Source organism: Coregonus lavaretus (genome assembly GCF_964263955.1).
Source record: "Coregonus lavaretus genome assembly, chromosome: 1".
Taxonomy (NCBI): domain Eukaryota; kingdom Metazoa; phylum Chordata; class Actinopteri; order Salmoniformes; family Salmonidae; genus Coregonus; species Coregonus lavaretus.
The window spans coordinates 25,478,197-25,622,375 of record NC_139988.1 but is presented as its reverse complement, the minus strand read 5'-3'; the positions used below and the strand labels follow the sequence as shown (position 1 = coordinate 25,622,375).

The following is a 144,179-nucleotide window of genomic DNA, read 5'->3' as shown; positions in this document are numbered from 1 at the left end:
TGGTTTCAGATCAGGTTGAGTTATGTGCTGTAGGGTAAAGGTGAGTACATAGGTGGAAGTACATAAGTATGGCTCTTTGGCTGCACTGCATTAACAAGTATTAAAGGATAGGCATAAGAGCAGCACAATCTTCAGAACTTTCTTAGCAGTGCATTAGATAATTTAAAATTAACAAAAAATAGAAATATATTCGATCAACATGCAAAGATAATAAACTTCAGATCATTCACTTTTCATTCCATATTTTTTAAGGTTTGATCTATAACAAAGGCGGAGGTAGAAGTAATCCCCCCCCCCCCGTCCCCGTCCGTCCGTCCGTCCGTCCATGTACATATCAGAAATGAAACAAATTTGACAATTGTAAAGAAAATATCTGAATTTCAAAGTAGACTTGAAACAAACTTAACTTAACAATAAAATACCATTGGAACCGAGTGTAATAGTAACATTTGCGATTCTGAACTTTTTATACAATGACATTTGGTAGACATTTCGAACAGCACTGCATGTGGGTGCGTTTGGTAGCCAGGATTTATTTTTTGCCAAGTGATATACAAAAGCATGATACATTATCATGCTGTCATGTAATAACAGAATAAAATAGACTTGTGTATGAAAAAGACATGGACATCGGAAAAAAATAAACTCCTCTTAGCTTGATGAAACACCAAGAGGTACTTTATTTACAAAAAATATATAATTGAAACATTAATTTTGAAATTCCACAAGTTTCTCAAAATCAAGTGCTTTAAAACAAAAATATTCCAGCATATACTACTGCCCACCAAAAGCTCATGAACTGAAGACAGACCAATAAACTGTGGTGTGCAGAACAGTTCCAGTGCTGTCCAGTAGAGGGAGTCCCAGTGCAGTCATTACATGCAGTCCTCAGTGGAAGCCGAAGCCAAGGACTGACTAACTCCTGTAGAAGGCATAAATGTCTGGGTACAATTGACACAAGTGTCTACCAAACTTGTTTTATTATTTACAATCAGCTTGTCTTTTTTAAATCAAATTAACAGAATTAAACAAAACAAATTGAATGAAATAAAGTATTGTCGTTACACATTGTTATTAAAGGAAGGATAGGATACGTAAGCGAGGCATTGGCGTGGCAGGTGTTAAGACCCCTTTAATAAATAAGCTAAGAATAGCATCATGTAAAGTGACAGTGGAAAAAGTAATGTTTATATTATAAAAAATTATGGACATACAGTATTTGTTTTTGAATAGTGATCTATATTATACAGTTGACTTTGTATACAAAGAAATATTAATTCTATATAGAGATACTCTACAGCTGGCCTTCTCAATATATAGATATCCATACCCCTTGTGTAATCTGTAACATGGCATAAAGGCAGCGTACACAAAAATGCCTCTGAATAACAAGCTCTCCCAACAGAATTTGTTTTAGAAAGTCTAATGAAAATGTAGTACACTTGCAATCTTTAGGTCAACTACAGAAGACAATACAATATTGGTTCTTCAGGTACAGCAGACAGGACATTGACCTGATTACAGATGTTGCTCCACCTAAAATACTTATTCGATACCCCTGCACTTGTATCGAGTTTGGCAACAATCTGTGGATTTCTGCAATAACTCAAACAATCAAAACACATACAGCAGACACCTTGGAACCTGGCATTAAAAAAATAGAACATTAAACGTGTATGGCTTAAGTAACCATCACTAAAGACCGAAACCCTACATCACCCTCATGAACATATCAATCAATTGGATAAACACTAATCACTCTTTTGTAATGAGTACTTAGTAATGAGTACTGAATATTAAATCTGCTCTAATGCTGGGTTCACATGCTCCTCGGAATAGTAAACTCTAAACTATCTTACTGGGAAGCTCAGACTCAGAGTACGATACATGTTAACTCCCCACCCCTATTTCCTACTTGGAAGCTCAAAGAACGTATTTGGACGTCGTAAACTCAGTTCTGAACATTCTGGGAGATTTTGGGGAGTTTCTGTCCCGAGTTGTCAATAATTCCAAGAGCACATGAACGCAGCATAACATCTCAAACAGAGAGCTGAACTCTAACTCTAGTCAACTAATGGAAGATTACATCATGTTGAAAAGGGATGCTGGACACGCAAAAGTACATAATTGGCTACATTTATTATGTAATATGCCTAAAGGGTTTAGGGAAGTAATGTCTTCATACTTTATGGCTGAGATAAAGGGGGAAATTCAAGAAAGAAATATGCCTCCATTTCAACGTCCCCATTTATATTTTTCTCACCTTATCTGGCTGCAAGTTCTGACGCACACAACAATAGAGCAAGGAACAAGCAGCACAAGAAACAAAACCCAATCTCTCTTACAGCTGTTAGGCAATGAACCATACATTTGGACAGAATTGTAGAAGCCCATAAACCTTATGGTGCTTTGTTTGAATAAACATACTCCCCTGCTTGATGGGTGAGTGAAAGGCAAGGTTTTTCCATACCCATAGCAGATGTCATGATGACCACCACAAGCTTCCTATGGACTAACATTCACCCAGAGCCATCCCAACAGAGTCCCATACACCCAGGTTCGGACATAGAGTTTCCTGCCAGACTCCGTCAACAGCATTGGCAGTGTTAGCCCCCCCAAAAATAGTAGCGATGGCAACGTCTTCGTAATGCTCAGATGGGACCTTTGACCTTCTCCAGGGAATTTGCCTTTTTTGTCTGGATCCTCAGACTCATAGAAAGTAGTCAACATCCTGTGGAGAAAGAGAAGGTTAACTTTAGAGTTAACACATATCCCCAGTTTGTGTATAAAATTAGCCAATCATACCAATTTATAACTGTAATTGTCAGTTCTAGGTTTGCAAATGTTCCCCAAGTTCCGAAGTTTTCCAGAAATTCTGGTTGAAAGATTCACGGCATCAAGTGAGAATAGCAAGGAAATCCGGCATCCTCCAACCAGGATTTCCGGGAAACCTGGATATTTTGGGAAAGTTACCAGAATTTTGCAACCCTAGTCAGTGCACACTTTTCTTGTGCATTCAGGGCACTCATATGATGGAATGAGCAATCAAACCAGACCAGCTCTAGCATCCTTCAAACTAACATTGCAGTCCACCATTTGAGTAGTTGAAGTGCTGGCTGCATTTCAGATTAATTTTCCTAACATGAACTGAACCTTGGCCTACATGTAGAAATTGTGCATAGCAGGTTGGTCAGTGTCGTAATGTCAGACAGGGTTAGAGAAAGTGGGTATGAGGATACTCACTGGTCCTTGATCTCAAATCGCTTGTGCAGCCACCTGCGGAAAATCACTGACTCCGGAGGAATTTCCTTCATGTCCACACGTTCAAAGTGGATGTGAACTCTGGGACATTCCTTACACAGGAATTCTGTCAAATAGAGAAAACATGAATGAGAGACAAAACAACATGAGGAAGAGCATAGCAGCCAAAGGCCATGTAGTCAGCCATCAAATCAAAAGTGTGTTCAACAGGTTGTTAATGAGGCACCATGTAGGTTCAGAAGATTATGGATGTGTCCCTAAATTCTCAAAACTTCCATCCTCTACTCCAAATGGAGGAATTAAGTGACTACAACTCGCACTCAGGTGGTTTCTCCCATAATTTCCAAAACACTGTGTAATCTGAGCAGAATTTGAATGCCCAGCTTTAGAAACTATAGTCTCCTCAAAAGCCCTGCCTGCTGTGTTCTTCTTAGAGGCCCTCAGATATAGCACCTATTTGGCATTTTCATATGACTCATCCAATCAGCCAGATCCAAGAGGGCAAAGCAATCATTAAAATCATTATTGCACACTACTAGTGAGGGCAATTTGTACGGTTCTATGTTTTCATAAAGAAACAGCTGAATCGTATCACGAAAACCTCCTGAGATATAAGAAACCCCAAAGACCCCAAGTCACATCACTCAAGCCTCCCCAGAGGGAGTCCAATTAGGCCAGAAGAGTCAGCCTTTGCTGTGGCCCCACTCCTAGTCTCCTTCACCCTTTTCAGATTGCGAACATACCGGTCCCAAATCTTTCTCCATGTTTCTTTGATATCAGTGTTCAAATTTCATGATATCTACCTCCAGCTGTTGTCTTTTGCTTGCTTGTCCGAATTCAACTGCATCAAAGGGTTGTAAAGGTTATCATACTGTCTCAACAGCTCGCAGACACTCCTCCAAATTGGACAGACATAATTGCGCTTAGCAAATCTAAAAATATTGCGTTTTAAACCATTTCACCTGTGTTTTATATTGAAAGTCAATTTTACATTTTAGTCATTTAGCAGACGCTCTTATCCAGAGCGACTTACAATCTAGTGTCAAAAACGATGCATGGCCACCATATTTCTAATGTTTATCATAGAATGTAGCCAACTACAATTCCTAATGTTTTGTTTAAAGTTAATCTTGCATTTTACTGGAGAAAAGTAGGCTACATCGAAAAGTACAGGAGAAATGTAGCTACACATCAGTCTGCTGATAGAATGCCCATTCGTGAATGTCGAGCAGAAATTACAATAAAAAGCATTTTAGATCTGTGTTTACAAAACGCAGCAAGATAATTCTTATGCGTTCTCTTAATTTTTTCTGTTTCTCTGCCTGTCTGCTCCTCCCCCCTCTTTTCCGAGCAGAGCAGGCAGGCTCGTTGCCCTAGCGACTCCAGATTCCACAGTGTGTACACATGCTGCTCCAGAGCTAGTACAGTTCTTCCTTCAAACAAGCATGTGTCAAAACTTTGTTCATTTGCACAATGTCTCTTCTTCACATTCGCTTGTATATGTCAAAACAAAAAAAATGACATTCGGTAGCTCCTACCTATGCGTTTGGAAAGTATTCAGATCCCTTTACTTTTCCCAAATTTTGTTACATTTTAGAATAAGGCTGTAATGTATTTGTTTTTTTTCCTAATCAATCTACACACAACACTCCATAATGACAAAGCAAAAACAGGTTTTTATAAATTTTTGCAAATGTATTAAATTAACAACAGAAATAGGACATTTACATAAATATTCAGACCCTTTACTCAGAACTTTATTGAAGCACCTTTGGCAGCGATTAGTCTCAAATCTTCTTGGGTATGATGCTACAGTGAGGGAAAAAAGTATTTGATCCCCTGCTGATTTTGTACATTTGCCCACTGACAAAGACATGATTAGTCTATAATTTTAATGGTAGGTTTATTTGAACAGTGAGAGACGGAATAACAACAAATGTTATAAATTGATTTGCATTTTAAATGAGGGAAATCAGTATTTGACCCCCTCTCAATCAGAAAGATTTCTGGCTCCCAGGTGTCTTTTATACAGGTATTGAGCTGAGATTAGGAGCACACTCTTAAAGGGAGTGCTCCTAATCTCAGCTTGTTACCTGTATAAAAGATACCTGTCCACAGAAGCAATCAATCAGATTCCAAACTCTCCACCATGGCCAAGACGAAAGAGCTCTCCAAGGATGTCAGGGACAAGATTGTAGACCTACACAAGGCTGGAATGGGCTACAAGACCATCGCCAAGCAGCTTGGTGAGAAGGTGACAACAGTTGGTGCGATTATTTGCAAATGGAAGAAACACAAAATAACTGTCAATATCCCTCGGCCTGGGGCTCCATGCAAGATCTCACCTCGTGGAGTTGCAATGATCATGAGAACGGTGAGGAATCAGCCCAGAACTACACGGGAGGATCTTGTCAATGATCTCAAGGCAGCTGGGACCATAGTCACCAAGAAAACAATTGGTAACACACTACGCTATGAAGGACTGAAATCCTGCAGCGCCCACAAGGTCCCCCTGCTCAAGAAAGCACATATACAGGCCCGTCTGAAGTTTGCCAAAGAACATCTGAATGATTCAGAGGAGAACTGGGTGAAAGTGTTGTGGTCAGATGAGACCAAAATGGAGCTCTTTGCCATCAACTCAACTCGCCGTGTTTGGAGGAGGAGGAATGCTGCCTATGACCCCAAGAACACCATCCCCACCGTCAAACATGGAGGTGGAAACATTATGCTTTGGGGGTGTTTTTCTGCTAAGGGGACAGGACAACTTCACCGCATCAAAGGGACGATGGACGGGGCCATGTACCGTCAAATCTTGGGTGAGAACCTCCTTCCCTCAGCCAGGGCATTGAAAATGGGTAATGGATGGGTATTCCAGTATGACAATGACCCAAAACACACGGCCAAGGCAACAAAGGAGTGGCTCAAGAAGAAGCACATTAAGGTCCTGGAGTGGCCTAGCCTAGCCAATCTTCAGACCTTAATCCCATAGAAAATCTGTGGAGGGAGCTGAAGGTTCGAATTACCAAACGTCAGCCTTGAAACCTTAATGACTTGGAGAAGATCTGCAAAGAGGATGTGTGCAAACCTGGTGGCCAACTACAAGAAACGTCTGACCTCTGTGATTGCCAACAAGGGTTTTGCCACCAAGTACTATGTCATGTTTTGCAGAGGGGTCAAATACTTATTTCCCTCATTAAAATGCAAATCAATTTATACAATTTTGACATGCCTTTTTCTGGATTTTTTCGTTGTTATTCTGTCTCTCACTGTTCAAATAAACCTACCAATAAAATTATAGACTGATCATGTCTTTGTCAGTGGGCAAATGTACAAAATCAGCAGGGGATCAAATACTTTTTTCCCTCACTGTACAAGCTTGGCACACCTGTATTTGGGGAGTTTCTCCCATTCCTCTCTGCAGATCCTCTCAAGCTCGGTCAGGTTGGATGGGGAGTGTTGCTGCACAGCTATTTTCAGGTCTCTCCAGAGATGTTAGATCGGGTTCAAGTCCGGGCTCTGACTGGGCCAATTAAGGACATTGAGACTTGTCCCAAAGCCACTCCTGCGTTGTCTTGACCGTGTGCTTAGGATCGTTGTCCTGTTGGAAGGTGAACCTTCGCCCCCCAGTCGGAGGTCCTAAGCGCTCTGGAGCAGGTTTTCATCAAGGATCTCTGTACTTTGCGCCGTTCATCTTTGCCTCGATCCTGACTAGTTTCCCAGTCCCTGCCGCTGAAAAACATCCCCACAGCATGATGCTGCCACCACCATGCTTCACCGTAGGGATGGTGCCAGGTTTCCTCCAGGCGTGGCATTCAGGCCAAAGAGTTCAATCTTGGTTTCATCAGACCAGAGCATCTTGTTTCTCATAGTCAGAGTCTTTAGGTGCCTTTTGGAAAACTCCAAGCAGGCTGTCATGTGCTTTTTACTGAGGAGTGGCTTCAGTCTGGCCACTCTACGATAAAGGCCTGATTGGTAGAGTGCTGCAGAGATGGGAGAAACTTCCAGAAGGACAACCATCTCCACAGAGGAACTCTAGAGCTCTGTCAGAGTGACCATCGGGTTCTTGTTCACCTCCCTGACCAAGGCCCTTCTCCCCCGATTGCTCTGTTTGTCCGGGCGGCCAGCTCTAGGAAGAGTCTTGGTGGTTCCAAATATCTTCCATTTAAGATGGAGGCCACTGTGTTCTTGGGGACCTTCAATGCTGCTGAAATATTTTGGTACCCTTCCCCAGATCTGTGCCTCGACACAATCCTGTCTCGCTCTACAGACAATTCCTTCGACCTTATGGCTTGGTTTTTGCCCTGACATGCACTGTCAACTGTGGGAGCTTATATAGACAGGTGTGTGCCTTTTCTAAATCATGTTCAATCAATTGAATTTACCACAGGTGGACTCCAATGAAGTAGTAGAAACATCTCAAGGATGATCAATGGAAACAGGATGCACCTGAGCTAAATTGAGACTCATAGCAAAGTGTCTGAATACTTATGTAAATAAGGTATTTCTGTTTTCGCTTTGTCATTATGGGGTATTGTGTTTAGATTGCTGAGATTTTTTTGTATTTTTTAAATCCATTTTAGAATAAGGCTGTAACGTAACAAAGTGTGGAAAAAGGGGTCTGAATACTATCCGAAGGCACTGTATGTATAACTTTATGAGCTGGATTGCCTGTCTGGTCGTTAGCATATTTAGCTCGCAGCCTCCATGGAAATTCACTAAAACTTGTGCTAATTTTGTTAGCATTCTGGTAATATACCTTTTGGGTTTTTTTTCCATTTTTTTTGGCATCCACTTGTGTACTAAGCCAGTACTAACGTAAATCCCAGGATGAAAGAAGGACAGTATGAAGATAAACATCTGGATACTGCCCAACCCTAATCTGGGGCCGTGCATCTAAGCGTTACAAGAAGTAAAAAAATATATAATTTAAATCAAATCCCCATAACCACTGTAACAGTCATTCACTGGATATTACATTTTATGTCAGTTAATATCAACGCGGGTTGACTTGATACCAGAAAGAGCCTGAACACCAGCCAATTTAGCTATTTTGTGAATATTTCGTAATTTATTTTTACTTTATTTTCACAAAATGTATCTAGCTATTATTTCTTATAACCGACAAGAACTTTTGTACATCAGATCGGCAGTTATTTACCCCAATTCCGGATTCAACTTCGACTCATCTGTGAAATTCAGACCCAATTTTCAGGCTACCTAAGAGGAAACGCCGGCGTTAGAGGCAAGTCACTTGATAAAATGTAAAAATGACAATAAAATGGATGACCTCCGATCGCAGATTTGCTACCAACGGGAGGGGGGGAGGGGGGGGGGGGTTGCCTCTACATCAACACCAACTGGTGTGCTAAAGCCAGCGCGGTGGAAGTGACGACCAACTGTTCACCTGTCTTGGAATACCTGATGGTCAAATGCTGACCCTTCTACCTACCGAGGGAGTTTTCAGCTGTTATCGTGACTGTTGTATACATTCCACCTCAGGACAAGAAAACAACTTCCATCAACACGTCTCCAACGCCACTAGGGGCGATAAAGTCCTTGACCACTGTTATTCTACCCACAAGAAACCATACAAGGCCCTCCCTCGTCCGCCATTAGGCAAATCAAATCATGACTCTGTACTCCTGCTTCCTGTTTACATGCAGAAACTCAAACAGGAAGTAGCCGTGACTCGCTCCGTTGAGAAATGGTCACCAGAATCAGATTATGCTAGAGGACTGCTTTGCTACCATTGATTGGAATATGTTTCTAGACTCCGCCGATAACATTGATGAGCTAACCACCTCAGTCACCGGCTTCATTAGAAAATGCATCGGCAACGTTGTCCCCACGGTGAGGGTTCGCTGCTTCCCCATTCAAAAGCCCTGGATTACACACACACACACACACAGAGGTTGGCGCTAGACTAAAGGACAGGGCTACCGCACATCGTAGACAACAACCCTGTGGCTATGGCCGAGGACAGGAATAAGTACAAGAAGTCCCACTATGACCTCCGCAGAGTCATCAAACGAGCAAAAGGACAATATACACTACCGTTCAAACGTTTGGGGTTACTTAGAAATGTCCTTGTTTTCCATGAAAACATACATGAAATGAGTTTGAATAGGAAATATAGCAAAATGCATAGGAAATGTAGTCATTGACAAGGTTAGAAATAATGAGTTTTAATATAAATAATTGTGTCCTTCAAACGTATGCTTTTGACAAAGAATCCTCCATTTGCAGCAATTACAGCCTTGCAGACCTTTGGCATTCTAGTTGTCAATTTGTTGAGATAATCTGAAGAGATTTCACCCCATGCTTCCTGAAGCACCTCCCACAAGTTTGATTGGCATGATGGGCACTTCTTACAGACCACACGGTCAAGCTGCTCCCACAACAGCTCAATAGGGTTGAGATCCGGTGACTGTGCTGGCCACTCCATTATAGACAGAATACCAGCTGACCGCTTCTTCCCTAAATAGTTCTTGCATAGTTTGGAGCTGTGCTTTGGGTCATTGTCCTGTTGTAGGAGGAAATTGGCTCCAATCAAGCGCTGTCCACAGGGTATGGCATGGCATAATGGAGTGATAGCCTTCCTTCTTCAAGATCCCTTTTACCCTGTACAAATCTCCCACTTTACCACCACCAAAGCACCCCCCAGACCATCACATTGCCTCCACCATGCTTGACAGATGGCATCAAACACTCCTCCAGCATATTTTCATTTGGTCTGCGTCTCACAAATGTTCTTCTTTGCGATCCGAACACCTCAAACTCCGATTTGTCTGTCCATAACACTTTTTTCCAATCTTCCTCTGTCCTGTGTCTCTGTTCTTTTGCCCATCTTAATCTTTTATTTTTATTGGTCAGTCTGAGATATGGCTTTTTCTTTGCAACTCTGCCTAGAGTTGTCTCCGTGCTGCTGTGCTGTTTGTTGCTACTTGGCTACCTGCCAAACTATTCACGTTTTACTTTTAATAAACGTTTAATCAATCTCTGTGTTCAACAAATTTAACAAATTTACCAACTTTTTAGTTTTGTCCTCACTCATCTTTTTTCGTTAAACTTTTTCACCCCGGACGTTTATCCCGAGACAGAAGAGTCATTTTCCTGTGCGTTTTTGCTGCCAACTTAACTTTATTTTCCTTTTTTCCATCGCAACTTTTTTCCCTTATTCAACTTTTTCACTCCGGACGCTTTATCTGGACATGGTTCGTCAACATCTTCAACAGCCGAAGCTAAGTAGTAACATTAACATGATGTCTTCTAATTGCAGTCGCTGTACTCATAATATACAGGAGAACGATCGCCTTACGGCGAGAATAGCTGTGCTACAAGCCCAGCTTCAGACGCAATCGTTAGGCAAGGGTAATATCAGTGTAGGAAAGGAAGAAACAGCGTCTGTGCCACCAGTAAGTACAGATAGTAACGTTAGTATAAATCCCCCCGCACAGTCCCCGCAGCCGGACAACTTTCTCATGGCTTCTGGAGGGAAATACTGTTGGAATGCTCAACCGGTGTCGCTCATTCAGCCGACAGAAACTTTCAACCGGTTTTCCCCATTATGTAGCGAGTCGGAGTCTGAGTCTGAGTCTTCTCTTGTCTCTACTCCTCCCGTTACGGGGTCTGAGACGCCGAAGGCTCCCACCATTAGCTCTGACAAATTGAAAACCCTAGTCATTGGCGACTCCATTACCCGCAGTATTAGACTTAAAACGAATCACCCAGCGATCATACACTGTTTACCAGGGGGCAGGGCTACCGACGTTAAGGCTAATCTAAAGATGGTGCTGGCTAAAGCTAAAACTGGCAAGTGTAGAGAGTATAGAGATATTGTTATCCACGTCGGCACCAACGATGTTAGGATGAAACAGTCAGAGGTCACCAAGTGCAACATAGCTTCAGCGTGTAAATCAGCTAGAAAGATGTGTCGGCATCGAGTAATTGTCTCTGGCCCCCTCCCAGTTAGGGGAAGTGACGAGCTCTACAGCAGAGTCTCAGCACTCAATCGCTGGTTGAAAACTGTTTTCTGCCCCTCCCAAAAGATAGAATTTGTGGATAATTGGCCCTCTTTCTGGGACTCACCCACAAACAGGATCAAGCCTGACCTGCTGAGGAGTGACGGACTCCATCCTAGCTGGAGGGGTGCTCTCCTCTTATCTACCAACATAGATAGGGCTCTAACTCCTCTAGCCCCACAGTGAAATAGGGTGCAGGCCAGGCAGCAGGCTGTTAGCCAACCTGCCAGCTTAGTGGAGTCTGCCAATAGCACAGTCAGTGTAGTCAGCTCAGCCATACCCATTGAGACTGTGTCTGTGCCTCGACCTAGGTTGGGCAAAACTAAACATGGCGGTGTTCACCCTAGCAATCTTATTAGGATAAAGACCTCCTCCATTCCTGCCATTATTGAAAGAGATCGTGATACCTCACATCTCAAAATAGGGTTACTTAATGTTAGATCCCTCACTTCAAAGGCAGTCATAGTCAATGAACTAATCACTGATCATAATCTTGATGTGATTGGCCTGACTGAAACATGGCTTAAGCCTGATGAATTTGCTGTGTTAAATGAGGCCTCACCTCCTGGTTACACTAGTGACCATATTCCCTGTGCATCCCGCAAAGGCGGAGGTGTTGCTAACATTTACGATAGCAAATTTCAATTTACAAAAAAAAAAAATGGCGTTTTCATCTTTTGAGCTTCTAGTCATGAAATCTATGCAGCCTACTCAATCACTTTTTATAGCTACTGTTTACAGGCCTCCTGGGCCATATACAGCGTTCCTCTCTGAGTTTCCTGAATTCCTATCAGACCTTGTAGTCATAGCAGATCATATTCTAATTTTTGGTGATTTTAATATTCACATGGAGAACTCCACAGACCCACTCCAAAAGTCTTTCGGAGCCATCATCGACTCAGTGGGTTTTGTCCAACATGTCTCTGGACCTACTCACTGCCACAGTCATACTCTGGACCTCGTTTTGTCCCATGGAATAAATGTTGTAGATCTTAATGTTTTTCCACAAAATCCTGGACTATCGGACCACCATTTTATTACGTTTGCAATCGCAACAAATAATCTGCTCAGACCCCAACCAAGGAGCATCAAAAGTCGTGCTATAAATTCTCAGACAACACAAAAATTCCTTGATGCCCTTCCAGACTCCTTCTGCCTACCCAAGGACGTCAGAGGACAAAAATCAGTTAACCACTTAACTGAGGAACTCAATTTAACCTTGCGCAATACCCTAGATGCAGTTGCACCCCTAAAAACGAAAAACATTTGTCATAAGAAACTAGCTCCCTGGTATACAGAAAATACCCGAGCTTTGAAGCAAGCTTCCAGGAAATTGGAACGGAAATGGCGCCACACCAAACTGGAAGTCTTCCGATTAGCTTGGAAAGACAGTACCGTGCAGTACCGAAGAGCCCTCACTGCTGCTCGATCATCCTACTTTTCCAACTTAATCGAGGAAAATAAGAACAATCCAAAATTTCTTTTTGATACTGTTGCAAAGCTAACTAAAAAGCAGCATTCCCCAAGAGAGGATGGCTTTCACTTCAGCAGTAATAAATTCATGAACTTCTTTGAGGAAAAGATCATGACCATTAGAAAGCAAATTACGGACTCCTCTTTGAATCTGCGTATTCCTCCAGGGCTTAGCTGTCCTGGATCTGCACAGCTCTGCGAGGGCCTGGGATCGGGAGAGACACTTAAGTGTTTTAGTACTATATCTCTTGACACAATGATGAAAATAATCATGGCCTCTAAACCTTCAAGCTGCATACTGGATCCTATTCCTACTAAACTGCTGAAGGAGCTGCTTCCTGTGCTTGGCCCTCCTATGTTGAACATAATAAACAGCTCTCTATCCACCGGATGTGTACCAAACTCACTAAAAGTGGCAGTGATAAAGCCTCTCTTGAAAAAGCCAAACCTTGACCCGGAAAATATAAAAAACTATCGGCCTATATCGAATCTTCCATTCCTCTCAAAAATTTTAGAAAAAGCTGTTGCGCAGCAACTCACTGCCTTTCTGAAGACAAACAATGTATACGAAATGCTTCAGTCTGGTTTTAGACCCCATCATAGCACTGAGACTGCACTTGTGAAGGTGGTAAATGACCTTTTAATGGCATCAGACCGAGGCTCTGCATCTGTCCTCGTGCTACTAGACCTTAGTGCTGCCTTTGACACCATCGATCACCACATTCTTTTGGAGAGACTGGAAACCCAAATTGGTCTACACGGACAAGTTCTGGCCTGGTTTAGATCTTACCTGTCGGAAAGATATCAGTTTGTCTCTGTGAATGGTCTGTCCTCCGACAAATCAACTGTACATTTCGGTGTTCCTCAAGGTTCCGAAATTTGATCATATTACTCCAGTGCTAGCTTCCCTACACTGGCTTCCTGTTAAGGCAAGGGCTGATTTCAAGGTTTTACTGTTAACCTATAAAGCGTTACATGGGCTTGCTCCTACCTATCTTTCCGAGTTGGTCCTGCCGTACATACCAATACGTACGCTACGGTCACAAGACGCAGGCCTCCTAATTGTCCCTAGAATTTCTAAGCAAACAGCGGGAGGCAGGGCTTTCTCCTATAGATCTCCATTTTTATGGAACAGTCTGCCTACCCATGTGAGAGACGCAGACTCGGTCTCAACCTTTAAGTCTTTACTGAAGACTTATCTCTTCAGTAGGTCATATGATTGAGTGTAGTCTGGCCCAGGAGTGTGAAGGTGAACGGAAAGGCTCTGGAGCAACGAACAGCCCTTGCTGTCTCTGCCAGGCCGGTTCCCCTCTCTCCACTGGGGTTCTCTGCCTCTAACCCTGTTACAGGGGCTGAGTCACTGGCTTGCTGGTGCTCTTTCATGCCGTCCCTAGGAGGGGTGCGTCACTTGAGTGGGTTGAGTTACTGACGTGATCTTCCTGTCTGGGTTGGCGCCCCCCCTTGGTTTGTGCTGTGGTGGAGACCTCTGTGGGCTATACTCGGCCTTGTCTCAGGATTGTAAGTTGGTGGTTGAGGATATCCCTCTAGTGGTGCGGGGGCTGTGCTTTGGCAGAGTGGGTGGGGTTATATCCTTCCTGTTTGGCCCTGTCCGGGGGTTTCTTCGGATGGGGCCACAGTGTCTCCGGACCGCTCCTGTCTCAGCCTCCAGTATTTATGCTGCAGTAGTTTATGTGTCGGGGGGCTGGGGTTAGTTGGTTATACCTGGAGTACTTCTCCTGTCTTATCCAGTGTCCTGTGTGAATTTAAGTATGCTCTCTCTAATTCTCTCGTTCTCTCTTTCTCTCTGAGAACCTGAGCCCTAGGACCATACGTCAGGACTACCGGGCATGATGACACCTTGCTGTCCCCAGTCCGCCTGGCCTTGCTGCTATTCCAGTCAACTGTTCTGCCTGCGGTTACGAAACCCCTACCTGTCCCAGACCTGCTGTTTTCAACTCTTAATGATCGGCTATGAAAAGCCAACTGAGAGACCTGAGCCCTAGGACCATACGTCGGGACTACCGGCCGTGGTGACTCCTTGCTGTCCCCAGTCCGCCTGGCCTTGCTGCTATTCCAGTTTCAACTGTTCTGCCTGCGGTTATGGAACCCCTACCTGTCCCAGACCTGCTGTTTTCAACTCTTAATGATCGGCTATGAAAAGCCAACTGAGATTTATTCCTGATTATTATTTGACCATGCTTGTCACTTATGAACATTTTTGAACATCTTGGCATGGTTCTGTTATAATCTCCACCCGGCACAGCCAGAAGAGGACTGGCCACCCCTCATAGCCTGGTTCCTCTCTAGGTTTCTTCCTAGGTTTTGGCCTTTCTAGGGAGTTTTTCCTAGCCACCGTGCTTCTACACCTGCATTACTAGCTGTTTGGGGTTTTAGGCTGGGTTTCTGTACAGCACTTCGAGATATTAGCTGATGTAAGAAGGGCTATATAAAATAAAATTGATTGATTGATTGATAGAAGGTCAGCATCCCGGAGTCGCCTCTTCACTGTTGATGTTGAGACTGGTGTTTTGCGGGTACTATTTAATGAAGCTGCCAGTTGAGGACCTGTGAGGCGTCTGTTTCTCAAACTAGACACTAATGTATTTGTCCTCTTGCTCAGTTGTGCACCGGGGCCTCCCACTCTTTCTATTCTGGTTATAGCCAGTTTGCGCTGTTCTGTGAAGGGAGTAGTACACAGCGTTGTACGAGATCTTCAGTTTCTTGGCAATTTCCTCGCATGGAATAGCCTTCCTTTCTCAGAACAAGAATAGACTGACGAGTTTCAGAAGAAAGTTTTGTTTCTGGCCATTTTGATTCTGTAAATCGAACCCACAATTGCTGATGCTCCAGATACTCAACTAGTCTCAAGAAGGCCAGTTTTATTGCTTCTTTAAAATCAGCAAAACAGTTTTCAGCTGTGCTAACATAATTGCAAAAGGGTTTTCTAATGATCAATTAGCCTTTTAAAATGATCAACTTGGATTAGCAAACAATGTGCCATTGGAACACAGGACTGATGGTTGCTGATAATGGGCCTCTGTACGCCTATGTAGATATTCCATTAAAAATCAGCAGTTTCTAGCTACAATAGCCATTTACAACATTAACAATGTCTACACTGTATTTCTGATCAATTTGATGTTATTTTAATGGACAAAAACAAGGACATTTAAGTGACCCCAAACTTTTGAATGGTAGTGTAGGAATAAGGCTGATATCATATTACACAGGCTCCGACGCCCGCCACATGTGGCAGGGGCTACAGTCCATTACGGATTACAAAGGAAGACCCAACCGTGATCTGCCCAACGATGCCTCTGTACCAGACGAACTCAATGCATTTTATGCACGCTTTGACAACAACATAGTGCCGGGTGTGAAGGCCGTCACCGACCCAGAGGATTAGGTGATCTCGCTCTTCGAGGCCGACGTGAGAAAGGTCTTTAAATCATGTCAAGGCCTGACGTTGTTCCAGGGCGCGTTCTCAGAGCATGCACAGAACAGCTGGCAGGCATATTCACTGTAATTTTCAACCTCGCCTTGTCCCAGTCTGTAATCCCCACATTTTAAAATGACCACCATCATTCCTGTCCCCAAGAACTCTAAGACTTCATACCACATTGACTACCGCCCTGTAGCACTCATTTCTGTAATCATGAAGTGCTTTGAGAGGCTGGTTATGGCACCCATTAATTCCATCATCCCAGAACCACTCCAATTTGCAGACCGCCCCAACAGATCTATAGATGATGCAATCTCAATTGCTCTCCACACTGCCCTTACCCACCTAGATAAGAGGAATACCTATGTGAGAATGCTGTTCATTGACTACAGCTCAGCGTTCAACACCCTTGTGCCCTCCAAGCTCGTCACCAAGCTTAGGACTCTGGGTCTGAACACCTCCCTCTGCAACTGGATCCTGGACTTCCTGACGGGCCTACCCCAGGTGGTGAGGGAAGGCAACATCACCTCCGCCACGCTGACCCTCATGTGCTTAGTCCCCTCCTGTACACCCTGTTCACCCACAACTTCGTGGCCACGCACGACTCCAACACCATCATCAAGTTTGCTGACGACACGATGGTGGTAGGCCTGATCACCAGCAACGATGAGTCAGCCTACAGGGAGGAGGTCAGTGACCTGGCAGTGTTGTTCCAGAGCAACAACCTCTCCCTCAACGTCAGTAAGACCAAGGAGCTGATTGTGGACTACAGGAAACAGGAGGGCGAGCACAGCCCCATCCACATCACCTGTTCTGCCTGCGGCTATGCAACCCTGAACTGTTCACCGGACGTGTTACCTTGTCCCGGACCTGCTGTTTTCGTCTCTCTACCTCTCTCCACCTCTGAATGCTCGGCTATGAAAAGCCAACTGCCATTTACTCCTGAGGTGCTGACCTGTTGCACCTTCTATAAAAACACGGATTATAATTGGAATATATTTTTAATCATGTTTTGAGGCTATCATTTTTATATCATGGATGGTCAATCCTTGCATCCATAGCTCTGTCTATGAATTTGAGAGTGGTTACATTTCTCCAGCCCCATCCCTCAGCTTTTTACCGAAAGAGGAGCAGGGTGGACACTTATTGTTTATACTGCTGATTGCTGCTTTAAGAAGTTAAGTTGCAGATTAAATACACACCAAAATATGTTACAGATACTACATACATTTCACATCAGTTAGTGAATACACAGCATGCAGCACAGCAAACAATCAAATGTATTTTACAAATCCCTTTTTACATCAAAATAATAACCAGTGGTTATAGAGGGCGCAGCACTTCAACACCTCAGGAGAAAATGTCAGTTGGCTTTTCATAGCTGAGCATTCATAGGTTGAGACAGCAGGTCCGGGGGTGAGAGAGTTGAAACGGTTAAAAATAAATCTGTGGAAAAACAATTAGACTCCGATTGTCTCTATGGATGGGTGTATCTTTGAATTCGCTGTTGAATGGCCTGCTCCTTCTCCATTTTCGGGAACACCAGCCCGCTCCCCCAAAGTGACTGCCACTCTCTCTCTTTGGGCACTCAGGAGAGTCCGCTGGGATGGTCCTAGAGCCAGATATAAGTTACACAAATCATTTTAGGTAATTTCTCTCTCCATGTCTATATCTGACATAATATAGTAGACATACCATTGGCACTGCGGTCAACGATGCCGTGTAGAAGCTCAGACCGGAAACACCATGTCTTCGCCGCCTTGATGGATTTCACCACAAACGCCCTGGCAGCCATGGAGAACTGTTGCTTGAAACGGACCACTCCCTTTGTTGTAGCCTGCTGTCTGTCCACCGATAATTGTGGTCGAAGGCAGCCACTTGGAGTCTTGCGACCATCCCCTGCTGGCCAAACTTGTTCCTCTTGGGCACGTATTTAGTGTACAGGGCATGTACACTCTTGAGTTCACCTGTCTGAACACACTTCGTCACCTACAAAAGAAAATATCTAATTACTGTAACTAGAGATTAATAAGTAGACTACTACAATTATACTGTTACTGATTTTATTCAATCAATTGGTTGTAGTTATTCACATAGGAATGCAAGAAAAAAAGAATGTGGTTTTGAAAAATGTGCTTATTAATTTACTCAATGTTGCAGTATATGTTCAGAAATAGTTGATATGATTCTTTTTTTACCTTATCGAGATCCTTCAACAATCTCGGGTTGAGGACGATTTTCCTCACTGCCTCGAAAGCTGCCGACGATGTGTTCATTCAGGGTCGTGTTCCTTCTTTAGGTGCAGTTGAGTGTGTCGCCAGTGACCCACTGGTGTTCATTTGTATGTGGTGAACTAAGGTGATCCACTTTTCTTTTAGCACCTGGACACTCCCACCAGCAGTGGCGGCACAGTACCACAAGTGGTGCGTTAATGCCCTCACCCATGGCAGTACCTGAGACACAGGGAATAAATGAGACACCTGAGTCACTGACTTGAATCATCATATAGTTCTGATTTTACTATAAAATATGACAGTACCTCTGGCTTCCTGATTGCTACCAGCTGTTTCCGCACACCTTTGGCAATGTGCCACAGGTCATACTCATGCCAGATATGAGCATGTGAGTCCTTCAAGTGCACCCTCACACTTGGATGCCTGTCAGTGGCCAGGGTTTCAATGCTGCATCCATGGGCCCGTTAGTAATAATGATTGTATTATTATCCTAAAAAGGTACCTACGTCCTCTTCATGAATCCCACAAATACACACTTACAACCCTTAGGCTAGCTACAAAATATTGGTTAGACTATAGCTTACCTCAACGTGTTGCAGGCATCTTTCTAATTCCTCCGTCTCCAACCAGTAGCTGTTCTTCACTTCGGTCACATGCACAAGTCTCCTGGGCGAGGATCAGGTGGGAAGCAGAGTCCAGGATGGTGTAAGTGCCAAAGGAGGCACAATGGCCTGTAGAATCACACTGTGCGTCTCCAGATACGATCAGTGGACTGTCACCAATTGTAGCCAGAATGGCCTCCGTGTGCTGGGTCCACATGTGGCTAACCTCTGGCACAATGTAAAAGCGCTGTTGGTTTGCGAACTGTCGCAGCAACATGGACACCAGGCTGAGGTGACATATTTCCACAAATGTGGAGTGGGAGCTGCCAGTAAGGAAGACCACTGATGGCACCAACAGATTCCCTGCAAACAACTTTCCCACTCTGGTCTGGGACCCCCACTTCCTCCTGAGGCCCACAACACACTCGGTCTCCATGGTGATGGCAAAACTATTTATTTTCAGGGATTAACGATGACAACTGCTCGACATCCTGGCTCATGGCTGACAGTGAAAAACTCCCCTCAGCTTGCTATCAAAGACTATGTATTTTGGATCTTGCACAAACTCTTCGATAGTATCTCTTGGCTCGCACTGTGATGATTGTGATTCTGAGCTCTCAGGTTCATACAGCGAGTCCTGGTCTTCTCTCATCTCACTCTCACCTCTCCGTCAGCTCCATCTGTGGCTGATAGGGGAAGGACTCAGTTGTATACTGATGGTTGTGAGCGAAATCTAGCTGGGCCTTGAGCTCTTTAGTGATGGTCCTGGTGGACCTCTCCTCCACTGCAGCACAAGAACACTGGCACTCAGGGGTCAGTTTGGCATGCTGTACTAACTATTCTTTCCTGTTGGTAGAAATAAAATTAAGGCATCTATTAGGCTATAGTTATATTGAAGAATCACTGCATATACTGTATATTGTCCATTTTATATCCAAAATGGCCTCAGGGATGACAGATTGTCTTGAAATAAACAATAGCCTTAGAAATAACATGGATTTGCAAGTACCTCTGCCTCCTGCACAGTCTCCTCCAGGATGAAAACCTTTTCAGGGATGACGATGTCATCCTGAAATCAAACAAACGTTTTGTTAAGACAACTGAACCCAAATATATCAGCTGGCATTAACAAGCTACCTGTCTTGTATGCTATGTTAGCACACACACAGCAAAGCAAATACAGGGACATTTATTTTTCAGCAAACATTAGCCATGTCAACTTCAGTCTAACTAAATGAGGTGGCGCCAACAAAGCATTCCAAAAACAAATCCGTCAGCAAAAAATGTATTACTTGACTAGCTGAACTTGAAGCTAGCTAGCTACCTAATAACAGGGCTATACGGTGAAACTGTGTTGCAATTTTAGTTGCAGTGGAGTTGCTTGGGGGTGTTACACAAAACACTTCAGATGCAATTAGCTAGTTACCTCCAACTAGAGTTGCAACAAAGTTATCCAGTCTCTAACGCTAGCCTAGTTAACAACAGTCATGACTCATGATCGGTTAACGTTACCTCAGGCTCCATTGACTCACGTCGCCGCCTCTGTTCAGTCCGGCTTTGGCTTGACTCTGAAGTCAGCGATGTTGATCGGTCGGTAACACCTACACCATAACACTCGAAATTGAAAATGGAGGGGCAAGCAGAGGGCTTCAATGTAGGCCTATGAGTCCTTTTCATTCGGAAACTCCCATTTGCCGCATCGAAAGTGCCCTTCATCATGAAGTTTTACTTTGCAAAGTGCTGGCTGTAGATCCTGCGAGCTCGAGCTGGCACGTCCTTCCTCTTCAGGACATGGAGCTACTTCTTCAAAGGTTGTGGGTCCTTGGGCAGCCGATGGTAGCTTACCAGGGGATTTTTTTGGCGTTAATTCGTACAGCCTGGCGCTATACACTTCATGTTTGAATTACTACTTGTTGTTGCCATCTTAGTTGTCCGCACCTAACCTCTCTTCAACTCACTCCGCGCAAAAACTCAATACCAGAGACCAGGGGTTCTTAAACTTGTTCAGCCTGGGACCCAAATGACAAATTCTGTGTTTTCCTGGGACCCAAGCTTCTGAAAATATGCAACTATACGTAAATACTGGTACATTTCATTGCCCTTATGCCTAAAACAAATGCAATATACAGTGAGGAAAAAAAGTACTTGATCCCCTGCTGATTTTGTACATTTGCCCACTGACAAAGAAATGATCAGTCTATAATTTTAATGGTAGGTTTATTTGAACAGTGAGAGACAGAATAACAACAACAAAATCCAGAAAAACGCATGTCAAAAATGTTATACATTGATTTGCATTTTAAATGAGGGAAATAAGTATTTGACCCCCTCTCAATCAGAAAGATTTCTGGCTCCCAGGTGTCTTTTATACAGGTAACAAGCTGAGATTAGGAGCACACTCTTAAGGGGAGTGCTCCTAATCTCAGCTTGTTACCTGTATAAAAATACACCTGTCCACAGAAGCAATCAATCAGATTTATTTTTTTATTTTTTTATTTCACCTTTATTTAACCAGGTAAACCAGTTGAGAACAAGTTCTCATTTATAACTGCGACCTGGCCAAGATAAAGCATAGCAGTGCGATAAAAACAAACACAGAGTTACATATGGGGTAAAACAAAACAAAGTCAAAAATACAACAGAAATACATATAATATACAGTGTGCAAATTTAGCAAGTTATGGAGGTAGGCAATAAAATAGGCTATAGTGCAAAATAAGTACAATTAGTATTAACACTGGAATGATAGATGTGCAAGAGATGATGTGCAAATACAGATACTGGGGTACAAATGAGCAAAATAGATAACAATATAGGGATGAGGTAGTTGGGCGGGCTAATTTCAGATGGGCTGTGTACAGGTGCAGTGATCGGTAAGGTGCTCTGACAACTGATGCTTAAAGTTAGTGAGGGAGATAAGTGTCTCCAGCTTCAGAGATTTTTGCAATTTGTTCCAGTCATTGGCAGCAGAGAACTGGAAGGAATTGCGGCCAAAGGAGGTGTTGGCTTTGGGGATGACCAGTGAGATATACCCGCTGGAGCGCAGACTACGGGTGGGTGTTGCTATGGTGACCAATGAGCTAAGATAAGGCGGGGATTTGCCTAGCAGTGATTTATAGATGGCCTGGAGCCAGTGGGTTTGGCGACGAATATGTAGTGAGGACCAGCCAACAAGAGCGTACAGGTCACAGTGGTGGGTATTATATGGGGCTTTGGAGACAAAACGGATGGCACTGTGATAGACTACATCCAATTTGCTGAGTAGAGTGTTGGAGGCTATTTTGTAAATGACATCGCCAAAGTCAAGGATCGGTAGGATAGTCAGTTTTACGAGGGCATGTTTGGCAGCATGAGTGAAGGAGGCTTTGTTGCGAAATAGGAAACCGATTCTAGATTTAACTTTGGATTGGAGATTCTTAATGTGAGTCTGGAAGGAGAGTTTACAGTCTAACCAGACACCTAGGTATTTGTAGTTGTCCACATACTCTAGGTCAGACCCGTCGAGAGTAGTGATTCTAGTCGGGTGGGCGGGTGCAAGCAGCGTTCGGTTGAAGAGCATGCATTTAGTTTTACTAGTGTTTAAGAGCAGTTGGAGGCTACTGAAGGAGTGTTGTATGGAATTGAAGCTCGTTTGGAGGTTTGTTAACACAGTGTCCAATGAAGGGCCAGATGTATACAAAATGGTGTCGTCTGCGTAGAGGTGGATCTGAGAGTCACCAGCAGCAAGAGCGACGTCATTGATATACACAGAGAAAAGAGTCGGCCCAAGAATTGAACCCTGTGGCACCCCCATAGACTGCCAAACTCCAAACTCTCCACCATGGCCAAGACAAAAGAGCTCTCCAAGGATGTCAGGGACAAGATTGTAGACCTACACAAGGCTGGAATGGGCTACAAGACCATCGCCAAGCAGCTTGGTGAGAAGGTGACAACAGTTGGTGCGATTATTCGCAAATGGAAGAAACACAAAAGAACTGTCAATCTCCCTGGGCCTGGGGCTCCATGCAATATCTCACCTCGTGGAGTTGCAATGATCATGAAAACGGTGAGGAATCAGCCCAGAACTACACGGGAGGATCTTGTCAATGATCTCAAGGCAGCTGGGACCATAGTCATCAAGAAAACAATTGGTAACACACACGCCGTGTAGGACTGAAATCCTGCAGCACCCGCAAGGTCCCCCTGCTCAAGAAAGCACATATATATGCCCGTCTGAAGTTTGCCAATGAACATCTGAATGATTCAGAGGAGAACTGGATGAAAGTGTTGTGGTCAGATGAGACCAAAATGGAGCTCTTTGGCATCAACTTAACTCGCCGTGTTTGGAGGAGGAGGAAAGCTGCCTATGACCCCAAGAACACCATCCCCACCGTCAAACATGGAGGTGGAAACATTATGCTTTGGGGGTGTTTTTCTGCTAAGGGGACAGGATAACTTCACCGCATCAAAGGGACGATGGACGGGGCCAAGTACCGTCAAATCTTGTGTGAGAACCTCCTTCCCTCAGCCAGGGCATTGAAAATGGGTTGTGGATGGGTATTCCAGCATGACAATGACCCAAAACACACGGCCAAGGCAACAAAGGAGTGGCTCAAGAAGAAGCACATTAAGGTCCTAGAGTGGCCTAGCCAGTCTCCAGACCTTAATCCCATAGAAAATCTGTGGAGGGAGCTGAAGGTTCGAGTTGCCAAACGTCAGCCTCAAAACCTTAATGACTTGGAGAAGATCTGCAAAGAGGAGTGGGACAAAATCCCTCCTGAGATGTGTGCAAACCTGGTGGCCAACTACAAGAAACGTCTGACCTCTGTGATTGCCAACAAGGGTTTTGCCACCAAGTACTAAGTCATGTTTTGCAGAGGGGTCAAATACTTATTTCCCTCATTAAAATGCAAATCAATTTATAACATTTTTGACATGTGTTTTTCTGGATTTTTTTGTTGTTATTCTGTCTCACTGTTCAAATAAACCTACCATTAAAATTATAGACTGATCATTTCTTTGTCAGTGGGCAAACGTACAAAATCAGCAGGGGATCAAATACTTTTTTCCCCTCACTATAGACAAAAACAAATAATGAAATTAAATAAACATGAATAGCTACTTATATGGGTATTTTTCCCCATTAAAAACTCTTCACATATCTGTCTAGGTTGGAACTGTTACAATACAATAAATCATTTTCTGAACTGGAATAAACTGATCACATCACACAGACAGGCTCCGTTTTTGATGCAACCCTAAGTAACAGTACAGATGAAAAATTCAGGCCTACTGTACATCTTACTGTAGAAAGTATTGTTGAAAAAAAGTATAGGTTGGAACTGTTGCTGTTAAAATACAATAAATATTTTTTCTTCTGAACTGGAATAAACTGATTGATCAATTTACACAGGTTGAAGTTTAACAAGCTTGTCTACTCTGGGCTCAGTTTGACAGTGCGACACAGAGGTAATGCTCAGCATTGAGTCTGTTTCTGTACTTGTTTTTTAAGTACGCCAGAGTTGAGAACCCTGACTCGCATAGGTATGCGTTGCCAAAATGGATACGAATATCTACTGCTTTCTCAGTCAGGCAGGATACCATTTCCTGCTGTAGATGAGCAACCCAGAACTGTGTTTGCCTCAAAAAGCATCTAGCTTCAATTGGTTTATTCCAGTTCAGAACACAAATTATTACTTGTATTTTAACAGCAACAGTTCCAATCTAGACTTGTTTTCAACAATAATTTCTACAGTAAGATGTACAGTAGGCCTGATCATTCTTCTTCATCTGTACTGTTACTAAGGGTTGCACTATCAGCAGCTAGCTAGCTTGCTTTGGCTAACGTTAGCTATTAGCTGTGTACAAGGCCAGGGGATTGTTTAAATGAGAAACTCACATCTACTACTATAAGATACAGTACTCCCTTATTTCTGCTTATCATCACCTGTTATAAAATGACAACAATGCCTTGCTAGCGGACTTACTTTTTCACGGTCGAAGCACTGTTTCCTGAAGCATTCTGCCCTGTTCTGAAAGAACTCCCTGGGTTTACTGTCATGCTGTGGATGTTTGGTCAGGACGTGTCGTTTAATTAATTTATTCGTTTTGACTCATTACTAAGCACTTCCCCGCACAAAGGTTGGCGCTCCTCGTTATTTCTCAAAGTTTGTATGAAAATAAGAGAGAAACTCATCGCTGTACTTGCGTTTCATGACGATTGAGCTCAGTCAGAACTTATGGCTAGGTTGAGTCCATTTGATGACAGTGGTGAGTGCTGGCGAGTGGGAATGACAAGTCAGTGGCTGACAGCGCATCATCTGCTGCTGAACGACAACGCTGCAGCGTGTGGGTCGCGGAGTGCTCTTCAAGCTCCCGAGTGGCGCAGCGGTCTAAGGCACTGCATCACAGTGCTTGAGGTGTCACTACAGACCCCCTGGTTCGATTCCAGGCTGTATCACAACCGGCCGTGATTGGGAGTCCCATAGGGCGGCGCACAATTGACCCAGCATCGTCCGGGTTTGGCCGGTGTAGGCCGTCAATGTAAATAAGAATTTGTTCTTAACCGACTTCCCTAGTTAAATAAAGGTATAAAAAAAGAGAAAACTATAAAAAACTAAAACTGCAGAAAAAATATCCTTAAACCGCGAAGCACAGGGGCATCTCCCTCTCGCGCAGCTGCCAAACTGAGCAGAGACCGCAGCTAAGCAGAGAGCGCACTGAACAGTGAGCGCAGTTGCACTTGGCCAAATCAATTCCAGTAATCAAGGAAATAATTATACATTTACTCTGACACATCGCGACCCACCATTAACAGGTCTGCAACCCACTTTGGGTCGAGACCCATACTTTAAGAAAGGCTGCCACAGCCAATTGGGTGATTCCTGCCAGTGACTCACTGGCGTCAGTCGTTACTATTGCAATTTAAAATGGCGCTGAACATAGCTCAAATAAAGGGAAAGGGAGATACCTAGTCAGTTGTACAACTGAATGCATTCAACTGAAATGTACCTTCCACATTTAACCCAACCCCTCTAAAATCAGCCTTGTCGATGATCAAAATACTAAATATAGAGCTGTTTTTATGTTAAATGCACATGTTTAGTATTAGTGGATTGACTACATCTCTTTGCTTAGATTTACTTCCTAGTGTTTCCATTTCCCTATAATATGAAATAATTGAATTATCTCAAACAACCTCATACCTGGCATGGTTGGGGCAGGTTGTCTTTCACTGCTTTTGCCCAGTGTTCCCTCATACACAACGGTGATATCATACACAGCATTCAGGTGATCCCTCATGGTCTCTATGGCAACATGAGAGGCTTTCATTCTTGGGGTCAGAACATGGTCTAAGACAGCCAGCCCTGAGGGAAATAAACAGGAGAGCATTGGTTAAATCTCTTTGTTGTGCCAGGCGACATGCAGTGGTAGCCCTTTATACTCGTACCTGTATACGTGTTGAGAATGGCAGATTTGGCCACTAATAAGTGTCTAAATTGGAACATAGTGGCTGTACAGTAACATGCTATACATGAAGTCAGAGCTCTGGCTCTGTGCATCACAGCGCTGTATGGGTTTTGATTGACAGACATTCTGAACTTGAGTGCCTCGAGCGACAAGTAGTCGCCCCCATCCCTCCCAGTAATTGGGCAACTTTTGCAAATGTTTTGCTGTCTGAGTGAGGGAAATGTTGTAAATTAAGAGGACTCAAAGTATTTTGACAGATGAGACGTTGAGGATTATAATAAATACTGCTTTGATGTCATACAAGCCAAACACCTGTGAGTCCAAATGTGCACTTCACATTTCCAAATTATTAAACTCATGTCATATACAGTGTCAACATTCAACATACATTTACAAGATAACATCGTGTCATACCCTGGGTTGTTCTGAACAGAATTAGCCTGTTTGTTTATTGTGAAGAAAATTTTCTGCGGCACACGCACCTGAATGCACTCATGACTCCTTTCTATGCACACTAAAATTCCAATCTGTTTCTCTGAATTGCCTTGTGAAAGCCTAATACTAAGATTGTATTTTATAACTTAGCTAGTCATGTTGACAATCGAAACAAGCTTTTAAATCATGCCCACCTAACCTGACTGATTTTATAATGGACGTTTTTGGATTGCGTAAAGAACAGTAATTGTGCGATGGCGGGGATGCAGGGTTGTGTTCCAAACAAAACAACTATAAGTGTGCTTGCTCTAGTTCCTCAATGGCACAGCTAGGAGAGCTAAAAAAGTACCTTATAGTTGAAGACTTCTCTGAGTCATAAAAGTGCATATGGGCGGCAGGTAGCGGTTAAGAGCGTTGTGCCAGTAACCGAAAGGTCGCTGGTTCTAATCCCCGAGCCGACTAGGTGAAAAGTCTGTCGATGTGCCCTTGAGCAAGGCACTTAACCCTAATTGCTCCTGTAAGTCGCTCTGGATAAGAGCGTCTGCTAAATGACTTAAATGTAAATTGCTTAGGAACTGTGCACACTTTGGAGAAGTGTGTGGCCACTTGGACAGTCCTCTCACTCAAATACTTGTCTTTTTTTTTTTACCTATCCCACATTTTCCAGGAATAGTCTTATATTACTGAATGTATCCAGAGTATTTTCTGATTTTGTTATTGACAAATGAAAAGTACAGTAACTGTAATAATTTTCCCATTACAGTAAATGTAATAATTTCCCATTATCTCCAAACTGTTCCCTTTCAATTTCTACCATGGTTATGCATTTCATATTTCTTCTGTAAGAAACATTTCAAATGTAGTCCTACCCATAGAGGCCAATTCCCACTAGTGTAAAGGGTTAATTATACCAAGTTTCCAATAGCAGTGGTAAACACAAGTCACTACTACACACCTGTTTCTAGTACCAGGATTTCATTTGAATCTTACAATAAATGCCAACAAACAGTAATACAGCCCTCCATTTAAATAATCAGGTCACATAACTGAATGGTAGACAGTGGACAAATTGCAGTATCAATGGACAAACTAGCCCATCCTTCACTGAGAGGTGACTAATGATGTCTTTCAAATGTCACCCGGTTGTTGTAATCACTAAATCAGAAAGAATGTCGGCTGCATTTGAGACCAGCAATTATCTAAACCCACATGTGTTCATATAAGGAAATCAGTGAATTTAAATAAATTAGGCCTTAATCTATGGATTTCACAACTGGGAATACAGATATGCAGTTTATCGAGTGCCACACTGTGTATATATTGCGTTCCATTTCATGGTGATATGGCTGTGATGGCCAAAGCAGTTAATTGAGAAATCTGCAATCTCAAATGTCAGACGACAAGGGATTATGATCTAAAAGGCCCAATGAAGCAGTTTCTCAACATCAAATCATTTCTGGTACCTAATTGTTTTCAATTAAAATTGTAAAAATGAAACAAAAATAGCTTCTTGGCAAAGAGCAATTTCTCACGCAAGAATTTTGCTAGGACTGTCTGGGAGTGGTCTGAGAGGGGAGAGGAAAACTAGCTGTTATTGGCAGAGAGGTTTGGAACTCTCGTTCTTATTGGTCTACTAACTAATTAACCGCCTGGTGAGGTCACCAGGCAGGCCAAAAAGCCATTCCACCAAAACAGGCTGAAATTTCAGGCAGTCTTTTCAAAACAGCTCATACACTTAAAGGGCATTATCATCATTTTCGCAATATTCTCCCAACCACATAGTGTGGAAATATAAAACATAAAACATAGGAAAATCACGTTTTCATTAGCTTAATTATTTATTAATATTCAACCCTTCAAATTAGTGGATTCTGCTATTTCGGCCACACCTGTTGCTGACAGGTTTATAAAATCAAGCACACTGCCATACAATCTTCATAGACAAACATTGCCAGTAGAATAGCCTTACTGAAGAGCTCAGTGACTTTCAATGTGGCACCATCATAGGATGCCAACTTTCCAACAAGTCAGATCGTCAAATTTCTGTCCTGCTAGAGCTGCCCAGGTCAACTGTAAGTGCTGTTATTGTGAAGTGGAAACGTATAGGTGCAACAACGGCTCAGCCGCAAAGTGGTAGGCCACAAAAGCTCACCGAACGGGACCGCTGAGTGCTGAAGCGCATAGTGCGTAAAAATCGCCTGTCCTCGGTTGCAACACTCACTACAGAGTTCCAAATTGCCTCTGGAAGCAACGTCAGCACAATAACTGTTCGTCAGGAGCTTCATTAAAATGGGTTTCCATGGCCGAGCAGCTGCACACAAGCCTAAACTCACCATGCACAATGTCAAGCGTCAGCTGGAGTGGTGTTAAGCTCGACGCCATTGGACTATGGTGCAGTGGAAACGCGTTCTCGTGAATCATGCTTCACCTTCTCGCAGTCCAACGGACAAATTTGGGTTGGCGGATGCCAGGAGAACGCTACCTGCCCCAATGCATAGTACCAACTGTAAAGTAAAGGAATAATGGTCTGGGGCTGTTTTTCATGGTTTGGGCTAGGCCTCTTAGTTCCAGTGTAGGGAAATCTTAACGCTACAGCATACAATGACATTCTAGACATTTCTGTGCTTCCAACCTTGTGGCAACAGTTTGGGGACGGCCCTTTCCTGTTTCAGTATGACAATGCCCCTGTGCACAAAGCAAGGTCCATACAGAAATGGTTTGTCGAGATCGGTGTGGAAGAACTTGACTGGCCTGCACAGAGCCCTGACCTCAACCCCATCAAACACCTTTGGGATGAATTGGAACGCAGAGCAAGCCAGTCCTAATCCCCCAACATCAGTGGCCGACCTCACTAATGCTCTTGTGGCTGAATGGAAGCAAGTCCCCGCAGCAATGTTTCAACATCTAGTGGAAAGCCTTCCCAGAAGAGTGGAAGCTGTTATAGCAGCAAAAGGGGACCAACTCCATATTAATGCCCATGATTTTGGAATGAGATGTTCGACGAGCAGGTGTCCACATACACTACATGGCCAAAGGTATCAGTCTGCTACCAAACTAATATATTCTACTTTATGAAACAAAATGTCTTAAACAAGATGCCATTTCAAACCTTTCAATTTGCTCTTGCGAATTAGGTCTAGCAACATTATAAATCACTTATAAGCCAGCAGTAACATACTTTTGTAATCACAAGTTAATCTTTTGCGCAATTTATAAGCTACAGCCTCTGGGATATTTCATTAAAGCAGCTCACTGGTCCAAGCTGCCAAGCTCTTGGCACTGTACCAGTAATCCACTGACGAGGATAAAAAATACGAAACAGCCAGGCAGCTTTTCATATTGTCTAAGGTTCCGCTCTAATGCTGTCAACAAACATTTGGGTTGTGGGATTTTAACAGAGATGGCAAAAAGTTAGTTGGGGGGTAGAACGTATTCGCTGTTACGGTAAATGTATCTTGCTTTTAAGTTGCGAGTTGTATTTGTGTTCAAAACCTTGTTACCAAATACCTTATGACCCAAAAACCCTTATACAGTTAAACGGTTTTGGATTGAGTCCTCCTCTTTATTCTGCCTCTGAACATGGCCACTGGTAAATTGCTGAGTTTCAGCGGTTGAAGGTTGAAAAAAATAAATAATGTAAGTGCTACAACAATCACTTTCAATGTGGGATAAGGAATCCATTAAGCATGGGTGGGTTAGAAGGTGACGTACATGTTGCAATGCATTACCCCTACATGACCCCCATCCGTTAATCCTCCCCAAAGCTTTGCTATTAGTCATGAAAGAACACACTTGCTCTAAATGTGTAAATCAATGTGAAAGTATGAAAGAGCACCTTCTTTAGTGGCAAAAGCCTGACTGTCGCTGATCATCTTCTCGAGTTCAGGGTTGTATCGCGTTCCTTCTGGGAAGATGACAAGATACATCTGCACAGAAACCAAAACAAACGGGTTGAGTTACGGCAAATGAAGTCTTGCAGGGGAGATCAGCACATCATTACTCTTAAGATGTGGTCCTCTGTAGCTCAGCTGGTAGAGCACGGCGCTTGTAACGCCAAGGTAGTGGGTTCGATCCCCGGGACCACCCATACACGAAAAAAAATGTATGCACGCATGACTGTAAGTCGCTTTGGATAAAAGCGTCTGCTAAATGGCATATTATTATTATATTATAAGATAAGTAGTCTAAGACTGCAGTTTTACAACAAGGCTGCTAGACTAAGATACATCCTTATTCTAAAATGGATTAAATTCCACCCACCCCCCCTCAATCTACACACAATACCCCATAATGACAAAGCAAAAACAGTTTTTTTGAAAAGTGGAAATATCACAAGTATTCAGACCCCTAACTTAGCACTTTGTTGAAGCGCCTTTGGCAGCGATTACAGCCTCGAGTCTTCTTGGGTATGACGCTACAAACTTAGCACACCTGTATTTGGGGAGATTCTCCCATTCTTCTTTGCAGATCCTCTCAAGCTCTGTCAGGTTGGACGGGGGAGCGTCGATGAACAGCTATTTTCAGGTCTCTCCAGAGATGTTCGATCGGGTTCAAGTCCGGGCTCTGGATGGGCCACTCCTGTGTTGTCTTGGCTGTGTGCTTAAGGTAGTTGTCCTGTTGGAAGGTGAACCTTCGCACCAGTCTGAGGTCCTGAGTGCTCTGGAGCAGGTTTCAAACAAGCATCTCTCTGTATTTTGCCCCATTCATCTTTCCTTCGATCCTGACTAGTCTCCCAGTCCCTGCCACTGAAAAACATCCCCTCAGCATGATGCCACCACCATGCTTCACCGTAGGGATGGTGCCAGGTTTCCTCCAGACGTGACGCTTGGCATTCAGGCCACAGAGTTCAATCTTGGTTTCATCAGACCAGAGAATCTTGTTTCTCATTGTCAGAGTCCTTTAGGTGCCTTTTGGCAAACTCCAAGCGGGCTGTCATGTGCCTTTTACTGAGGAGTAAAAGGCCTGATTGGTGGAGTGCTACAGAGATGGTTGTCCTTTTGGAAGGCTCTCCCATCTCCACAGAGACACTCTGGAGCTCTGTCAGAGTGACCATCGGGTTCTTGGTCACCTCCCTGACCAAGGCCCTTCTCCCCCGATTGCTCAGAGTCTTGGGGGTTCCAAACATCTTCCATTTAAGAATGATGGAGGCCACTGTGTTTTTGGGGTACTTCAAATCTGCAGACATTTTTTGGTACCCTTCCCCAGATCTGTGCCTCGACACAATCCTATCTCGGAGCTCTACGGACAGTTCTTTCGACCTCATGGCTTGGTTTTTGCTCTGAGATGCACTGTCAACTGTGGGACCTTATATAGACAGGTGTGTGCCTTTCCAAATCATGTCCAATCAATTGAATTTACCACAGGTGGACTCCAAGTTGTAGAAACATCTCAAGGATGATCAATGGAAACAGGATGCACCTGAGCTCAATTTCAAGTCTCATAGCAAAGGGTCTGAATACTTATGTAAATAAGGTATGTTTTTTATTTTTAATAAATGTGCAAAAATGTCTAAAAACCTGTTTTGGCTTTGTCATTATGGGGTATTGTGTGTAGATTGATGAGGAAAAGGCTGTACCGTAAAACAAAATGTGGAAACTTTCCGAATGCACTGTACCCATGCACATATGAAAACTTGGGTGTCATGAAGAGTAGACTAGTCATAAAATCATGACAAAATGCTAGCACAGAAGCCCAGGGACAAAGGGTAGCCCAGAAGACCAAACAAGCTGTGGATCTTAGTGTCCTGGGAAAAAGTTATTTGGCAACAGCTGTCCTTCCTGATATAGACTAGGCACAGGGAAACATTTAGAACAGACATACCAGTGACCAAAATGGCCATTATAAATATTTATTTCAGTTGGTTTCATGTATTTTGTATATTTTAGAATAGCAATGCTCTTCAATAAATGACAAATTGGGATAATGTAAGAGCACTTTTATGGTATTCACTGACAGCCTCGCAGCCCATCAATAGAATCCATTTGAATGAAGTGACAGTATTAAACATTAGTTTTGTTGGCAGCCATGTAAAAAGTTATTGGCTGCCATGTAAGAAATAACATGCTTATCACCAAAAAAGCTTTTGGGAGGAAATAACGTTCACAAATCAGACAGTTTGTCAGTGTGCTCCTTTTATACTTACTGGTGTTCCCAACACTGTCTGTGAAGATAGCTTTTTTTTCATTGCTTTCTCGTCAAACTTTGCGCTTCGCTTCACGTAGACACCTCCATGCTAAAAAATAACATTTGATAAAAAACAGATACCAAATAGGCTTAAATCAATCTTACCAATCAGCACAATACATATTATAGCATCTCTTTGACAGTCCAAAACGTATATATAGATATATATTACCTGAGAGAAATACCATCCGTATAATGGGAGCCACTTCAGCCCATCTTTTAGGACGTATCTCACATGGCCAAGTGCTTTCTGCCTAATGGCTAACATGTCAGCAATGATCCAGTCCGCTGTATGACAGGACAAGAGAAAGCAAGGGTTTTAGTCCAACTGCAAACCTTAGCTTTCTCTGATGAGATACAATTTTACTGCATCATGTGCCAAACTTTAACTAACAAATTATTCTAGCTCAGAATGAACAGAAATGAATTAGTTAACATTTTTGTTCAATAGGAAAAGCTCACCTGTGCATTGATGGTTGGAAAGGTAGACCACATTCTCTTTATTCTTTGGCATGTCTCCATAAATAACAACCTAAAGAAAGAAGAATGAACACAGTTTAACAGGCCTAAAAGACATTAGGGAATACTGTCAAACAGAAACAAAATGGAAGAAATTTGGGTGGTAACCAAACTGAAATTATTTGTGCCCGTCTTTGTAATTACACACCCAGGATTGTGGAAAATCCAATTAGCACTGAGAACGCCAACGGCAAACCAACCGTGTCTTAAGTGTTTTCTTCATAAAAACGTGTCTCATCAGCTTAATAGCCTTATACAGTGCCTTGCAAAAGTACTCATCCTCCTTGGCGATTTTCCTATTTTGTTGCATTACAACCTGTAATTTAAATTGATTTTTATTTGGATTTCATGTAATGGACATATACAAAATTGGTGAAGTGAAATGAAAAAAATAACATGTTACAAAAAATTATACAAAATAAATAACGGAAAAGTGGTGCGTTCATATGTATTCACCCCCTTTGCTATGAAGCCCCTAAATAAGATCTGGTGCAACCAATTACCTTCAGAAGTCACATAATTAGTTAAATAAAGTCCACCTGTGTGCAATCTAAGTGTCACATGATCTCAGTGTATATATATATATATATATATATATACACCATTTCTGAAAGGCCCCAGAGTCTGCAACACCACTAAGCAAGGGGCACCACCAAGCAAGTGGCACCATGAAGACCAAGGAGCTCTCCAAACAGGTCAGGGACAAAGTTGTGGAGAAGTACAGATCAGGGTTGGGTTATAAACAAAATCATCAGAAACTTTGAACATCCCACCGAGCACAATTAAATCCATTATTAAAAAATGGAAAGAATATGGCACCACAACAAACCTGCCAAGAGAGGGCCGCCCACCAAAACTCACAGACCAGGCAAGGAGGGCATTAATAAGAGAGGCAACAAAGAGACCAAATATAACCCTGAAGGAGCTGCAAAGCTCCACAGCTAAGATTGGAGTATCTGTCCATAGGACCACTTTAAGCCATATACTCCACAGAGCTGGGCTTTACGGAAGAGTGGCCAGAAAAAAGCCATTGCTTAAAATAAAAAAATAAGCAAACACGTTTGGTGTTCGCCAAAAGGCATGTGGGAGACTCCCCAAACATATGGAAGAAGGTACTCTGTTCAGATGAGACTAAAATTGAGCTTTTTGGCCATCAAGGAAAAAATCAAATTGAGAATCTGTGGTATGACTTAAAGATTGCTGTACACCAGTGGAACCCATCCAACTTGAAGGAGCTGGAGAAGTTTTGCCTTGAAGAATGGGCAAAAATCCCAGTGGCTAGATGTGCCAAGCTTATAGAGACATTTACCCCAAGAGACTTGCAGCTGTAAATGCTGCAAAAGGTGGCTCTACAAAGTATTGACTTTGGGAAGGTTAATAGTTATGCACGCTCAAGTGTTCTGTTTTTTTGTCTTATTTCTTGTTTGTTTCACAAGAAAAAATATTTTGCATCTTCAAAGTGGTAGGCATGTTGTGTAAATCAAATGATACAAACTCACCCAAAAATCCATTTTAATTCCAGGTTGTAAGGCAACAAAATAGGACATTTTACTGTTTGGAAAATGTTTTACCGTTTCTTGACCGGTTAATGAAGGACGTTTAGTCGGCTGCAAAATTTACCGAAATGTACATGCCTATCATCCTCTCGTCTCAGCCCAAGCAGTAACAGCCATCCAGCCAGCCAGACAACCAGGTAACGTTATCTCTGTGCTCCCAATTGAATGAGTCATCCTATTAAGCTAGGCTAGTAGGCTGACAAAATCATTTGACTAGTTCTTCAAAGTACACAAGGCATACTTTCAAGACTGCTTATTACCAACTACTATAACTATCAATTGGGTAGAGCTTCCTCACGAACTGTCTCTATCCCCCTCGTCGTTGTGTACATTCTGCTCTCATGCGGTCTCATATGGTCTGTGTATCTGCCTCTATACGGGTCCGGGAAGAGCAGGCGCAATGGATTACGGTCATTGCAGTTAATTACCACGTTTCCAGTGTTTTCCACAAGCACATGTAGTAAGTACCCAGCCAAATGGAAAAAGTAGCCAGCCAGGCTCCCTTAGTTAAGACATTTTTACTGAACAAGCTCTATTTGTGGCGGCGTCTGGTATTGACTGTAAGTCGCTTTGGATAAAAGCGTCTGCTAAATGGCATATTATTTATTTAATTTATTTACATTCTAATGCTAGATTGTATTTTCAACCAGCAACTATCAGGAAATGACACCCCCAAAAAATGTCACACTTTTACAGTGTTAGTTTCATCAGCTGTTGTAGAATATGATATAAAACACAGTAAAAAACTAATTGACTGCACTGGGCATTTTAAAAAATACTGTAAGAGTCTGACTTCCACAGGCTTCTAGCTTTCTTTTAAGAGGCATTTTCTCAGCTATCTGCAATACAGGTATGACAGAAAAATTAAGCAGTTGTTAAAGATGGGCTTTCCTACACAGAATTCAGCACTTGACTACTCCATTGTCAACACTGATTAAATCAGCAGACCTACAGTGCATTCGATAAGTATTCAGATCCCTTGACTTTTTCCACATTTTGTTACGTTACAGCCTTATTCTAAAATTGATTAAATTGTTTTTTTCCCCTCATCGATCTACACACAATACCCCATAATGACAAAGCAAAAACAGGTTATAAATGTTTGCAAATCTATAAAATATAAAAAAAAATATAATATTTACATAAGTATTCAGACCCTTTACTCAGGACTTTGTTGAAGTACCTTTGGCAGTGATTACAGCCTTGATTCTTCTTGGGTATGACGCTACAAGCTTAGCACACCTGTATTTTGGGAGTTTCTCCCATTCTTCTCTGCAGATCCTCTCAAGCTCTGTCAGGTTGGATGGTGAGTGTCGCTGCACAGCTATTTTCAGGTCTCTCCAGAGATGTTTGATCAGGCTCTTATCCAGAGCGACTTACAGTTAGTGAGTGCATACATTATTTATTTTTTTCATACTTCCCCGTGGGAATCGAACCCACAACCCTGGCGTTGCAAACGCCATGCTCTACCAACTGAGCTACATCCCTGCCGGCCATTCCTTCCCCTACCCTGGACGACGCTGGGCCAATTGTGCGCCGCCCCATGGGTCTCCCAGTCGCGGCCGGCTACGACAGAGCCTGGATTCGAACCAGGATCTCTATTGGCACAGCTAGCACTGCGATGCAGTGCCTTAGACCACTGCGCCACTCGGGAGAAGGATCTCTCTGTCCTTTGCTCCATTCATCTTTCCCTCGATCCTGACTAGTCTCCCAGTCTCTGCCGCTGAAAAACATCCCCACAGCATGCCACCACCATGCTTCACCGTAGGGTTGGTGCCAGGTTTCCTCCAGACGTGACGCTTCGCATTCAGGCCAAAGAGTTCAATCTTGCTTTCATCAGACCAGAGAATCTTGTTTCTTATGGTCAGAGTCCTTTAGGTGCCTTTTGGCAATCTCTAAGCGGGCTGTCATGTGCCTTTTACTGAGGAGTGGCTTCCGTCTGGCCACTCTAATATAAAGGCCTGATTGGTGGAGTGCTGCAGAGATGGTTGTCCTTCTGAAAGTTCTCCCAATTCCACAGAGGAACACTGTCAGAGTGACCATCGGGTTCTTGGTCACCTCCCTGACCAAGGCCCTTCTCCCCCAATTGCTCAGTTTGGCCAGGCAGACAACTCTAGGAAGAATCTTGGTGGTTCCAAACTTCTTCCATTTAAGAATGATGGAGGAGGCCACTGTGTTCTTGGGGACCTTCAATGCTGCAGACATTTTTTGGTACCCTTCCCCAGATCTGTGCCTCGACACAATCCTGTCTCGGAGCTCTACAGACAATTCCTTCGACCTCATGGCTTGGTTTTTGCTCTGACATGTTTGTTAAGGTGTTAAGCTCGCCACCATTGGACTCTGGAGCAGTGGAAACGCGTTCACTGGAGATTTGAATCACGCTTCACCATCCGACAATCCGACGGACATATCTGGGTTTGGCGGATGCCAGGAGAACGCTACCTGCCCCAATGCATAGTGTCAACTGTAAAGTTTGGTGGAGGAGGACTTTTTCATGGTTCGAGCAAGGCCCCTTAGTTCCAGTGAAGGGAAATCTTAACGCTATAGCATTCAATGACATTCTAGACAAATCTGTGCGCCTAACTTTGTGGCAACAGTTTGGTGACAGCCCTTTCCTGTTTCAGCATGACAATGCCCCTGTGCACAAAGCGAGGTCCATATAGAAATGGTTTGTAGAGTTCGGTGTGGAAGAACTTGAGAGGCCTGCACAGAGCCATGACCTCAACCCTATCTTAAACCTTGGGGAAGAATTAGAACGCCGACTGCGAGCCCTGCTTAATCGCCCAACATCAGTGTCTGACCTCACCAATGCTTGTGGCTGAATGGAAGGAAGTCCCCGCAGCAATGTTCTAATATCTAGTAGAAAGCCTTCCCAGATGAGTGGAGGCTGTTTTAGCAGCAAAGGGAGGGACCAACTCCATATTAATGCCCATGATTTTGGAATGAGATGTTCGACAAGCAGTGTCCACATACTTTTGTTAATGTAGTGTAAGTAGTTTTTTGTGAGGTGCATTTTCAAAATGGTACAGTAGAAATGCTTTTAGTCCATTAAATAGATAGGAGTAGTTGTACTAAATTAATCCATTGAGTTTACTTAAGTATTTGAAACAGTCTTTAAATTTAGTCTTTAATCGGGATGAATGCCATTTTCGCTTATGTGATGCAAGTATGTTTGGAGGGGTGCATTTCTTCTAGTGCATAACAGGTAGTGGAGTAGTTGGAACCCTGACCTGTTCACTGGATGTGCTACCTTGTCCCGGACCTGCCGTTTCGACCCGCTCTCTCTACCTCTGAATGCTCGGCTATGAAAAGCAAACTGACATTTACTCCTGAGGTGCTGACCTGTTGCACCCTCTTTAACCACTGATATTATTATGGTCACCTATGAATGTTTGAAAAGCTTGAAGAACGATCTGGCTTTAATGGCCATGTACTCTTATAATCTCCACTCGGCCCAGTAAGAAGAGGACTGGCCACCCCTTGGAGCCTGGTTTCTCTCTGTTCCTTCCTAGGTTCCTGCCTTTCTAGGGCGTTTTTCCTAGCCACTGTGCTACTACATCGGCATTACTTGCTCTTTGGGTTTTAAGGATACAGTATTTGAAACAGTATGTTAAACTTTAATTGAGTCTCAAATACAGGATAAATATTATGGAATATGAGATTAAACTAACCCAGTAATTATTTTTATTGGCAATCTATTTGAATTAGCTCTTCAATTAAAATCAGAACGATTCAAATATTACATATTATCATATTTGACAATAGGTTATGATAATTAGAAAATCTAATCATGGCTATATTAATCCGAATATGATTTTAATCAGATCCGTGCCTTTATAAAGTGATTAGATCAGGGGTGTCAAACGTCCGGCCCGCAAACGGGTTTAATCCGGTCCGCGAGATGATTTTGAAAAAATAAAAATAATAATAATAATAATTGTGTAAAGTATAAAAATGCGCTGCAATTTTTCCATAAAATAAACTGCTGTTCCAATTGCGTCCACTGGATGGCGCAATAGCAATTGTGTTAAGCAAGCAAACTGTTTATACCGGGGCAGAGCAAGTACGTCAAGCACGTGCAGCCAATGAGCTACTTTGTTTTGCCCGCGATATTTATTACGGCTTCTACTTTTAACATTATGTGCTTTGGCACCCTCATTGCCCCAATATGTCTATGTCAAAAAAGAGAAAAGTGGACGCAGAGTGCAGAGTGTTCCAAGAAAAAGTGTCATCCTATTTATTCACTGAATTGAATGGGAAAGCTGTATGTTTGGTGTGTTCAGAGCATGTTGCAGTGCTGAAAGAATATAACCTTCGTCGCCACTATGTGAGTCTTCATGCCGACAAATATGACAACTTTCAAGGACAGCGGAGATGAGAGAAGGTGAATGAACTGTTGGCGGGTCTGAAGAAACAGCAGTCTGTGTTTACTCACAGCCGAGACATCAGTGACGCTGCAGTGAAAGCTAGCTACCTCATTGCTAATGAAATCGCAGTGGCTTCAAAACCATTTAGTGAGGGTGAATTTGTAAAAACATGCATGATGAAGGCAGCGGAGATTGTGTGCCCTGAAAAGCGGCAGGCTTTTGCAAATATCAGCCTGACAAGAAACACAGTTGCAGACAGGATTTCCGATCCTTCAGTGGATTTGGACAGCCAGTTGAAGCAAAAAGTAAAGTCATTTATTGCGTTTTCGGTTGCAATTGATGAAAGCACGGACATTACAGATGTTGCACAACTGGCCATTTTCATCCGCGGAGTTGATGACACATTGACCGTCACCGAGGAGTTCGTGGAGTTGGTGCCGATGACAGATACAACGACAGCAGCTGATATTTTTACCGCACTCGTCGGCGCGCTGGACAGGGTCGGAGTGGACTGGTCCCGCACTGTCAGCCTGGCTACAGATGGTGCGCCCTCAATGATCGGGAAAAAAGCAGGCGTTGTGACAAAGTTCAGAGAGAAAGTGCAATCTGCAAATGGAGGACGTGATTTTTTGACTTTTCACTGTATTTTGCACCAGGAGGCTTTGTGTTGCAAGTCATTAAAGATGGATAACGTCATGAAGGTGGTCATCCAAACTGTTCATTTCATCCGATCCAGAAGCCTGAATCACAGTTAGTTTGACAGCCTTCTCAGAGAGAAAGACCACATCTATGGCCTGCCATACCACACTGAGGTAAGATGGTTAAGCCGAGGTGCTGTGCTGAGGCGTTTCTTTGATTTACGAGAAGAAATTGAACAGTTCATGGAAGAAAAGGGCAAACCAGTGTTAGAATTTCATTCCGCAGAATGGATGCAGGACCTTGCATTTATGGTGGATGTTACAGAGCACCTGAATAACTTGAACAAACAGCTGCAAGGGCGCAACAAAGTTGTCACGCAGTATTATGACAGCATACGTTCTTTCAAGTTGAAGCTGTCATTGTGGGAGACGCAACTTGCCGGTGGTGATGCAGCTCACTTCCCCTGTCTGAAAATGTGTGCGCGACCCAACATGTGGCAGACATGAAGCGGTTCATAGATAAAATAACGGGACTGTTATGGGAGTTTGAGCAATGCTTTCAGATTTATGTTTATATGTTTTTATGTTGATGTGCTATTGTTTTTAATTTATTTTATTTTATTTGTATATTTAACCTATTCTTGACTCTGTGGTTCTTGCACTTGTTTGGGGAACAGGATTTCATTATTTTTATCTACATCTCTGCCTGAGAAATGACACCCTGATATAGTTCTGTGATCTGTGATATACTTCTGTGAATCACTGAGGCATTGTGTGTTTGTGTGTTCTTTGTCCTCAGAACCTTCAAATAACTTGAGGTGTTTTATGATTAATAGTGATGTTGTGCTTTTGGACACTGTCCTCAGGCTCCAGCTTTATGTTTATATGTTTTTATGTTGATGTGCTATTGTTTTTAATTTATTTTATTTGTATATTTAACCTATTCCAGACTGTGGTTCTTGCACTTGTTTGGGGAACAGGATTTCATTCTTTTTTATCTACATTTCTGCCTGAGAAATGACACCCTGATATAGTTCTGTGATCTGTGAAACAGTTCTGTTAATCACTGAGGCATTGTGTGTTTGTGTGTTCTTTTTCTTTAGAATTTTCAAATAAACTTGACGTGTTTTATGATTAATAGTGATGTTGTGCTTGTACTATTTTGGACACACTGTCCTCAGGCTCCAGCTTTATGTTGTATGTTGATCGTATTAAAACAAAGAAAACAATCTGAAGTTGTTGTTTTTAAGTTATATAGACCATGATTTTTCCGGTCCGGCCCACTTGGGAATAGATTTTCCTCCATGTGGCCCCTGAGCTAAAATGAGTTTGACACCCCTGGATTAGATGTTTCTTTGCTGCAAGACTATTCCTGACCTATGTCATGACATCCAAATGCAATCATTGTTAAGGGCAATCTCAAATCACTAAAGACGGTCTAACTAACCGAACCAAAAAAAGGGTGAAGAAAGTCAATACAATTTGCCTCACTTTTTGAATCAAGTTACTGGGTATAAACATCACGCCATCACACAATTCACTGGCAACACTAAATAATTTATGTTCAGAAGAGGTTCATAGATCGGAGTTTCTCTCATTGTAGAGCATATTCCGCGTGATACCATAATGTGTAGCGCATGCGCGCACCCAAATTCTACAGCGCGGATGGCTTGACCGATTATTTTCAGGGTAGGTTGACTGCAGTGAGGATTCCCCACGTGCAATCAAGGATTGTAGAGCAAGCCAAGAGGCAATACAGGTTGCATGCATTTTCATTGAGGAGCTGGGAGTAACGCTTCCATTTGTGTCCTTAAAATGAAATGTAACTTAGGCCTACTCACCTCCACCCCGGTATAGTTTTCGAAGAAAAAGAGGACGAGGCTCTGGTATATGTTATAGAGGTGGTCGTCCATCCTGCGGTATAGTCTTGATGGTAGGACAGCAGTAAGCACACGACAAGCACCCCATGACAGCACATAAGCCGGAGCTGTGCCTAGCATTACCACTGCAGGAAACCAGTACCGCAACGAGTACGTGTGCACAACCAGGGAGAGCAGCATTCTGTACTACTGCACACTTATATCTTGTTCAACTAGCTAACGTTATAATGATAAGATATCTGCACGTTAACTTACTTCTCGGTTGACTGTTTATTGTTGAAAGTTAGCTAGCTAACGTTAGCTAACCCAACTCAAACTGTCAAAGTAAGATAGCTAGTTAGAGGTAGTAATCAATCAATCAATCAATTTTATTTTATATAGCCCTTCTTACATCAGCTAATATCTCGAAGTGCTGTACAGAAACCCAGCCTAAAACCCCAAACAGCTAGTAATGCAGGTGTAGAAGCACGTGTAGAAGCATAGTAGCTTGACAGTTTATATAAACGGCCACATAGTAACACCACATGTCAACGTTATGCATATCGCAACAGCTCAACGTAAAACCAGCAAATGACCTCGAATCTCCGATAGCCAGCTAACTTTACCTAGCTAAGCTAACTTACTCCGCGGCTAACTAGCTAAACACTGCTCAATTGGCCCATAACCCAAACAAATGGTGTCTTACAAAACCACGGTTAAAACTGCAGTGGTAAATCATTACTACGTTCTTAGCATATAAATTCTCCTCGGTCAAGAGTGAAGTTTTAGTTCAAAACCTGCCTCTTCCAAAGTCACTCACACGCCTCCTCATGGACTCAATGGAAGAATCTCAATTGCATACTCCTAGCGTCCTCTCTCGTCGCCTCCTTCTCAGAACCCATTGGAGTAAAAGGTCAGAGGGGCGGGACCTCTGGCTTTCTCATCCAATGGATTTTGAGGAGGCGGCGAGGAGAGAGGACGCAATTGCGATTGGTCCGTGCTATCCGGCATTCTTGGGACTTCCCTACCTCACTGAAGTTGACATTTTAAAATTTAAATGTAAACGGTTAAGGTAAGGGCTAATGTTAGGGTCGGGGTTATGGTAGGGCCATCCAAATTATCCCGCATAGCACTGGCTATTGAAATTCTACCCATGTTTAATAATAATTTGCTCGTCCTAATATTTACATATTTCTTAATTGCATTATTTTACTTTCAGATGTGTGTATTGTTTTGAATTGTTAGATACTACTGAATTGTTTGATTTAGGAACACAAGCGTTTCGCTACACCCGAAATAACAACTGCTAAATGTGTATGTGACCAATACATGTGTATTTGATTTTAATGGTTCATGCTATCTGGGGTCCTTTGGGGCTTCTGTGCCCTAAACCCTAACCCGTACCTGGGCTGCGTTCAGTACTTTACGTTCTGGAACGTTCAATTGAACGGAAACGCTGCTGTAGTGAACGACCAGTTGAAAAACGGTGAGGGTTGTGGGTTGGGGAACGCTGTCAGCATGGCTTCTTCCCTTTAAATACGTCACTCGTTGCTTCAAGCCACACCCCACCAAACCTTCCTCAAACGCCTTGTTCACACCGACATGGTTTTGGTACACCAGAAGTACATTACACCTCGATCACACCCACAGTGTCATTGCATTTTGGTACACCAGAAGTATATTCATTTCCAATGGAACGCTGCATTGCATGGACCACTTGACAGAAATGGTAGCAGAAGGTGAATGTTGAACTTTTGTTGCACACATATCCCGATGATGCCGAGTTGCAGTGCATTCTGTGTGGTGCATATTTTGGATTTATCTAATTGATGCATCAAACTGTATGCATAGACGGCTTGACAGAAATGGTAGCAGAAGGTGAATGGTGAACTTTTGTTGCACACATATCCAGATGATGCTGCGTACTACTTTGCTCAAAGACACTGTCGGTGTGATCAAGGCGTTAATTTCCAATGCGTTTGCCTTGCAGCATTTAGTTGCAGAGGCAGTTGCAGTGCATTCTGTGTGGCACATACCTTGGATTTATCAAACATATGCATCAAATTGTATGCTGTAGACGGCTTGACAGAAATGGTAGCAGAAGGTGAATGTTGAACTTTTGTTGTACACATATCCAGATGCTGCTGCGTACCATTTTGCGCAATGACGCTGTAGGTGTGATCGAGGCGAAAGTCTGTTCAAGAAAGTACAAGAACGTTTTGGGGAAAGTTGTAGCAAACCAAGTGAACTGAACGCACCGCTAGTGTCTTATGTCAGATGGCGCATCACTCCAACGCTCGTCCCTCATCCCGCGTTCATGTGCTAGTCGGAACTAGGAAACTCGTAAATGTCCAACTTGCTAACTGGTTGAAAGTGGCAGTGTCAACTGTATAACTACAATCATTTGGTCCACGCATACAGTTTCATGCATATGTTCGATAAATCCAACACTTATGCACCACAGAGAACACACTTCAACTGCCTCTGCAATACAATGCTGCAAGGCAAACACAGCATTCCATTGGAAATGAATGTACTTCTGGTGTACCAAAATGCAACAAAGCTGTCAGTGTGATCGAGGCTTTACCATAACGCAATAATTTACATTTAAACTTAACTGAGGTAGGGACGACCCAAGGAACCCGGATAGCAAGGACAGTGGAATAATAAGACATAATGCCTCGATCACACCTACAGTTAAAGTCGGAAGTTTACATACACCTTAGTCAAATACATTTAAACTCAGTTTTTCACAATTCCTGACATTTAATCGTAGTAAAAGGTCCCCGTCTTAGGTCAGTTAGGATCACCACTTTATTTTAAGAATGTGAAATGTCAGAATAATAGTAGAGAGAATTATTTATTTCAGGTTTTATTTATTTCATCACATTCCCAGTGGGTCAGAAGTTTACATACACTCAATTAGTATTTGGTAGCATTGCCTTTAAATTGTTTAACTTTGGTCAAACGTTTCGGGTAGTCTTCCACAAGCTTCCCACAACAAGTTGGGTGAATTTTGGCCCATTCCTCCTGACAGAGCTGGTGTAACGGAGTCAGGTTTGTAGGCCTCCTTGCTTGCACACACTTTTTCAGTTCTGCCCACACATTTTCTATAGGATTGAGGTCAGGGCTTTGTGATGGCCACTCCAATACCTTGACTTTGTTGTCCTTAAGCCATTTTGTCACAACTTTGGTAGTATGCTTGGGGTCATTGTCCATTTGGAAGACCCATTTGCGACCAAGCTTTAACTTCCTGACTGATGTCTTGAGATGTTGCTTCAATATATCCACATAATTTTCCTACCTCATGATGCCATCTATTTTGTGAAGTGCACCAGTCCCTCCTGAAGCAAAGCACCCCCAAAGCATGATGCTGCCACCCCTTTGCTTCACGGTTGGGATGGTGTTCTTCGGCTTGCAAGCCACCCCCTTTTTCCTCCAAACATAACGATGGTCATTATGGCCAAACAGTTCTATTTTTGTTTCATCAGACCAGAGGACATTTCTTCCAAAAGTACGATCTTTGTCCCCATGTGCAGTTGCAAACCGTAGTCTGGCTTTTTTATGGCGGTGTTGGAGCGGTGGCTTCTTCCTTGCTGAGCAGCCTTTCAGGTTATGTCGATATAGGACTCGTTTTACTGTGGATATAGATACTTTTGTACCTGTTTCCTCCAACATCTTCACAAGGTCCTTTGCTGTTGTTCTGGGATTGATTTGCACTTTTCGCACCAAAGTACGTTCATCTCCTTCCTGAGCGGTAGGACGGCTGCGTGGTCCCATGGTGTTTATACTTGTGTACTATTGTTTGTACAGATGAACGTGGTACCTTCAGGTGTTTGGAAATTGCTCCCAAGGATGAACCAGACTTATGGAGGTCTACAATTCTTTTTCTGAGGTCTTGGCTGATTTTCCCATGATGTCAAGCAAAGAGGCACCGAGTTTGAAGGTGGGCCTAAAAATACATCCACAGGTACACCTCCAATTGACTCAAATGATGTCAATTAGCCTATCAGAAGCTTCTAAAGCCATGACATCATTTCCTGGAATTTTCCAAGCCGTTTAAAGACACATTCAACTTAGTGTATGTAAACTTCTGACCCACTGGAATTGTGATACAGTGAATTATAAGTGAAATAATCTGTCTGTAAACAATTGTTGGAAAAATTACTTGTGTCATGCACAAAGTAGATGTCCTAACCAACTTGCCAAAACTATAGTTTGTTAACAAGAAATTCGTGGAGTGGTTGAAAAACAAGTTTTAATGACTCCAACCTAAGTGTATGTATACTTCCGACTTCAACTGTATATTGCGCAAATTGGTACGCAGCATTTGGATACGCTGTTTGCCTTGCACCACACAGATAGTTAAATATTCACCTTCTGCTACCATTTCTGTCAAGCCATCGACGCATACAATTTGATGCATACTTCAATAAATCCAACATATGCGCCACACAGAACGCACTGCAGCTGCCTCTGCAATGCAATGCTGCAAGGCAAACTGAGCGTTCCATTGAAAATGAATGTACTTCTGGTGTACCAAAATGCAATGACACTGTTGGTGTGATGGAGGCGTATGCCACTTGCCAACATTGTGCAATCTTATTGGTTTAAAGAAGAGTTCTGAGGTTGGTGGTTGCTAAGGGTGGATGACAGTTAATAAATGGGATCCTTGGGACATCCCATATCTGACATCACCCCCATTTAAGTTGACATTTAAAACTTATAAAAGGTCCAATGCAGCCGTTTTTATCTCAATATCAAATCATTTCTGGGTAACAATTAAGTACCTTACTGTGATTGTTTTCAATTAAAATGGTTTTAAAAAATTGGTTCTTAGCAAAGAGCAATTTCTCAAGCAAGAATTTTGCTAGATGTCTGGGAAGGGGTCTGAGTTGGGAGGGGTCTGAGTGGGGAAGGGAAAAACTGCAAATTATGTTATTGGCACAGGTTTGGAACTGTTATTGGTAACTAATTTACCGCCTGTTGATGTCCCCCAAAAACATTTCAGCCTGTCTTTTCAAACAACTCTTACACTAAAAGAGCATTATAATTTTCACAATTTCACAGTATTATTCCAACCTCAGTGTGGAAATATATATAAAACACAGGGAAATCACGTTTTTGGCTGCACTGGGCCTTGAAGGTTAAGGTTAGGTAAGGACGTCCCAAGGATCCCACATAGCACTAACCCTGGTGTCAGTTCCTGATGCAAGCAGCAGTAAAGCAAGATCTGCCTAAAACTAAGGCTGAGTTTTAAAGTTATTTTGGTAGTAGTGTGTGTCTGATGATACCTGACAAGTGTGTGACTCTGTGCTATACAGTATTGTACAAGCACTAGCCTGGTCCCAGATCAGTTTGTGTCATCTAACCAGCTATCTTTAATGCATAGTAAACTCCTATGACATAAAAGCAATGCTTTGACAATAGACTCATCTTTGAGTTGGAACTGACATGAGTGGATGGACTGAAATGACTAGTTTGTGACAAATAATCACAAATAGAGATGTCCTTATACTTCAGTATATATCAAACAAAAACCTGCAAAGTTATGCTGCGATGAGAACATTCTAACAAGGTAAACGTTTTATTAAATAGAATGCAATAACAGTAGAAAGTCACACTTCACGTTCAAGGGAAAAAAAGCCAAAAATGATTTCCATTTGTGTTCTCTCCATGTTTGGGTCCAACTTCATATTACTGGGACTTCCATTCCAAGTCATATTTCTCATATGGAAGTTGCTTGAGATGTGTGATACAATCTAGAGGAAAAAGTAAGTCAATGAATGCCATTGTTAAATAAGCATAATGAGACAGTAGGTAAAAACTTCAATCTACATAAATATTCTAAACTAAAGCCAAATGTAACACCACACCATCAAAAAAACTATCACAACATTTAGTAACATAATACAAATATTCATGAACATTTGGGGTAGATGCAACATGAGAAAAAAAATGTAAAGGGGTTTGAGTGAGAGGTGTACCTGGTATCTACAAGTGGCCATAGAGCTTTTCAAAGTGTGCACAGTTCCTAAGTAATTTCAATGCACTTTTATAACTCAAGGAAAGAGCATTCAACTATTATTAGGTGCTTTCTGGAGCTCTCCTAGCTGTTCCATTGAGGAACTGAAGCGAGCACAGTTTTTAGTTTGGAACGCAGCCCTGCATCCCCCCTTCACACAATTACTGTTGTTACACAATCCAAAACCAGTCCATTACAAATCGCAATCTGGGTAAGGTGGGCATCATTTGAAAGCTTATTCTATTGCCAACATGACTAGCAAAGTTATAAAATACAACCTTGCAGTGTTAGGCTTTCCCAAGGTACTTCAGAAAAACAAACATTTTGGTGCATATGGAATGATGTCATGAGTGCATTCAGGTGCGTCTTCCATGGCCATTTTCTTCACAACACAGCGAACATAGGCCCATTTAGTTTAGAATAACCTGGGGTATGACGCCATGTCATTCTTGTAACTGTACAACATCATTGCGATCATACATTTCGATGCTGTAAATGACATGAGTTGGAAATTTGAAGTGCACATTTAGACTCATGGGTGTGTGGTTTGCTTGTGTGACAAAGCCGTATTTATAATTCTCGACTTCTCATCTTTCAGAACACATTGAGGGCTCTTGATTTACAGCACTCCCCTCACTGAGACTACACCACAATGTGCAAATGTACCCAATTTGCGGGAAGGATGGGGGCATCTTCTTGTAGTGGGTGGTGCGCCGGTTTAGAACTTCTGTCTGTTGAATCCCATACATCCCTGTAAAGCGGAGACCCAGAGCCTGCTCTGACGTAATGTATACTATGTTACTGTACAGCCACTGTTACAATTTAAGTGCTTATCAGTGACGAAATCTACAATTTTCAACCTGTATATGGGATGGAGAGTAAAAGGGATACATATGAATTAACACTGGGCTGATATCTTACCCAGCACCCACTGCTCAGAGAGAATCCTGCTCCCTTCTGGTCTCTTGCCGTTGTACTCCCCTATGCAGAGGCCTGTCTGCCGGACCGTTTTGCAGACTGTGCCCCCACACAGCTGGATGAGCTCCACCAGGCTGTGGGTGGGGGGCTGGGTGTTCCGGGAGACAAACATCGCAGGCTGATTCAGGAAGAGGTCCTGCTGGTGCTCCCCTGCAGACAGGTGCTGCTGCAGACGGCAGATCTGGGAGGAGAGAGAACATGATAGGGTCTTAGATGGGATGTCTTTTCAGGAAGAGTGGAGTTGTTTGCAGTGGTGTTTTAAAAGAGCTCATCTTAATATACACTGCTCAAAAAAATTAAAGGGAACACTTAAACAACACAATGTAACTCCAAGTCAATCACACTTCTGTGAAATCAAACTGTCCACTTAGGAAGCAACACTGACTGACAATACATTTCAAATGCTGTTGTGCAAATGGAATAGACAACAGGTGGAAATTATAGGCAATTAGCAAGACACCCCCAATAAAGAAGTGGTTCTGCAGTTGGTGACCACAGACCACTTCTCAGTTCCTATGCTTCCTGGCTGATGTTTTGGTCACTTTTGAATGCTGGTGGTGCTTTCACTCTAGTGGTAGCATGAGACGGAGTCTACAACCCACACAAGTGGCTCAGGTAGTGCAGCTAATCCAGGATGGCACATCAATGCGAGCTGTGGCAAGAAGGTTTGCTGTGTCTGTCAGCGTAGTGTCCAGAGCATGGAGGCGCTACCAGGAGACAGGCCAGTACATCAGAAGACGTGGAGGAGGCCGTAGGAGGGCAACAACCCAGCAGCAGGACTGCTACCTCCGCCTTTGTGCAAGGAGGAGCAGGAGGAGCACTGCCAGAGCCCTGCAAAATGACCTCCAGCAGGCCACAAATGTGCATGTGTCTGCTCAAACGGTCAGAAACAGACTCCATGAGGGTGGTATGAGGGCCCGACGTCCACAGGTGGGAGTTGTGCTTACAGCCCAACACCGTGCAGGACGTTTGGCATTTGCCAGAGAACACCAAGATTGGCAAATTCGCCACTGGTGCCCTGTGCTCTTCACAGATGAAAGCAGGTTCACACTGAGCACGTGACAGACGTGACAGAGTCTGGAGACGCCGTGGAGAACGTTCTGCTGCCTGCAACATCCTCCAGCATGACCGGTTTGGCAGTGGGTCAGTCATGGTGTGGGGTGGCATTTCTTTGGGGGGCCGCACAGGCCTCCATGTGCTCGCCAGAGGTAGCCTGACTGCCATTAGGTACCGAGATGAGATCCTCAGACCCCTTGTGAGACCATATGCTGGTGCGGTTGGCCCTGGGTTCCTCCTAATGCAAGACAATGCTAGACCTCATGTGGCTGGAGTGTGTCAGCAGTTCCTGCAAGAGGAAGGCATTGATGCTATGGACTGGCCTGCCCGTTCCCCAGACCTGAATCCAATTGAGCACATCTGGGACATCATGTCTCGCTCCATCCACCAACGCCACGTTGCACCACAGAATGTCCAGGAGTTGGCGGATGCTTTAGTCCAGGTCTGGGAGGAGATCCCTCAGGAGACCATCCGCCACCTCATCAGGAGCATGCCCAGGCGTTGTAGGGAGGTCATACAGGCACGTGGAGGCCACACACACTACTGGGCCTCATTTTGACTTGTTTTAAGGACATTACATCAAAGTTGGATCAGCCTGTAGTGTGGTTTTCCACTTTAATTTTGAGGGTGACTCCAAATCCAGACCGCCATGGGTTGATAAATTTGATTTCCATTGATAATTTGTGTGTGATTTTGTTGTCAGCACATTCAACTATGTAAAGAAAAAAGTATTTAATAAGATTATTTCATTCATTCAGATCTAGGATGTGTTATTTTAGTGTTCCCTTTATTTTTATGAGCAGTGTAGCTAAAAGAGTAGTTATTCAGCAATGTACATTTTGTATATTTATTGTGTGTTTGCCAGACCATTAGTTGTCACAACTCAAGTGTGTTGCAGTGTTCTCTTTTCACAAGGAGGGGGCAGAAAAACACCTTGCATTTGTAAATACGTTGAACAAAAATATAAACGCAACATGTAAAGTGTTGGTCCCATGTTTCATGAGCTGAAATAAAAGATCACAGAAATTTTCCATACATACAAAAATCGTATTTTTCTCCAGTTTTGTGCACAAATTTGTTTAAATTCCTGTTAGTGAGCATTTCTCCTTTGCCAAGATAATCCATCCACCTGACAGGTGTGGCATCTCAAGAAGCTGATTAAACAACATGATCATTATACAGGTGCACCTTGTGCTGGGGACAATAAAATGCCACTCTAAAATATGCAGTTTTGTCACAACACAATGCCACAGATGTCTCAAGTTTTGAGGGAGCGTGCAATTTGCATGGTGACTGCAGGAATCTCCACCAGAGCTTTGCCAGAGAATTTAATATTAATTTCTCTACCATAAGCCGCCTCCAACTCGTTTTAGAGAATTTAGCAGGACGTCCAACCGGCTTCTCAACTGCAGACCAGGTGTATGGTGTTGTGTGGGCGAGTGGTTTGCTGATTTCAACGTTGTGAACAGATTGCCGCATGGTGGCGGTGGGATTATGGTGTGGGCAGGAATAAGCTACGGACAACAAACACAATTGCATTTTATCGATAGCAATGAATGCACAGAGTACCGTGACGAGTTCCTGAGGCCCATTGTGAGGCCCATATTTTTAAAGGTATCTGTGACCAACAGATGCATATCTGTATTCCCAGTCATGTGAAATCCATAGATTAGTTCCTAATGAATTTATTTCAATTGACTGATTTCCTTACAGAGTACTGTAACTCAGTAAAATCGTTGAAATTGTTGCATGTTGCGTTTATATTTTTGTTCAGCCACATTTCATACAGAGTTGCTGTTGTCATTATCTGTATAATCAAATGCCCTCCAAAAAGCTTGACCGAATCTGACCCCATCTACCATTTCCCCACTTGAAGAACAATCTACTAATTTGGTATCTTGACAAGTGTTGAATTGAAATAAAATGTATGTGAAATACAACACGATGTGTGAAAGGGATTTGAGGTTCGATATTGAAAATGAATGTGTCTGCCAGAGTGAACCATAAAAACCCTTAGCAGTAAAACGTGTTATAACAGGAGTCATGATGAATGATTACAGTAGTTTTTGTAATTTGGGGCCATGCTTATTGACTTGTAATGATTGAATATACAAAGAAAAAAAAAGCTAACTACATGGAAAGAACTCATTACACTTATTTTGTTTACTGCTTTCCATTGTGTCATTTTAGCAATGGATTTAATGTCTTAGGTTCATAACGGTGCACATTTTGGAAGTTGGACAAGGGGTAAAGCATTGTACCTTATACTAAACTTAATCTAATGGTGATCCCCTACTCAGACCAGGTAGACATTTACATTTCACTATGAGGACACATGTTGGTTACCTTGGACTTCAATCCACATCTCTGAGTGAGTAATACCCCTTTATCCACAGCCTCTAGGGGTGGACGATGGGAAGTAAGCCTTATTGTGCTGAGAATCTAAGGGATGACAGAAGTCCTATGACATTGGCTGACACAGCTCATAGCTTGCGGTTTCTCTGAGTAATACATCAAAGATTCAATACAATGCCATTCTCCGCACCTGGTTTTTACTTCCTTGGGTTGCGGTCCAGGCTCTCCATTCTACTTGCCTGAAAGCACTGAATGAGAACATACATGCAGTCTTCGCTGACATTGTGCTCCATCTTAAGACTACTGAGTGGTGCTCTAAACTACAGGGGAAGTCTGGAGTGCCGCTCCGTGTCCAGCATGGGTCGGTTGCAAGGCTGAAAGGGACAATCTGCTCCTTTTGAATGAGTGCCAGAAAACAGGCTTTAAAGCATTTTGGTCCTCCTCTGTACATAGCAGTAGCCTTTTTATCACTATATTACCAAGGGTTTGTCAAATGGTTCAGAGGGAGTGTGAACTTAGCATTAAAAAGTACACGGGCGTGATCCTAATGGTGGATTCATAATGAAGACATGAGGATTATCCGTGAAAACAGGGTCTTTAAATCAGGGAACACTGATTTGGACTGGGACAAGAATTCGGCCCTGGCATTTAATTATTATTTGAATTGGCTAGCCAGCTAGCTAACTAGCTAGCAACGAACAAAAGTATTGTTTATAAAATAGCTTTTAGTTGCCTGGCTTGCTAAGCTGACATTTACTGAATTCATTTTTAAATAGATGGGTTTATTGGCGTTAAAATTGAGAAAATATGCTATTTGGAGCACCAGGCTGCTGATGTCATGCAGAGGCTGTCGTTTTGTGTACTTTTTCATAACGACAAGTTTAATGTCGGACGACAATAGAATGTTCATGATGTCGCTATGACAATTGTCTACAGACAATATACGGACTGTAAACAAGCCATTAGGCTATATTGCAAATGAGTGCTGGTCATATGTGTTCCCTGAATCAACACCTACCCTGAGTGTTAATTACTACAGGATTCCAGACTAGCATTTTCCCCTGGTGTAGCTGGTGCCTCTAACTTTTACAGTTGGTGGCACTAGTGCCCAAAATCATGAGTAATCATGTAAAAGTCATCCATAGTGCTTTATTAAGAAGTGTAATAAATACACTACTGAGGTATTAAATAAATAAGTTGTTTCATCTAACACGTCCAAGCAGGAATGCATGACTCAAGATATTTTGGATGTGCAACCTAATCCAGTGATTTACATGAATTTTGGGTTTACAATTATACTAAGAAAATCCAGAATTCCCATATATTTTTTTATTAATTACATACATCTTCATTTGCACTAACTAATATCATAGGCCAATTAATTTGGGATTCAACACCTGAGAAAATGGAAACTCAAAAACCATTAACGAGATCGCTAACTGTAAATATAATACCCACTGCATAGTGCCCTCAAAGCTCATCACTAAGCTAAGGATCCTGGGACTAAACACCTCCCTCTGCAACTGGATCCTGGACTTCCTGACGGGCCGCCCCCAGGTGGTAAGGGTAGGTAACAACACATCTGCCACACTGATCCTCAACACGGGGGCCCCTCAGGGGTGCGTGCTCAGTCCCCTCCTGTACTCCCTGTTCACCCATGACTGCATGGCCAGGCACGACTCCAACACCATCATTAAGTTTGCCCTGGCTACTAATGCCCCCGCACATTGACTCTGCACCGGTACCCCCCTGTATATATAGCCTCCCTACTGTTATTTTATTTTACTTCTGCTCTTTTTTTCTCAACACTTTTTTGTTGTTGTTTTATTTTACTTTTTTATTTAAAATAAATGCAATGTTGGTTAAGGGATGTAAGTAAGCATTTCACTGTAATGTCTGCACCTGTTGTATTCGGCGCATGTGGCCAATAAAATTTGATTTGATTTGATTAGTAGCCATGTATTCATCCAACAGTAAACGTAATCTCCTAAAAAAAACTGCAGTTGTAGGCTACTAGCTATGAGATATATAGGCCTATGCCCTCACAATGGTAATTCACCTCAGCTCAGTAATGCCTGGCGAAAACCAAACACTGCATTCCACAGTAAGAACATCATACCAAAGGTCAAGCATGGTGGTGGTAGTGGTGGTGTGATGGTTTGGGGATGCTTTGCTGCCTCAGGACCTGGACGACTTGCCTTAATAGAAGGAACCATGAATTCTGCTCTGTATCAGAGAATTCTACAGGAGAATGTCAGACCATCCGTCTGTGAGCTGAAGCGCAGCTGGGTCATGCAGCAAGACAATGATCCAAAACACACAATCAAGTCTACATGAAAACTGCTAAAAAGCAACAAATTGGACGTTTTGGAATGGCCTAGTCAAAGTCCAGACCTAATCCCAATTGAGATGTGGCAGGACTTGAAACGAGCAGTTCATGCTTGAAAACCCACACGTCACTGAGTTAAAGCAGTTCTGCATGGAAGAGTGGGCCAAAATTCCTCCACAGCTACGTGAGAGACTGATCAACAACTACAGGAAGCATTTGGTTGGAGTCATTGCAGCTAAAGGTGGCACAACCAGTTATTGAGTGTAAGGGGGCAATTACTTTTTCACACAGGGGAATTGGGTGTTGCATAACTTTGTTTATGAAATAAATATGTAATTGTTATTTGTCCACTTATGTTCCCTTTATCTAATATTACGTTTTGGTTGAAGATCTGATAACATTCAGTATCACAAATATGCAAAAGTAGAGAAAATTAGAAAGGGGGCAAATACTTTTTCATAGCACTGTATTATATATATATATATATATATATATATATATATATAATACATATATATATATATACACTGCTAAAAAAAAATAAAGTGAACACTTAAACAACACAATGTAACTCCAAGTCAATCACACTTCTGTGAAATCAAACTGTCCACTTAGGAAGCAACACTGATTGACAATACATTTCACATGCTGTTGTGCAAATGGAATAGACAACAGGTGGAAATTATAGGCAATTAGCAAGACACCCCCAATAAAGAAGTGGTTCTGCAGGTGGTGACCACAGACCACTTCTCAGTTCCTATGCTTCCTGGCTGATGTTTTGGTCACTTTTGAATGCTGGCGGTGCTTTCACTCTAGTGGTAGCATGAGACGGAGTCTACAACCCACACAAGTGGCTCAGGTAGTGCAGCTCATCCAGGATGGCACATCAATGCGAGCTGTGGCAAGAAGGTTTGCTGTGTCTGTCAGCGTAGTGTCCAGAGCATGGAGGCCTTACCAGGAGACAGGCCAGTACATCAGGAGACGTGGAGGAGGCCGTAGGAGGGCAACAACCCAGCAGCAGGACCACTACCTCCGCCTTTGTGCAAGGAGGAGCAGGAGGAGCACTGCCAGAGCCCTGCAAAATGACCTCCAGCAGGCCACAAATGTGCATGTGTCTGCTCAAACGGTCAGAAACAGACTCCATGAGGGTGGTATGAGGGCCCGACGTCCACAGGTGGGGGTTGTGCTTACAGCCCAACACCGTGCAGGACGTTTGGCATTTGCCAGAGAACACCAAGATTGGCAAATTTGCCACTGGCGCCCTGTGCTCTTCACAGATGAAAGCAGGTTCGCACTGAGCACGTGACAAACGTGACAGAGTCTGGAGACGCCGTGGAGAACGTTCTGCTGCCTGCAACATCCTCCAGCATGACCGGTTTGGCGGTGGGTCAGTCATGGTGTGGGGTGGCATTTCTTTGGTGGGCCGCACAGCCCTCCATGTGCTCGCCAGAGGTAGCCTGACTGCCATTAGGTACCGAGATGAGATCCTCAGACCCCTTGTGAGACCATATGCTGGTGCGGTTGGCCCTGGGTTCCTCCTAATGCAAGACAATGCTAGACCTCATGTGGCTGGAGTGTGTCAGCAGTTCCTGCAAGAGGAAGGCATTGATGCTATGGACTGTTCCCCAGACCTGAATCCAATTGAGCACATCTGGGACATCATGTCTCGCTCCATCCACCAACGCCACGTTGCACCACAGAATGTCCAGGAGTTGGCGGATGCTTTAGTCCAGGTCTGGGAGGAGATCCCTCAGGAGACCATCCGCCACCTCATCAGGAGCATGCCCAGGCGTTGTAGGGAGGTCATACAGGCACGTGGAGGACACACACACTACTGAGGCTCATTTTGACTTGTTTTAAGGACATTACATCAAAGTTGGATCAGCCTGTAGTGTGGTTTTCCACTTTAATTTTGAGGGTGACTCCAAATCCAGACCTCCATGGGTTGATACATTTGATTTCCATTGATACTTTTTGTGTGATTTTGTTGTCAGCACATTCAACTATGTAAAGAAAAAAGTATTTAATAAGATTATTTCATTCATTCAGATCTAGGATGTGTTGTTTAAGTGTTCCCTTTATTTTTTTGAGCAATATATATATATATATATATATATATATATATATATATATATATATATATATATATATATATATATATATATATATATATATACACATACATACATACAGTGGGGAGAACAAGTATTTGATACACTGCCGATTTTGCAGGTTTTCCTACTTACAAAGCATGTAGAGGTCTGTCATTTTTATCATAGGTACACTTCACCTGTGAGACGGAATCTAGAACAAAAATCCAGAAAATCACATTGTATGATTTTTAAGTAATTCATTTTTCATTTTATTGCATGACATAAGTATTTGATACATCAGAAAAGCATAACTTAATATTTGGTACAGAAACCTTTGTTTACAATTACAGAGATCATACGTTTCCTGTAGGTCTTGACCAGGTTTGCACACACTGCAGCAGGGATTTTGGCCCACTCCTCCATACAGACCTTCTCCAGATCCTTCAGGTTTCGGGGCTGTCGCTGGGCAATACGAACTTTCAGCTCCCTCCAAAGATTTTCTATTGGGTTCAGGTCTGGAGACTGGCTAGGCCACTTCAGGACCTTGAGATGCTCTTACGGAGCCACTCCTTAGTTGCCCTGGCTGTGTGTTTCGGGTCGTTGTCATGCTGGAAGACCCAGCCACGACCCATCTTCAATGCTCTTACTGAGGGAAGGAGGTTGTTGGCCAAGATCTCGCGATACATAGCCCCATCCATCCTCCCCTCAATACGGTGCAGTCGTCCTGTCCCCTTTGCAGAAAAGTATCCCCAAAGAATGATGTTTCCACCATGCTTCACGGTTGGGACGGTGTTCTTGAGGTTGTACTCATCCTTCTTCTTCCTCCAAACACGGCGAGTGGAGTTTAGACCAAAAAGCTCTATTTTTGTCTCATCAGACCACATGACCTTCTCCCATTCCTCCTCTGGATCATCCAGATGGTCATTGGCAAACTTCAGACGGGCCTGGACATGCACTGGCTTGAGCAGGGGGACCTTGCGTGCGCTGTAGGATTTTAATCCATGACGGCGTAGTGTGTTACTAATGGTTTTCTTTGAGACTGTGGTCCCAGCTCTCTTCAGGTCTTTGACCAGGTCCTGCCGTGTAGTTCTGGGCTGATCCCTCACCTTCCTCATGATCATTGATGCCCCACGAGGTGAGATCTTGCATGGAGCCCCAGACCGAGGGTGATTGATCGTCATCTTGAACTTCTTCCATTTTCTAATAATTGCGCCAACAGTTGTTGCCTTCTCACCAAGCTGCTTGCCTATTGTCCTGTAACCCATCCCAGCCTTGTGCAGGTCTACAATTTTATCCCTGATGTCCTTACACAGCTCTCTGGTCTTGGCCATTGTGGAGAGGTTGGAGTCTGTTTGATTGAGTGTGTGGACAGGTGTCCTTTATGCAGGTAACAAGTTCAAACAGGTGCAGTTAATACAGGTAATGAGTGGAGAACAGGAGGGTTCTTAAAGAAAAACTAACAGGTCTGTGGAGAGCCGGAATTCTTACTGGTTGGTAGGTGATCAAATACTTATGTCATGCAATAAAATGCTAATTAATTACTTAAAAATCATACAATGTGATTTTCTGGATTTTTGTTTTAGATTCCGTCTCTCACAGTTGAAGTGTACCTATGATAAAAATGACAGACCTCTACATGCTTTGTAAGTAGGAAAACCTGCAAAATCAGCAGTGTATCAAATACTTGTTCTCCCCACTGTATATATATATATTCATACACATACAGTGGGGGAAAGAAGTATTTGATCCCCTGCTGATTTTGTACGTTTGCCCACTGACAAAGAAATGATCAGTCTATAATTTTAATGGTAGGTTTATTTGAACAGTGAGACAGAATAACAACAAATCCAGAAAAGACGCATGTCAAACATTTTATAAATTGATTTGCATTTTAATGAGGGAAATTAGTATTTGACCCCTCTGCAAAACATGACTTAGTACTTGGTGGCAAAACCCTTGTTGGCAATCACAGAGGTCAGACGTTTCTTGTAGTTAGCCACCAGGTTTGCACACATCTCAGGAGGGATTTTGTCCCACTCCTCTTTGCAGATCTTCTCCAAGTCATTAAGGTTTTGAGGCTGACGTTTGGCAACTCGAACCTTCAGCTCCCTCCACAGATTTTCTATGGGATTAAGGTCTGGAGACTGGCTAGGCCACTCCAGGACCTTAATGTGCTTCTTCTTGAGCCACTCCTTTGTTGCCTTGGCCGTGTGTTTTGGGTCATTGTCATGCTGGAATACCCATCCACGACCCATTTTCAATGCCCTGGCTGAGGGAAGGAGGTTCTCACCCAAGATTTGACGGTACATGGCCCCGTCCATCGTCCCTTTGATGCGGTGAAGTTGTCCTGTCCCCTTAGCAGAACCCCCCCCCCCCCAAAGCATAATGTTTCCACCTCCATGTTTGACGATGGGGATGGTCTTCTTGGGGTCATAGGCAGCATTCCTCCTCCTCCAAACACGGCGAGTTCAGTTGATGCCAAAGAGATCGACTTTGGTCTCATCTGACCACAACACTTTCACCCAGTTCTCCTTTGAATCATTCAGATGATCATTGGCAAACTTCAGACGGTCATGTATATGTGCTTTCTTGAGCAGGGGGACCTTGCAGGCGCTGCAGGATTTCAGTCCTTCACGGCGTAGTGTGTTACCAATTGTTTTCTTGGTGACTATGGTCCCAGCTGCCTTGAGCTCATTGACAAGATCCTCCCGTATAGTTCTGGGCTGATTCCTCACCGTTCTCATGATCATTGCAACTCCACGAGGTGAGATCTTGCATGGAGCCCCAGGCCGAGGGAGATTGACAGTTCTTTTGTGTTTCTTCCATTTGCGAATAATCGCACCAACTGTTGTCACCTTCTCACCAAGCTGCTTGCCGATGGTCTTGTAGACCATTCCAGCCTTGTGTAGGTCTACAATCTTGTCCCTGACATCCTTGGAGAGCTCTTTGGTCTTGGCGATGGTGGAGAGTTTGTAATCTGATTGATTGATTGCTTCTGTGGACAGGTGTCTTTTATACAGGTAACAAGCTGAGATTAGGAGCACTCCCTTTAAGAGTGTGCTCCTAATCTCAGCTCGTTACCTGCATAAAAGACACCTGGGAGCCAGAAATCTTTCAATTGAGAGGGGGTCAAATATTTATTTCCCTCATTAAAATGCGTCTTTCTGGATTTCTTTGTTGTTATTCTGTCTCTCACTGTTAAAATAAACCTACCATTAAAATTATAGACTGATCATTTCTTTGTCAGTGGGCAAACGTACAAAATCAGCAGGGGATCAAATACTTTTTTCCCCCTCACTGTGTACACACACACACACACACACACACACACAGTATATTCGGAAAGTATTCAGACCCCTTGACTTTTTCCACATTTTGTTACGTTACAGCCACTCAAGGACATTCAGAGACTTGTCCTGTTGGAAGGTGAACTGTCGCCCCAGTCTGAGGTCCTGAGTGCTCTGGAGCAGGATTTCATCAAGGATCTTGCTGTACTTTTTTCCATTCATCTTTCCCTCGATCCTGACAAGTCTCCCAGTCCTTGGTTTTTGCTCTGACATGCACTGTCAACTGTGGGACCTTATATAGACAGGGCCTTTCCAAATCATGTCCAATCAATTCAATTTACCACAGGTGGTCTCCAATCAAGTTGTAGAAACATCTCAAGGATGATCAATGGAAACAGGATGCACCTGAGCTCAATTGAGTCTCATTGCAAAGGGTCTGAATACTTATGTAAATAAGGTATTTCTATTTTTAGTTTTTTATAAACTAGCAAAAAATTGTCATTATGGGGTATTGTGTGTAGATTGATGAGGAACATGTTTTATTTAATCAATTTTAGAATAAGGCTGTAACGTAACAATGTGGAAAAGGTCAAGGGGTCTGAATACTTTCCGAATGCACTGCGTGTCAATTTCGACCCCCCACCAAAAACAATTGTCCAGCCGATCTGGCATTTGCCAGAATTGCCAGATGGCAAATACGCCCCAGATTCTGGTTGTTATTACCTTAAATTATTATCAGAAAATGATTGGGTTCCAATCTAAAACAGCTGCTTGGCAGATGTGTGCAGTAAACAAGTCACAAAAGCAGTCCTCAAAAAAGGTGACATTTGGGTTTATTTTATGAGAAGCTTAAGCTGCAACAATTTATGAAAATCACTGGGTTGTAGTAACGGGATATGAAATTAATAAACGTTTTTCAATCTCATGAGTCAAATAGTGTACTGTGAATGATTGTCAGACAAAGCATAAACTTGTTTTAAGATTAAGATCACTTTGTCACTTTAAAGATAAACTGAAACATTTTAGAAAGTTAAGGTGATTTTGATAACCAAATGTGATAAAGCATGTTCCCACCCTTAAAACTGCTGAAAAACTAATTTCTGTTAAAACGTGTTAAAAAAAATTGCCTCATCTGACTACAGCGTGCCGCCACTATTTTGATAACGTGTCAATGACATCACTTGAAAGGTTTGTCTACCAGCCAGCCTGTTGGTATTTTATTGTTGTTCCATCGCCAATTGGTCGTTATAGCTTTTAGTTTATTCACATCTTGATCAGGGTCTTGATCAAAAAGCCATGAGTAAAGTAGGCATGCGGACGCTCTACCATTCCCATGACGTTGTTTCAATTTGGCTGCGGTCACATCTCTAAGTTTGTGCTAGGCTCTCGAAAAACATTTAATATGATGTTCTCAAAGCATTTTCATAACATCACGTTCATCAACGTTACCTAACATTGACATGTAAAACAATGTTGTAGGTTGATTTGAGCGTTTCAGTGCCACTTTAAGGTCCAACCAAAATTGTAATTCCGCTTTATCCCAATCCCTTCCGAAAGAGACACACATACACAGGTTGGAGAGGTTGGAGCAGGGGGCTGCCACACTGGGCGACCATGGATCAGTTGTGCATCTGAAAATAAGTTGTCTTTAATGATCTTAAAATGTGTCCCAAGAACAAACTACTATTTAATTAACTAAACATATCCTCTACACTATACACCAGATGTAGCCTATTGTGTCTATAGAGCCTTGTAGCATCCACAAAGGGGCCTGAAGCAGATTGGGTTTTGGTTGTTAATTCCAGGGGGAAAAAAGGCTAGGTCATTGTGTCACTTCCTTCCCCCTGATGCTCTTCCTCCCAACATGAAAGGACTGACAGACAAACATCAACGCCCACACATCTAATGGTGTAGCGATTCAACCAGAACACCTGAACCATTCCATGTTCTATGTTTCTGGAATGAACAGCCTTCCTCTGTGGTCATCTGCCTAAAACGTGCCGCATTTCCTTCACATTATGTTACATCACTTCACTTCCTGTGGTTCCGCTTCTTGTGTGTGCTGGGACCTATGAGTGTGTGAGTAGAAGGCAAATGCAATGCGCTCATGGATCGCCTCAATAACGGAGGATGTTGGTTATTGTGTGGTAGGCCTATTATTATTACTATATGATCATCCAGGCTCTGCTGTAGCCGGCCGCAACCGGGAGACCAATGGGGCGGCGCACAATTGGCCCAGCGTCGTCCAGGGTAGGGGAGGGAATGGCAGGCAGGGAGGTAGCTCAGTTGATAGAGCATGGTGTTTGCAACGCCAGGGTTGTGGGTTCGTTTCCCACGGGGGGCCAGTATGAAAATAATAATGTAAGTCGCTCTGGATAAGAGCGTCAGCTAAATGACGTAAATGTAAATGTAAATGTAAATGGTCAATGCATTGTAATAGGAACTGATGCTTAAAAATAGACAGAATATACCTAAAAAGGGACAAGACTAAAGGACCTTTGGAATAATGTAAGACCTTTGGCTATGTTGATCATTTTCTCAAAGTACAAAACTGTCACTCAAAAGGCATCCGCATTCTTCGGTTCTGCTAGGGGAAAGAGTGTGCTCGCATACCTTTGACATTCGCTTGAAAAACGCAAGAAAAAAAGAGTCAGTAGTACCGCTTGTCAATTTTGAGACGCCATAGCCAGTATACACTTCCTCAAAAGTCAGAATGAATAGATAACTCAAGACATCGGTCATTAATTCTGATGTTTTTGCAGAGGAGAGCTTAGGTCGGGCAATTTTACATCTATACTGAACAAAAATAAACACAACATGCAACAATTTCAATGATTTTATGAGTTACAGTTCATAGAAGGAAATCAGTCAATTGAAATAAATTCATTTGGCCTTAATCTATGGATTTCACATGGTTGTGCAGGGGCGCAGCCATGGGTGGGACCCAGGAGAGCATAGGCCCACCCACTGGGGAGCCAGGCCCAGCCAATCAGAATGTGTTTTCCCCACAAAAGGGCTTTATCAAATCAAATCAAAAAATGTGTCACATGCGCCAAATACAACCTTACCGTGAAATGCTTACTTACAAGCCCTTAACCAACAATGCAGTTAACAAAAATAAGAGTTAAGATTTGTTTTGTTCTGACTAAATAGACTAAAGTAAAACATAAAAGAGCAACAATAAAATAACAATAAGGAGGATATATACAGGGGGTATTGGTACCGAGTCAATGTGTGGAGGTACAGACAGAAATACTCCTCAGTTTCATCAACTGTCCGGGTGGCTGGTCTCAGACAATCTCGCAGGTTAAGAAGCTGGATGTGGAGGTCCTGGGCTGGCATGGTTACACGTGGTCTGCGGTTGTGAGGCCGGTTGGACATACTGCAAAATTCTCTAAAACGACGTTGGATGCGGCTTATGGTAGAGAAATTAACATTAAATTATCTGGCAACAGCTCTGGTGGACATTCCTGCAGTCAGCATACTAATTGCACGCTCCCTCAAAACTTGAGACATCTGTGGCATTATGTTGTGTGACAAAACTGCACATTTTAGAGTGGCCTTTTATTGTCCCCAGCACAAGGTGCATCAGTGTAATGATCATGCTATTTAAAATCAGCTTCTTGATATGCCACACCTGTCAGGTGGATGGATTATCTTGGTAAAGGAGAAATGCTCACTAACAGGGATGTAAACAAATTTACGCACAAAATTGGAGACAAGCTTTTTGTGCATATGGAACATTTCTGGGATATTTTATATAAAAATCACGAAACATAAGACCAACACTTTACATGTTGCGTTTATATTTTTGTTTAGTATAATTAGGATGTTTGGTGCAGTATTTCTGAATCGAATTTATTTTCATGAAAATGAGTAGTCTATCGTTGAATGACAAACACTTCATTGAAGAATCCCTACTGTTGACCAATCACCAATGAAGGGGCACGAAAAGCCCCCAAAAAACATCACAAAATGTCTTCGTAATATATGTACAAACTGTTCCGAACTGTTTCAGATGGGAAGCATGCGGACACCTAAAGAGAGAGACTCAAGCGGTTTCACTCAGAGGTGAAATATGTTCAGCTTCAGTGTTAAAGTAAATTAAGAATTAAGTCAGTGGTGCAATAGGAAGATGACCATGATTGAGAAACATCCCTGGGGTTTAAGACAAAACATCCTCCAAGCGGATTCACTTCCTGTGCAGCCCACCTCCATCGTGTGTGATATCAGCAGTTTCATAATGCTCACATCATTGGAATAGACAATGACTGAAAAACACCTTTACTATACATGACAGGCTGGCTCATTATCTTGAAGATAATAAATGCAATACACTCTCCATAAATCTTATGCTATGTTTAAAGTTAAATTGTGTGATAATCAGCCTTATTATTAGTTTTGACATTAAACTTATTTATGTCTGTCTTCAGCCTGTTTTGGTGGGATGGAGTTTTGGCCTACCTGGTGACCAACAAGAAAGAGTTCCAAATCTCTCTGCTAATAACAGCTAGTTTTCAGTTTTCCCATCCCCACTCGGACCACTCCCAGACAGTCCTAGCTAAATTCTTGCTTGAGAAATTGCTCTTTGCTAAGAAGCTATTGTTTCTTTTTGACCATTTTAATTGAAAACAATCACAGTAAGGAACTTAATTGTTACCCAGAAATGATTTGATATTGAGATAAAAAACAGCTGCAGTGGACCTTTAATGTGTGACCTCACTTTGCACCGACCCAACTCATCCATTCAAGCCAAAGGTTAATGTAAACCAGTTATGTTTGCCAAGTGTGTCAGTTGGACATCTAGATGAATTATGTTAATGTTCTACAACTAAAACCACAGGACTTAATGATACATCTATAATTCCTAAAAAGTATCAAACATGCAAGTAGATGTAGTTGTAGAGATGTCAAAATGGTCATGGTTTTTATATCACTTGTACACCTCGATCAAGCACCTCATCTCCCTCTACTATAACTGAAAGCCTTGAATAGCTGACCATGTAAGATCTCCCAAGGGTGGCTGTACACGCACAACCAAAAAGCAACCACCGAGTTAAAACAAAGCACAAACATTCCGGAGCTTGGTTGGCACCTATGAAATTAAGCCAGCATTTAAAAAAAATCCCCTTTCCTTGAGGCACAAGTCTCCTTGGAAGACAGTTTCCCAGCTAAATGTATTGCTTATACGCCCTCCCTATGAAGAAATAAGTATCAAACCATGCTTGAACTCCTGAATAATCACAATATTTTATCAGTATGGACAAAAAGGCTCCAAAATATATTATTTGAACCTAGGTCTGGGCTCAAATGACTATGCTATTTGGGGCAGTTTTTTCCTCATGCTATTCCATGATAGTCTGAGAAGGCTCGAGACAGGATGCAGGGAACACAGCCGCCCTGACCTGAAACATCCTCTAAAATCAAAGGTGGGAAAATCGTGAGGGGAACGTGGTCTGGCGACATCCAGGCACCACTGAAGATTCTAATCGAAAGTTAACTACAGCACAATAAGCTAATATTCAGGCTACATTACCTACGCTTCAGACATGGCTACTGTGTAGTGTGAGATTATGATGGTTCCCCAGCTGCCCGTCTACAGTTGCCAGGACCAGAGGATGAAAAAAATATACTTAAAAAAAGGACTAGATGAAGTACCTCGACTACTTCATTCCCACAAAGGAAAAGAAGCAGGCAAAATGCACTCTGGACAACAGGGCTCTATGAAGCCAAGATCAGTCTATTTTAAAGTCACATTAAAATGGAGATTTAGCATCTTATCATAATGACATGAAATGGAAGGATGAGCTTTATTAATGTCCCCAGAACCCCAGCCAGATACTCGTCTCCCTCTGTAAACATACTGGATCTCACCCCTACATGTGTAACAAGATCCAGATACAGCACAGAGTTGGAGAATGACAGGAAATAAGAGCTAATGTTTTTTATGACTGAGCAAAGCGATCGGAATGGAATGTGACAACAGAGAAAAGGCTCTCCTTCCTTTAACATTCTCACTTTGACAAATGCCTGTGCTTTGTGGCGGGTAGAAAATATTTACCACGGGTAAGGATGGACATCGCAATTGCAGACTTTACTTGAAGAAGGAAACTGCATCCTGAAAAGATGTTCGGCCATCGGCTTGTGAGAAAACACAAATATGGGCATTGTTGCTTTATCCTCTCTGCCCTTCTCCCTGACCTGTTGATGAAGCGCTCACTCAGGCAAAGAAGATGATATGGTGGGAAGTGTTTAATTAGTGCATCTGCTCCTGTGTGTGTGTGTGTGTGTAACAAGTGGTCTCCACATTGCTTCTTCCAGCCCAGCGGCTCTTCACGGTGACTGGCTACAGGGATATAGTGGGAGGGGCCTTGCCTTCACTCCCATAGCTAGCTAACCGGAGGGCCAACTGCAGCTGAAACCAAGAGGCTGGGGACTTAATGAAAAAGGGGGTAAACGTGCAGTCTAGGAATGACACCATCTACCCGGCGTACCCACTGACTGTATCCCCTCCTCCTGCCTATAAAATAACCTGAAGAATTGGAAGAGGACTGTGTGCACTTGGATATTCCAGAGGAAAGAATTACAACAATATTTAACCTTGAAAAACATTCAACTGAAAAGGAGTGACCCAAAAAGGAGAGCTTTGGGTAACATTTTTACAATAAAAATTTTGTTTTAATTCTTAAAATGTTTTATGTTGGCTTACTGGTGGTCTTGAGTTGCTGCCTGGCCCTGGGGGAAGGCTACAGGAAAACTACAGACCCAACAGCTGCTAAGAGACCGTACCAGATCCAAAATGGCCTGTGCAGCTACACCTTTCTGCTGCCTGAGCAGGACAACTGCAAGACCCCGAGCAGCACCTACACCAACCTGGTCCAGAAGGACGATCCGGCAGAGTATGACGAGTCGGTCCAGAGGCTGGAGCAGCTGGAGAACATCATAGAGAACAACACACAGTGGCTCCTCAAGGTAAAGTCTTCTGCTTGACGTCACACAGCAGCTTCTCTACTGGGAGTGCAGGTGTGTGTTCAATGCCGTCTCACACCCATTCCCATGGTATTATACTTTTTTGGGGTCCCTCTATTTCGTATGATATTTTACATCCCTCCAATATGTTATGTTAGAAATGGTTCCATAAAAATGTGCTATTTGCATGTCCAGGTACACTGGTAGAGTGCCCGCATTTAAAACGTAACAAGGGACTTGGTTCCGGATAACCCGTTGGGTGCTGTGAACCGTTAAAAGATGAAGAAGTAAGGGAATGGTTCTGCTGCTCTGCCATTATGTTACGCCAACTTGAGATGATAAAGATAAGAGACCGCAAGTTTTTGCAGCCTACTGTGCAGAGGTGATGTTACGTAGTGTCATGATTTCTCACTCTGCACAATATGCTTTACAAGTTGCTTTCTATAGGAATGTCACACCCCCCCCCCCCATCAGAAAAGACGAGTATACACACCAACTTTGCAGTGATGTGCAGGCGCGTTATACTACAGTTGCTTTCTTTACTGCCAAGAAGGCTTTGAAAGACTCATTCAGATTTAAAAAATCATCAGATTCTGATTGAGAGTAGTGAACTTGACCTTGTAAGGATGCAGGCAAGTGAATTGTGACAGTCCTACTATTCAAAGGGGGCATCTTCACATGGATTCAGTCTTGAGCAATAAGAAAGCGAATGTGAGCCGAAGTAGGGAGAAAGTAGCCCAAAGGACCGTAAAACAAAGCAGTGTCACAGAAGCAGGGCTGTGGTGGCTCTGAGTGGGTGAGAAGGGCCGAAGAGTGACAAAGCCTCTACACAGGTGCCCAGATGAAGGATCTGCACATCCCTTTCAGCACTACTGAGCCATTGCTTGTGTGAAAGGAACGGGCAAAGGCTCCCTACATTCTTTCTCCCCCCTTAGAGTTTGATTAATGATGAGGTCTATAGAGCTCTGACACGACAAGCACAACTCATTGCCTGATCACACAGCTCGAACCAAAAAAAACAGACCATGGCCTGAATCATTCCACCAGCTCGGTCAGCTGCTGCTAAGCATTGGGGTCCCTAGACCTTTTATCATTGCCGTTTTATCAGAGCAGAGCCCATGCTTAAGAACACTATTTAGAAAAATGTAGTCTTTAAAATGCTTTGAATTTGGCACTGTTAACATCATTTAGCTTTTAAGGCAAAGACAACAACTTTTAAGCTAAGGACAGTGATTGGGCTACTGGGTTTTTTTTTCACACCGGAAGAGTTTAAAAGCCTAGAAATGAAGCGGTTGAAGCGGTTCAAATAGTGAATCTCTAGTCTTTAGACTCCATAATGATCCTTCATTCAGTTCATTAAGCGGTTACTGCCTCACAGGCCTTTATCCTCCAAGGACAGATTTGTTACGTGAGATACATATGCGTAACTCTGCTAAAATCTCAAATCAAATTGACATGCATGATTTATGCTGCATTAAAGTCAGATTAACGTGTGTTTGAGGTTAGGATTCGTCCCAAAGTGACTACTCCGGAAGGAAAGGATTAAGAACTTTGTCATTAATATCTGTCAAGGAAAGAAAGTCAATTTTTTGTTTAATTGAAATGCAATACATTGATGTAAAACAAACATTAAGTGAGCGGAACTAATCTATAGGAGATCTGCAAAGGTTAAGAGGCTCTCTTGATAAAAATGAGGTCGACTCAATACATCCAGAATTCTGGAGGTATTTTAAAGGAAAAAGTAGGCTATGTAAAAGGGTCCTTTCATGCACATTACTACTAGTAACAATTAACAAACAAGCCTTATCCAAAATATCAGTATACATTTACCTAATACATTGCTAATGAATAAAAACATGAAATTGCCCTTTTAACATGAAATATTTCCTGACGCGTCATAATTTCATACACTACATACAGCTTGTCGGTATATTGGCATTATCTGTAATAACAGAGGAAAGGGTCTTCCTCTGAACTTCCCCATGTAAGACCGAGTCAAGGACAGAGGAAATCATTGTACATCAACTGATGAAAATACAATTTATTGTGAGAGCCGAGGTAATACCTCAAATTCTTGCACTGTCCCACACAAAAAAATTGGAAGATAGGCTGAGGGACTTTGTTGTTGTGCCGGTAAAATAAATGTCAGTTTGCGTCACGCTTTTCACGTAAACGGGGAGGACAAACAAGCATTCCTCGTGGAATACTTAGAGGCAGGAGTGGAGTAAACAACTGATTAGATCATTAGCCGTCAATGGAATGTCCCGCTCGCAGTTCCGATGACACACTCTTCCAGCCTCCACGTGCCTTTGTGTCCAGGAACACAGACAAGATGGAAGTGGAGAAAGGAAGACAAACAAAATTAGCACTGATTGCAGCACTTGTCATTCATTACCATGGCAAAAAGCTAAATATACTTCCCGTTTTAAAATTGTCCCAAAAGTTTACCTTTTTGGCAGATGGGTATACAGCCTAATTGTTTATCAAACAAAGATCAGAACAACAAGGCCTACTAACGCCATGATATCCTCTTGCCGTGGAAGACGCAGTGTCGTAGAGGATGCAACTCATCACTCATCATTTCCATCCTGTTTACAAGACTTTCAGGCCTGATTGCCACTCAGGAACTCAATGCAGGAAAGAGCTTTATGATTGGTTTGTTTTAAATCTGGCAGTTTAATTTTGACAGGTTGCTACTGGATAGGGGAACAAGACTCCTGTTTAAAGCTCATATTTATTTTCCCTAAAGAAAACTATACCGTGTGGGACAGACAATAGAGAAAAAAGCTTATTTAAAAAATGTCTACAGATAGGATGTTACAATTATGAGTTTGCATTCACGATGACTGAACCAAACTCCTTTGGAGGCTCAGTCAGCAGTAACATTTTACAAAAAGAGCCTTAAGATATTGAAAGGGCATTCCAGTGCAGTCCCCATTGACAGTGATACAATTTGATATGACCAAAAACGACCATATTAAAAGCGTTCGATTTTCGGGAAGCTATTAATCCCTAGTGTAGATCAAATATCAATCAGCAGCAATGCTGGGAAAATATTCTCAGTCTTCCATTTTTGACCCCTCTGAAACAGAAGTACATGAACTTCCTGCCCCAATTTTTTTAGAGGCTTCAACATCATGTAATCTAAACACTTGTCAAAATGCCTGGCCTGTCACCAGATAATTCTGCCCACTTGTACTGCTCAAGAGACTTCTGGGTCAGACACAAGGGGGAAAGCCATGAACTCCATGACAAGGCTGTCCTGCTTAAAAATAGTAATTCTAAAGAAGAACAGCCTATACTTTCACTGTGACATCCATATGGTAAACAACAGTTTCATACACAATTAATTTAACCCCATCACAATGATCCAATAACTCTGCCAGAGGACCAAGGCAGTACACTCCAATCTTTATGCCCTGTACGAAATAAACTCAGCAAAAAAAGAAACGTCCCTTTTTCAGGACCGTCTTTCAAAGATCATTTGTAAAAATCAAAATAACTTCACAGATCTTCATTCCCATGCTTGTTCAATGAACCATAAACAATTAATGAACACGCACCTGTGGAACGGATGTTAAAACACTAACAGCTTACAGACGGTAGGCAATTAAGGTCACAGTTATGAAAACTTAGGTCACTAAAGAGGCCTTTCTACTGACTCTGAAAAACACCATAAGAAAGATGCCCAGGGTCCCTACTCATCTGCGTGAACGTGCCTTAGGCATGCTGCAAGGAGGCATGAGGATTGCAGATGTGGCCAGGGCAATAAATTGCAATGTCCGTACTGTAAGACGCCTAAGACAGCGCTACAGGGAGACAGGACGGACAGCTGATCGTCCTCGCAGTGGCAGACCACGTGTAACAACACCTGCACAGGATCGGTACATCCAAACATCACACCTGTGGGACAGGTACAGGATGGCAACAACAACTGCCCGAGTTACACCAGGAACGCACAATCCCTCCATCAGTACTCAGACTGTCCACAATAGGCTGAGAGAGGCTGGACTGAGGGTTTGTAGGCCTGTTGTAAGGCAGGTCTTCACCAGACATCACCGGCAACAACGTCGCCTATGGGCACAAACCCACCGTTGCTGGACCAGACAGGACAGGCAAAAAGTGCTCTTCACTGACGAGTCGCGGTTCTGTCTCACCAGGGGTGATGGTCGGATTTGCGTTTATCGTCAAAGGAATGAGCGCTACACCGAGGCCTGTACTCTGGAGCGGGATCAATTTGGAGGGGGAGGGTCTGTCATGGTCTGGGGCGGTGTGTCACAGCATCATTGGACTGAGCTTGTCATTATTGCAGGCAATCTCAACGCTGTGCGTTACAGGGAAGACATCCTCCTCCCTCATGTGGTACCATTCCTGCAGGCTCATCCTGACATGACCCTCCAGCATGACAATCTACCAGCCATACTGCTCATTCTGTGCGTGATTTCCTGCAAGACGGATTGTCAGTGTTCTGCCATGGCCAGCGAAGAGCCCGGATCCCAATCCCATTGAGCACGTCTGGGACCTGTTGGATCGGAGGGTGAGGGCTAGGGACATTCCCCCCAGAAATGTCCAGGAACTTGCAGGTGCCTTGGTGGAAGAGTGGGGTAACATCTCACAGCAAGAACTGGCAAATCTGGTGCAGTCCATGAGGAGGAGATGCACTGCAGTACTTAATGCAGCTGGTGGCCACACCAGATACTGACTGTTACTTTTGATTTTGACCTCCCCTTTGTTCAGTGACACATTATTCAATTTCTGTTAGTCACATGTCTGTGGAACTTGTTCAGTTTATGTCTCAGTTGTTGAATCTTGTTATGTTCATACAAATATTTACACGTTAAGTTTGCTGAAAATAAACGCAGTTGACAGTGAGGACATTTCTTTTTTTGCTGAGTTTATAACCACTCCTTTTCCAGCTCCCCTACCATTGCTGGGCAAACATGGACAAAGGCCCAATATCATGGTATATCACTAAACCATCTCAATAACCTGCCTTCATCAACTCTTCTTCATCCTTACTGCAGCTGGAGAACTACATACAAGAAAGCATGAAGCAGGAGATGTTCCAGATCCAGCAGAATGCAGTGCACAACCACACGGCAGCCATGATAGAGTTTGGAACCAATCTGCTGAGTCAGACTGTTGAGCAAACACGGAAGCTAACCAACGTTGAGGAGCAGGTGAGGACCTTTCACTTAATATAGTTTTGAAAATATATGCTAAATTAATAAAACATTCAAAACCCAATAGCCTACACCAAACAATTAACAAAAATAATAGAAATTAGCAAAATATGAAAAAAACGAATGCTGTCCAACAGGGCCAGGATTTGCTGTAGGTCATTGACCTTTTGTGAACGAACTACACAGCATTTCCTGTTATTAACAGCATTGTATTCCCACAAGAAAGGGTCTATCAATTTGTCAGAATCAGACATCCGTCTGTTCAAAGTCACCAACACCAGGTCCAATGTAGACCGACACATACCCAACATTCATGTAAACAACAAATTGGCCCATGTTTTTGCTGAGTTCAGTTCCTCAAACTGGAAAATCAGAGGGGGTTTTCTAGACCCAGGAGTTCAATACGTCTGTGAGGAGACTTTCATTACATTTTACAGCCACTTTCACAGTAGCTCCATTTCCATCATATCTGTCCTTTATTGGAATTTGATTGTTCTGTTTTTTCCTGTTACGAAACAGATTTTTCCGACCATCTAGGCCCATGCACATTGTGCTCTTTAGAACGTGAAGTGAACCACAAACCGTGTTTGCACATGAAGTGAGATAGGACTGTTACAATTCGAGTTTGGACTTGAAATTGTAATCAAGTTAAGCGCTACTATTACAAGATAAGTGTCTTGAGGTCCTGTATTGTATTGTATTCAGTGTACTGTAAATGTTTTCAGTGAGAGGGAAAAAAACTAAACTGATGGCTGGCTGTGCACAATTTCTTTTAAACTGTAGCTGATCCAAAATAATTGCAGTGAACTGTGGAATTGTTTGTGAAACAGATTACTCAAGAGAAAAACAGGGAGATGTCATAATCCATTACAGATTTTTTCTATCTAGGAAAGACCAATGTTTCATTTAATCATAACACATCCCCAATTGAGAGATTACCTCAAGGGCAGGTTCTGAAATTACGAAAGTAAAATTACTTGTTCATTTGGTTCTTGCCAAATATTACACATAATGACAATACAAAATGGTGTTTACTTAATTTAATCTGTAAAGGGCTTGCAGCAATTACTAGCTCAATCTAATCTAAAATACCTTATGTGGGAAGTAATTGTCTATTTCATCTTTAGGTAATAAATCATACAACTCGGCTCGAACGTCAGCTTCTTGAGAACTCTCTGTCAACGAGTAAGTTGGAAAAACAGCTCATTTTCCAAACAAATGAAATAAGCAAGCTGAATGACAAAAACAGGTAAGGATATTTGTTTGTATTAACAAACTGCACTTTCATTCAGGTGCCCCATCTCTAAATCATGCTTCAACTAAAACAAGGCTACAAACACTAGACAGTAGCCTAAATGTTTAGGCTAATGTTTCCTGTTAAACACATTTTTGCCCAATTGTAGGCTTATATGTTCTGTTACCGTAAAACAATCTGCTTCTTGATAAGACGGCTAGTTGCTTGGATTGGAAATGACAATTGCTGGGACAACACCAACACACTAAGAAGTACTACAAGACCAGTAATGCCCACCAGCTCTGCTGTGAGTTGCTGAGCATGTACCTTGCCCTTGTTCCTCCCCAGCTACCTGGAGAAGAGGGTGGGGGAGATGGAGGAGAAAAGGCAGGTGGAGCTGAAGACGCTGAAGGAGGAGAAGGAGCAGCTCTTTACACTGATACTGAGACAGACGGCTGTCATCGAGGAGCTGGAGCAACAGCTGCTCCGGGCCACCACCAACAATTCGGCCCTGCAGCAGCAGCAACAGGAGCTGCTTGAGACCGTCAACAACCTCATCTCCACAATCTCCATCCCCACAGGTGGAGGTGGGTGACACTATGACAGCGTCTGGTAGACTCAGGAGGGGGCTACATTGGCATCTCAGTGGCATCACTGATTAAGGCCAGAATACTATGGGCAATTCAATTATTGTAGCCGAATGTCAACTGTTGATCAAATCACTACCTTTGAAAAGTCAGTTTACCAGTATGTATTTATGTAAAAGTACATGCACAACTTTGCTGTATTATCAATTTGATGCGCCCTCCACTTTTTGCAGGGAACAAGCCTACCATGATGCAGGATACACCGACCACGTACCCAGACTGTGCTGCGGTCTACAAGTCGGGGAACACAGACAGTGGAGTCTACTCACTGACCCTTCCCAACACTACACAGGAGATTAAGGTAGAATTAAACTCTGATGTTATTGGTCCCATTCAAGCTATAAGCTCCCAACATTAAATCAATGTACAATCATATGCAGACTAGTTAAAAAATAATTTCTCTAACACCACAGCCAATTAATTGTCTTGCAAATGTGTGTAATAATAACATGTGAATAAAATGTTGCCTATGTCCAACGACGGCATAGATTCCCTTTAATTCAGAGTAAATTCAAATGTTCTCAGCCTTTGGTTTGTTTTGTGCATGCCCGAGCTCGAGTAGGGATCTCCTTAGATACTTTTCAGTAGTCAGAGTTAGACTCTGGCACATCACTTGTTTTAAGAAACCTCCCATTCCTTTCAACTAGACAGAGAGGAGACTGCTTTTGTCAAGTTTGCTGCTGAAGTCGAAAGTCCCTCAGTGTAGTCAAAAATCTGAATTTACTATCATTGATAGCTGGAGTAATCCGTTTTTTTGTTTGAAGGCTTACTGTGACATGGAGACAGAGGGGGGTGGATGGACAGTACTACAAAAACGATTTGATGGCCGTGTTGACTTTCACCGTACATGGAAAGAGTACAAAATGGTGAGAGCTAAAGGAAATTATCCCAGTCCCACAGCACAAAACTTAGATAACACTGGCAAGTGGCAACAAACAGCAAATTTTTTTGTTGTTAAAATATCTCAGAATGCAACTCAACTGTGACATTGTGATCATGCAAAAGGTGATTAATTATGTTTTATGTTCCTTCAAAAGGGCTTCGGAAACCCTTCAGGTGAATACTGGTTGGGAAATGAGTTTGTTTCGATACTGACCAATCAGCACCCATACGTCTTGAGAATACAGATGATGGATTGGGAGGAAAACACAGGATTCTCACTATATGACCAGTTCTCTCTAGGCAGTGAAGCAGAAAACTACAGGTAGGCCTAGGTTTCCCAGGTGTGGTGTATAAATGTAGGCTACTTACACTACCGGTCAAAAGTTTTAGAACACCTACTCATTCAAGGGTTTTTCTTTCTTTTTACTATTTTCTACATTGTAGAATAATAGTGAAGACATCACAACTATTAAATAACACATATGGAATCATGTAGTAACCAAAAAAGTGTTAAACAAATCTAAATATATTTTATATTTGAGATTCTTCAAATAGCCACCCTTTGCCTTCATGACAGCTTTGCACACTCTTGACATTCTCTCAACCATCTTCACCTGGAATGCTTTTCCAACAGTCTTAAAGGAGTTCCCACATATGCTGAGCACTTGTTGGCTGATTTTCCTTCACTCTGCGGTCCGACTCATCCCAAACCATCTCAATTTGGTTGAGGTCAGCGGATTGTGGAGGCCAGGTCATCTGATGCAGCACTCCATCACTGTCCTCCTTGGTAAAATAGCCCTTACACAGCCTGGAGGTGTGTTGGGTCATTGTCCTATTGAAAAACAAATGATCGTCCCACTAAGCCCAAATCAGATGGGATGGCGTATCGCTGCAGAATGCTGTGGTAGCCATGCTGGTTAAGTGTGCCTTGAATTCTAAATAAATCACAGACAGTGTCACCAGCAAAGCACCCCCACACCATAACACCACCTCCATGCTTTACGGTGGGAAATACACATGCAGAGATCATCCGTTCACCCACACCGCATCTCACAAAGACACGGCGGTTGGAACCAAACATTTCTGAGGCTGGTATCTAATGACCTTATGCTCTGTAGCAGAGGTAACTCTGGGTCTTCCATTCCTGTGGCGGTCCTCATGAGAGCCAGTTTCATCATAGCGCTTGATGGTTTTTTTGACTGCAATTGAAGAAACTTTCAAAGTTCTTGAAATGTTCCGTATTGACTGACCTTCATGTCTTAAAGTAATGATGGACTGTCGTTTCTCTTTGCTTATTTGAGCTGTTCTTGACATAATATGGACTTGGTCTTTTACCAAATAGGGCTATCGTCTGTATAAATGCATTCCAGGAGACTACCTCATGAAGCTGGTTGAGAGAATGCCAAGAGTGTGCAAAGCTGTCAAGGCAAAGGGTGGCTATTTGAAGAATCTGAAATCTGAAATATATTTTGATTTGTTTAACACTTTTTTGGTTACTACATGATTCCATGTGTTATTTCATAGTTTTGATGTCTTCACTATTATTCTACAATGTAGAAAATAGTAAAAATAAAAACCCTTGAATGAGTAGGTGTTCTAAAACTTTTGGCCAGTAGTGTATGTGATGTAAAAACAATGTTGGGGGAGTCTGTGTGGAGGACCATTGAATATAGGTGATAACTTATTACTTTGCGATGTGGAAAGAAATATATCATAGCTGCATGACAGAGTCAATTACTCAAGATGTTTTGATATCGTAATGTTAAAGTAATTATAATGAAATGGTGTGCAAGTCATGTTCTTGAAAATCAACAAATGACAAACAAAACATTTACCTTGCCTGAAAATATACATCAATATATGGGGTGGGAGGGTCACCAGTCCAAAACAAATGTGCTGTCAACTGGAAAATGGTTTGGATCTGTGAAACTAGGTAACAGAAGGCTAAAATGAATCGGTCTCGTAAACATTAAATCTGTACCCCAAGACATCACCAGTGCCTGCTATTTACTTGCAGAAGGAAAAGTATAAAAACCACTGCTGTGGTCATCGCAATAGGACCAGCTGGATGGCAAAAACAGTGCTAATAGTACCTCAAAAGTAATAATCAATCAAAAAATAACTATTGACCATGCCAAAAGAGTTGAAAAGGAAAGTTTTGAGTGAGGAAAAGGAGGATTCAATTCTGGCAGAGGGATACAGTGAGCGTCGGGTTGCTTCCATCCTTACAATTTCAAAGACTGCAGTTCATAAGAACAAGGTCAAGCAGCAGACATTGGGGACAACAAAGCTACAGACCGGCAGAGGGCGAAAACGACTCTACTGACCGGGATGACCGCCAACTCATTCGAATGTCACTCAACAACCGTAGGATGACATCAAGTGACCTACAAAAAGAATGGCAAACGGCAGCTGGGGTGAAGTGCATGGCGAGGACGGTTCGAAACAGGCTCCTAGGGGCAGGGCTGAAGTCGTGCAAAGCTAGAAAAAAGCCCTTCATCAATGAGAAGCAAAGAAGAGCCAGGCTGAGGTTTGCAAAATACCATAAGGATTGGACCGTAGAGGACTGGAGTAAGGTCATCTTCTCTGATGAGTCCAATTTTCAGCTTTGCCCAACACCTGGTCATTTAATGGTTAGACGGAGACCTGGAGAGGCCTACAAGCCACAGTGTCTCGCACCCACTGTGAAATTTGGTGGAGGATCGGTGATGATCTGGGGGTGCTTCAGCAAGGCTGGAATCGGGCAGATTTGTCTTTGTGAAGGACGCATGAATCAAGCCACGTACAAGGTTGTCCTGCAAGAAAACTTGCTTCCTTTTGCTCTGACATTGTTGCCCCAACTCTGAGGATTGGTTTTTCCAGCAGGACAATGCGCCATGCCACACAGCCAGGTCAATCAAGGTGTGGATGGAGGACCACCAGATCAAGACCCTGTCATGGCCAGCCCAATCTCCAGACCTGAACCCCATTGAAAACTTCTGGAATGTGATCAAGAGGAAGATGGATGGTCACAAGCCATCAAACAAAGCCGAGCTGCTTGAATTTTTGCGCCAGGAGTGGCAGAAAGTCACCCAACATCAATGTGAAAGACTGGTGGAGAGCATGCCAAGACGCATGAAAGCTGTGATTGAAAATCAGGGTTATTCCACCAAATATTGATTTCTGAACTCTTCCTAAGTTAAAACATTACTATTATGTTGTTTAAAAATGAACATGAACTTATTTTCTTTGCATTATTCGAGGTCTGACAATACTATATTTTTTGTTATTTTGACCAGTTGTCATTTTCTGCAAATAAATGCTCTAAATGACAATATTTTTATTAGGAATTTGGGAGAAATGATGTCAGTAGTTTATAGAATAAAACAAAATGTTATTTTTACCCAAACACATACCTATAAATAGTAAAACCAAATTTTTCCGCAGCTGTATAATATATATAATTTTGGGGATGGTAAAACGTTTTCGGTGTAAACCATATATAATGTAGAAAAGATAATGGAGCCATATATTTTTTAATAACATCATCTTTGAGAACTAACACACACCAAAATAAAAACTAGTCAAAATCATTGCCACCACTGCTGAAATAAAACCTAGGGCAAACACTTTTGAGGAATAGCAATCATGTACTTCCTCCTCACAATGTATTTCTCCGTTTTCATTTCACAGGATACACCTTAAAGGCTACAGCGGCACAGCAGGCAAAATTAGTAGCCTTGGTCAGCCGGGAAGTGATTTCAGCACAAAAGATGCAGACAACGACAAATGTGTTTGCAAATGCTCACAATTGACAACAGGAGGTAAGGAACAGGTTCATTTGCATACCACCTTAGCGTTTTCACTAGCCTTTATTAAGAAGATAAATTATTCCCTCCATTTTCACATTAACTGAAGTGCACAGCCTCGAAGAATTAGCTGAGTTAATCACTGATCAGCTCATTTGGGAATTCTGCCCCTGCAACGGCTGACATTAATAGTCTGGGAAATGAGGATTTTTTCCCCTCTCTCTCTCGGAGCTCAGAATAGAGGTCCGGCTCCATGCCACTGATATTTGGGACTGCTTTGGGGCCAGACTTGGACTCCTTCAGTGTATCGGTGTCTGCTTACTCGACATATGAGAGGGTCTCCTCCAAATGAGAGGGTCCCCTCAGAAGTCTCGCACAGAGGAATCCCTCCACCTCAGGGAATTGTTGGGGATAACCAGCTGCATATTAACTAAGATGACAGACACCCGGGGGGGAATGACCTGCACTAGCTTGCACTCCATGTGATAACAATCCAGACCTTCCCATTTACAGTGGCTTGTGAAAGTATTCACCCCCTTGGCATTTTTCCTATTTTGTTGCCTTACAACCTGGAATTAAAATGGATTTTTGGGTGAGTTTGTATCATTTGATTTACACAACATGCCTATCACTTTGAAGATGCAAAATATATTTTATTGTGAAGCAAACAAGAAATAAGACAAAAAAACTGAAAACTTGAGTGCGCATAACTATTCACCCCCCCCAAAGTCAAAACTTTGTAGAGTCACCTTTTGGAGCAATTACAACAAGTTATATTTTTCATTTCACTTCATCAATTTGGACTATTTTGTGTATGTCCATTACATGAAATCCAAATAAAAATCTATTTAAATTACAGGTTGTAATTCAACAAAATAGGAAAAGAGCCAAGGGGGATAAATACTTTTGCAAGGCACTGTAACTCAATGAAACTGGGGGTACGAACTAGGGGTACAAAAGTGTGCAAGTTTGAAGTAATGTGATAATTCAAAGCATCAATGTTAAAAGGTGAAGCACAGTTACTAATTGGGCTTGTTGTCTTATCGACAATGCACCCGATGCACATCCTGAAAACCCTCAGACTGACAATCTCTTTTTTTTCTGCTTTCCTAGGCTGGTGGTTTGACGCCTGCGGCCCCTCCAACTTGAATGGAATATTTTTCCAGCAGGGCCAGAACTCAAATCGATTCAATGGAATCAAATGGTACTACTGGAAAGGCTCAGGCTACTCACTGAAGTCCACTACAATTATGATCAGACCAGTAGACTTCTGAGGCTGTCCCAGAGACATGCCTCTCACAGACATGCATAGAATGGAGAGCAGAGCTCTGTCACTCTGAGAAACAACTACACAGACAAGAAAGACAAACAAAAAAGACCAAAGAGACTGAAGTGCTCCATAACAGCAACCTCATCACTTCCAAGCATTCCACAAGGGAAGGAACAATTCAGCAATTTTTTAACAACTTTTGTACAAAATGGACAGGTGAAGACTAGCAGAAAAGTCTATGAACTATCTATACTCAGAAATATATGGACTTTGGACTGCATAACCAACTGGGACAAGGCAGTCAAAAGATGACACATTGGAAATCTTGTATTTATAGCAAACTGGAACTGTGGTAGAGATAACAGTATTGTTTTCTATTAATTAGCAATACTAGGGGAAATGTCAGTGTGTAACACATTGCAAGGTTGACAAAGTCAATTTTGTAATAACGCTATTTCACCCCATTACATTTGATACAATGAATTGGAAAATAAATTAGATTTGTAATGTAAAATAAAATGTAGCAATAGCCCTAACACTAAAAGCAAAGAAAACTGGGGTACAAAGCGCAATACTTCGTATCAAATATGAACATAATGCAAAAAGGCAATCAGTAATGAATCTACGGCTTTTCTTTATTACAGCAATTGTACATACTCCGTGCCTTCAGAAAGTATTCATACCCCTTGACTTACTCCCAAAAATGTTTTTGTTACAGCCTGAATTCAAAATGGATTAAATAGATTTCTCACCCATCTACACACAATACCCCATTTACATTTTACATTTTAGTCATTTAGCAGACGCTCTTATCCAGAGCGACTTACAGTTAGTGAGTGCATACATTATTTATTTTTCATACTGGCCCCCCGTGGGAGTCGAACCCACAACACTGGCGTTGCAAACGCCATGCTCTATCAACTGAGCTACATCTCTGCCGGCCATTCCCTCCCCTACCCTGGACGCCGCCCCATGGGTCTCCCGGTCGCGGCCGGCTACGACAGAGCCTGGATTCGAACCAGGATCTCTAGTGGCACAGCGATGCGAAGTATTGAAAATGAAATACAGACATTTAAATTTACATAGGTATTCACACCCAAGTCAATACATGTTAGAATCACCTTTGGCAGCGATTACAGCTGTAAGTCTTTCTGGGTAAGTCTCTAAAACCATTGCACACCTGGATTGTACAATATTTACACATTATTCTTTAAAAAATTATTCTAGCTCTGTCAAGTTGGTTGTTGATCATTGCTAGACAGCCATGTTCAAGTCTTGCCATAGATTTAAGCCGATTTAAGTAAAAACTAACAAGGCAAATCAGGAACATTTAATGTCGTCTTGATGAGCAACTCTGGTGTATATTTGGCCTTGTGTTTTAGGTTATTGTCCTGCTGAAAGCTGAATTTGATCCCAGTGTCTGTGGGAAAGCAGACTGAACCAGGTTTTTCTCTAGGATTTTGCCCGTGCTTAGCTCGATTCCGTTTCTTTTTATCAAAAACAAAAGTCCCTAATCCTTGCTGATGACAAGCATACCCATAATATAATGCAGCCACCCCCAATCTTGAAAATATGAAGAGTTGTACTCAGTGCTGTGTTGTATTGGATTTGCCCCAAACGTAGCACTTTGTATTCAGGACAAAAAGTTCATTTCTTTGCCATATTTTTTTGCAGTTTTACTTTAGTGCCTTCTTTCAAACAGGAAGCATGTTTTGGAATATTTGTATTCTGTACAGGCTTCCTTTTCACCGTCATTTAGGTAAGTACTGTGGAGTAACTATGTTGATCCATCTTCAGTTTTCTCCTATCACAGCCATTAAACTCTGTAACTGTTTTAAAGTCACCATTGGCCTCATGGTGAAATCCCTGAGCGGCTTCCTTTCTCTCCAGAAACTGATTTAGGAAGGACGCCTGTATCTTTGTAGTGACAGGGGTGTATTGATACACCATCCAAAGTGTAATTAATAACTTCACCATGCTCAAAAGGGATATTCAATGTCTGCTTTTTTTTTTTTACCCATCTACCAACAGGCGCCCTTCTTTGCGTGGCATTGTAAAATCTCCCTGGTCTTTGTGGTTGAATGTGTGTTTGAAATTCACTGCTCGACTGAGGGACCTTACAGATAATTGTATGAGTGGGGTACAGAGATGAGGTAGTCATTCAAAAATCATGTTAAACATTATTATAGCAACTTATTATGTGACTTGTTAAGCACATTTTTTATTCTGAACTTATTTAGGCTTGCCATAACAAAGGGGTTGAATACTTGACTCAAGACATGAGCTTTTCATTTTTTATTAATTTGTAAAAATGTGTAAAAACATAATTCCACTTTGACATTATGAGGTAGGCCAGTGACACAAAATCTCAATTTAATCAATTTTAAATTCAGACTAAGACAACAAAATGTGGAAAAAGTTGAGGTGTGTGAATACTTTCTGAAGGCACTGTACATTATTTAATTTAAATGTATAGATGGTTCACAAAATGTATTAAAATCAATGTGATAACTTTGATCGGCATGTTACTCAAAATATGTCATCATCAATGTCAATTAACCTAATTATGCAAGCAAATGTGATATCTATTACAAATTCTAAAGTGTGTTCAACTTTTTCCATGATTACACAATCGATTGATTATTTCGACTTCCACCTCTTTTGCCTGACTTACTACATACTCTGTCATGACTCCAATCTGTACAAGTTATCCAGTACTATGGAGCATATCTGCTTATATTTATCAATCTAATTTAATTGTTTTACTGTAGAAATAAATGTGATTTATGGTCATAACTTATTCATGTAATGAACTTCACCCATGCTTTTGTGAACATTCGGGACCACGTTATTTTTCACTTAATTCTTCTAAGTGACTGGTGGTATGAGCAGGATTAGTCTACTTGGGACTTTTTCTATGTGGAGTATGGAGAATGGTTTTGTCAACGTTAGGAATGCAAACAAATAGACTTTAGAACTTAATTCCAATCATGTTGAAACTACAACCTAGAGTTCTTATGTCTTCATTCTGCTTTAACACAAAACATAAAGCATTTGTTTTAATGTCTGATGTGTCATATGCCTCTGCTTTACTTTTACATTTAAGTCAGTTAGCAGACGCTCTTATCCAGAGCGACTTACAGTTAAGTGAGTGCATACATTTTTCATACTTGATGAGCCAGACCATGCCTTTAACTTTCAATTCAGTTAGATTCTCTGACAATATCAGACGTTTTGCAGGAACTGCCAGGAAGCTATTTGCCTCAACACTATCCACAAGACAGAGGAATCAGCACATATGGAGTATGTGTAAGGTAAAAATGCTGAATGGCCCCCCTCAAATCAAATGGTCTGGCTCATCAAGAGCCTTTAGGGAATGGGTGGATTGTTTTGGCCGCCACAACAGAACTGTGTGTGATTTCAAGAGGAAATGTGATGAGACATATTCTATACCAAAACACCCCTTCCCCTTCACAGATGCAGGACAAAGATTCATGAATGGAGGAGGACAGGAAGAGGCAACATCCACATCTGACACAGGATGCGAGAATAAAAAACAAACGCCTTGAAAATTAATGAATGGCAATAAAATTAGCAGGTTTCCAACCCACTTCCTTCTGTTTGGAATTCCAGGTCTTAGACACAGTTGTAGCATATATAGTCAAAAAGATGGTAAACTGACCAGACTATTTCATTATAAAAGCATAGATTTAACCAATTTAACCCCAGCTGTGTGTTTAGATAAGAATGGTGTACAATATTAGCAGAATCTTCAGTTACTTACAGGTGCTGCTGGAAACTGATCTGAAAGTTCATATGGTTCTTCTGGAATCCATTGTCTTTGCTCCAAACACCACAAAATCTGTTTAGGGGAAAATTACCAGAGTTTACCATTGGCCAGATTCTTGAGCTGTGGAGTTTATGGATGGCAAAATCATGTGGTCCTCTGTAGCTCAGCTGGTAGAGCACGGCGCTTGTAACGCCAAGGTAGTGGGTTCGATCCCCGGGACCACCCATACACAAAAAATGTATGCACGCATGACTGTAAGTCGCTTTGGATAAAAGCGTCTGCTAAATGGCATATTATTATTAAATGTGTAATGTACAATCTACAGTACAACGTGTGCTAACTAACATTCAAAAAATCTAAATCAGCTAATTCACGTTGCCAAAGACCCACACAAATAACATACATACCCACTCAAAAGAGAGGATCCAGCAGCCACGGGAGATGCCCAGGAGAATGTTGAGGGTCCGCCGGTGGCTCCCTGACACCACGTGGGTAGTGCTCTCACACACCTGGTCCACCACTGAGAACCCACCCAGAGCTCTTACCACCTGGGTCACTGTGTGCTGCTTTCTGAGGAACCAGAGGACAAAAGAGGAAAACCTGAAATGGGATTTCTAAATACCTAGGTTGAGAAAGCAAAGCATTGAATTCAACAAGACACTATCAAATGATAATCTGTCTAACATTCAAAAGGTGGATGTATCATACAGTTGGATATACTTACTCGGTGGGCATGCTTGTCATAACTAATGTCCTTAGAGTCTGAAATGAAAAATCAACCAAATGTAAACCAATTATATGCACTTTAGAGTACATTAGCATGTAGTGAGGTTCAATACAAAGTACACACCTAAAAAATTACCATGGGATAATAGCAGTGTTAAAGGCTTTATCAGTTTTCAATAGTTTCCTTATTGCGTTCCATTGTTGATATTGAGGGGCAACACAGCGGTACAGCTCTGGATAGGTAAACAGTATCTCGCTCATTTTCAAAAGAACACCACATGCCGGATATCTGCATATTTGATATGTGAAGAGGAAATGAAACCCAAGGCCATGAACAGTGATAAACAGGCTGGAGAGCACCTGTATTGAAATAGAATTATCAACCTAGTTAGTGTGGTTCTGTCCCATCCATATCATGTGTGCACAGTGCAGTGGCCCCCCCACACAGCAGGCCATTAGCACTGAACACCTGAGTGCCAGTTAGAGAGACAGACAGGGCGACCAGGCTCTTTCCTGTCAGGAACCGCTCTCCAGTCCCCCAGCAGGAAGTCTGGGGTGAAGGCCTCCTGAGCAGAGGGCAGCCAAAACAGCCCACCAGTACACAGACCAATATATGACTGCTTTACAGGCATAACAGCCCAATATATGACTGCTTTACAGGCATAACAGGGTGCCCGTGACATCAATATGTGGCCAGGTGTGATCACTAATAAAAAGGTTGCAATGCAGGGGTTGGAAACAGGCAGCATACGGCAGGGGTTGAGGTGGTTTAAAACAGGCATTAGGTTGAGAAGAAGTTAACACAGTATATTGACTGAGCTGAGGATTATTTGACATTTTATCCAAGGGCCATCATGACTCAAATAAATAACGGTGTTAGAAATACAAAATAGTCCTTGCTTTTCATTTGAAGGTTTTCAACACCACCTAGAGCCTCCATGACAAAAGAACCCTTTTAATCTACCATACCCGACATATAACACACCCAAAACCCCTATATGAATGCACATCATTGGTTGAAAAAGGTTCTCAGCTTTCTTTAGTAAAGCATGACATGGTTTGGGTCATCATTAATCACAAAGGATTAGCTCAGTGCTGAAATAAGTTACTTATCTTTAAGATGGACATAAACCATTACCACTGTGATGGATGCTGATTAAGTGAGATGGAAAAGAATGCTGCAGTTGCTAATACCAAAGAAAGGTGTTTATCAGGGGGAAACAATGTTTTCAGTAGCAATTTTGTGTGCTACTGAGCAAGAGAATGCTTTTCAGACTTCAAAAAGGCCACAAAGACTTTCTGTTAGAGGGAACAACCCTAAAGCACTAGCAGTTCTATTCACTTTTCACTCCTTCAACCAGAAACAAACTATGAGGAATTTCAACAGCTACGTTTTGAAGGTTCCTCAAGGGGAATTTTTGGCTTCACTTATGCAATGGACATGTTCTTGCAGCAGTTGAAGAATGGGTCCACACTAAATAAACATGAGACAAAGAGTTGGTGTGAACTGTTGCACCAGGCTCCATTTCAATGGGCCTTGCACAAATGAAGGAAATTCTTTTGGATATGACGAGGTCCCCTTGATGGCCAGTCTATGCAAACTGAAATGACTCAGGCCCTATTCATACAGTGAAAGAGGTCAACTTCCATAGGCCCTTGTCCTAATCCATCTGGGGGTCTGGGATGGCCAATTTCAACTGAAAATCACCTTTGAGGGTACAAAGAACAGATTACAACTTGTCACGATTGAACAGTGACTTAATTTGCAATTGCCGTGCATTGAAAAACTTCAACAATCACATGGTTAGGCTACATGCTATGAATAAAGTGGTTATGACATCATGTTTCCTGAAGTTCTTTAAGGACACATACACAATGCCATCTTATAGAGCCAAGTACTCATTTCTACTTTAGGGTATCATACAAATGCTGCATGATACACATACAGGACAACTCCCCTTGCTGCTAAGGGAACAAAGTACACATCAGATGCCATGCTTCATCAACCCAAACAATTTTTCACCAAACATGAGTTATTTTAAAAGGACTTTGTGTCTTAAAATCACTATACTCTAGTGCCTCAGTAAACTGATTGTCTTAAGTTTGATACGTATGATACTGTCTGAAGAACAAAGAGGCTAAAAGTGGTTTATGTCATGGATGTTGCCCTTGCACATGACTTCTTTCCGCTTTTGGTAAGACTACCTTTGTCCAGATGCTGAGGGGGGTTGAGTCTAATCCAAAAAGAGCACTCCATAACCTCATAATGAGTTCTCTTCTTACGTGGGCTCTTCATTCATTCATACAGTTCACATGGGAATTCAAACAAGATTCGTAGGGAAGATGAAAGCCATTTTCACCAGTGTTAAAAGCTGAAGTTTTGTTCAGGTTGAGAGAACACAAAGACTGAGCCAGGTGCATTTTCACAGACAAGGATGTTGTGCTACCAACATGGAGGTAACACACAGGAACCCCTGAAGACTACAGACAGAGCCCCTGTGGCAGCAGCTTCAAAGACTACTCATGAATACTCATGCGTGTACTGCACACTTTCTGAGCAGCTGTATTCAAAAGGAATGGAACACAAAGGCAAAAAGATGCCAATGTTCCTCCACGGTTTGGTTTCACCAAGCGATAGAGGACAAGTTTATAGTTTAGGAATTGTATTTAATTCCAAGTAGTATTTAATTCAAACTGTCAAGTTAATCAATATCTAAGAAATACATCTAAACCATAACATTGTTGAAAATGCTATTGTATGTTTAACGTCTTTAAATGCTGGGCTATAACAATTACAGCGAACACCACAACAGCAACTTAGAAGATGGTTACCTTTGTATTTTTGTCCATACTCTTGTCCACCACATTGACTTGTCTTTTCTGTTTGCTTAAATTGTCAGAAATTGTGTCTGTGACACCAGCTGCTGCAGCATATGCAGTTCCTCTGCCTACAACTGAAAATGTTGAAAATGTTACAAACAACACACACACAGGTGCATTTTCTTCCTGCTGAATGCTGATTCACTTGTGTTTCTGTGCGATGGGGCTATCATGCGAACAGATATTGTCAGTAAGGTCATTCTGGAAAGAAAGGTTAACATCGGTTTATTAGAAAATGTACCATCACATCAGTATTAAAACAGTTAATTTAATCTCGTTTTCCACTTGTGCTGGAATGACACTAGGCTATACTAAAACACAGTATGATTAACTTACATGGCCAAACATTTTCCAATGTAAAAGTAAACATTTTTCAGCCTTTGCTTCACAAATACTGATCAAGGTAATAATTCTGATGTGGCTAATAAGTGCTATGCTGTTGCTGTAATAAAACCCCATTTTGGGACACTTGCAGAGAAAAGATTGTAAATATTCATGTGGATAATGAAACCATGAACAACCACAGTGCCAATTCTACAGCACATTATTACTACCTGAGTCTAAGGTGTTTCATGTTGATCAGTTATATTGATTAGTAAAACATGCTAAAACAATCTCTTAAATGCCATTGCATTGATTAAATTGATGACATGGTAACATCCCAACATCTTGTAGTATTTAGGTTTTAGAATTCACATACTTTCCAAACGTGGGCTACTTTTCCCTCGATTGTCCTTGTGCCGAGGTAAGAGATACGAACTGTTTTGCTTATCTAGTGCTTTGTTGGACGCTGTCAAATTTGGTTTTGAAAGGTGCGTGGGATCTGTTGACGCGCTCCACTTCTCAGGGGCACTAGTCAGTTCATCGGTTGAGTCTTTAGGCACTCTAGAGAATGACAATGTGCTTTGCGTACTTCTTTTAGTCACAGTTTGCTTTGTATTATTGTCCTCGGAGGATGCAAGTCCTTTTGTATCCTGGTGTGGGTGCTCGTGTTGATCCAACACGCTACTTACACTGCTGGACTCACTGGATGTCTCTTTTACAATTGGCACCTCATTTTTTCTCTTTTTGGCACTGACTAACTCAGACCTTGTGGTTTCACTCCTGCCCCTCTTCCTCTTCCCAGGGCTAGGCGGAGGCTCCAGTTCAAAGGGAACAAGAACCTTGGACAGTGATGACAAGCTGGGCAAAAGGAGACTTTGTTGTCTCCGAGGGTTGTTAGCTGGAGAGAAGAAGTCCTCAAATACCCCATCATTTTCATCATCATATGCACAGGAGGAGGCATGAGAGTCATTCGAGACAGTGCAAGATCTTGCCAAGGCAGGAAGCAAGGATTTTCTTCGTTGGCTCACATTTGATTTCAGTTTGGTCATCTTTACGGACGTTTGATGAGGCACATTGAGTTTTTCTGGTAAAATTGTAGAACTAGAAATCTCCAGATTAGCAGTTGGCTTACTTTCTGGAAGGGACTGTGGTGTTCTGCTTTTCCTAACAGGTGGTATGACTTTTGCCATGTTACTTCTGCTGGTTGATCGTCTATTTTTTCCCACTACGAAACTGTCAAATGTAAACACTGATTGCACACTCTTGCTACCCTTCGGGAGGTCATCCCGGCATGGACTATCTAAAGAGATGTGTTTCTTGATAACATCACTTTTGATTGAGGTCCTTTTAGGATTTTTGTCTTGTTTACTTGCTTTTTCTTTAGCCGGTGAATTGGGTAAATTACTTGTCTTTTGTCTCGGCACAACGCTGCAAGGTGACATCCAAGGTTTCTGAAAGTCTTTCTTGTGCTGTGTTTCACTGGTGGCTTCATGTTGCTTCTCTCCATCTGTCTTATTTGAGCCAACAGATGCATTAAAGTCATCATCCGGTTCTTCATCTGCATAGGGAAAGATATGCCATTATGAGAATAAGAAAAGATACTGAAATGTATAATATTATATAATATATGTTAATTGACACCGTCAATGCATCTTATGTCCAAGTACTTACACAGTTGTTGCAAGAAAGAGCGGGATGGTGTATTCCCAAGAGAAGTCTTGAGCTCAGGTGATAACCTAGATTGTATCTGTGAAGCTGAGAGAAAGCATTAACTAGAGTTGCCACATAACTCAGCTCTATCACATTAGACTCTGACCCATGTTTTGCTACACATACTATACACATCAAACAATTGGCCATACACACATAAAACATACCGGTCGGGGAGAGGTTCTCCCTTTTCTCTCTCATTTCTTTCAGGCGCTGTGCCATGGAGTCAGACCTTTTCATAGAAGGGCTGAAAACTATTCCGTTCTCTTCGTCAATAATGTAAGGGGACACATCTGTAACTAAACAGAAATACATTTCAATATGAAACCACATCCACACACAAAATGTCAGACATGAAGAGAGATTTCTTACTAAGAGGTGATTTTGGTACTAGGTCTTTGATAATCTTGTCCAGTTTTTTCTTCATGCGCCTGTCATTCTCAGGGGTTCTCTCAGGGGTGTCTCTTGGCTGCATACAACGATGCTGTATGAAATAAAATATATACAATTATTTTAGATTTGGATGAATCTCAGAAAAACTTTAATAGACCCTTTCAATAAAAAAATACTTAATTAGACCCATAGCCTAATTATTCATGTTTTTAGGCAAAAAGTCCTTGCTCAACTATATAATAAATGAAGAAATAAAGTAAATATGGTTTAACTATAGACAGCCAAGTAGTTGATGACAGTAATCAAAGAAAAGTTACGTACAGTAATTATTTTAACCTAGCAAAGAAATGTAAATTTGCTTATCACCCTTTTCTTGAGTGCTGGATTGACTTCATCATTTAATGCCGGACACAACTCTTCATTAACATGTTCACCATCATCTTTACATCTGCATTAATAAACCAAAACAACATGAGTGATAGGATAACAGAGCGCCCAACTATTTTATTTGTCTGTCAGTGACATCTTGTGGCTGATGTAATAACTGCAAAAACAACAACATGGTAATATCACTGACTTGTCATCACGCAGACCAAAATATATTGAAGATACATCGTCGTCATTGCTATGACGATGCACTTTCAGGAAAAAAAGCATATAAACTGAAATGAAGCTTGAGGTTTACCTGGCCACCCAAAGGACAGACACAAGTCTCACACCAGTCTTCTTGGCTTTATTCCAAGTGGCTTGATGGCCATTTTTAAAGACTACGTGGGTAACTTGTTTATTGAAGGTTTTTGATACCTGGAATTACACAGGGAAAATCACAATGTGAAATTTCACATAGTAAAAACAAACTTCTGTGTAATTAGTTAGCAGTGTAGCTATAAAAGGGTAACTCGCCTCAGCTCCCATATCCTGCAGCTGCTGGATGAATGGTTTAGAGTAATTCTCTGTTTTACTTGATGACCACACATCAACGTAGGCAACAACATCTAGAGAAAATATCAAAACCCCATACTTGATTCACATAAAAATGAGAAAATACATGAACAAACTGTAGCTAGTTAGGCAAGCTATTCAAACCATGAAATGTGTACACATCATTTACCTTTCAGAATAGCAGCACAGTTAGGACTACTGTTTGAGGTCATTTGAGTCTCTTACTGAAGGATTTCCCTACAATCAGAGAAAAATAAGTAACCAAGTTAAATTTAGGGAAGGAAAGTGAGTCAGTTAGCTAGTGCAATATGGGGGCTACACCCACATGCAAACTGAAACTCATAGCTAGCTAGCTTGCTCTCAAGAATCTAAGGCATTAACAAGTACGGTAATTCTGTTTTATCCCAAGGGTTCTCAGCTATAAGCACCGCTTAAGGCCCGCAGACTGTATGATTTTAGCAGTCTTATGCCACGATTTTACTGTCCCAAATTCTTTGGTAGTAAACGGTTGTCGGATGACTGTGCTTGTTCAGTGTGACAGGGTCTAGGTCTGCTGATTAAGTACCACTACGTGTGGTCCTAAGCTCTGACAAAGTCACCTAAAAAGTTAACATATTGCAGCTTTAAGATACCATCATGAACAATGCAGTGCTGGCCACTCTCACGTAATGGGTGTGAGACACGCATTTGACCCTCTTCACACACTAATCACATCTCTTATTTCTCACGCATTGAAAAAAGTACTGCTCTTATTTTCTAATTAATCAAGTACGTTAACTTTTCAACAGTGCCTCCAAATAATTTTGAAATCAGAGCATATGCACCTGCAATTCTACATCAATAGCATTGTAACTGCGGCAGCATCACCCAGGTTGTCACTACTTACCACAGCCACAAAGTCAAAATTGGATAGGTGTATTTCGTAAAAAATTAATGAAAACAAAAATATGCTTTTTGGTCTTCATTTTAGGTTAGGGTTAGGCATAAGGTTAGCAGTGTGGTTAAGGTTAGGTTTAAAATCTGATTTTAATAAGATAAATTGTAGAAATAGGCGGGGTTTAGTCATTTGTGGCAACTAGTGACGACCCTTCACCCAGGAGATCAATAATCTTTCTGCAACCGCACTGTGAACCACGGCAGATTGAAGCTTGTGATTGTTCCCCAATACTGGAAGGGGGGCCTGAGTGAAAAAAGGTTGGGAACCACTGTAGTAAGGGTATGGGACCAAGGCGATTGGATGCGCATTTGTAAAGAAACACCCCTCACGAATAGAGTGCAGCCACGGCAGACTGGACAGGCATGTTCGTTCTACGCTCTGATCAAAGTTTATGAACTCAATTGTCAAAAGAGCAGCACAATTGTCAACTAATTAATTTGCTGTCACTCCAGGCGCAGAATGCTTCCTTATGACAGCATGTGATAATTAAGCAATAAGGACAGAGGTGGTGAGGTATATGACCAATATACCACGGCTAAGGGCTGTTCTTAAGCAAGACACAACACGGAGTGCCTGGACACAGCCCTTAGCCGTGGTATATCGGCCATATATCACAAACCCCTGAGTCACCTTATTGCTATTATAAACTGGTTACCAATGTAATTATAGCAGTAAAAATAAATGTTTTGTCATACGGTCTGATATACCACGGCTGTCAGACAATCAGCATTCAGGGCTCAAACAACCCAGTTTATAATCCACAAGTTACCACCGACTAAATCTATGACGTTAAAATGCCTATTTACTCAGTTCCTTCTGACTGCGCAATCCACTGTCTCATCAGCCCAGCCAGGCAATTTATGAACTTGATCTCCACCAAAAAAAACATCTAGACATTATCTCACATTTCTATTTAGACTAACATTTAGTTTTCAACAGTGGAGATTTGTATAAACCTTGCAGTCTGTCTCTCCGATATTTGCAACATTGTTTCAATATTGAAATTTGATCTCCAGCTGTCCCATAGTAATGAATGTGTCGGGAGTTGGGATGAGAGACAGGCAGGCAGTGTTTCTCAGCCAGTTGTAATCATGAATCAGCTGGCATCATTTTTATGGATATATACAAAGAAATGTCAATTGAAAAGAAGTTTGAAGTGATTGTGTTAGCTGTGTTGTTGGCTAGCTCCTCTGAACAACAGTGTCCTGACGAGAGAGCACATTTTCTATGCCAGGCGAAATCACGCCTCATTAGCTCATTGTTATGTGTCCAAATAAATGTCACTAGAAAACAGCTTAAACAAACGCAAATGCAGCTATTCTGGCTGTACTGTTTGACGTGACTGTAAGTTAGCCATAGTTGGCTAGCTAGCAAGTAAGGGATAAGAACGTTGCCAGCAAGAATGGCAATGGAACATTTAGAACAAACGTCCAAGACTGAACGACTGGGTAGACTGGCAACCGAACAGATAGAACGGACGAACAGCCGGCTTGGGTAGCAACACTAGATTTGTCGGGACTATATCTTGTGGAAGGATGAAATAACATTTATGAAAATATGTCAATCATTATTTGAATATGTTGGTAACCCGTTGTATAAAAGTGATAATGCCATCGAAGCCAGTGTTCGGAGGATATATTGGCACGGTTTGCCGGCCCTCGACTCTGTCTCAGGCCCAACACCCATGCCAATATATCCTCCAAACACCGGCTTCTCTGGCATTATCACTTAAATAGACTACTACAAGTGATTCAATCCACCACTTGCATGAGCACAGATCCATAAGCTACCTTATATTCACCTTGTTTGGTCATTAGCAATTTACCACTAGGTTCATTATGCTGTAACAACAAAAAGGCAGCATTCAGCATGAATTTTGGTAGGGTAACCTGATAACGGTATTATGAACATTATTTTGCCCAAACAAATTGTGAACCCAAATGTGTAATTGATTCTAGTGGGGCACTGGGGGGACAATAGATTGAAATATAATTTTGGTTGGGTGTAGGGCGGTGCAGATTTAAGCTATATCATCTTGTCTTCAGGAGACTTTATCATCTATTAAATGTATTTGGTCTTTCACAATAGCTGAGTAAGAACAATTCCCATCCCCTACAATGGGCTAAAATATAGTACAATTAGTCTGCTTATCGCAGAAAGAACACTACTGTTTTTCCCCATACTTTTATTATTTCACTTTTTCTGGTGTAATTAGGCTATTTGAATATATATATATATATTTTTTTTGTCTTATTGGGTATGACACTACAAGCCTGGCACACCTGCATTCTTTTCTGCAGATCCTCTCAGGTTCTATCAGGTTGGATGGGGAGCGTCGCTGCACAGCTATTTTCAGGTCTCTCCAGAGATGTTAGATAGGGATCAAGTCCGGGCTCTGGCTGGGCCACTTAAGGACATTCAGAGTCTCAAAGCCACTCCTGCATTGTCTTGGCTGTGTGCTTAGGGTTGTTGGAAGATGAACCGTCACCCCGGTCTGAGGTCCTGAGAGCTCTGGAGGAGGTTTTCATCAAGGATCTCCCTGTACTTTTTCCCCCTCGATCCTGACTAGTCTCCCAGTCCATGCCGCTGAAATACATCCCCACAGCATGATGCTGCCACCACCATGCTTCACTGTAGGGATGGTGCCAGGTTTCCTTCAGACGTGACGCGTGGCATTCAGGCCACAGAGTTCAATCTTGGTTTCATCTGACCAGAGAATATTGTTTCTCATGGTCTGAGAGTCCTTTAGGTGCCTTTTGGCAAACTCCAAGCGGGATGTCATGTGCCTTTTACTGAGGAGTGGCTTCCGTCTGGCCACTCTACCACAAAGGCCTGATTGGTGGAGTGCTGCAGAGATGGTTGTCCTTCTGGAAGGTTCTCCCATCTCCACAGAGGAACTCTGGAGCTCTGTCAGAGTGACCATCGGATTCTTGGTCACCTCCCTGACCAAGGCCCTTCTCCCCCGATTGCTCAGTTTGACCGGGCGGCCAGCTCTAGGAAGAGTCTTGGTGGTTCCAAACTTCTTCCATTTATGAAGGATGGAGGCTACTGTGTTCTTGAGGACCTTCAATGCTGCAGACATTTTTTGGTACCCTTCCCCAGATCTGTGCCTCGACACAATCCTGTGTCGGAGCTCTACGGACAATTCCTTCGACCTCATGGCTTGGTTTTTGCTCTGACATGCACTGTCAACTGTGGGACCTAATATAGACAGGTGTGTGCCTTTCCAAATCATGTCCAATCAATTGAATTTACCAGAGGTAGACTCCAAGTGGTAGAATCATCTCAAGGATGATCAATGGAAACAGGATGTACCTGAGCACATTTGAGTCACATAGCAAAGGGTCTGAATACTTATGTAAATAAGGTATCTGTTTTTTTATTTGTTATAAATTAGCAAACATTTCTAAAAACCTGTTTTCACTTTGTCATTATGGGGTATTATGTAGATTGAGGAGGGGAAAACATTATTTAATCAATTTTAGAATAAGGCTGTAAAGTAACAAAATGTGGAAAAAGTCAAGGGGTCTGAATACTTTCCGAATGCACTGTAGATCAGGGGTGAGCGGGCAACCCTCTTGGAGAACCACCTCTAGACAGGATTTTCTACAGTCCTATTTTAAAGTGATAGTTCACCCAAATGAGTTACAAATGAGACTGCAGTCCATCCTATGGTTAGCCACTGCCACCAACAGTTAAAGTTGAACTGACAGCTTTTTAACTACTTTGCAGATATGAAATAAAACAGCCAATCATAATGTCAGTAAAAAAAATATCAAATTCCAGTTCATGCTTCAAAACCAACTTTATAAAGAGGTTTTAAAAATAGGTTATATTTGACTGAAAATTCCATGACATACAGTAAGACATTGTTGGCAGAATAGACGGATGCAGTTCAATGCATGATTTGTATAATTTACCAATACATTTCTTGGTAGTCCAAAAAATATTGCTATCAGGTTGTAAATCACAGCTGGCCTGGTACATTGTTTGCAGCCTCCATTCGGGATGCACTGTTTCAGTTTCAATGACTCAATATTTTGAACAAAAACTGACCACTTTAACTAAGGCTGGGAATCTCAATACAATCAAACAAGGGCAATCATCACAAGTCAGTTATAACGTGGCTAATAGGCTAGCACACGGGTCAAACACAAGGCCTGCGGAACGAATAGGACACACAAGCGAGTATAAATGAGTAAACCATTGAGTCATCTACTTTATGAAATTACAGCCTGATGCACTCGCGTCTGTGAATTCAACTTCAATTGCGCTGCTTTCGCGCAGCGGAGGGAAAGTGTACAGACATGCCACAGTCCTAGCTAGGCTACTAAAATGTGGCAGTCTGGCTTCGGTTTTTAAAGCTTGACAATGAAATGAATAACCAAAAAAACAAAACACCATGCAAAGGAGAAACATGTAGACCTATTACAGCAACATTTGAGCAGTATTGAATACACAGCGGTAAAAATCACCTCAAGATAAAAACATAATATTCAATAATCAGTAAGTTAGACTAAATATTAGCACTTCATATATTCGAGGGTAATAACATTCAATCTGGATAATAACACAAAACAAATTATAAGGCTAGAGAAATGTATCGACAAATATTACAACAACATGCAACACCCAAACATGACGGAAGATAAACGAGGAGAATCAATCTCCAAGAGAAAACGCGACTCGTCGACTGATAGACTATTTATGCTTTTCACCACTGGGACTGGTAAGTGTGGAAAGCGACCTGTTGAAGTCGATAAATGACAAACTGGGCATACTAGAGTTGGTCAGTAATGATGTAAAATAGTTGAAGGCGAGTCTTGAAATGAGTGATGGAAAAGCTGCGATAATGGAGAAAGATACAAAAAAACTAAAAGAGACAGTCACTAAGATAGAAACGGACGTTAAGGAACTTAAAAAGGAGAACAACTTTCTGAGAGAAGCCGATGAGAGAAAATCTAGTACTTACGGGTATCCAGGAAAAAGAGGGAGAGGTAACCGAGACTATTGTGAAGGACTTCTTTCTAACAGCGCTTCAAATCCCACTCGAGGCTGTCGATAAAATCCAACTCGAACGTGTACACCGTTTCGGACAAAGAGGACAGATATACGAGCGTCCAATCGTTGCCAAATTCGCTTTTTTAAGGATAAAGTAATGGTTAAAAGCCTAGGTAAAAAACTTGCTGGCACCAACATAGGAATGAATGATCAGTTCTCGAGGGAGATTGCAGAACGGCGCAAAGTTCTGTACCCAATCTTCAAGGAAAATAGATTAAAAGGGAAGCGTGTTGCTCTCGTTGTCGATAAACTGTATATTGACAACCAAATGTACCGCGACACAAAGACTACTCCATGGCTATTCTGAAAGTTCTAATAGAGGAGTCGAATAATGGAGCACCAAATACTAGCCATTGTAGGGATTGTAATAATAAATAATATTTATAGTATGTATAGTATTTCATAAAAGGATAAAACGGTATTACAAGAAAAGATAACAAGCAAAATAATACATCTTCAAATACAACTAATTAGAACACATGTACTCAATCAACATAGTGGCGATATAAACATAGCGAAAAGAAGACATAGAAGGCACAGTATGTGGGTATGTGTGGATGAATTGTGATGGAAGGTGTGGTATGCGTTTTTGTGTTTGAATAAGTGTGGCATTAAGTGAGTGAGAAAGGAAATGGTTGCATATCCCAGAACCAACGTGTGTCTGTGAGCAGGGGTTGTGAGAGAGAGCTTTCAATTTTGTGCAGATGAGGGATATACATTTTAAAATATAGTATACATCTAATATTTTTTTTTATTGTCCTATCATGATGGAACGATCCCCAACCCTATATCCTAGACACCCACCTGAGTGACCCATACACCAAAGAGAAGTCCCCATCTGTTTTATGGACCTGCTGTGAGTTGCCTATATGCAGCCTAAACAGAAAAATAAATGCGGTCAGAGACCTACTTGAGCAGCACCGCCCCCTCAAGATTCTGAGCCTGCCTGGCAGGGTTGGTCCTACAAAGCCAGAGCCCCCTGATGGGAGAGCATAATATACAAGGAAATTCTCAAAGCTCCTAATGAGAACCTTGACGACCTTGTACCTAGTCGGTGGGGATTCCGGTGGGGTACCCCCACACAGGTAGTGGCAGTGCTGGCAACACAGGCTGCAGTAACCCATGGGGAGGGGGTCACACTCGGACAATCAGAGAGGGAGCTTATTATTGTGGCCCAAGTGGCACAAAATAATCAAAGGTCTGACTGCATGGAGATGCTTGGGAAAAATGGTTACAACGGGGTACCAGAGTGTTTGTGTCTCAGGTGAAGAGGGTGGATCTGATCTCCATCACCTAGGACTTGACAAAGATTAAATAGATTGCTCAAATCTCACATAATTGTCAATTTTTGCTCAATCTTGCATGCTTTCTCAAACAGCTGTAACTGTATATGCATTCGTAAATCAGGTCCTTTCTTGAGTTGGGCTCTGGGATGTAACAACTATTGAGCATCTGATCTTATGGTTGATTGTGGAGTTAAGGTTTGAGTGTGTTAGAGTATGTGCGTGTATGTTTATCCCACATCTGTTGCAAGGGGGTTAGGATGTTAGGGAGAATATAGGATGAACCACAATAAATGTTGGCTAAAATAATAATTGCTTGTCAAAAATGTAATGTAATACAATGGCAATCCGGGTTATAGGTTAAAATCTTATGCATTAACTGCCGACATTATTACGCATATTAATTGATAATGCTGGAAAATAAGATTTGTAAGATATTTGAATGGATATATATTTTTAAATAGCTATATACAGTGGGGAGAACAAGTATTTGATACACTGCCGATTTTGCGGGTTTTCCAAATTACAAAGCATGTAGAGGTCTGTCATTTTTATCATAGGTACACTTCAACTGTGAGAGACGGAATCTAGAACAAAAATCCAGAAAATCACATTGTATGATTTTTAAGTAATTAATTTGCATTTTATTGCATGACGTAAGTATTTGATCACCTACCAACCAGTAAGAATTCCGGCTCTCACAGACCTGTTAGTTTTTCTTTAAGAAGCCCTCCTGTTCTCCACTCATTACCTGTATTCACTGCACCTGTTTGAACTCGTTACCTGTATAAAAGTCACCTGTCCACACACTCAATCAAACAGACTCCAACCTCTCCACAATGGCCAAGACCAGAGAGCTGTGTAAGGACATCAGGGATAAAATTGTAGACCTGCACAAGGCTGGGATGGGCTACAGGACAATAGGTAAGCAGCTTGGTGAGAAGGCAACAACTGTTGGCGCAATTATTAGAAAATGGAAGAAGATCAAGATGACGGTCAGTCACCCTCGGTCTGGGGCTCCATGCAAGATCTCACCTCGTGGGGCATCAATGATCATGAGGAAGGTGAGAGATCAGCCCAGAACTACACGGCAGAACCTGGTCAATGACCTGAAGAGAGCTGGGACCACAATCTCAAAGAAAACCATTAGTAACACACTAAGCCGTCATGGATTAAAATCCTGCAGCGCACGCAAGGTCCCCCTGCTCAAGCCAGCGCATGTCCAGGCCCGTCTGAAGTTTGCCAATGACCATCTGGATGATCCAGAGGAGGAATGGGAGAAGGTCATGTGGTCTGATGAGACAAAAATAGAGCTTTTTGGTCTAAACTCCACTCGCCGTGTTTGGAGGAAGAAGAAGGATGAGTACAACCCCAAGAACACCATCCCAACCGTGAAGCATGGAGGTGGAAACATCACTCTTTGGGGATACTTTTCTGCAAAGGGGACAGGACGACTGCACCGTATTGAGGGGAGGATGGATGGGGCCATGTATCGCGAGATCTTGGCCAACAACCTCCTTCCCTCAGTAAGAGCATTGAAAATGGGTCGTGGCTGAGTATTCCAGCATGTCAACGACCCGAAACACACAGCCAGGGCAACTAAGGAGTGGCTCCGTAAGAAGCATCTCAAGGTCCTGGAGTGGCCTAGCCAGTCTCCAGACCTGAACCCAATAGAAAATCTTTGGAGGGAGCTGAAAGTCCGTATTGCCCAGCGAAAGCCCCGAAACCTGAAGGATCTGGAGAAGGTCTGTATGGAGGAGTGGGCCAAAATCCCTGCTGCAGTGTGTGCAAACCTGGTCAAGACCTACAGGAAACGTATGATCTCTGTAATTGCAAACAAATGTTTCTGTACCAAATATTAAGTTCTGCTTTTCTGATGTATCAAATACTTATGTCATGCAATAAAATGCAAATTAATTACTTAAAAATCATACAATGTGATTTTCGTTTTAGATTCCGTCTCACAGTTGAAGTGTACCTATGATAAAAATTACAGACCTCTACATGCTTTGTAAGTAGGAAAACCTGCAAAATCGGCAGTGTATCAAATACTTGTTCTCCCCACTGTATATATACAGTGAGGGAAAAAAGTATTTGATCCCCTGCTGATTTTGTACGTTTGCCCACTGACAAAGAAATTATGAGTCTATAATTTTAATGGTAGGTTTATTTGAACAGTCAGAGAGAATAACAACGAAAAAATCCAGAAAAACGCATGTCAAAAATGTTATAAATTGATTTGCATTTTAATGAGGGAAATAAGTATTTGACCCCTCTGCAAAACATGACTTAGTGCTTGGTGGCAAAACCCTTGTTGGCAATCACAGAGGTCAGACATTTCTTGTAGTTGGCCACCAGGTTTGCACACATCTCAGGAGGGATTTTGTCCCACTCCTCATTGCAGATCTTCTCCAAGTCATTAAGGTTTCGAGGCTGACGTTTGGCAATTCGAACCTTCAGCTCTCTCCACAGATTGTCTATGGGATTAAGGTCTGGAGACTGGCTAGGCCACTCCAGGACCTTAATGTGCTTCTTCTTGAGCCACTCCTTTGTTGCCTTGGCCGTGTGTTTTGGGTCATTGTCATGCTGTAATACCCATCCACGACCCATTTTCAATGCCCTGGCTGAGGGAAGGAGGTTCTCACCCAAGATTTGACGGTACATGGCCCCGTCCATCCTCCCTTTGATGCGGTGAAGTTGTCCTGTCCCCTTAGCAGAAAAACATCCCCAAAGCATAATGTTTCCACCTCCATGTTTGACGGTGGGGATGGTGTTCTTGGGGGTCAAAGGCAGCATTCCTTCTCCTCCAAACACGGCGAGTTGAGTTGATGCCAAAGAGCTCGATTTTGGTCTCATCTGACCACAACACTTTCACCCAGTTCTCCTCTGAATCATTCAGATGTTCATTGGCAAACTTCAGACGGGCCTGTATATGTGCTTTCTTGAGCAGGGGGACCTTGCGGGCGTGGCAGGATTTCAGTCCTTCACGGCGTAGTGTGTTACCAATTGTTTTCTTGGTGACTATGGTCCCAGCTGCCTTGAGATCATTGACAAGATCCTCCCGTGTAGTTCTGGGCTGATTCCTCACCGTTCTCATGATCATTGCAACTCCACGAGGTGAGATCTTGCATGGAGCCCCAGGCCGAGGGAGATTGACAGTTCTTTTGTGTTTCTTCCATTTGCGAATAATCGCACCAACTGTTGTCACCTTCTCACCAAGCTGCTTGGCGATGGTCTTGTAGCCCATTCCTGCCTTGTGTAGGTTTTACAATCTTGTCCCTGACACACACATATATATATATATATTTGCGAGAGAAAAAAACGTATGGGGGATTGGAAGTGATGCAGACAATTAGATTGTAACTTCCATCAATGTATCTGAAATATTAAAGCTGATCTACCCCCTAAAAAAATGAAAAAAATACATTTGAGCAGTAGCCTAGGCTGTAGGGTTGAGCGATATCCAGATTTTCATATCCTCATACCATCCTTCTCTCACACAAGAATTTACGGTTTTAGCTGCTTAGCACACAAGGGGGCGACAAAAACGCAAAAAAGCTCTGTGTTTATTACCAGAACGCTTACAACATTAGCACAAGTAAAAGCGAATTTCCATGGAGGCTGCTAGCTAAATATGCTATCGAGCGCAAAAGAAAGAAAAAAACGAATCGCAAAGACAGGCAATCCAGCACATAAAGTTATACATATACAGTTGAAGTCAGAAGTTTACATACACCTTAGCCAAATACATTTAAACTCAGTTTTTCACAATACCTAACATTTAATTCTAGTAAATATTACCTGTCTTAGGTCAGTTAGGATCACCACTTTATTTTAAGAATGTGAAATGTCAGAATAATAGTAGAGAGAATGATTTATTTCAGCTTTTATTTCTTTCATCACATTCCCAGTGGGTCAGAAGTTTACATACACTCAATTAGTATTTGGTAGCATTGCCTTTAAATTGTTTAACTTGGTTCAAACGTTTCTGGTAGTCTTCCACAAGCTTCCCACAACAAGTTGGGTGAATTTTGGCCCATTCCTCCTGACAGAGCTGGTGTAACTGAGTCAGGTTTGTAGGCCTCCTTGCTCGCACACGCTTCTTCAGTTCTGCCCACAAATGTTCTATAGGATTGAGGTCAGGGCTTTGTGATGGCCACTCCAATACCTTGACTTTGTTGTCCTTATGCCATTTTGCCACAACTTGGAAGTATGCTTGGGGTCATTGTTCATTTGGAAAACCCATTTGCGACCAAGATTTAACTTCCTGACTGATGTCTTGAGATGTTGCTTCAATATATCCACATAATTTTGCTTCCTCATGATGCCATCTATTTTGTGAAGTGCACCAGTCCCTCCTGCAGCAAAGCACCCCCACAGCATGATGCTGCCACCCCCATGCTTCACAGTTGGGATGGTGTTCTTTGGCTTGCAAGCACCCCCCTTTTCCTCCAAACATAATGATGGTCATTATGGCCAAACAGTTCTATTTTTGTTTCATCAGACCAGAGGCCATTTCTCCAAAAAGTACGATCTTTGTCCCCATGTGCAGTTGCAAACCGTAGTCTGGCTTTTCTATGGTGGTTTTGGAGCAGTGGCTTCTTCCTTGCTGAGCGGCCTTTCAGGTTGTGTCGATATAGGACTCGTTTTACTGTGGATATAGATACTTTTGTACCTGTTCCTCCAGCATCTTCACAAGGTCCTTTGCTGTTGTTCTGGGATTGATTTGCACTTTTCGCAACAAGGTACGTTCATCTCTAGGAGACAGAACGCATCTCCTTCTTGACCGGTTTGACGGCTGCGTGGTCGCATGGTGTTTATACTTGCGTACTATTGTTTGTACAGATGAACGTGGTGCCTTCAGACTTCCACAAGGATGAACCAGACTTGTGGAAGTCTACAATTATTTTTCTGAGGTCTTGGCTGATTTCTTTTGATTTTCCAATATCAAGCAAAGAGGCATTGAGTTTGAAGGTAGGCCTTGAAATACATCAACAGGTACACCTCCAATTGACTCAAATGATGTCAATTAGCCTATCAGAAGCTTCTAAAGCCATGACATCATTTTCTGGAATTTTCCAAGCTGTTTAAAGGCACAGTCAACTTAGCGTATGTAAACTTCTGACCCACTGGAATTGTGATACAGTGAATTATAAGTGAAATAATCTGTCTGTAAACAATTGTTGGAAAAATGACTTGTGTCATGCACAAAGTAGATTTCCTAACCGACTTGCCAAAACTATAGTTTGTTAACAAGAAATGCGTGGAGTGGTTGAAAAACGAGTTTTAATGACTCCAACCTAAGTGTATGTAAACTTTCTACCTCAACTGTATATAGGTAGGCGCTACCGAATGTCATTTTTGTTGAGTGTGGACATTTACAGTCGAATGTGAACGAGAGCCATTGTGCAAATGAACAAAGTTTTGGAGCATGCTGGTCTGAAGGAAGAAAAGTACCAAAGATTTGTATAACTAAACCAAGAGACCACAATCTGTCATTTCCAATGGGAACAAATGAGTCATAGCAGGCAAAACAAGCAAGAAGGTGGGCAAAGCCAAGCACGAGCTAGCGAGATCCTATTGGCGTGTTCTAGCATGCATCTGCATATTTCCGTTAGGGAACGCCTACTCTGAAGTGTGCAATAACTCAATTCGCCGTTGCACTCCTTCTAAACAATGCAATTTTAAAACATTTGCAAAGGGTAAAGTATACAAAACTTAGTCCACTCTGTTCATAACAGATTCTAGTTTTTGGAACAGAAAACTGTATTGAGATCAAATGTTTCATCGATGAGAAAATTTGCAGAATGTCGGCCAAAATCCATCTCGCCAGCGGGCTTCTCTCACTACCATATTTGGTAGCGAGTGGAAACGCCAAGTAGATGCTTCACATTTATATATCCGGTGAAATATCGGTCTCATTTCTCTGTGACAGTACTGTGTACACTGTGTGTGGAGTCTGGGAGTCACTCGGGCAACGGGCCTGCCTGCTCTGAGAAGATAGGAGCAGATGGTCCAAGAACAGAGAGAAGAAAAACGCAAGGAAATCAAGGTGCAGTGGCAGCTGTACAAATAACTCATGCAAAGGGCATTGACTTCTCAAACACGGCAGTAAGCTAACACAGTATGATGCCGTGTGACCTTTTTAATTCGGCCACTTACTTAGATAACTAGCAAGTTAAACTTAGGGGTCGCCCTAACTAGGGCTGGGCAATATGGCCTAAAACATATCTAGATTTTTTCAAATGTATGGGCGATTCACGATGTACAGTACTAGTCAAAAGTTTGGACACACCTACTCATTCAAGGGTTTTTCTTAAATGTTTACTATTTTCTACATTGAAGAATAACAGTGAGGACATCAAAACTATGAAATAACACATGGAATCATGTAGTAACTAAAACAAGTGTTAAACAAATCAAAATATATTTTATATTTGAGATTGTTCAAAGTAGCCACCCTTTGCCTTGACAGCTTTGCACACTCTTGGCATTCTCTCAACCAGCTTCATGAGGTAGTCACCTGGAATGCATTTCAATTAACAGATGTGTCTTGTTAAAAGTCAATTTGTGGAATTTCTTTCCTTCTTAATGTGTTTCAGCCTATCAGTTGTGTTGTGACACGGTAGAGGTGGTATACAGAAGATAGCCCTATTTGGTAAAAGACCCAGTCCATATTATGGCAAGAACAGCTCAAATAAGCAAAGAGAAATGACAGTCAATTACTTTAAGACATGAAAGTCAGTCAAGTGCAGTCGCAAAAACCATCAAGCGCTATGATGAAACTGGCTCTCATGAGGACCGCCACAGGAAAGGAAGACCCAGAGTTACCTCTGCTGCACCTCAGATTGCAGCCCAAATAAATGCTTCACAGAGTTCAAGTAACAGACACATCTCAACATCAACTGTTCAGAGGAGACTGCGTGAAGGCCTTCATGGTCAATTTGCTGCAAAGAAACCACTACTAAAGGACACCAATAATAAGAAGAGACTTGCTTGGGTCAAGAAACACGAGCAATGGGCATTAGACCGGTGGAAATCTGTCCTTTGGTCTGATGAGTCCAAATTTGAGATTTCTGGTTCCAACCGCCATGTCGTTGTGAGGCACAGAGTAGGTGAACGGATAATCTCTGCATATGAAAAAGAAAAAAGTATGCACTCACTACCTAACTGTAAGTCGCTCTGGATAAGACGTCTGCTAAATGACTAAAATGATTTTTTTAATGTGTGGTTCCCACCGTGAAGCATGGAGGAGGTGGTGTGATGGTGATTTACTTAGAATTCAAGTCGCAATGATCATGAGAACGGTGAAGAATCAGCCCAGAACTACACGGGAGGATCTTGTAAATGATCTCAAGGCAGCTGGGACCATAGTCACCAAGAAAACAATTGGTAACACATTACGCCGTGAAGGACTGAAATCCTGCAGCGCACGCAAGGTCCCCCTGCTCAAGAAAGCACATACAGTGGGGAAAAAAATTATTTAGTCAGCCACCAATTGTGCAAGTTCTCCCACTTAAAAAGATGAGAGAGGCTTGTAATTTTCATCATAGGTACACGTCAACTATGACAGACAAATTGAGAAGAAAAAAAATCCAGAAAATCACATTGTAGGATTTTTAATGAATTTATTTGCAAATTATGGTGGAAAATAAGTATTTGGTCACCTACAAACAAGCAAGATTTCTGGCTCTCACAGACCTGTAACTTCTTATTTAAGAGACTCCTCTGTCCTCCACTCGTTACCTGTATTATTGGCACCTGTTTGAACTTATCAGTATAAAAGACACCTGTCCACAACCTCAAACAGTCACACTCCAAACTCCACTATGGCCAAGACCAAAGAGCTGTCAAAGGACACCAGAAACAAAATTGTAGACCTGCACCAGGCTGGGAAGACTGAATCTGCAATAGGTAAGCAGCTTGGTTTGAAGAAATCAACTGTGGGAGCAATTATTAGGAAATGGAAGACATACAAGACCACTGATAATCTCCCTCGATCTGGGGCTCCACGCAAGATCTCACCCTGTGGGGTCAAAATGATCACAAGAACGGTGAGCAAAAATCCCAGAACCACACGGGGGGACCTAGTGAATGACCTGCAGAGAGCTGGGACCAAAGTAACAAAGCCTACCATCAGTAACACACTACGCCGCCAGGGACTCAAATCCTGCAGTGCCAGACGTGTCCCCCTGCTTAAGCCAGTACATGTCCAGGCCCGTCTGAAGTTTGCTAGAGTGCATTTGGATGATCCAGAAGAGGATTGGGAGAATGTCATATGGTCAGATGAAACCAAAATATAACGTTTTGGTAAAAACTCAACTCGTCGTGTTTGGAGGACAAAGAATGCTGAGTTGCATCCAAAGAACACCATACCTACTGTGGAAACATGGAAACATCATGGAAACATCATGCTTTGGGGCTGTTTTTCTGCAAAGGGACCAGGACGACTGATCCGTGTAAAGAAAATAATGAATGGGGCCATGTATCGTGAGATTTTGAGTGAAAACCTCCTTCCATCAGCAAGGGCATTGAAGATTAAACATGGCTGGGTCTTTCAGCATGACAATGATCCCAAACACACCGCCCGGGCAATGAAGGAGTGGCTTCGTAAGAAGCATTTCAAGGTCCTGGAGTGGCCTAGCCAGTCTTCAGATCTCAACCCCATAGAAAATCTTTGGAGGGAGTTGAAAGTCTGTGTTGCCCAGCGACAGCCCCAAAACATCACTGCTCTAGAGGAGATCTGCATGGAGGAATGGGTCAAAATACCAGCAACAGTGTGTGAAAACCTTGTGAAGACTTACAGAAAACGTTTGACCTGTGTCATTGCCAACAAAGGGTATATAACAAAGTATTGAGAAACTTTTGTTATTGACCAAATACTTATTTTCCACCATAATTTGCAAATAAATTCATAAAAAATCCTACAATGTGATTTTCTGGATTTTTTTCCCTCATATTGTCTGTCATAGTTGACATGTACCTATGATGAAAATTACAGGCCTCTCTCATCTTTTTAAGTGGGAGAACTTGCACAATTGGTGGCTGACTAAATACTTTTTTTCCCCACTGTACATGCCCATCTGAAGTTTGCCAATGAACATCTGAATGATTCAGAGGAGAACTAGGTGAAAGTGTTGTGGTCAGATGAGACCAAAATGGAGCTCTTTGGCATCAACTCAACTCGCCGTGTTTGGAGGAGGAGGAATGCTGCCTATGACCCCAAGAACAACATCCCCACCGTCAAACATGGAGGTGGAAACATTATGCTTTGAGGGTGTTTTTCTAATAAGGGGATAGGACAACTTCACCGCATCAAAGGGACGATGGACGGGGCCATGTACCGTCAAATCTTGGGTGAGAACCTCCTTCCCTCAGCCAAGGCATTGAAAATGGGTCGTGGATGGGTATCCCAGCTTGACAATGACCCAAAATACACAGCCAAGGCAACAAAGGAGTGGCTCAAGAAGGGGCACATTAAGGTCCTGGAGTGGCCTAGCCAGTCTCCAGACCTTAATCCCATAGAAAATCTGTGGAGGGAGCTGAAGGTTCGAGTTGCCAAACGTCAGCCTCGAAACCTTAATGACTTGGAGAAGATCTGCAAAGAGGAGTGGGACAAAATCCCTCCTGAGATGTGTGCAAACCTGGTGGCCAACTACAAGAAACGTCTGACCTCTGATTGGCAAAACCCTTGTTGGCACCAAGTACTAAGTCATGTTTTGCAGAGGGGTCAAATACTTATTTCTCTCATTAAAATGCAAATCAATTTATAACATTTTTGACATGCGTTTTTCTGGATTTTTTTGTTGTTATTCTGTCTCTCACTGTTCAAATAAACCTACCATTAAAATGATAGACTGATCATTTCTTTGTCATTGGGCAAACATACAAAATCAGCAGGGGATCAAATACTTTTTTCCCTCACTGTAGGTATAATTTCACAAGATCTGAATTCAGCTAACAAGGCAAAACAGTTGAATTGTTATGAACACAACCTTCTGTCCGTCTCAAACTGTTTGAACACCTTGACTAGGTTGGTCATGGTGGCTCTAAAGTACTTGATGGTCATCTGGATGATAACAGGATCCTTGGAGAGAATCTGATGTCTGAACAGGGAAATACAATCCTGTTATCATCCAGATGACCATCAAGTACTTTAGAACCACCATGACCAACCTAGTCAAGGTGAGACGGGCTACAATGTACGTGCATCCAAGACTTTGTGCAGTTGCACATTAAAGCATCAAAATGTTCATTCGAAGAAGTGAGCACAAATTATAAATCCAAAATATAAATTATGACAACTACACGGAAAGGTTTAGCTCTTCCACTATGTGTGCTTTGTCTCTACATGCTATGGCAAGGTTCTTTTAATTATATTAATTGATATTCTTGTGTTCCTCCTGCTAGACTGGTTTTCCTTCCAGGAATGACAGTCCCAGCTGTGAGTACTAATATACAACAGACTAACTAGATAGCCAATTCAAAACATTGTGTCGCTTGGCTGGTTATCTCGCTAGTTAACTATTTAGCATACATTAATGCGTCATTGTTATGTCAGATGTCCTAAAATAACTTCACTCAGGCACTTGTGTATAACCGCAAATGACCAACACGCAGTTGATACGAGTGCGCAGTTGATTAAACCAATGCTGCATACTCTGGTTGTAAAACAGTCTCTCAAGCACTCAAAATTGGCTAGGATTCTCCTCTATTCAATACTACCTGTGTAATTCCGACAAAGCTGACTGGTGTGTTTGAGCAGGGTTGGATAAAAAGCCTGCACACCCAGTAGCTCTCCAGATGGAGGGTTGATGGACCACATGTGTTTCATACAGTAGCCTATCAGTGCAGGATTTTAGTTTGTGGGGGTTAAGTGCCTTGCTTAAGACCACAACAGCAGGAGATTATAATACATGGGATTCTATAATACACTGTGAAGTTTTCAAAATGTAAGAGGACTCCCATATTTGTAGAAATCCATTAAGGTGTTTGTGGCAAATGCGTTCTAAGGATATAAAGTCACGCTGTTGGTAATGCCTGTAAACACACAGCCCATTTCAATGTGAATTATGGCAGGACAGTGTGGCAAATGGCTTATTTGCATATTGGCTTACTGTAGCTCTGATTGGCTATGGCGCATCTGTCCGTGTAGACTCAGGTCCTGGACAAGACCGATGTTTTTATTAGGTTTTATTTACTACAGTGTCTATTAAAAATATCCAAACGCACGGCCGCTATATTGCAATAGAATTTTCATAAATTCATTATTATATTCCCAAATGTTCTATGAATTTATGAAAAAAAGTGTCATTCCTGGGGGTGTATATGAACAGATTTTAATATGATTTCATATTGCTAAAACGCTGTCAGTTCCACTTCAATATTAGCATCTCCTAACAAAAAAAAATATGTAATTCAATGTCCCCCAGTTAGCATACTCTAAATTTCAAGGCCAAATATTAACTTCAAACCAAATCGTCGAGTTTTGAGTGAGTGTTCAACATTAAAAGAATCCTGAATACACCCGACCTGTGATTTTTTTTATCCAACCTGGTCATGGGCCTAAGCGATGTGAAAATATGTAGAAATTACATTTAGAACTCGAAAGTGTAACCAACGTTTTGTTTAACTCATTGTTCTGTCTGTGGTGTAACGTTAACGTTTAGGTATTTATTTGACGGCTAGCAAATTCACTAAACCTTGAGTCCGAAGATATCTAGCAAAGTAGCTAGCTAACTTCCTAGCGTGTGAATGCAAATCGTACCATAACGTTACTTAGCAACTTGCCATAAAGGTAGGAGTGCTAACGTTGGCTAGCTACTCTAGTTAAACAAAGCAAGTTAGCTAGTATATTCCGACTGAGTGTGTGACGACATTTTCAAACAGATCCAGTACTGTCATCCAGCCAGTTACTTACATAAAGTGTGTACTAAAACTGTGTGGTAAAAAAATAAAACTTTTCGCTACTTACAGTTTGGCACTGGCCAAATCCTTGCACAATCTTGAGACTTTCCGCGCGTATATTCTTAGGACACAAGGCATGCTGGGAAATAGAAACGTACGAACCTGTCATTGGTTGGTCAGAAATATACAGTAATCCTAAATTACTGGTAGGCTATGATAAATGGTCATGCACCTTTTACATTATTAGCTAGCTAGATTTTTTTGGCTTTTAACAAGATGATGATAGAGCATTTATGAGAACAATAGCTTTTGAATCCATATCCTCCTCTGGATATAGTCTCCTCTCCTCATTCTAGCTTCCAGTCCCCAGACACCTCCTGACAAACTGTTTTGTGTTTCAACTAATATCACTGCTAAGCAATGCATTTGTTTATTTTATAAAACAGTGAGGATGACAAGAGTGACTGACACATATTGAATGGCTATGATGGTGCTGCTGAATAAAAACATTTGCCATAATGCTTTTGACGGGAACCAGGGCCCTTCAGAAGTAAGAATAGGCCTGCATGTTAATTTTGTTCAAAATGTATTTGGTTGACAAATCTCAAAAGCGTACTATGAAAGGCTGGTGAGGCTGGGTGATGGGGTTGATTGTTCTAAATGATCCATGCAGCACTGGCATCTGGAATCACAATACCTGCCTGACTATCATTCTAATTCACCATTCTTTTGGATATGAATGCACTAATTTTCATAAACAGTTGCCACATTTGTGCTCATACTCTACTTTGCTTGTTGGTTGGTGAGACATTTTTACTCTCTTGCTCCAATTAAGCAAATTGCGTTTCAGGTGTGAAATTCAAATTGTACCTGTTATCTCTACTGAAAATAATGAGAAACAGTCAAACATTTTAGAAAGTAACTCATGTTTGCAGCCAGTCTCATAGAGTCATGTACTCTGTGGAGTCTCTCTGTGAAAAAAATTGAATTATGAGAGTTCATATAAAGCTAAGTAATGTGCAGGGGACACACCCATCAAAAGGTTGACTGTCAACCCAACAATCGTTATTACATTTCCCTCTCCATACAAAAACAACAACAATTTGGGCAAAGAGCCATGGAGAAAAGTCTCATAAAACTAGCCGAAAATGCATTAGCTCAGATTGGTTGATCATTTAGATGTGATGCAATTTCAGGTGCATGGCACTGAGAAGCTTTCCATCACTCAAACTCATTAGCAGGGGTAATGCTAAATTGATTTTCAACTACTCAATTGGATTCATTGACCCTAACACATTGTCCAAGCAAACAGCAAGACAGTACATACAAAAAAACGTTTTTTAAAATACAGTTCTATCTTATTTTTATAATCATCTATTTTGAATGCTTTTTGAATGACCCTCAATTTAAGGGTTTACTACACTAATATACTGTAACCTCTTGCCAGTGGAGGTCTCTATGTCGCCCGAGGTGTTGATTCTATTTAGCAGTTCATCAAGGTGATACCATACCTAATATGCTGTAACCTCTTGCCAGTAGAGGTCTCTATGTCTCTAGCTTGCCTCAACATTCTGCAGTGGATGCTTGCTGTGTGTGTATTGAGGACTTGATTATATTGAGAAGTTCATCAAGGGGATACCATACAGTGTACCAAAGACATCTTGTTTTTCATAAATATTAATACATCAAATATTAATCAAATATTTTTAGCTTGATTAGCTTTTGCACTTTGAGACTATTGTATTTGTTCCAGAATATCAGGCAAATTAAATCAGAACATGTATTTATTGGACCAATGTCTGGAGTCTTTGAGTAGAAATACAGTACCTCTGGCATTGTGCTTAGGCCAACATCTACCTGTTTCCTGGAGAAAGGAATTACATTATTTACGTACACTACCAGTCAAAAGTTTGGACACACCTACTCATTCAAGGGTTTTTCTTTATTTTTACTATTGTAGAATAATAGTCAACACATCAGAACTTTGAAATAACACATATGGAATCATGTAGTAACCAAAAAAGTGTTAAACAAATCTAAATATATTTTATATTTGAGATTCTTCAAATAGCCACCCTTTGCCTTAATGACAGCTTTGCACACTCTTGGCATTCTCTCAACCAGCTTCATCTGGAATGCTTTTCCAACAGTCTTGAAGTAGTTCCCACATATGCTGAGCACTTGTTGGCTGCTTTTCCTTCACTCTGCGGTCTGACTCATCCCAAACCATCTCAATTGGGTTGAGGTCGGGGGATTGTGGAGGTCAGGTCATCTGATGCAGCACTCCATCACTCTCCTTCTTGGTAAAATAGCCCTTACACAGCCTGGAAGTGTGTTGGGTCATTGTCCTGTTGAAAAACAAATGATAGTCCCACTAAGCCCAAACCAGATGGGATGGTGTATCGCTGGAGAATGCTGTGGTAGCCATGCTGGTTAAGTGTGCCTTGAATTTGAAATAAATCACAGACAGTGTCACCAGCAAAGCACCCCCACACCATAACACCTCTTCCTCCATGATTTACGGTGGGAAATACACATGCAGAGATCATCCGTTCACCCACACCGCATCTCACAAAGCCACGGCTTTGGAACCAAAAATCTCCAATTTGGACTCCAGACCAAAGGACACATTTCCACCGGTCTAATGTCTTGGCCCAAGCAAGTCTCTTCTTATTATTGGTGTCCTTTAGTAGTGGTTTCTTTGCAGCAATTCGACCATGAAGGCCTGATTCACACAGTCCCCTCTGAACAGTTGATGTTGAGATGTGTCTGTTACTTGAACTCTGTGAAGCATTTATTTGGGCTGCAATTTCTGAGGCTGGTAACTCTAATGAACTTATCCTCTGCAGCAGAGGTAACTCTGGGTATTTTATTCCTGTCGTGGTCCTCATGAGAGCCAGTTTCATCATAGCGCTTGATGGTTTTTGCGACTGCACTTGAAGAAACTTTCAAAGTTCTTGAGATTTTCCGTATTGACTGACCTTCATGTCTTAAGGTAATGATGGACTGTCGTTTCTCTTCGCTTATTTGAGCTGTTCTTGCCATAACATGGACTTGGTATTTTACCTAATAGGGCTATCTTCTGTATACCCCCCTACCTTGTCACAACACAACTGATTGGCTCAAACGCATTAAGAAGGAAAGAAATACCACAAATGAACTTTTAAGAAGGCACACCTGTTAATTGAAATTCATTCCAGGTGACTACCTCATGAAGCTGGTTGTGAGAGTGTGCAAAGCTGTCATCAAGGCAAAGGGTGGCTATTTGAAGAATCTCAAACATAAAATATATTTAGATTTGTTTAACACTTTTTTGCTTACTACATGATTCCATATGTGTTATTTTATAGTTTTGATGTCTTCACTATTATTATACAATGTAGAAAATAGTAAAAATAAAGAAACACCCTTGAATGAGTAGGTGTGTCCAAACTTTTGACTGGTACTGTATATGAATGTGTAGTTTAATGTGTTGATTGTATTTTGATGTGTATTGTGGTGCTATACAGGGCTCATCTGGAAAAGAGACCTTGGTCTCAGCATTGACTCCCTGTCAAAATAAAGGTGAAATAAAAAATAATATTGACAAAGTTTCTGTGAAGATGGGGAGGGGTATGTCTGTTAGAAAAATATGTTCTGCGTTTTTGATACAAAAATCAACTGTACTAGTTGTTCAGGCTCTGGCCTTGTCCCATCTTGATTACTGTCCAGTAATATGGTCAAAATAGAGCAACACCCCTTTGCTCTTAACTGCACATTCAGAACTAACATCAACAATATGCATGCCAGTCTTTCCTGGTTGAGAGTTGATGAGAGATTAACTGTATCTCTTCTAGTTCTTATGAGAAATATTACTGTGGTGAAAATTCCAGACTATCCACGTAATCAAATAACATTCAGCTCAGACAACCGTACATACCCCACAATACATGCCACCAGAGGTCTCTTCACAGTCCCCAAGTACAAAATGAATTCACTGTTACACACAGTATTATACAGAGCCATGAACTCCCTTCCATCTCCAATTACTCAAGCAAAAAGCAAAATGACCTTTAAAAAAAACATTAAACAACATCTCATGGAACAGCAGGGACTGTGAGGGGACAGACACTAACACACTCACACACACAGACACACTCTAACATACATACTTTTTGTTGTTGTATTGTTTGTATATTTTTTTTATTGTATTGTTTGTATATCGTTGTATTTTACATTTGTGTGACTGTCCTTGACTATCAGTGTATCAGTGTTTTGTTACTTGTCATCTTTTGTGTTTTTTGTGGACCCCAAGAAGAGTAGCTGCTGCTTCTGCAAAAGCTAATGGGGATCCAAATAAATAGACCCACAGAGGGTATGGTAAAGAGGTTTGCCACGTGTGAGGCTTGCAATCTGCGAGGGGAAATTAATTTTCAGCATCTGTCTGTCTGTATCACAAATAGTTCTCTACCTTTATAAACAATGCATTATATAGCAGATCTCACTTATTGCCAGTGAAGACAGAGCTGTTAGTTTAATAACTGAACACAGATATCAGGGCTCAAAGTAACATGTATCGAGAAAACAAGCATTGTTCTCCATCCCGCTGGGCACAGTCATCAGTTCAATCTCTAGTTTTGATATACATTTGGTTGAGTTGTCAACTAATGTGAATTCAAAATGTCATTTGATTTAGGTTAAAAGTTGGGTGAAAAAAATTACTTTTTTCAAATCCAATCAGTTTTCCACGTTGATTCAACGTCACATTGAATTTTTGGGTTGAAATGACTTGATTCAACCAGTTTTTGCCCAGTGGGTTGGCATTGTCCGTCATCAAACTCTCATACAAATACAGATCTAATTTGTCTTGTCTTCATAGATATACTGGGACATTCTTAGAGCGAGACCTGTGGTTATTTCGCATTGAGGCTACAATACTTTTAATTTCTTATGCCTTTGATTAAGCTCTGAAGCTAGAATTCTCAAAAGAGTTGGCAGCTGCTTTCCTATCCATGTCAGTGTGTATTGGCATCTACCTTTATTCCAATTAATTATAGGGAGAGGTGGCGTTCCACTACCAGAGAGCAGATGCACTGGGCCCAGCTGCTCTGAGACAGCTTGACACTGTGGATTGCACCAGGGCTAACGAAAAAGGAGGAACGGGACCACCATTTGCTTCTTTCACTCCACCACATAATTGGCAAAGGAGACAAAAACAACAACTGCAGACCCGATTAAACAGTGAACAAAGCAACAAGAGAAAGCTCTTGCCATCAGCCCAATGCTCTCCTGCACAGCTGTCCTCTCACCAGCATCAGACACAGCCACTCTGTGCTCAGTCACATTTTGAACAAGTGGTATCCAAAGAGGGTATCATTCATCTTTCTCCTCCAAAGATGTGCACTGGGAGAATGGGAGCAAAAGGAGAACTTAAATGGATACTTGGACAAAGTTCTGCAACTTCTGCATGTGTCCCAGAGCTGTCTGGCTCACAGTTTTTACGAAGACTTTGTCTTCCTGCTGGAAAATCCAGTTTGACCCCTGAGCTGGTCAGTTGATGATAAACCAGCTTCAAGCTGGTGGAAACATTGTTGAGTTGGTAGACCATAGCTTGGCTAAGCTGGTGGAAATATGCTTTAGCTGGCCATGTTGGTCAAGATGGTATGGTAAAATAATTGCTTGAGTTGATATTGACATTGGCATTGATGTTTATTTATTTTTCTACAGAAAACTCATATGGTGGACGTATCTTTTTTACAGAATATAAATATAGCCTATCCATGATTTTCATACCCAAATAAACATTGAACATTTTAAAGGTAGACTCAGCAAAATAAAGTTGCCACGAGCAGCCCCACAGATATTGCGATGATCGAGATGCAAGACTTTGCTCCCAGTATCTGCGCGTGTGCATGGGTTTGCTTCACGCTGTTAGAGCGTGGTAGGTACGGGACCAAAACAGTTTTAGAGTTTAGAGTTTATTAGTCACATGCACAGGGTACATGTAATTGCAGGGTACAGTGAGATTCTTAAGCTCCAACAGTACAGGTCAAAGAGAAGTGAATGAAACAATAATACAAATAAAAAAAATAATATATACATATTTACAACTGTAACAATGATAAATGTCCATTGGGGGGTGGGGGCATGGTAAATGTCAGTTGAAGAGAGGGGGTCAAATGTCCATAGGAGGAGCAGCAGGGGTGTGGGGGGAGGGGTAGGAAGTCTGCAGGACAGGAGGGGGCAGGGGAGGAGGTAGCTGACTAGTGGGGGCTATTCAGCAGCCTGATGGTCTGGGGGTAGAAGCTTTTGGCCAGTCTGTCAGTTTTTGCCATGATGCTCTTATACTGCCCGCCTCTGAGTGATGGAAGCGGGGAGGACAGGCTGTGGTCCGGGTGCCCTTTCTTCATAAGAGGAATACCTATATGAAAATGCTGTTCATTCACTACACCTCAGTGCTCATCACCAAGCTAGGGACCCTGGAACTGGATCCTGGACTTCCTGACGGGCCGACCCCTGTTGGTGAGGGTAGGCCGAGCTCCATGCCATTCAGTACCAGTAATCGTTAAAGACTCCAGCCACCCAAGCCATAGACTATTCTCTCTGCTTCCGCACAGCAAGCACTACTGGTGCATAAAGTCTGACACCAACAGGCTCCTGAACAGCTTCTATCCCCAAGCCATAAGACTGCTAAATAGCTAACTAAATGGCTACACAAACTGAGTTGACTCTTGTATTATTTTTTTGCACTGTCTCTATGCACACTCACAGGGCCCTACACACTCACGCATAAAGACACTCCAACACACACACAAACAATCACTTCATCATTTGATCACACACACGTAATATGCACATACATTTATACTGACTCTAGACACACACACACGCACACCCACTCACATACAATCATCATATACGCTGTTGCTACTCTGTTTATCATATATCCTGATGCCTAGTTACCTTACCCCTATACATATCTACCTCCATCACTCCAGTATCCCTGCACATTGTAAATATGGTACTAGAACTGACTGGCCCTGTATATAGTATGCTTGCTTACTTTCTTGTGTTCTGCTTATTTCTTATTTCTCGTGTGTTTTTGTTCTACCTTACGTTATTTTTAGTATTACATTGTTATTGATTACTGCATTGTTGGGTTTAGAGCTTGCAATAAAGGCATTTCACTGTACTTGTGCATGTGACATTACAGTTTTTTACAATCACTTTGGTACTAATTTCAGAACCTTGACGTCATTTTTCAAAACTCTAGACACAAAACTCAAAACGGTATTCACTTGTAACACAGGCTGTCCAATTTTCAAAACATTGCATTGTGCATTCAAATCTTTAAAGAAATCTTGCACTTGCACAATCATTGGTTCAAAAAACAAATGTATTGTGAAATACCAATGAAACGTTAATTTAGGTCACCCACACACAAGCAACCGATAGTTTCACTGTGTCATTGTTCATACAATCATTAAATATTTTAGTACAAAATAGGTGATACATGTTTCATTATGGTACTACATGTAAATAAATCCCTGTAAAAGTACTGCAGTAGTAGAGAGAATACTGCAGACACAGTGGAATCATTGAACAAAATCTGAAATATATTGATGAAAAACAATACAGTACTGTAAAACATCAAATGCAGTGTTCCTCAACTTGCTTGCTTGTACTGTAAAAAGCAAAACATAGGAGTGATTACTGTACTTCTACATTTTCATCAACTCTGTCTTGTGGATTTGGCCACAGGTTCTCATCTACATCACAATGGATGTTTTCATCAGCCAAACATCTTGGAAAAAAACGTTGGGCATGGCGAATACAGGCCTGACACTGGTCTGCCGTAATGTCATTGCATGCGTCATCCATGGCCTGGAGAAGAGTGACTTGTTCATGAGGGCACCTATCATAAACCTTCCATCTCCATGTGGAGAAAAATTCCTCAATCGGGTTAAGGAAAGGAGAGTATGGGGGTAAATACAGGATGGAAAATTGTGCATGGGCCTGAAACCATGCTTGCACCATATGAGCATGGTGGAACCTGACATGATCCCACACAATGACATAGGTCACACCATCAGCTCTACAGACCTGATCGAGCTCATCAAGGAAGGTTACAAGGAGAGCTGCATTATATGATCCAATAAGAGGTCTGCGTCCCACCACACCATCTTCTGATGGTGAAGTTGAAGAACAGCGCCGGAGAAGATGGCTGCCGTTTTACAGCCCTCTAACCAATTGTACTATTATGTGTGTTTTTCCGCGTTATTTGTAATTTATTTTGTACATAATGTTTCTGCCATCGTCTCTTATAACCAAAAAGAGCTTCTGGATATCAGGACAGCGATTACTCACCTCGTATTGGACGAAGATTTTTTCTTCAACGAGGCGGCCGCGAAGGATATCATACAGACACCCGACAAGGCCCAAATCCCCGTCATTCGCGTGAGGAAGAGACGGAGATATCGTGGACGTAGATCGGGGTGCCTTATAAGGATCTGACGGCGAGCGAGTAAACTGCCTCTTCCATCAATCCTATTAGCCAACGTTCAATCATTGGAGAACAAATTGGACGACTTAAGATTACGGTTATCCTACCAACGGGACATTAAAAACTGTAATATCTTATGTTTCACCGAGTCGTGGCTGAACGACGACATGGATTTCATACAGCTAGCGGGCTATACGCTACATCGGCAGGATAGAACGGCTGACTCCGGTAAGACAAGGGGTGGCGGTCTGTGTATATTTGTAAACAACAGCTGGTGCACAAAATCAAATACTAAATAAGTCTCGAGGTTTTGCTCGCCTGAGGTAGAGTATCTTATGATAAGCTGTAGACCACACTATTTACCAAGAGAGTTTTCATCTATATTTTTCATAGCTGTCTATTTACCACCACAAACAAATGCTGGCATTAAGATTGCACTGAATGAGTTGTACAAGGCCATAAATCAACAGGAAAACGCTCATCCAGATGCAGCGCTCCTAGTGGCCGGGGACTTAAATCCGTTCCACCTAATTTCTACCAGCATGTTAAATGTGCAACCAGAGGAAAAAAAACTCTAGACCACCTTTACTCCACACACAGAGACGCATACAAAGCTCTCCCTCGCCCTCCATTTGGCAAATCTGACCATAACTCTATCCTCCTGATTCCTGCTTATAAGCAAAAACGAAAGCAGGAAGCACCAGTGACTCGGTTAATAAAAAAGTGGTCAGATGACGCAGATGCTAAGCTACAGGACTGTTTTGCTAGCACAGACTGGAACATGTTCCGGGATTCTTCAGACAGCATTGAGGAGTACACCACATCAGTCACTGGCTTCATCAATAAGTGCATCGATGATGTCGTCCCCACAGTGACCGTACGTACATACCCCAACCAGAAGCCATGGATTACAGGAAACATCCGCACTGAGCTAAAGGGTAGAGCTGCCGCTTTCAAGGAACGGGACTCTAACCCGGACGCTTATAAGAAATCCCGCTATGACCTCCGACGAACCATCAAACAGGCAAAGAGTCAATACAGGACTAAGATTGAATCGTACTACACTGGCTCTGACGCTCGTCGGATGTGGCAGGGCTTGAAAACTATCACAGACTACAAAGGGAAGCACAGCCGCGAGCTGCCCAGTGACACAAGCCTACCAGACGAGCTAAACCACTTCTATGCTCGCTTCGAGGCAAGCAACACTGAAGCATGCATGAGAGCACCAGCTGTTCTGGATGACTATGTGATCACGCTCTCCGTAGCCGATGTGAGTAAGACTTTTAAGCAGGTCAACATTCACAAGGCCGCAGGGCCAGACGGATTACCAGGACGTGTACTCCGAGCATGTGCTGACCAACTGGCAAGTGTCTTCACTGACATTTTCAACATGTCCCTGACTGAGTCTGTAATACCAACATGTTTCAAGCGGACCACCATAGTCCCCGTGCCCAAGGACTCTAAGATAACCTGCCTAAATGACTACCGACCCGTAGCACTGACGTCTGTAGCCATGAAGTGCTTTGAAAGGCTGGTCATGGCTCACATCAACAGCATTATCCCAGAAACCCTGGACCCACTCCAATTTGCATACCGCCCCAACAGATCCACAGATGATGCAATCTCTATTGCACTCCACACTGCCCTTTCCCACCTGGACAAGAGGAACACCTACGTGAGAATGCTATTCATTGACTACAGCTCAGCATTCAACACCATAGTGCCCTCTAAGCTCATCACTAAGCTAAGGATCCTGGGACTAAACACCTCCCTCTGCAACTGGATCCTGGACTTCCTGACGGGCTGCCCCCAGGTGGTAAGGGTAGGTAACAACACATCTGCCAAACTGATCCTCAACACAGGGGCCCCTCAGGGGTGCGTGCTCAGTCCCCTCCTGTACTCTCTGTTCACCCATGACTGCATGGCCAGGCACGACTCCAACACCATCATTAAGTTTGCCGACGACACAACAGTGGTAGGCCTGATCACCGACAACGATGAGACAGCCTATAGGGAGGAGGTCAGAGACCTGGCCGTGTGGTGCCAGGACAACAACCTCTCCCTCAACGTGACCAAGACAAAGGAGATGATTGTGGACTACAGGAAAAAAAAGAGGACTGAGCACGCCCCCATTCTCATCGACGGGGCTGTAGTGGAACAGGTTGAGAGCTTCAAGTTCCTTGGTGTCCACATCACCAACGAACTATCATGGTCCAAACACACCAAGACAGTCGTGAAGAGGGCACGACAAAGCCTATTCCCCCTCAGGAGACTGAAAAGATTTGGCATGGGTCCTCAGATCCTCAAAAAATTCTACAGCTGCACCATCGAGAGCATCCTGACTGGTTGCATCACCGCCTGGTATGGCAACTGCTTGGCCTCCGACCGCAAGGCACTATAGAGGGTAGTGCGTACGGCCCAGTACATCACTGGGGCCAAGCTTCCTGCCATCCAGGACCTCTATACCAGGCGGTGTCAGAGGAAGGCCCTCAAAATTGTCAAAGACTCCAGCCACCCTAGTCATAGACTGTTCTCTCTGCTACCGCACGGCAAGCGGTACCGGAGTGCCAAGTCTAGGTCCAAAAGACTTCTCAACAGCTTCTACCCCCAAGCCATAAGACTCCTGAACAGCTAATCATGGCTACCCTGACTATTTGCACTGCCCCCCCACCCCATCCTTTTTACGCTGCTGCTACTCTGTTAATTATTTATGCATAGTCACTTTAACTCTGCCCACATATACATATTACCTCAACTACCTCAACTAGCCAGTGCCCCCGCACATTGACTCTGCAACGGTACCCCCCTGTATATATAGCCTCCCTACTGTCACTTTATTTTACTTCTGCTCTTTTTTCTCTCAACACTTTTTTTGTTGTTGTTTTATTTGTACTTTTTTTGTAAAAAATAAATGCACTGTTGGTTAAGGGCTGTAAGTAAGCATTTCACTGTGATGTCTGCACCTGTTGTATTCGGCACATGTGACCAATACAATTTGATTTGATTTGATTTGATATAGCCGCACACATGGTAATGTTGGCCCCACGTTGTCCAGGTACTTGGATGGTTGCCCGCTGGCCAATGAAATTCCGACCTATCCTCCTTGTCTTGGCCAGGTTAAAGCCTGCCTCATCCAAATATATGAATTTGTGATGGTTGTCATCAGCATCAAGCTCCATCACCCTCTAAAAATACATTTTGGAAAGAGATTTACTGATTACTGTACAATGTAGAATTATTAGGGAATTTTATTACAACAGTCATCTTGAAACTGAACATACCTGAACATACTCAGTCCTCATTTGCTTCACTCTGTCTGCATTTCTTTCAAAAGGCACACGGTATAGTTGTTTTAAAGACACCTGGTGCCTTTTCAGCATTCGTGCAATAGTCGGCAAACTTATGGTTTCCACATTGTTAAACATGTCTTCATTGTCCAAGATATGCTGGCGAATTTCTGTAAGGCGAATATCATTTCTGGCCCGAACCAAATCGACCACAGCCTGCTCTTGTTGGTCAGTCAGAATTTTGCCTCTGCCTCCCGTATTTGGCCTAGTCTCAATTCTACAGGGAACATTACAGTAAGAATACACTTGGTCACATCACCTACTCTGTGATACACATTGGTATGCAGTCATTTGACAATTGAGAGTAGCATAATGTTTAGTGCATGCTGACGACTTATTGGTTCTCAATGCAGAAAGTTCTGATTATTGAGGCCACGGTTGACCTTCTGAGGTTTGGTTGTATCATTGTAGCCGCCTCAGTCATTGTCATGCCATGATTTATGACATGGTCTACAACTATTGCTCGGATTTCATTGGACACTGCTTTTGCTGCCGCTGTCTTGGTCCGTGGCCTTGTCCTCTACCACGTTCCCCCACACCTCTCAAACGAGGCCCATGACCACCTCTCAGAAGGGGTGCTTGTCCCCTGCCATTCCATTGACCAACACATCTTCCTCGTCTTCCTCCCATCACTGCTTGACCTCTATTGTGACCTGGATCACCTGCTGTTACAGTACGTATCGCTATGTTGTTGCAAGTGGATCCCAATCAATTCTTTATATACTCGTTCCACAATGTGAACTCAATCATCAGTAACGAGTTGGCAGAATTGGATAAGCAATTACAAGGGCCTGCATCCATACAGTGCAGTACTGTCAATACTGTAAATAGTCTGAAAAGGTGGTACATGGGACCATAGAAATGGTGTCTGATAAAGAATGATGATGAAATATTACATCCATAGATAATGTAGTCTAATTGGTTCATGCTCCACGCTAATTGGTGACAATGAATCTCGTTATCTTGAAACTTTCATGATCTAAACATGGAATATTGTTTGTCTGTTTCCATACAACTATGCATTAAGAGTAATGCAACAGTTACTTATCATTTTGAGCAGTTGTATCAATTGATAGTTGGATAATTGTAATGAAATGAATAGACACTCATCTGAAATGTAATGTGTGAATTGCCTTTTGAAATAGTAGTACTTTGATGTTAAGTTGTGTCATATTGAACAGGTGATTTTTGTTAAATGAACAAATGATCTTAGTTTTATGTGTATTGTATCCAAGCAATTGAAAAAAGTGTTAGAGTTTTGAAGAATGACGTCAAGGTTCTGAAATTAGTAAAAAACTGTAAAACGTAACTTGAAACGTGTGGACTACCATCCTGATGCGCTGTTTTAACGTAGAAATGTTAATAATCCTCGCTTGCGATACGGTTTTAGAAACCTTTTGAACTTAACTTTCATATCAGCAAGAAATAATCTTTAAAACACTTACTGTTCGCAGTTTAGCAAAATTGCACCCGGAATTATAAATTGCACATTGTCATAGCTGTAATTGAGACATATTGAATCACTACCAATGGTCAGGACAGGGAGTGCAAGAGAGGATGAAAGGCTCGCTCCCTCACTGTGCTGCACCTGTAGCAGATTATATTTTCTTCAGTGGGGCTCTGTCTGGAGGTCCCACACAGCTGTCCACAATTTCTCCAACACTTATGCATGCCAAATATTAATTATTGATATGCCAGACCACTATGTCCAAGCTGTGGGACTTCATAAGATAGACAGGAAGAAGAATCATAATTTGGGGTATCCATGCGTCATAAAATGTTTTATCACAGAAATTCCTCTTGACATAGGATAGGCACATTGACATTTTCTTTTTAGATAATGTATTTAATTCCTAGTCCCCAAAAACATTTAGAAATATCCACGTTTGTCCTCTCTTACTGAATACCGTTGAATTGATTGACTGATATTCAAATGCCCATATTCAGACTATATTTCAATTGTGGGATTGCTATTCTCAAAAGCACTTTTGTTTCTAGCTCTAGGCCAATGCTATCTGTTCGAAAACTAAAAGTGTGGATTCAGAGGAGAGACCCTAGCTGTAGAGGTGTTCCACAGATTCGACACATGCTCAGAATCATGTAGAATAACTTTAGGCATCTCAAACAGCCAGCTCATGTTCACATCTCCCCCGAGTTCAAGGGCTCATAACAAACACAAAAAGCTCCAGTTGATAGGAGGAAAACAATGAATTAAGAGACAGATTGATGCATTCTAGACCACAGCGCTCTACAGTCCACACACCTTGTTTCTTTCCAACCCAGATACTGTATGTCATGAAAAGTCAGCAAGCAAGCAACTTCTATCAATCTAGACTGAGCATGGTTGAGCTTAGTTAGATCAAATGGTGTCTTGACATGGTTCACTAGTCTATATACTGTAGGCTCGAAATTATTAGTGGTTACTGGTAAAATCTGGAATGGGTTTGTCACACCCTGGCTCTGGGACTCTATATGTTGAGCCAGGGTGTGTTCATTCTATGTGTTTATTTCTATGTTGGTAGTTCTGTTGTGTTTATTTCTAGGTTGGCCAGAGTGACTCCCAATCAGAGGCAACGAGTGTCAGCTGTCGTTGGTTGTCTCTGATTGGGAGCCATATTTAAACTGTCTGTTTTCCCTTTGTGTTTGTGGGTTCTTGTTCCGTGTTGGTCATTATTACTGAGGACTTCACGAGTTGTTTATTGTTTTGTTGGATTGTGTATGTTATCACTGAAGATAATAAATACGCTGCGCATTGGTCTCTCCCTGACGATCGTGACAGAAGAACCCACCATACCAGGACCAAGCAGCGTGTCCAGGAGCAGGCAGCCTGGACATGGGAGGAGATATTGGATGGGAAAGGGTCCTGGACCTGGGAGGAAATCCTGGCCGGGATGGATCGTCGGCCATGGAGTGAGACTGTAGAGAGGTGACGGAGAGAGGAGCAGCGGCGCCAAACGGGTCAACGTCGGACAGGCGAGAGGCAACCCCAATACATTTTTAGGGGGGGGCACACGGCATGGACGACGGGGCTGACGGAGGCAGACAAGGGGCGAGTTCAGAGGGCCACCAGGTTACGGGAGCCATTGGTGAGAAGGGGGAAGGAAGACGTAGGGGCACGGCGAGAGGTACTGGGGTGTATTGCCAGTCCGGTCCGGCCCGTTCCTGATCCCCGCTTAAGGCCGGTGGTGTGTGTTCCCGGCCCGGCCTGTTCCTGCTTCCCGCACCAAGCTAAGGGTGCGCGTCGCCAGCCCGGTCCGGCCTGTCCCTGCTCCACGCACCAAGCCTACGGTGTGCGTCGCCAGCCCAGCCCGGCCTGTCCCTGCTCCACGCACCAAGCCTACGGTGTGCGTCGCCAGCCCAGTCCGGCCTGTCCCTGCTCTACACACCAAGCCTACGGTGTGCGTCGCCAGCCCAGTCCGGCCTGTCCCTGCTCCACGCACCAAGCCTACGGTGTGCGTCGCCAGCCCGGCCTGTCCCTGCTCCACGCACCAAGCCTACGGTGTGCGTCGCCAGCCCAGTCCGGCCTGTCCCTGCTCCACGCACCAAGCCTACGGTGTGCGTCGCCAGCCCAGTCCGGCCTGTCCCTGCTCTACGCACCAAGCCTACGGTGTGCGTCGCCAGCCCAGTCCGGCCTGTCCCTGCTCTACGCACCAAGCCTACGGTGTGCGTCGCCAGCCCAGTCCGGCCTGTCCCTGCTCCACGCACCAAGCCTACGGTGTGCGTCGCCAGCCCAGCCCGGCCTGTCCCTGCTCCACGCACCAAGCCTACGGTGTGCGTCGCCAGCCCAGTCCGGCCTGTCCCTGCTCCACGCACCAAGCCTACGGTGTGCGTCGCCAGCCCAGTCCGGCCTGTCCCTGCTCTACGCACCAAGCCTACGGTGTGCGTCGCCAGCCCAGTCCGGCCTGTCCCTGCTCTACGCACCAAGCCTACGGTGTGCGTCGCCAGCCCAGTCCGGCCTGTCCCTGCTCCACGCACCAAGCCTACGGTGTGCGTCGCCAGCCCAGTCCGGCCTGTCCCTGCTCCACGCACCAAGCCTACGGTGTGCGTCGCCAGCCCAGTCCGGCCTGTCCCTGCTCCACGCACCAAGCCTACGGTGTGCGTCGCCAGCCCAGTCCGGCCTGTCCCTGCTCTACGCACCAAGCCTACGGTGTGCGTCGCCAGCCCAGTCCGGCCTGTCCCTGCTCCACGCACCAAGCCTACGGTGTGCGTCGCCAGCCCAGTCCGGCCTGTCCCTGCTCTACGCACCAAGCCTACGGTGTGCGTCGCCAGCCCAGTCCGGCCTGTCCCTGCTCTACGCACCAAGCCTACGGTGTGCGTCGCCAGCCCAGTCCGGCCTGTCCCTGCTCTACGCACCAAGCCTACGGTGTGCGTCGCCAGCCCAGTCCGGCCTGTCCCTGCTCCACGCACCAAGCCTACGGTGTGCGTCGCCAGCCCAGTCCGGCCTGTCCCTGCTCCACGCACCAAGCCTACGGTGTGCGTCGCCAGCCCAGTCCGGCCTGTCCCTGCTCCACGCACCAAGCCTACGGTGTGCGTCGCCAGCCCAGCCCGGCCTGTCCCTGCTCCACGCACCAAGCCTACGGTGTGCGTCGCCAGCCCAGCCCGGCCTGTCCCTGCTCCACGCACCAAGCCTACGGTGTGCGTCGCCAGCCCAGTCCGGCCTGTCCCTGCTCCACGCACCAAGCCTACGGTGTGCGTCGCCAGCCCAGTCCGGCCTGTCCCTGCTCCACGCACCAAGCCTACGGTGTGCGTCGCCAGCCCAGTCCGGCCTGTCCCTGCTCTACGCACCAAGCCTACGGTGTGCGTCGCCAGCCCAGTCCGGCCTGTCCCTGCTCTACGCACCAAGCCTACGGTGTGCGTCGCCAGCCCAGTCCGGCCTGTCCCTGCTCCACGCACCAAGCCTACGGTGTGCGTCGCCAGCCCAGTCCGGCCTGTCCCTGCTCCACGCACCAAGCCTACGGTGTGCGTCGCCAGCCCAGTCCGGCCTGTCCCTGCTCCACTTACCAAGCCTACGGTGTGCGTCGCCAGCCCAGCCCGGCCTGTCCCTGCTCCACGCACCAAGCCTACGGGGTGCGTCGCCAGCCCAGCCCGGCCTGTCCCTGCTCCACGCACCAAGCCTACGGGGTGCGTCGCCAGCCCAGCCCGGCCTGTCCCTGCTCCACGCACCAAGCCTACGGTGTGCGTCGTCAGCCTGGTAAGGCCCATTCCTCCTCCACGCACCAAGCCAGGGGTGCGAGTTGTCAGCCTGGTAAGGCCCGTTCCTCCTCCACGCACCAAGCCAGGGGTGCGCGTCGTCAGTCCAGCACAACCCGTGCCTGGGTCACCGGTGCCTGGTAAGGTACCGGTCAACTGCTCCACTACGGAGCTGAAGCTAACCGCTCCTGCTACGTCCAGTTCAGCTCCAGCCAGCGGGGCTAGACTGGACCAGGGGCGCTATGGGGGGTTTATTGGAGGGTGGTGGGCAAGGCCAGGTTGTGTTCATTCTATGTGTTTATTTCTATGTTGGTAGTTCTGTTGTGTTTATTTCTAGGTTGGCCAGAGTGACTCCCAATCAGAGGCAACGAGTGTCAGCTGTCGTTGGTTGTCTCTGATTGGGAGCCATATTTAAACTGTCTGTTTTCCCTTTGTGTTTGTGGGTTCTTGTTCCGTGTTGGTCATTGTTACCGAGGACTTCACGAGTCGTTTATTGTTTTGTTGGATTGTGTATGTTATCACTGAAGATAATAAATACCATGTTCGTTCAACACGCTGCGCATTGGTCTCTCCCTGACGATCGTGACAGGGTTGTTGATTTGACTGACTTCATTGAGCTTGGACAGGCAGACTCATTGTCAGAGTGGGAAATGAGACCGTCAATACAGGGTTCAATACTGTAGTGTTCTGTGAAATTGTGTAATAATGTTCCACTTGACTTCCTTTAGGGCAGTTCCTATACTGTATCTTGAGCTATGCATGCATAACTTGGACTTTTCCATACAATAGGCATTGATGTTTAATGAGTAGCCTAACTTGTATAAAAATAGAATGACACAGATTTCAAGTGGACATTAGTTCAAGTTCAAAATGCAACTTGATACAGCCCACCTGTAGCCTAACCAGGATGACCACATCCCTTAGACCAAGGTAGAATAACACTACTGTAAGTAACCAACAGCAGCTCATGGCAAGTAGCAGCTGTGCAGAGTGAGATCTCTGCTGTCGATGAACAGCAGCACTGACTCACTGTTAGCCTGACCCCTACAGACCTTCTGGAGAATGCTGCAGAGCACGCCCACAAGCCCAAGCTAGAGCGTGATACAATATAGAATCTTGACGGGGACATATACAAAAATCCTCTTCTTTCAAACTCTTTCCTCAGTGTGTTTAGGCCAAAGCTTATGTTCTGTGTGCCTGTTGACTGATTCAATCACCTACAGTTGAAGTCGGAAGTTTACATACACCTTAGCCAAATACATTTAAACTCAGTTTTTCACAATTCCTGACATTTAATCCTAGTAAAAATTCCCTGTCTTAGGTCAGTTAGGATCACCACTTTATTTTAAGAATGTGAAATGTCAGAATAATAGTAGAGAGAATGATTTATTTCAGCTTTTATTTATTTCATCACATTCCCAGTGGGTTTACATACACTCAATTAGTATTTGGTAACATTGCCATTAAATTGTTTAACTTGGGTCAAACGTTTCGGGTAGCCTTCCACTAGCTTCCCACAATAAATTGAGTGAATTTTGGCCCATTCCTCCTGACAGAGCTGGTGTAACTGAGTCAGGTTTGTTGGCCTCCTTGCTCGCACACGCTTTTTCAGTTCTGCCCACACATTTTCTATAGGATTGAGGTCAGGGTTTTGTGATAGCCACTCTGGAATTTTCCAAGCTGTTTAAAGGCACAGTCAACTTAGTGTATGTAAACTTCTGACCCACTGGAATTGTGATACAGTGAATTATAAGTGAAATAATCTGTATGTAAACAATTGTTGGAAAAATTACTTGTGTCATGCACAAAGTAGATGTCCTAACCGACTTGCCAAAACTATAGTTTGTTAACAAGAGATTTGTTGAGTGGTTGCAAAACGAGTTTTAATGACTCCAACCTAAGTGTATGTAAACTTCCGACTTCAACTGTATACTCAGCTTCCTAATTTACCATGGTGCTGATGTGTCACCATAGAGTCACGAAGGAGTTACCATGTGTCATCTATTCATCTGTCCTGTTCTCTTCTTCTTCTTCTGTGCACCATCTGAGTTTCTCTTCAAAGAGTATGTTAATAGAGTGCAAAGGTCGGGAACCAATGGCTCGAGGGGGGGTGTTCATGAAAGAACCAATGGGATGCCCACATGCAACAACGGCCCGTATTGCGGGCTGCAGTTGCACACTATTGGAGATTTCTGCTACAAATAGAATCACATGGTGATCTCTGTGTCTCTGTGACCGCTGATAACTTCAGAACAAGTTGACTACAAAACAAAGTTGCCAATGTCTTTGCAATTGATACAAACAAGCGTAGTATAAAATGATGCTTCAAATTAAAACCGAGATGACTGCATTAAAATATAAACAATAGGCTATAGTCCTATTTCAATCATTAAAATAAATTAAATTATATTTTGCTACTTGTAGGCTACTGTCTGTAATTTGTCTCCTAATGTGTGTAATAATGTGCCATATCTGTGATTTAGTGAATTTTTATTGGGTAAGCATTATAATAATGCTGCACATAGTAGGTCAAGTGTATTTCTTTTAAAATCTTTTCCCCTCTGGACTGTTTCTGATGGAATCTTATTCGTGTTTTTGTCTCAGTGGCCAGAATAATAATATAACTGTGAAGTTAGACTTGGTTCCCAATGTTGTCTTTGAGCATGTAGTGCATTCGGAAAGTATTCAGACCCCTTCACTTTTTCCACATTTTTTTAACGTTACAGCCTTATTCTAAAATGGATTTAAAAAATGTTCTCTCATCAACCTACACACAATACCCCATAATGACAAAGCGAAAATAGGTTTTTAGAATTTGTTTGCAAATATGTTAAAAATACAAAACAAATATACCTTATTTACATAAGTATTCAGACCCTTTGCTATGAGACTCGAAATTGAGCTCCTGAATCCTGTTTCCATTGATCATCCTTGAGATGTTTCTACAACTTGATTGGAGTCCACCTGTGGTAAATTCAATTGATTGGACATGATTTGGAAAGGCACACACCTGTCTATATAAGGTCCCACAGTTGACAGTAAAACCAAAGCCATGAGGTCGAAGGAATTGTCCGTAGAGTTCCGAGACAGGATTGTGTCAAGGCACAGATCTGGGGAAGGGTACCAAAACATTTCTGCAGCATTGAATGTCCCCAAGACCACAGTGGCCTTCATCATTCTTAAATGGAAAAAGTTTGGAACCACCAAGACTCTTCCTAGAGCTGGCTGCCCAGGCCAAACTGAGCAATCAGGGGAGAAGGACCTTGGTCAGGGAGGTGACCAAGAACCCGATGGTCACTCTGACAGAGCTCCAGAGTTCTTCTGTGGAGATGGGAGAACCTTCCAGAAGGACAACCATCTCTACAGCACTCCACCAATCAGGTCTTTATGGTAGAGTGGCCAGACGGAAGCCACTCCTCAGTAAAAGGCACATGATAGCCCGTTTGGAGTTTGCCATAAGGCACCTAAAGGACTCTCAGACCATGAGAAACAAGATCCTCTGGTCTGATGAAACCAAGATTGAACTCTGTGGCCTGAATGCCAAGCGTGACGTCTGAAGGAAACCTGGCACCATCCCTATGGTGAAGCATGGTGGTGGCAGCATCATGCTGTGGGGATGTTTTTCAGTGGCAGGGACTGGGAGACTAGTCAGGATCGAAAAAAATATTAACGGAGCAAAGTACAGAGACAACGCAGGAGTGGCTTCGGGACAAGTCTCTGAATGTCCTTGAGTGGCCCAGCCAGAGCCCGGACTTAAACCCAATCGAACATCTCTGAAGAGACCTGAAAATAGCTGTGCAGTGACGCTCCCCATCCAACCTGACGAGCTTGAGAGGATCTGCAGAGAATAATGGGAGAAACTCTCCGAATACAGGTGTGCTAAACTTGTAGTGTCATACCCAAGAAGACTCGAGGCTGTAAACGCTGCCAAAGGTGCTTCAACAAAGTACTGAGTAAAGGGTCTGAATACTTACGTAAATGTGATATTTTAGTATTTTATTTGTAAATGATTCCCCAAAAAATGTTTAACCTGTTTTTGCTTTTTCATTATGGGGTATTATGTGTATATTGATGAGGAAAAAACAAACATTTAATACATTTTAGAATAAGGCTGTAACGTAACAAAATGTGGAAAAAGTCAAGGGGTCTGAATACTTTCCGAATGCACTGTATGTTTACACGTGTGCAGTCACGTGGACATATCCAGGATGCATAGGTCATTAGAAAGTGGAAAATAATTTTTGTATTTCTTTGAAAGTTTGAAGATCAATGAACTGTGGGAAAATGCATAGCCATACTGTGGTACTCCTGGATATTTTATTGATTTGTACAATTTTTATGAGCAATGCTTGACGCTTTGAATACCACACTACGCTGGAGTGCCTGGCCTTCATTTCTCATGCTTTGCTTCATGTCTGCACAATGGAATTAGAAGAGAATGCCAGGGAGGTGGGTGCTGGATAAACCAACAGAGGTTATATCAGGGGGAAATATTTTACGTTTTTTAAAAACTTGTCCAGTCATGTAGAAACACAGGAAGCTAGCTCTTGATCCACAAGCAACTGGACTCCATAGCCTTTTTCATCTAGATGCAGCCAGCTGAGTAAATTAATTAACAGAAGATGCATCTCAAACTTCTCAAGGTATGGGGGAAATGAGATGCATGATCTTTCCTTAAACAGTGTGAAACATCACAACAATATCAAGAACGTGAAACAACAATACCATTAGATACTATGTGAACCATCAACATTCAGTAACAAAAATGTGGGTGTTTTTCTTTTTTATTTATTTTGGGGGTAGATCAGCTTAATATTGCAGATAGATTGTAACTTCCATCAATGTAATTGTCTGCATTACTCCCAATCCCCCATGTTTTATATATATATATATATATATATATATATATATAGTAATTTTCATCATAGGTACACGTCAACTACGACAGACAAATCGAGAAAAAAAAATCCAGAAAATCACATTGTAGGATTTTTAATGAATTTATTTGCAAATTATGGTGGAAAATAAGTATTTGGTCACCTACAACAAGTAAGATTTCTGGCTCTCACAGACCTGTAACTTCTTCTTTAAGAGGCTCCTCTGTCCTCCACTCGTTACCTGTATTAATGGCACCTGTTTGAACTTGTTATCAGTATAAAAGACACCTGTCCACAACCTCAAACAGTCACACTCCAAACTCCACTACGGCCAAGACCAAAGAGCTGTCAAAGGACACCAGAAACAAAATTGTAGACCTGCACCAGGCTGGGAAGACTGAATCTGCAATAGGTAAGCAGCTTGGTTTGAAGAAACCAACTGTGGGAGCAATTATTAGGAAATGGAAGACATACAAGACCACTGATAATCTCCCTCGATCTGGGGCTCCACGCAAGATCTCACCCCGTGGGGTCAAAATGATCACAAGAACGGTGAGCAAAAATCCCAGAACCACACGGGGGGACCTAGTGAATGACCTGCAGAGAGCTGGGACCAAAGTAACAAAGCCTACCATCAGTAACACACTACGCTGCCAGGGACTCAAATCCTGCAGTGCCAGACGTGTCCCCCTGCTTAAGCCAGTACATGTCCAGGCCCATCTCAAGTTTGCTAGAGTGCATTTGGATGATCCAGAAGAGGATTGGGAGAATGTCATATGGTCAGATGAAACCAAAATAGATCTTTTTGGTAAAAACTCAACTCGTCGTGTTTGGAGGACAAAGAATGCTGAGTTGCATCCAAAGAACACCATACCTACTGTGAAGCATGGGGGTGGAAACATCATGCTTTGGGGCTGTTTTTCTGCAAAGGGACCAGGACGACTGATCCGTGTAAAGGAAAGAATGAATGGGGCCATGTATCGTGAGATTTTGAGTGAAAACCTCCTTCCATCAGCAAGGGCATTGAAGATGAAACGTGGCTGGGTCTTTCAGCATGACAATGATCCCAAACACACCGCCCGGGCAACGAAGGAGTGGCTTCGCTGTGGTCCTCTGTAGCTCAGCTGGTAGAGCACGGCGCTTGTAACGCCAAGGTAGTGGGTTCGATCCCCGGGACCACCCATACACAAAAAAAATGTATGCACGCACGACTGTAAGTCGCTTTGGATAAAAGCGTCTGCTAAATGGCATATTATTATTATTATTATTCGTAAGAAGCATTTCAAGGTCCTGGAGTGGCCTAGCCAGTCTCCAGATCTCAACCCCATAGAAAATCTTTGGAGGGAGTTGAAAGTCCGTGTTGCCCAGCGACAGCCCCAAAACATCACTGCTCTAGAGGAGATCTGCATGGAGGAATGGGCCAAAATACCAGCAACAGTGTGTGAAAACCTTGTGAAGACTTACAGAAAACGTTTGACCTGTGTCATTGCCAACAAAGGGTATATAACAAAGTATTGAGAAACTTTTGTTATTGACCAAATACTTATTTTTCACCATAATTTGCAAATAAATTCATAAAAAATCCTACAATGTGATTTTCTGGATATTTTTTTCTCATTTTGTCTGTCATAGTTGACGTGTACCTATGATGAAAATTACAGGCCTCTCTCATCTTTTTAAGTGGGAGAACTTGCACAATTGGTGGCTGACTAAATACTTTTTTCCCCCACTGTATATATATATATATATATATATATATATATACATACATACATACACATACACATACACATACACATACAGTATATATATATATATATATATATATATATATATATATATATATATATATATACATATACACATATACACACATACACACACATACATACACACATACATACATACATACATACATACATACATACATACATACATACATACATACATACACATACATATCCTTTAAAAAAAAATATATATATTCCCCTTTATTACTTTCCATCCCCGCCACCCTTTCCCTACTTGGAGTAAACTAGTGAACAACAATGCTTAGGCCTCTACTTCCAGCTTATACTTACTATCTTATACTTATACAAACTGTTACAGACCCATATCCATCCTGCCCTGCCTTTCAAAAGTTTTTGAAAGCCAAGTCAACAAACAGATCACTGACCATTTCGAATCCCACCGTACCTTCTCCGCTATGCAATCCGGTTTCCGAGCTGGTCATGGGTGCACTTCAGCCACGCTCAAGGTCCTAAACGATATTATAACCGCGATCGATAATAGACAGTACTGTGCAGCCGTTTTCATTGACCTGGCCAAGGCTTTCGACTCTGTCAACCACCGCATTCTTATTGGCAGACTAAATAGCCTTGGTTTCTCAAATGACTGCCTCGCCTGGTTCACCAACTACTTCTCAGATAGAGTTCAATGTGTCAAATCGGAGGGCCTGTTGTCTGGACCTATGGCAGTCTCTATGGGGGTGCCACAGGGTTCAATTCTTGGGCCGACTCTTTTCTCTGTGTATATCAATGACGTCGCTCTTGCTGCTGGTGACTCTCAGATCCACCTCTACGCAGACGACACCATTTTGTATACATCTGGCCCTTCATTGGACACTGTGTTAACAAACCTCCAAACGAGCTTCAATTCCATACAACACTCCTTCAGTAGCCTCCAACTGCTCTTAAACACTAGTAAAACTAAATGCATGCTCTTCAACCGAACGCTGCTTGCACCCGCCCACCCGACTAGAATCACTACTCTCGACGGGTCTGACCTAGAGTATGTGGACAACTACAAATATCTAGGTGTCTGGTTAGACTGTAAACTCTCCTTCCAGACTCACATTAAGAATCTCCAATCCAAAGTTAAATCTAGAATCGGTTTCCTATTTTGCAACAAAGCCTCCTTCACTCATGCTGCCAAACATGCCCTCGTAAAACTGACTATCCTACCGATCCTTGACTTCGGCGATGTCATTTACAAAATAGCCTCCAACACTCTACTCAGCAAATTGGATGTTGTCTATCACAGTGCCATCCGTTTTGTCTCCAAAGCCCCATATAATACCCACCACTGTGACCTGTACGCTCTTGTTGGCTGGTCCTCACTACATATTCGTCGCCAAACCCACTGGCTCCAGGCCATCTATAAATCACTGCTAGGCAAATCCCCGCCTTATCTTAGCTCATTGGTCACCATAGCAACACCCACCCATAGTCTGCGCTCCAGCGGGTATATCTCACTGCCAATGTCTGGAACAAATTGCAAAACTCTCTGAAGCTGGAGACACTTATCTCCCTCACTAACTTTAAGCATCAGTTGTCAGAGCACCTTACCGATCACTGCACCTGTACACAGCCCATCTGAAATTAGCCCGCCCAACTACCTCATCCCTATATTGTTATTTATTTTGCTCATTTGTACCCCAGTATCTCTATTTGCACATCATCTCTTGCACATCTATCATTCCAGTGTTAATACTAATTGTAATTATTTTGCACTATAGCCTATTTTATTGCCTTACCGCCATAACTTGCTAAATTTGCACACTGTATATTATATGTATTTCTGTTGTATTTTTGACTTTGTTTTGTTTTACCCCATATGTAACTCTGTGTTGTTGTTTTTATCGCACTGCTTTGCTTTATCTTGGCCAGGTCGCAGTTGTAAATGAGAACTTGTTCTCAACTGGTTTACCTGGTTAAATAAAGGTTAAATAAAAAATAAAATAAATCTACATTTTATGTACACAGTCAATTTTACAATAATTCTATTTTGTTTGTTTTTTCTCCTGAACTTCTTCTACTCTCAACCTCTCCGATCATTTTCATGATGTCCATCCGGTTTGCTTCTATATGCCATATCTTTCTAACTGTGCTCTTTCACAAAAGCTCCCAACCTACAACCTATATACTTATTATGGACACAGTATGCTTACATTATTAGTTATCTTGTTATTATTTGTTGTTAGTTGTTATTAGTCCCATCCTTCAATTCCATTCAACACCTCCCATCTATCTCTTAACACCATCCATATAGGATTTCTATTTGCCATATATATTTCAACTGTACTGTGATGTTTTACAAAAGTTCTGAACCTTTCTATTCTCATTGTTTCTACAGATTGTGAATTGAAAATAAACATTTTTGCTAAAAGTATTATTATGTTATTGATCGATTGACTATGACTTTTCAGATCACCCAGTAATGCTATCTGCAAGGTTAGCTCCAAGTAAATATTGCAATCCTTTAGCCATTCCTGGACCTGTGTCCAAAAACAAGCTACAAATGGACAGTACCAAAACAAATGATCTAATGATTCTGTCTCTTCGCAGCAAAATCTGCATAGCTGGGAAGATTGTATCCCCCATACAAATAACATTCTATTGGTAGCAAGAATTTTATATAATAATTTAAATTGAAAGATTCAAAGTTTTGAATCCGGTGTCGTTTTGCGTATTAGTTCATAAACACTATGCCAAGGGAACGGTAAGTCAAAAATCTCTTCCCAACTATTTTGCAATCTATATAGGACGGCTGTCAATGCTTTGGTCCTTAAATGAAACTGATATACTTTTTTATTTATCACAGTTTTCCTTAACCAATTATGTTCTTTAATGCAAGGCCGACAGACAAGTTCCTTACTTTCTCCCTCTTCCACTTTCCTCTTCTATTTTTGCGGTAAGGCTGCAATTATTTGGTTGTAATTTTGGGTAGAGCAGACATTTCCATATGTTTTGGTTAGCTGCATGTGCGACATAACTCCACCAGTCCTACCGATGATATCATTTACAAAGATTATACCTTTTTTAAACATTTTATCAAAAAAAATAAGTTTTTTTGTCAATTAGTATATTTGAGTTTAACCACAATATTTGTTGCATTATTTGTTCTGTCAGTTCTGGAGGATTAAATTGAAATTGCAACCAACTTTCTATGGCTTGTTTTAGAAATAGTGATATTTGGGAGATGATTTCCTTTTCAAATAACTGAAAGTGAGTGGTTGTAATCTGAATAAAGGGAAAAAGGCCATTCTTGAACATTGGGTGAGACAATCTTACTAATTTGCTAGAGAACCAGTTCGGATTTAAGTATAGCTTTTGTATGACTGAAGCTTTTAGTGATATGTCTAATGCTTTAATATTTAATAATTTTGTCCTCCGAATTCATATTCATTATATAAATAGGCCCATTTAATTTTGTCTGGCTTGCCGTTCCAAATAAAATGGAATATATTTTTCTCATATAATTTCAAACATCTTAACAATGACAAAAACAGTACAAAATAAAAGAAATGTAAGTACCTGACGAGACACAAGAAAGCACATTAGATGTGCAGGACAACAGGATGTTGATGGCAGTAGATTCGTGATTTGTCTGTTAGCATGGAAATAACTGTGAATTAGCAGGGACCATTACAATTAGCGCATGCTAGCTAACTCGCTCTTACAGCAATAACAATAATAATAAAAGCACATCCCAGGAAGCACCCAATATCTAACAGGTACCATACACACACACACACACACACACACACACACACACACACACACACACACACACACACACACACACACACACACACACACACACACACACACACACACACAGAGTGTACAAAACATTAAGGACACCTTCTCTTTCCATGGCAGACTGACCAGGTGAATCCAGGTGAAAGCTTTGATCCCTTATTGATGTCACTTGTTAATTCCACTTCAATCAGTGTAGATGAAGGGGAGGAGACAGGTTAACAAATGGTTTTTAAGCCTTGAGACAATTAAGACATGGATTGTGTATGTGTGCCATTCAGAGCGTGAATGGACAAGACAAAATATTTAAGTGCCTTTTAATGGGTTATGGTAGTAGGTGCCAGGTACACCGGTTTGTATCAAGAACTGAAATGCTGCTGGATACACACAGTTTCCCGTGTGTATCAAGAACGTTCCACCGCCCAAAGGACATCCAGCCAACTTGACACAACTGTGGGAAGCATTGGAGTCAACATGGACCAGCATCCCTGTGGAATGCCTTCGACACCTTGTAGAGTACATGGGGGGGAACGTGACCCACCGCTTGCATGTCAATATCAGACTGGGAAGAATTGAAGATCACGATCTCCCACTATCCGCAAGCGTAGCCAATGACATAACACCTTATTGACATCCGACTTGAACCAACCAATAGGAATACATAAACACTGAAATACAGATTTTCTGCAGTGGCAAGTGGAAACATAACCAATCCTGTTACATGGGTATAAGATTTACGTATGTTATACGTGAAGGGGCGGTTTCTCAGACACAGATTAAGCCTAATCCTTGACTAAAAAGCATTCTAAATGGAGTCTCCATTGAGTTTGCTTGTTAGTCCAGGACTAGGTTTAATCTGTGTACAGGAAACCGACCTATTATGTTAACATGCTTGTACTTGTCACGTGTATTGGTACTGCTTTGCTTTACCATACAGGTTATGTGTCATGCCAGTACGATTCAAGCATTTGATGGACCTATACCGCATCACATTTCTTGAAGAGTCACTTTCTTAGAGTAAACATATTTTTATAGGTTTGTACCTCAGAGAACTTGTCAGTAAATATTACTGTGGCTTCATGGGAAAAAATATTCAAGCAACAGGACTTTTTAACAGCTGATGATGGAACTGAAGCATCTGACATTTTTTGACAGTTCTTTCTACCGAAACATAATATTGACCAGACCCAACTCTCTTTCAAATAACGGACACCACGACCCAGTAGCATAACAGTCATCTAATCTACATCATATTATTACAGTGCCCTGTTAAATCAAAGGCGGTAGGGTTAATTTTTTTTACTTTATTGAATTCATGAATCTAAATATATTTTCTGGAAGCAGTTGAAGATAATTTGTGGGAAATAGGAACCCATTTTCCAGTTTTCATACAATAAGGCCTTAGATTTTTTAAAAGAACCTATCTAGACTTATTTTTGCATAGCCTGTGTAGACTAGTTCCCTTGGAACCATGAGACTATATATTTAATGTCATGTAACAGAAACTTTCAAAGTCAATTTTTGAGAACAAGGAACCAAAGTGTTTAATGAATACAGTCCTCGACACTGGAATAATCTATATTTTACCTCTCTAAAGTGGGGTCTTAGATGTGTGTACAATATTTTATTGAATCCAAAGGACTTGACCCATACTGTCTGCTCTATCTAAAATCCAATACAAAACGTCTGCTTCTTACAGACAAATCACATGGCAGGAACTTATTAGTTAATAGCCTTACGTACAGAGCCCACCCCTTCTCAAGGTTACTGGTGAATAAAAACAAGGAAGAGTCACTTTCTTAGAGTAAACATATTTTTATAGGTTTGTACCTCAGAGAACTTGTCAGTAAATATTACTGTGGCTTCATGGGAAAAAATATTCAAGCAACAGGACTTTTTAACAGCTGATGATGGAACTGAAGCATCTGACATTTTTTGACAGTTCTTTCTACCGAAACATAATATTGACCAGACCCAACTCTCTTTCAAATAACGGACACCACGACCCAGTAGCATAACAGTCATCTAATCTACATCATATTATTACAGTGCCCTGTTAAATCAAAGGCGGTAGGGTTAATTTTTTTTACTTTATTGAATTCATGAATCTAAATATATTTTCTGGAAGCAGTTGAAGATAATTTGTGGGAAATAGGAACCCATTTTCCAGTTTTCATACAATAAGGCCTTAGATTTTTTAAAAGAACCTATCTAGACTTATTTTTGCATAGCCTGTGTAGACTAGTTCCCTTGGAACCATGAGACTATATATTTAATGTCATGTAACAGAAACTTTCAAAGTCAATTTTTGAGAACAAGGAACCAAAGTGTTTAATGAATACAGTCCTCGACACTGGAATAATCTATATTTTACCTCTCTAAAGTGGGGTCTTAGATGTGTGTACAATATTTTATTGAATCCAAAGGACTTGACCCATACTGTCTGCTCTATCTAAAATCCAATACAAAACGTCTGCTTCTTACAGACAAATCACATGGCAGGAACTTATTAGTTAATAGCCTTACGTACAGAGCCCACCCCTTCTCAAGGTTACTGGTGAATAAAAACAAGGTAATTAAACATAACCTAATTTCCTCTCCCCTCTTTCCTGTTTGATAGCTGGATAACCACTTTCAGTCCAACACACCGTAGATCTCATAATGCAATCTTCTCTTCTGCTTATTATAAATATTTCCTTGGGGCTTCCAGCTTTGCATTTAACGGTTCAAAGTCACAGAGCTAGGCTAAAGACCCGGGAGTGCCGGCGGGATAGAACTGACCCCAAAGTGCTGGACATGTGCTGCAGCAACAGGGTGTTTTCATAACACACCATAAGATTTTGATATTTTACTTTGACTCTCTTCTGTCCTGAAATTCTATACAGACACGTGTATCTTAACAAACACCCCTCACCTCAACCCACTGGCAATGCACGCTCTGTTCCTTTGTTTCTTATGTCCGTAGGGAGTTGGGTGGGTGCAGCAAAGACCCATTGGTGAAGGGATCAATAAAATAACAAGGTTATCACCCGTCTCTGTGCTATAAAACACATTATATGATTTCAAAGACATACCACCATAGGTTTAACTTTGTAAATAACAAACATGATGTACTGATCAACTCACACCTTTAAGGGCCCAGTGCAGTCAAAAAAAAAAATCTCCAGTGTTTTATATATATTTCCACACTAGGATGTTTGAATAATACAGTGAAATTGTGAAAATTATAATGATGCCCTTTTAGTGTAAGAGCTGTTTGACAAGACCGCCTGGACTTTCATCCTGTTTTGGTGGGATGGAGTTTTGGCCTGCCTGGTGACATCACCAGGAGGTAAATTAGTTAATAGACCAATAAGAAAGAAAGAGCTGAATTTTTTTTTATCTCAGACATTTTCCATGAGCACAAAAAGCTTATTTCTCTCAAATGTTGTGCACAAATTTGTTTACATCCCTGTTAGTGAGCATGACTCCTTTGCCAAGATAATCCATCCACCTGACAGGTGTGGCATATCAAGAAGCTGACTAAACAGCATGATCATTACACAGGTGCACCTTGTGCTGGGGACAATAAAAGGGCACTCTAAAATGTGCAGTTTTGTCACAACACAATGCCACAGATGTCTAAAGTTTTGAGGGAGTGTGCAATTAGTATGCTGACTGCAAGAATGTCCACCAGAGCTGTTGAAAGATAATTGAATGTCATTTCTCTACCATAAGCCTCCTCCAACGTCGTTTTGGCAGTACATCCACAACCGCAGACCATGTGTAACCACGCCAGCCGAGGACCTACACATCCGGCTTCTTCACCTGCGAGATGGTCTGAGATCAGCCACCCGGACAGCTGATGAAACGGTGGGTTTGCACAACTGAAAAAGTTCTGCACAAACTGTCAGATACCGTCTCAGGGAAGCTCATCTACATGCTCGTCGTCCTCACCAGGGTCATGACCTGACTGCAGTTCGGCATTGTAACCGACTTCAGTGGGCAAACGGTCACCTTCGATGGCCACTGGCACGCTGGAGCACTGTGCTCTTCACGGATGAATCCCGGTTTCAAATGTACAGGGCAGATGGCAGACGTATGGGCGAGTGGTTTGATGGCGGTGGGGATACAATATGGAATATGGGTAGGCATAAGCTACGGACAACGAAAACAATTGCATTTGATCTATGGCAATTTGATTGCACAGCGATACCGTGACAAGATCCTGAGGCCCATTGTCGTCCCATTCATCTGCCGCCATCACCTCATGTTTCAGCTTGATAATGCACAGCCCCATGTCGCAAGGATCTGTACACAATTCCTGGAAGCTGAAAATGTCCCAGTTCTTCCATATCCCGCATACTCACCAGTCATGTCACACATTAAGCATGTTTAGGATGCGCTAGATCGACGAATGGTGGTCACACCAGATACTGATTGTTTTTCTGATCCACGCCCCTACTCTTTTTTTTTTATAGGTATCTGTGACCAACAGATGCATACAGTGCATTCGGAAAGTATTCAGACCCCTTGACTTTTTCCACATTTTGTTATGTTACAGCCTTATTCTAAAATGGATTAAATATATACATATTTTTTTCAAATGGATTACAAATAAATAACATTTTATTTACATAAATATTCAGACCTTTGCTATGAGACTTGAAATTGAGCTCAGGTGCATCCTATTTCTGTTGATCATCCTTGAGATGTTTCTACAACTTGATTGGAGTCCACCTGTGGTAAATTCAATTGATTGGACATGATTTGGAAAGGCACACACCTGTCTACATAAGGTCCAACAGTTGACAGTGCATGTCAGAGCAAAAACCAAGCCATGGGGTCGAAGGAATTGTCCGCAGAGCTCCAAGACAGGATTGCGTCAAGGCACAGATCTGGGGAAGGGTACCAAAACAATTATGCAGCATTAAAGGTCCCCAAGAACACAGTGGCCTCCATCATTCTTAAATGTAAGAAGTTTGGAACCACCAAGAGTCTTCCTAGAGCTGGCTGCCCGGCCAAACTGAGCAATCGGGGGAGAAGGGCCTTGGTCACTGAGGTGACCAAGAACCCAATGGTCATTCTGACAGAGCTCCAGAGTTCCTCTGTGGTGATGGGAGAACCTTCCAGAAGGACAACCATCTCTGCAGCACTCCACCAAATCAGGCCTTTATGATAGAGTGGCCAGACGGAAACCACTCCTCAGTAAAAGGTACATGACAGCCCGCTTGGAGTTTGCCAAAAGGCACCTAACGGACTCAGACCATGAGAAAGAAGATTCTCTGGTCTGATGAAACCAAGATTGAACTCTTTGGCCTGAATGCCAAGCGTCACGTCTAAAGGAAACCTGGTACCATCCCTATGGTGAAGCATGGTGGTGGCAGCATCATGCTGTGGGGATGTTTTTCAGCGGCAGGGACCGGGAGACTAGTCAAGATTGAGGGAAAGATGAACAGAGCAAAGTACAGAGAGATCCTTGATGAAAACCTGCTCCAGAGTGCTCAGGACCTCAGACTGGGGCAAAGGTTACCTTCCAATAGGACAACAACCCTACGCACACAGCCAAGACAATGCAGGAGTGGCTTCGGGACAAGTCTCTGAATGTCCTTGAGTGGCCCAGCCAGAGCCCGGACTTGAACCCGATTGAACATCTCTGGAAAGACCTGAAAATAGCTGTGCAGCGACGCTCCCCATCAGACCTGACAGAGCTTGAGAGGATCTGCAGAGAAGAATGGGAGAAACTCCCCAAATACAGGTGTGCCAAACTTGTAGCGTCATACCCAAGAAGACTCAAGGCTGAAATTGCTGCCAAAGGTGCTTCAACAAAGTACTGAGTAAAGGGTCTGAATACTTATGTAAATTGAATATTTCAGGTTTTTTATTTGTAATACATTTGCAAAAATGTCTAAAAACCAGTTTTTGCGTTGTCATTATTAAGTAGTGTGTGTAGACTGATGAGGGGGAAAAACGATTTAATCAATTTTAGAATAAGGCTGTAACATACCAAAATGTGGAAAAAGGGAAGGGGTTCGAATACTTTCCGAATGCACTGTTTTTATATTCCCAGTCATATGAAATCCATAGATTAGCGCAAATGAATTTATTTCAATTGCCTGATTTCCTTATATGAATTTTAACTCAGTCAATTCTTTGAAATTCTTGCATGTTGCATTCATATTTTTGTTCAGTATAAATACCGTACTGAGAACATGTTTCAATAAGACTTTCAATAGCACTGCTATCTTAGGTTAACTGTTGTGAACTGCAAGCACAGATGGAAATTGATTCGCTTAGGCATTAACCATGCAAGCACACTTATTTTTTATTGTGGCACGGCATCAGTGAGATTCAAACCTATGATCTTCTGTTCTTTATCCATGGAATTAGTCCACTGCACCACCAGGATGGAGCTAGCATACCATGTTTTTTAATTAATACAAAGCTGTTCAATTTAGTCTATTCAAACAGACCCCATTTAAAAGGAAACAAGCACTCATTAAGATCAGGTGTGGCCAATTAGTGGGTGCGGCCACACACCGGAACACACTTAACAAGATAGAGGATTGAGAGAGTTATGTTGACTCTGAGAACAGAATGCATATGTTTTTTAATATTTGTATTTTTCATTTTTTAAATATATATTTTCACACCAAATACAAACATACACATAGCA

The 144,179-nt window shown here is 42.4% G+C and overlaps 3 protein-coding genes across 3 annotated transcripts; 1 reads left to right on the top strand and 2 right to left on the bottom strand.

Annotated features, from left to right (window-relative positions):
• Positions 1–956: 956 nt before the first annotated feature.
• On the bottom strand, positions 957–42,877 carry LOC311133346 (1-acyl-sn-glycerol-3-phosphate acyltransferase epsilon-like). The gene is made up of 8 exons (XM_084166847.1): positions 42,022–42,877; positions 33,563–33,632; positions 33,273–33,388; positions 33,060–33,149; positions 30,753–30,843; positions 26,218–26,379; positions 3,244–3,367; positions 957–2,731 (listed from the first exon to the last, which is right to left on the bottom strand). Exons 1-8 carry the CDS (start codon positions 42,238–42,240, stop codon positions 2,506–2,508), a joined length of 1,098 nt encoding a protein of 365 aa, XP_084022973.1. The 5' UTR covers positions 42,241–42,877; the 3' UTR covers positions 957–2,505.
• Positions 42,878–47,611: 4,734 nt separating this feature from the next.
• mcph1 (microcephalin 1) lies at positions 47,612–110,204 on the bottom strand. The gene is made up of 15 exons (XM_084166622.1): positions 110,156–110,204; positions 91,070–91,137; positions 90,862–90,953; positions 90,644–90,762; positions 90,325–90,406; positions 89,938–90,049; positions 89,733–89,864; positions 89,527–89,610; positions 88,232–89,413; positions 87,484–87,605; positions 84,650–84,687; positions 84,333–84,495; positions 83,920–83,997; positions 48,986–49,223; positions 47,612–47,801 (listed from the first exon to the last, which is right to left on the bottom strand). The coding sequence occupies exons 2-15, from the start codon at positions 91,110–91,112 to the stop codon at positions 47,737–47,739; spliced, it is 2,550 nt and encodes an 849-aa protein (XP_084022748.1). The 5' UTR covers positions 91,113–91,137; positions 110,156–110,204; the 3' UTR covers positions 47,612–47,736.
• LOC311133255 (angiopoietin-2-like) lies at positions 66,764–80,223 on the top strand. Its single transcript, XM_084166743.1, has 9 exons — positions 66,764–67,134; positions 72,156–72,311; positions 73,442–73,563; positions 73,897–74,135; positions 74,369–74,496; positions 74,960–75,061; positions 75,233–75,399; positions 78,750–78,880; positions 79,979–80,223. The coding sequence occupies exons 1-9, from the start codon at positions 66,853–66,855 to the stop codon at positions 80,137–80,139; spliced, it is 1,488 nt and encodes a 495-aa protein (XP_084022869.1). The 5' UTR covers positions 66,764–66,852; the 3' UTR covers positions 80,140–80,223.
• Positions 110,205–144,179: the final 33,975 nt, after the last annotated feature.

Excerpts from the sequence above, each read along its gene's own strand:
- LOC311133346 (XM_084166847.1), bottom strand. The coding sequence starts at position 42,240 with ATGCTGCTCTCCCTGGTTGTGCACACGTACTCGTTGCGGTACTGGTTT. Across the intron at positions 30,844-33,059 it reads AGACAGTGTTGGGAACACCA|ATGTATCTTGTCATCTTCCC; the intron begins GTAAGTATAAAA and ends GTTTCTGTGCAG. Across the intron at positions 3,368-26,217 it reads ACCTGCCCCAACCATGCCAG|AATTCCTGTGTAAGGAATGT; the intron begins GTATGAGGTTGT and ends TCTATTTGACAG.
- mcph1 (XM_084166622.1), bottom strand. The coding sequence starts at position 91,112 with ATGACCTCAAACAGTAGTCCTAACTGTGCTGCTATTCTGAAAG. Across the intron at positions 89,611-89,732 it reads GGAGAACCTCTCCCCGACCG|CTTCACAGATACAATCTAGG; the intron begins GTATGTTTTATG and ends GCTTTCTCTCAG. Across the intron at positions 87,606-88,231 it reads AAGTAGCCCACGTTTGGAAA|TTGTAGGCAGAGGAACTGCA; the intron begins GTATGTGAATTC and ends CAACATTTTCAG.
- LOC311133255 (XM_084166743.1), top strand. The coding sequence starts at position 66,853 with ATGTTTTATGTTGGCTTACTGGTGGTCTTGAGTTGCTGCCTGGCCCTG. Across the intron at positions 74,136-74,368 it reads CTCCATCCCCACAGGTGGAG|GGAACAAGCCTACCATGATG; the intron begins GTGGGTGACACT and ends CACTTTTTGCAG. Across the intron at positions 75,400-78,749 it reads AGTGAAGCAGAAAACTACAG|GATACACCTTAAAGGCTACA; the intron begins GTAGGCCTAGGT and ends TTCATTTCACAG.